Source organism: Grampus griseus (assembly GCF_964374135.1).
Source record: "Grampus griseus genome assembly, chromosome: 9".
Taxonomy (NCBI): Eukaryota; Metazoa; Chordata; class Mammalia; order Artiodactyla; family Delphinidae; genus Grampus; species Grampus griseus.
Window position 1 is genome coordinate 26,234,589 of NC_139003.1, and position 134,362 is coordinate 26,368,950.

General features: G+C 34.9%; 1 protein-coding gene across 2 annotated transcripts; it reads left to right on the plus strand.

Moving 5' to 3' along the window:
- The first annotated feature begins 15,458 nt into the window (after positions 1-15,458).
- POT1 (protection of telomeres 1) lies at positions 15,459-95,068 on the plus strand. Of its 2 annotated transcripts, XM_082662221.1 has the most exons (20): positions 15,459-15,532; positions 16,205-16,492; positions 18,352-18,424; positions 21,514-21,605; positions 33,662-33,775; positions 34,556-34,603; positions 36,565-36,679; positions 58,356-58,486; positions 61,005-61,295; positions 66,189-66,344; positions 70,989-71,158; positions 72,493-72,581; positions 76,994-77,050; positions 78,888-79,044; positions 80,799-81,004; positions 84,132-84,267; positions 87,816-87,904; positions 89,712-89,803; positions 91,356-91,461; positions 93,219-95,068. In XM_082662221.1, the coding sequence occupies exons 2-20, from the start codon at positions 16,370-16,372 to the stop codon at positions 93,329-93,331; spliced, it is 2,358 nt and encodes a 785-aa protein (XP_082518347.1). In that variant the 5' UTR covers positions 15,459-15,532; positions 16,205-16,369; the 3' UTR covers positions 93,332-95,068. The 2 variants fall into 2 exon arrangements, with proteins under 2 accessions (XP_082518347.1, XP_082518348.1); XM_082662222.1 differs by lacking the exon at positions 16,205-16,492 and having other exon boundaries at positions 15,473-15,532.
- Positions 95,069-134,362: the final 39,294 nt, after the last annotated feature.

Here is a 134,362-nt window from a genome sequence, read left to right on the forward strand (position 1 = left end):
ACTTTTTATTTTCTGTTTCAAATTATTTCATTATTCTCTTATATATTTTAAATATGTTTCTTATATTTGCTGTATCTCAGGTGGATCATTTCCTTGTGAATTTTTTGATATTTAATTGTTATCTTCCAAAGCAACTATTTATTTCAAAGGTCTTTTGTGCAGCATAGATTATGGAAATATCTCTTCAGAGTAATTTTACACTTACTTTTTCCAGTGTGCCATAAGTAGCCCCAGGAACAATTTTTTAAACATCTTTATTGATCCTATAAAATTTACTAAAGTTTATAATTCAATGGCCTTATTATATTCACAGAGTTCTGCAACTACCACCACAATCTAAGATTAGAAAAGTTTATCATCCCAAAAAGAAAGGGTGTATCCATTAGAAATTTCTTCTCAACCCATCCCCTTCCCCAAGAAACCACTAATATACTTTCTATCTCTGTGGATTTGTCTAGTCTAGATTTTAATACAGTGTAGTCTTTTGGCTTTCTTCATTGAGCATAATGTTTTAAAAGTTCATCTATCTATGTTGTAATATGTATCAATTCTTTATTCCTTTTTATTTCCAAATAATATTCCATAGTATAGATATACTTATATATTCTTTCATCATGTTGTTTATTCTTTCATCAGTTGATGGACATTTGGGTGGTTTTTACTTTTTGACTTTTATGAATAGTGCTGTTATGAATATTCATATACAACTTTTTGTATGGAGGTATGTTTACATTTCTCTTTGAGTATATACCCAGGAGTGGAATTACTACACCATATGGTAGCTCTGTGTTTAGCATTTTAAGGAACTGCCTATTTTCTACATTGTTTGCAGCATTTTACATTCCTACCAGCAGTGTGAGGGTCCTAATTTTTCCACATCCTTATCAACATTTGTTTTTATTGTAGCCATTCTACTGAGTGTGAAGTGGTATCTCATTATAGTTTTGATTTGCATTTCCTTAATAGCTAATGATGTTGAGCTTCTTTTTATGGGCTTATTGGAATTTTGCATATCTTTTCTGGAGATATGTCTATTCAAATCCTTTCCACACTTTTAAATTGTGTTATTTGTATTTTTATTATTGAGTTATGTGTTTGTATTTCTGGTTACTGGTTTCTTATCATATAAGATATTGACAAATGTTTTCTCTCATTCAGTGAGTTATCCTTTCACTTTCTTGATGGTCTCAGGATTAAATGAGGTAGTCTGAGCAACGATATTAGTAATTAGAATAAGTTAGTAGCCACTCATGAAATTACGATGTTAATTTTATTATTATTCAGTTATACATTGGATTATGTGTGTATGATTTACCTTGAGAGTTACTTAAATACTTAATATTTCTTATTCCATAGGAAAAAAATGCATTCTGAGTTCCAAATAACTAATTTACAAGTGGCTTTTGAAATAAAAAGGAAGTGGTGTCTGTCATTCTATATTATACATAAGGCTCTATTTGCTTTAAGGCAAAAGCAGTTAGGCAAATATAAAGGCAGGTTATGTTGTAGTGAAGCATGCAATTTCTAAATGTTTTCCTGCTCTCATTGTGATGATACATTCATGGAAATGCATGATTTGAATAAATGATTTTTAAAATCTCAGAAGAAAGGTTTCAGAGAAATTCTTTAACTATTTTATTGCAAAAATAATTAGCTATGGGAAACTCTCCAACTCCAATTATTAATGCACAGAAATGATGCAACAAACCACAATAATCTTGAGAACATTTATCTTTAATTCTTGAGACGGACCATTCTGCTTCCATTTCTAATGAAGGGGCAATAAGATAAACACGTATTTCTAATATTTTTATTTTAAAGCTCTGATTTTATTCACACTGATGATAATGTTATTTTAAATGTTTATGAAATATATTTTTAAACTAAAATTTTAAACATTTAAACTTTTTCTTGTCAAAATATTTTTCTTTCTGGAACGCTTTTCCTGTTTTGTGTGTTGTCAAATACATTTTGAGAAGCAATAAATCAGTATTTTAACACCAAAACTTATTCTTCCAAATAAATATTGCAATAAAACATTTATTACAAATCAGAGGTTTTCTTACAAAACATGAGTGATTTCACATAGTCCCAAAATATCTTCTAGCCATACAGCTTTGATTACCTTCGTCTTACCTGGTGAGAGGGCTAACACGCTGGATATCTGTATTAAATATCTATGGGGTTTATTCAGGAAAGAAGACAAGCAAAAATCAAGGTATACAATGTGCTTAGTTTGTATGAATTTGTAGATATGTCTTACTCCATCAATTAGAACAGGTGCTAAGCCATACATCTCATAACTGTATGTACCACATTGTATAAACATAATTTTTCTTAGCTTCAACACAAACATTTTACAGAACATAAAACTTTGTTTTATATAACATGCTGAAATTATTTTATATATTTTTGAACTTGTGTTTTGGTTGAAAATTGATCCAATTTAAGCATACTTCCAACTTATTAAAATAGATATTTGGTTTTGCATAATTCTGTAGGTTTGATGTTGTAGGATGAAGCTTTAAGCATGCTGTTTCAAGAAGATGAACAGCTGATATAGTCTGCCTTAGCTGTGTGAGCTTATTTCATAAAGACTTGTTTTGCTATGTCGCATTTCCCAATAGATTTTAATCTTTTTATCATCATTTAATCTTTTAAAATTTTTACAAGTGATGTTTTCATTATTATGTTAATTACCTTCTAAATAACATATTTTTTCCCCCTGTAGAAATAATCTACTCATTTTCACATTTAGGTGAAAGTGTAAGATTTTTGTTTTAAGCATACCTGTTTTTGCAGCTCATTCACTTTTATATCATCCATTACTTAAAAGTTTCCTTTGAGTTGTTTTATGTCAAATGACAGTAGTATCACAAAATAAATATCAGGGTTTTTAATTAAAAATATGTAAGATTCAATAGTCTCTCAATTAGTTATTGAAAAATAAAAAATGCCATTCTCCCCAAAATGACGAGAAGAAAAACCTCACTGAATTTATCTCAGAAGTTTTCTGTTAAGGTAAAAGGAAAACGTATCACTGCCTGCATTCCTTCCATTACAGTGAAAATTTAATTTCTGACTCATCCCCATAGGGATTTTGAAAATGTTGACAATTTCCTAAACTCCAATAATTAAAAATTAGTCCTAAAAAAATCTTAAGTGTTTGTGATAAATGAGCAGAACTGCAAGAATAATGTCAAGCACAAATACAATATATAAGTTTTTGTCACTTGCTAAATTTTCTGGGAAGATTCTCATTGGTATTATAGTTTACCTATCAGTTTTTCTGTTATATGTGTTCACAGAAAGATTTTGAAATCAGTGTGAGGTAATGGTTGAACATAAGAATTGAGAGTAAATATGACTCTGTTTTCACTTTAAAATATCTTCATTCTTCAGATGATTTACTTTAAATTTTACACAAGCTCTGTATATGAACAACAGATTGTGAGAGCATACTCTTCTTAGTGTAGATTTTGCTGTGTTTTCACAATCTAAGATTCCAGTTATCAAGTAATAAAATAGCTAGCCTCTCTGGTTGCAGAGATAGCTTTATGCTGTAAATCAGTGCACTAGCTTCTTGTAAACTGCTATGAAGCCAGACAGCCTGGAACAATTCAACACCAAGAGAGCTGTGAATTTTCTCTATTTATCTTAATAAAGTGTTAACTTCAAAATATTTAAGTGCTTGCAGTTTTATTCCAAAATAAAAATGCTCAGATCCAGTTATGGAAACTTAATTAAACCACTTTTCATTTTTCAGTGTCTTTCTTAGGTTCTGCTATTTAACTACTACTGTAAAAAAAGGGTTCTCTAGAACTGATGACAATAACTGGTAAAATAAATTTCTGAGCATAAACACAAAAATGATTTTACTATACTTCCAAAGATTTTATCAATAATAACAACCTTGAATTTTTCTATCGTGTAATAAAACTGCAGTATTACTACAGAGTTAGACATTGGTATAGAACAAGAACTGAACTTGGTTATAAAGCACTGGGACTCGAGTGAGATTTTTCTGGGTTGTAAAGAATTAATAAACAGAAACTTTAATTTTAAAAAGTCAGGAGACCAGAAGAGGGAGCTCTCACACGGAGCCGCAATAGATAGTGAGGCTCAACAAGAACAAGATAGATTCCTCCTCCTTCAGCAAGGACTCAGCCAATGAGAACTGTCGCAAGTCAGCCAGTGAAAAGCCATGGACTCTTTGTTTACCATAGCCCTCCCAACTTCCTTTTCCCCTTCTTCTCTTCTCATTCCAGGAGGTAATTTTGCAACCCTCCCTCAAAAATGGGAAGACTGGATGCTATCTTCCTTGATGATTGCATTTCAAAGAGATGCCTTCCAGTTTCCTTGAGAGAGACATACTTGGGTCATAACGCTGGTAAGAGTCTTATTTAGCTTCTAAAAGATTTACATACTTTTCAAAGTAACAAAGAAAGAACTTACAATTACGGTTTTCCAAAGTAAGTTTTCTAAGAAAAGGGATGAGGGAAGTCTCTTAAGTCTCTTATTTTTAATTTATTTTTGCACTTACAGTTGAAGTAAGAAATTGGAAATGGAAAGGGGAAAAGCAAAGAGAAAGTCTCTGCCATGTATCATCAGACTTAAGATGCAGAAAATATAAGTGGCTAAAGAGAGAAATCAAGGATATTTGGTTTTAAACTACTTATTAATAAGTAACATCAAGGCAGACAGTTTTCATTACGAAAGAAAATATATATCATAATGTAAAAAATTTTAAATTTTAAGAAATATTTACCATTTATATCTAATGTAAGTTTAGCCTAATAAAATGATGCTTACATATGTGAAAAAAAAATAGAAGAAAACTTTCTTTACTTGTGTCCAGGCTCCAGTATTCATTGTTCCAAGAAGGTAACTGGAAGGTAAGCTAAAAAGAATTTCACTGGGAAGATCTGTACAAGCTTTACACAAACCCATTTCCTGGAACATACTCTGAGAAAAGAAGAATGCATGGAAGAATAAGAATGAGAAACATTTCATTTGCATCCCTGTGTAGGAGGTTCACAAACTACATTTTCATATTAAAGTCTCTGTGAAGTCCAGCTTTTGAGGAATCCTTTTAATTTTTTTTTTTTTTGGAAATAACATAGACTATCCAAATTAGAACAATCTAATTTTTTTTTCAGAGCTTGCTATAGCAAAAGAGTCATCTACTATCACTTGTCTGCTGCCTTTAGATAAACAAAAATTTAAAACAGTACAAAATATTTGAGTCACACTTCTCCTACTCGAGGACTTCCTAGAATTGCTTTATTTCTTTCTCACATTGAAAAATGCTGTAGCAAAGGTTAAAACCAATCTGACAAGTGGCTTAAAATGAGTTGATCTTTTATTTTATTGGATATTTTGGTTTGGTGGCTTGAATGCCATAGAAATCTTTCTGTTGTTTTAAATCCAGGAAATTTACATGAAAATGTCATAGTATTAACAAGTCAGAGCCAATTTTAATTAGAATACAATGTCCACCTTCAATTTATTGAATCAAAATTTTTTATCTCAGGAATTTTTCTTCATTTATATTTTTAACTCTATTTTCTGTTCAAATCGCTTTATTCTCCTCTACACGGACCCCAGGTATGTGTATAATAGGTCTACGTTGGCAAACTTCTACATCTATCTCTTTCTAATTGTTTAAATGTTTTTTTCTTTTCTATTACATTTAATTCAATATGCTGAAATTTGTCCTTCTTTTAGGTAGATTTGTTTTCAATTGTGTGGATGATTCAACTGTTGCATCACTTATTGTGGTTTTATTTTTGTCTCCACTTCTTTTGTTGTATTATTATTTCTCCTCTGATTCCTATATTTCTGTCTTGAAATCTTCACACATGGAGGGCTTTAAACAATTAAAATTCTTTTTTTAATTTAAAAAGCTATTTGATTCTATAGGAAAATACTTAACCAAAGTTTTTATCTACTCCATGTTAAAATATTTTGTAGGCCATCTTAGTTTTCAGCGTTTTATATTCTTTTATGACTTTTTTCCTTACATGTCCCTTTTACATTTCTGCATACCTTTGAATGTGAGAAGTTCTTTCTGGCCCCAGTTGTTTACAGAATTTAATGTGGGAAGAGACCGGAAGATTACTTTAGGCTAACATGATGAAGGGTGTGGTAAACTTCTTTGCTGCAAAAAATGGAATATATATATAGGGTTTTTTTCCTTCAACTCCAATTCCCTTGCCAATCCATGAGGGCTAAGACACTCAGGAAGGCTTCTTCAGCCCATGCACTTGGTCTCGATGTCTAACGCAAGAGTTAATTTTCCACTGAGTGGTACCAAGCACTATGGAAACCTGCTACTCTGACAGATTTGCTCATGATCAGAAGTAGTTGCTAATCTTTCCAAACTTTCTCTCTTAATGTAATCGTTCTCAACATTTCATCTCCAATGTCCAATGCAGTTGGTATCCTTTATTAGTGTGCTTTAAAGTTGGGGGTTTTTAGTGCTAATATAATCTAAAATAAAATTACTATTTCTACTTCTCATTTTCTTTGTTAGAAGTGGGCAGAGATTTTGTTCCTACTCCAGATTAAAAGTGTCTTTGTTGTGCATTTTTTAAGAATAAATCTTTCATTTTTTTAATTTTATCTATAATTGTTCATTGATTCATAGTCCATCACTCTAGAACCAATGTGAGCAATTTATACTTCCCTAGAAAATTATCGATTTATCTATTTCAATTAGCCTTTGAATTTTATTGGTGTAAGTTTTTACAGAGCATTATTTTATACACATCTAATAATCTACATCTGTGATAGGTAACGTTATTATTTCTGATATTTTTGTAACATCTTGACTCACTCTGAAGATGTTAACTCTGTGCCTTTTAAAGTCTTCTGTTTGGTGTCTAAAATATTGAGATTAATTTCTTCAAAAATTGGGTTTGGTGACATGTTAATAAAGCATATTTTCCTCAAACTTTTGGTGATGTTTTTGCTAGTTCCTTATAATTTTGTTTGCTAATTTCTGTTTGCCTGGCTGTGGATGTATGTTCTGATACCAGAGCAGGCCTCAGGAGACCGTGGGCATAAAGTGCTGGTAAACTCTGCTTGAAATTTCTGTCTAATTATGTCTGGTTTCCGTGATGCAGGCACTGACCCTCGCCACTTTGCTCTGAGGGCAAATGCAGCTGATGCCCAGAGAAGGAGAGGGCTCCATCCAGCTATTTCGCATGCATTCACTCAAATAATCGCTTCTCTGGGGGGCTCCCCAACTGTTCTAATGTGTTGCTCTGGACTTGAATCATCCTTTGGTAAACATTTCACATCTGCCCCTCAGTCCTCCTCCTAATGTCTTTTGAGCTGTAGTTTGCATGAGCCTCTTTTCTCTGTTTTATACACTTAACTAATTCTTCAAATTACATGGCTAATTAATAAAAGGTATTCTAGTTTTCCATCACCACTTTATATTTATCATTTTGTAAAATATATATGGCCATTTAAGGGTGATTTGGCTTGGAGAGGGTGCTTATATTTAGTCAGCCATCTTCATCCGATGTCCTTGTTCAGCACTTCCTGTGATTACTGATCTGAAGCCTGATTTTTTTCTCTGATCTGGGTTGAACTTTTCTAAGAAAGTTATATAGTATCTGTGTGGATTTATTTCTTCTAGAAATTTGGCGGTTTGTTTGTTCTGGTGATATTTTTGGTGAGGGAATTTGTCACTTGCAGAATGTTTTTTCCTTATGTGTTTAAGAGATGAGTCAGCTTGGGCTTCCCTGGTAGTGCAGTGGTTGAGAGTCCGCCTGCCGATGCAGGGGACACGGGTTTGTGCCCCAGTCCGGGAAGATCCCACATGCCACATGCCGCGGAGCGGCTGGGCCCATGAGCCATGGCCGCTGAGCCTGCATGTCCGGAGCCTGTGCTCCGCAGCGGGAGAGGCCGCAACGGGAGAGGCCACAACAGTGAGAGGCCCACGTACCGCAAAAAAAAAAAAAAGAAAAAGAGATGAGTCAGCTTACAAAGCCCATAATGGGAGAAGGTTTACATAGTATAGCCAAGCTCAGTTTTTGACTCATGGAGAGTTAAAAACTTGTACTAATTATTTCGTTGCAAATGAAAAACAAAACAAAACAAAATTCATGTCAAGATGTCATAAGCAAAAATGGATTAGCTCTTACTACTGAAAAGTCTAAGAGTAGATGATCAGTTATCAACAGATCTGGAGATCAAACATTGTCATTTGGACTGATAACATATAGTCACCTATTTGCTTTAAAACTAACACAAGATAGTAAAAGACTAGTGAACAAATGGTTAGGAAAGCACTCTCTGGTAAGGTGACTTTTCAGCAGACACCTGAAGGAAGAGAGCGAGTTTCATGGATATTTGGAGAAGAGAATTTCAGTGTGTTTAGGATGTTTCAAACCCAGCAGAGGGTCAGTACATTTTAGCAGAGAGACAGGAGAATATTTGAATGTAAAGGTGGAGGTGGTGAGAGGCCAGATTATATTTTTCTGAGTGTGATGAAAAACCATTGAAAGATATTGCAAGGGGAAGTGACATTTTCTGAATATATTTTTTAAAGAATCACTCTGGATCTTATGTGGGTAATTGGATGTAAGAGGATAAGAATGATAGTTAGAAAGCTGTTGCTTTGTAACAATGAAAGATAATTGGCTTGATGGAGGTGGTGGCAAGTGCCTGGATTCAGGATAGGACATGATCTGAAGACAGAGGCAAAGGACTTACAGATTGGTTGTGGAGTGTTAGAAGAATAATTAAGGGCATCCTCAAGGTGGTTTAGCCTGAGTAATGAATTGCGTGAAGATGGTGTTGTTCACTGAGTTAGGGAATATTAAAAAGGAGCAATTTGGAGTTTCATAACATCCTGAGTTCTCTCTTGGGCCTGTTATGGTTTGAAAGTTGGAGATATCTTCTAGACATCTGAATGGAGATATCTAGCATGCATCTGAAAATATAAGTCTGGAATTCATGGGAAATAAGAATTTTGGAAATATAGCTCTTAGAGGCTGTTTTTTTAAAAATCCTCCCATCTCGTCTCAGATTTTGCTAAGTGAAGATTATTAGTGATGTTAGATGTCTTGTACCTATGAATTCCCTTCTGCTTGCCTGAAAGAAACCTTCTTTCAACTTCCAGTCATGTAAAACTGAAACGAGCTCATATAACTAGAAATTCAGAGGCATGTGAATTTCAGATTTAATTGATTCAAGGGCTTAAGGCTATCAAGTTTGCAGAATTTTTTTTTTTAATCTGACATTCTGCTCAGTTACCACAGACTGGCTTCATCTTAAATCTGGTTCCTTTCTGGTCATGGAATGGCATCCAGGAGTAATTAGTCTACATGTTTCCTCACTTTGTATCAGGAAGATGGGAGGCTGATTTGTCATATTGTCACTACAGAGAGAGGAAAAATATCTCTCCCAGAAGTACCCATCAAATATCTTTTCATCTCTCCTTGGCTTGCATTGGGTCACATGCTCATTCCTGAATCTGTAATTGTGGCAAAGAGGATAGGATTTTTCTGAGGGAGGAATGAATGGTTTGATACAAAGGCTAATGGGCAGAGATAGAAAGAAAAGAATGTTTAATATAAGGAAAAGTTAAGGAGGAGATTTATCAAGATTAATGTTATTAGTATTTGTAAGTTTAATATGAATAGAATTGATTATCAGATTACTTGGAGTACATAAAAAATTCTTCATGGTCAGATATAAATGACAAGGCAAAAAGAATAAATTTCCCTTTCACCATTTCCTTACATTCTAATAGACTTACAAGACTCTGTTAAACAAACATGCCTCTAGACTTTGGACTCGTTTATACCACCTTAATATGAAAATAATTAGGAATGGTCAAGTGTTTGTTTTTCTCCATCTGTTCTATTCCTTTGATTGTGCCAGACTTTGACACTGCACTCTGGGTTGAATATACCCTAATTAAACTGAAGTTCTTCAAATGTGATTACATGGTAATCATTTGTATTCCACTCTAATCATAGGAAAGATACTTTGGACTAATGTTTTACTATTGAGGACTAGATAAAAGTAGGGCCAGGGCTTCCCTGGTGGCACAGTGGTTGAGAGTCCGCCTGCCGATGCAGCGGACGCGGGTTCGTGCCCTGGTCTGGGAAGATCCCACATGCCGCGGAGCGGCTGGGCCCGTGAGCCATGGCCACTGAGCCTGCGCGTCCGGAGCCTGTGCTCCGCAACGGGAGAGGCCACAACAGTGAGAGGCCCGCATATCGCAAAAAAAAAAAAAAAAAAAAAAAAAAAGTAGGGCCAACACAAATGATATTTTATTCTCTAATTAATACGGTAGCTATAATCTATCATTGTAGGGAGAAAAGAAAAACTGTCATTTAGCTATAGAAATTCTCGTTGTTGTACACAAGTGAAAAATGGGTAAGATACCCTCAATTTTCATCAAGGGGGCTCTATGATGTTGAATTTTCCATTTCCTGAAAAAAAATGTATGAAGGTAATGAATAAATGCAGATTTTATTTAAACTAATAGAAGAAAGGTCTGACAAAGGTACAAAATGTCTTTTTGTGTTAAAAATGCATTTTGAACCTAAAGCACATGCTTCTCAATTATTCCAAATAACCATGATGAATTTAAAAAAACATGCAACCTCCTAATCAATTTTCCATTATTCAAAACTATTCATTATAAAGGTTTTAAAAATGTGCCCATTTTTGATCAGTCAAAAAAGATGGGAACAAAAGAGAAAAATATCAGATTACATACTGCTACCTGCTACCACACTCTCCAACTTTCAGAACTGGACCAGAGTCTTTCTAAAACGAGCCATCAACACAATTTTTTAGTCTAAGATTAAATAGATATAAAGTTCTATATGTGAGTAGTATTGCAGGATTTTCCAGGACATATCCACATGGTATAAAGCATAGGGCATTCAGAAAATGGGGACTCTAAACTCACGTCATGCAGTGTTAAGAAGTTACATTCGTCTACAGTGTTAAGAAGTTGAAAGTTCCCCTTTGACTAATCTATTCTTCATGTCTGTTCATTTCCAGCAGGTCTTTCCCTCTTATTTTTCTTTATCTCTCTTCTGTGTGTGCTGCCTCAATTATACTTGTATCAATCTGAACATAGACCAAGTTCCTTACTTCCTGTGATCTCAATAACTTTACCTTATTAAAGATTTTTTTTTTGAATGGGTGAATGAAGGACAGCACAGGCATCAAAAAATGACATCTCTTCAGGGAATCATGCATACCCTCTGGCTTTTTGCTGGTTCCTTCTCAATTTCTCCCTCTTCCCCACCTCTACAGAGAAACTTGAAGAACCAACCATTTTCTTAGGCAACGTGGGCACCTGGGGATCTTGGGGGGTTTTTGGTTTGTTTGTTTCTTTGTTTTGCTTTTTCTATAAACGGTTTTGTCAGAGAATCTTATTCTGAATTAACTCATGTTGATGTTGTGAATGCAGGCTTTTTTCATCTCAATATATATCTTTGGTGTAACTTAACTGAAGATTATCTCTGTTGAGACAGCCTGTCTCAATCAACCCTGTGCCTCTTAGACACTATGAGTTACTTACGTGCCTCATGGCATGGTCCAGCAGAGAATATCCCACTCTTCTTCATGATAAAATCATGGCCCTTCTTGCTTAGTGCAGCCTTGCTTCACACATGTGTATCCCTGTAATGTTAACTAGGCTTTTAGGCTGTTATTTTCTGTTTCCAGCCATTCACTTTTTCCTTAGTGTGTGGTTTGTCCCTTAGTATTCCTCTCAGACAGGGCTTTTCACTGAATTTTGTTCGAAGAAAACTGCAAGTCATATGTAAATTTTTAAAAATACTACTAAAATACATGTTATTGGGCAATCTCTTCAATAGACATTGATTTTTTCCCCCAATTTGTGATACTCAATATTATGTCTAAAAAGATCTCTGTTGTTTTCCTAATATGCACGGTGATTACATACCTATTACATATTTAAATTTATACTTGAAATATAAATTTGTTTGAGATATCTTGGTTCAACTGTGTAACAATATAAAAATTTGATGCTTTAGAAATAGGATTTTATACATTTATTGAGATGTTCAATAGGATTGGACAGAAATGCTATTGAATTATGAGGAAATGAATGCTAAACAATGTAGCCTAGATATTACTGTTGGGAAATCTCAGGAATAAGTAGAACATGATATTGTCAAGCTGTTGGGATGCAACATGACAACAAATGCTTGCAGGAAGATAGTTGATTGCAATAGGAATGGGTTAATGGCCCCACAATTAATGAAATGCAAAGGAAATAAAATTGAAGTGTTGGGTGTCTAGAAAATTCAGTTCAAAATTTCAACATTAAAAAGTAAATATTAAAAAAGCAGTTTAAAAATGCTAATAAGAGATAAAAAGTACCAGAAATTTGTAGATTAATTTCTTTCATTTTGGTCAATTACTGAGAATAACAGCACTGAATCCTTATATTTATGCTTTTCTCAATTAAAAAAATTCTTTTAGTGCTCATTATTCATAAGTGAGAATCTCATTTTAACTTTTCTTAAAAATTGAAAATTTTTACATTGTAGATTTTATACCAAAACTTTCTTCTCCGCATGTTTAAAAATTATAATTTGTAATAGCTATTACATTAATTATTAGTCAGCTTTTTATGCTGCTTCAATGGATGTAGAAAAACAATAATGGATTGTTTTGGCATTATATGAGTTCAGTAACCTTGTCTAGTTGATTCAGTTTCTTTTTTTTCTCCTTTTATTGTCTTAAATTATGCTGTATTTCATGTTCAATTTTCTTCATTGGTAGGACAAACTAATTGCTAATGTCAGGGAAAGAAGTATAGGATCTGGAGCCAGATGCATCCCCAGCTCTGCCACTAATTGGGAGGTTGTGAAGAAGAAACAAGACTGGAAGTTACTTGGATATGTAGGGAACATCTGGATTCTAGAGTAATTGAGAACAATCACAACAAAAAAAGCAGTTATGTACACTTCTGTTAGATATCTGCATCACAGTGGGATATGGACATTTACAGGCTAAATAGGAAAGAAAAAAGAAAACTTTGAAAGGTTCAGTTGATGGAGGATAAGAGAAAAACTAAGAACATGTGGTAGTGTTACCAAACTCAAACTTGGCTGCTCATTGCTCAAGAATCCAATACTGAGAGGCAAATATTGGGTAAAAGGAAAGATAGCATTATTGAGGAAGCTAGCAGTCCTGGGGAGAAGGTGGACTTATGGCCAGAGAACCAACTCCCAACTCCCTAGGTTTTGCTTGGAGATTATACAGGGTAAAGAGGAAAAGGGCTACATGCTGAGGAGAGGGTTTGGGGGCACATGATCAGTACATGGACATTCTTCCAATTGGTTGGTGGTGAGGTAACTGGGCATCAACATCATCAACCTTCTGGTTCCAACTGGTTTGGGGGTCTACATGCTTGTGGGCAGCATACAGTTAACATCTTCCACCTGGTGGGCGTTTCACTATCTGCAAGACAGCTCAAAGGATATGGCTCAGAATGTTTTCTATAGCCTTTAAGGAGGAGCCAAAGGTCCTTAACTTTGTTTAATGGCTAAACCATCATTATTTTGTCTTATTTGACTATTTTCCTTTGTTTCTGCATTTTCTCATTTCTCTGATTGAATTTATTGTTTGGCTAAAGGTTTTCTACAGACAAGAAGCAGGTGAAGGACATTGGCGGTGGGGGGTGGGGGGGTGGGTCCTGTCCCTGGAAGGCCTCATAGGGTCCTGCTCAGTTACAGTAGCAAAATGAAAATACTTTTTAAAAAGATGAGTAAGAAAGACTAAAAAGTATCCTTTTGGCTTAGCAACAAAGAGGTCTTCAGTTATCTTGGAAAGGCAATTTCAGTGTTAATAGGGTAGAATTGGGGGTGAAATGGAATGATGGAAGCTAGAGGTGAGGAAAGAGAAAATTTTTTCCTGAACATTCATTTATTCAACAAATATTTAGCACCTACAGAACTGCTCAAGTTTTATGCATACAATAGTAAACAATTCTCCTTGCCCTTAGTAAGCTTAGGCTGTGGAAGAATGTGTTTAAATGCCAACGGCAAATGTAAAAAATTAATAAACAGAAACCTCAATTAAATAGAGTTGGGAAACCAGAAGAGGGAGCTCTCACACCCTGCTGACCTCAACAGGAAGAAGAAAGACTTCTTTCCCAGCAAAGACTCAGCCAATGAAAAGCCATGGACTCTTTGTTTACTAAAACCCTCACAACTCCCTTTCCCCCTCTGTATCAGCTTTCTTCTTCCCTTGCCAGTCTGGGTCTTGCATGTCTCCCCCTGGCTGCAGACCCTGAGTTGCCATGCTCTGCTGATCCCAAATAAACCCATCTTTGCTGGAGAATTATCCGGTAGTTTCTTTGTTTCAGATCAACACAAAGAATAAGAAGGAAAAGTTGAAAATAGGTTGAGAGAAGATATGTAATTTATGACAGGTGAAATGAACATGGCAAGGATCCAGGGCCAAGGTGGAGGGCTTCACTTAGGCAAGAACAGTTTTTATGAGCTGGTAGAGACCAGGGTAGGAACAAGGAGAGGATCTAAGCCTTACTTAGGAAAGTTTTCCTCTAATGGCCAGCTGCTGAGCTCAGACTGTTACCACAACTGGTGATATATGAATCAGGGGAGGGAGAGAAAGGGAAGATGGACTAACACCAAGTGCTTCCTGCTGAAAAAAATACTTTCTTTAAATATAGTTAGCTATTTCTTCCTGCAAATATATATGTACGGCAGATATTTTAGTCCAAATAGGCTTGGAAATATTTATGTAATTCTTCATTTCATTATAGTTTTGGACTGAGGTGGTTTCGCTTAAATCAAATGACTGGAGGCATAAATCAGAAATTAGCAGAGGATTCACATTTAACAATGTCTCATTAATTATAGCACAAAATCATAGCCCTATAAACAAAGTGGTTAATCAAATCTGTCTGAAAAGTAGCATTACTCATTGGTGGAATTATTTCACTGTAAAAGTTGCATTTGAGCGCTTCCTTTTAGGGGGAGAGAAATGGAAGCTAAAATAAGGGCCCTGCCCACAGGAACTTCCAGCCTACCAAACGGAATCTTAAAACCCGCTCTGGTTTTGGAAAGGCTTTTCATTGGCTACAGGATTTAGGAACCACAGAGCATAGCGTTCCCGTCTCCCACCGCCCCGCACACCCCTCCCCCACACGGTTTGCACAAAATAGGCGGGGCGGGGCTAAGGGGAGCGGAGGAAATTCGGGGAGCGGGAGAAGTACAGCCGCCTCACGCTTCCCCAGGTACCGCACCCTCTAGGTGTTCCGTGAAACTTCCAGGGCATTTTAGGCCTGGAAACCGTCTCGCAACTCGTCCTTCCAAGCGCCCAGGAGCAAGGGGCAGATTACCCCCGCCTACCGACTGTGTACGCATGCGTAGGACTGGGTTGCTAGCGTGCGTGTGACGTCACGGGCGCGCCAGTCTGAACTCTTCCGGGTTTCTGTTTAGAGCGCTGGTCAATTTCCAAGTGCGTTTGGAGTTCGTTGCTTGGGTACAAGGTGAGTCGGGACCTGAACCAGTATTATGAAGAGGCTGATTTAGTTTAGATAAAAATTTGGAGAAGTTATTGCAGAGAAACTGTTCGTACTTGTCTTTCTTGTGAGCTTGCTGTGTTGACCATCTTGCTTGGCGTTTTGTGAGCAGCTGACTTGAGTTAATGCAGGACCCCCGCCCTCTAGACGGCCAGCTGGCTTGGAGAAGCTTGGTGGGCACACACTAAAATTAAATATCGACACTAGTTCGTGTCCCAGGCAAGAAGTTTGAGAAAAAAGATTGAATCTGCAATGCACAAGTTAACATCAGTTCAATAGTCGTTTCTTTCGATTGCATAGGGGCTGGAGGGGGGGAGGCAACTGATATATTTTGGAGTAATAAGCTTTTCGTGCACAATTTGCCCACACAATATTAAAACTGCCAAAGGGATTAAAAAACAAACCCAAAACTTTTCAACCTCCCTTCCCTTCCCCATAGTTTGTACATTTTAAAGCACAGTGGTAAAGGCAATTGCTAGTGCAGTGTGTACAGATCCTAAAACTGGCTTTTAGAAGTAGTTCTTTAAATATAAAACTAAATAAAAAAGGGTTAAGTTTCAATGCCTTAGGAGGATGCGTGTATTGATCCCTGTAATAAAATTATAGCATAATCCATCCTTCCTCCCTCTCCCCCAACAGTGATGACTAACTTAAAGGAAAGGAAAAGCAAAACTAAATCAAAGAAGCTTAAAGCAAATTATTGACTACATTTTGGATAAAACACTGGGCTTTGTGTTTTCAGCAGTAAGCTATCAACTTCCCTAACTGAATTTGCTTTCCACGGCACTGTGAAGCAGATCTGATATGCCACTTGAATTAATAAAAGAAGTCAAAGGACTGCCTGAAGTTGATCTGCTAAGTAAATTACACAAAGTAGATTTCAGATACCTACAGCCAGGTTGTGATTATAGCAGGAAATATATCGAGGTAAGAATTTTCATAACTCAGAATAGTTGTCTTTTGTTTTCAGCAGTTGGATTGTCAAGTGCCTAGGTGTGGTTTTTCTTTGAATTTCTCTTGCTTGTGGGTAACTGAGCTTCTTGGATCCACAAGTCAATGTTGTTCATCAAATTAGGGATATTATTGGCTAATGTTTCTTGGATTTTTTTTTTTTTAGTATATTATTACTCATTTCTCCTTCTGGATGTCGGTTACATGTATGTTTGTATGTTGGACTGTTTGATACTGTACTTCTGGTCTCTGAGGTAGTTTGTTTTTCTTCAGTACTATTTTGTTTTTGTTTTCTTTTTTGGCTGAGGGATTTTCAGATTGTGGAATTTCTATTGTTCTGTCTTTAAGTTTACTGAACTTTTTTTGGGGTTATATCCAATATTGTATGCATATTTAGTGAATTTTTAATTTTAGTTATTGTATATTTAAGTTTTGGACAAAGTTAAGAATGCTGGGAAGGAGGTAAGGGACTTACTGATAAAATGGGTCTGATAGTAAAAGAAGGAGAAATAATGCCACACTTCAGTTTTGCCCTTCTAATCAATATTCTCCATGTAGACATTTATCTTTTATTCCTTTGTTTATTTTCCATTTTCCTTATATTTTGTTTCATATGAAATAGAGTATTACGTATTACAGTTGGTCTTCTCTACTTCATTGAATTTAAATTCCTAATCAAATGCTTGTTAGTATTTGTAAACTCATTTTGCATTTGGTTGATTCGGATGATGTTTCTTGCATACTTGTATTTATTAATAAAGTGCTGTGATTAGATTCCTTTTCTTTGTGACAAGTCATTAATACTAATTATTACTGAGCTGTATCTAACTTTATCATTCTTCTCTTATTTTGTGTGTTTGATATAGAAGCATTTAAATGAAATATTTTTTAAATTCTAGTACTTTTATTAGTGTTACTAAAATAAACCCTTTTATATATAAGTAAAATGTCAGTTTGAATTCTTAAATTCCTTTGTCTAACCTGCACGTGTCTGTAGATATCTCAAGAAACATATTTATGTTTCTTGAATTTTATTAAATACATTTTACTGTGAAATTCATTGTTTTTACTATACAGTTCTGTGAGTTTTGAGAGATATATAAAAACGTATAACTACAACCATAATCAAGCTATAGAACAGATGATCACCCTCCCCCAAAAAATTTTAGAGTCAGCTGCTACCCTAATTTCAATCCCTGGCAACCACTTTTGACCAGTTTTCTGAGAGTATACAGTATTCTTGCCTTTCAAGAATGCCATGTAAATTGAATCATACAGTATGTAGCCTTTTATTTTTTTAATTGAAATATAGTTGATGTACAGTATTATATGTTACAGGTATCAGTAGGTAGCCTTTCGATTCTGGCTTCTTTCACTCAAGACATTTGAGATTCTTCAGGTTGTTGAGTTTATCAATAGTATTACTTTTTTTTTTTTTTTTTGGCGGTATGCGGGCCTCTCACTGTTATGGCCTCTCCCGTTGCGAAGCACAGGCTCCAGACGCACAGGCTCAGTGGCCATGGCTCACGGGCCCAGCCGCTCCGTGGCATGTGGGATCTTCCCGGACCGGGGCACGAACCCGTGTCCCCTGCATCGGCAGGTGGACTCTCAACCACTGCGCCACCAGGGAAGCCCAATAGTATTACTTTTTATTGGTTGCTAGAATTCCATCACAGTCTGTTTATCCATTCCCCAGTATAGCAGTACTTGGATTCTTTCCAGTATTTTGTAATGATGAATAAAGCAAATTAAAAAATTTATTCTAATTTTTACTTGTATCTTGGTATTATAATCTCTTTTGGCTTTTCTGTGTAACTGTTTTTCTCTCGTTTCAGGGAAAACTCTCACTTATCTCTTCTTTAACTTATGGTGGAAACAGAAGAGCTGTTTTGAAGATTGAACTACAAGGTATATAAGAAGACCATTTCTGCTTAACTTTTTGCTTGTAATCTGGAAATGGGTAACTTTGTGTATGTATACATACACACATAAGCACAAAAATCATTTCTAGTGTAAAAATCTATGGAATGAAAAGTTATTCTTTTCCTCTCTAAATTTTTTTCTCCGAAGTCTATCCTCTCCCCATTCTCCCATTGCTTCTGTTATACTTCAGATTCCTTTAACGTCCTATCTAGACTATTACAATAACCAACTCATCCCCCTACTTCTAGTTTCACTAATGTGACCCAAACAGCTTAGCAAATTTTAAGAAAATGCTACTTTCAGCATGTTATTTCTTACCCAAGTGTAGTTACATGAGGGAGAATTCTTCTTCCTAGTAACCCTTAAATAATCCTGGTAAGAGTTTAGAATACTTGGGGACCAAAGTAAATCTCATCTGAAGTCTGAAATTAGTTGAATGAATAAAGAATGGTCTACAGCAGTGAATGGGAAACAAACTTTGAACCACATTTCTACAACTATTGAAAACCAGATATATATCAGACACTGTTCTAAGTACAGGGAATATAGCAGTGACCGAAACAACGTTCTTGCATTCATGGAGTTTACATTGTAGGGGAATAAATAAATTCAACAAATAATTATATAAAGTAATAATTGATAGAAATGTGGTTTGTAGACAAATAGAGCAGGATAAGGTGGTATGCCTGATGTATTATCCTTTTATATATTCCTAGGTATGATTTGCTAATATTTTGTTAAATTTATGAAAAATATGATAGGAATCTGTCTTTTCCTGTAGTGATTGGTAATTTATGTTTCTAAGGGAATTTATCAGGTCATCTTGGTTGTCAGATATATTGGCATAAAGTTATTCATAATATACTTTTTATATGCTTTTAATGTTGGTAGGATCTGTAGTGGTGTCCCATTTCACTGATTTGATAATTTGAGACTATTTTCTCTCTCTCTCTCACTTTTTTTTCTGATCATTCTGGCTAGAGATTTATTTTACTGATCTTTAAAATCGGCCTTTCTTTTCATTAATTTTTCTCTATTTTCCAGTTTTCAGTAACATCTCTTGTCTGTTAATCTGCTGTTAACTCCAATCAGTGTACTATTAGCTTCTAATATTATATTTTTCAACTCTGGAAGTTCATCTTGAGTTTTTTCATATCTGCCAGTTCTCCTCATCTATTTTCTTCTACTTCCTTGAACATGTACTTTTAATAACTGTTCCAAAATCTTCTCTGGCAATCCTGTCATCACTGTCATTTCTGAGTTTTTTTCTATTGATTCCCTGCCCCCCCCCCAATCCTTACGTGTTTTTCCTTTCTGTATGGTTGGCAGTTTTTTAACTGGATCCTGGACATTTAGAATTTTATATTATCAAATATTGGATTTATTTGTAATCCTTTAAATATTATTTGTCTTTGTTTTGGAATACTGTAAATTCTCTTGGAATCAGTTTGGTTAGCTTTGGTAGGATGGATCTAGAGCAGCCTTTATTTGGGGGCTAATTTGCCCTTATCACTAAGGAAGTGCCCTTCTGACAAGTTTACTATGTGTTTTGTGTATGAGGATTCCACTCTGGCTGGTTGGAACCAGAACAGTTCACAGCCCTGTGTGAGTCTCAGAATTGTTCTGCCTGTTTCTTTCAAGTGGTTCTAATCCCTTTCCTACCATGCTTTTGTAGATCAGTACTCAACCAAAGACCAGAAGGCACCCATCTCCAGAGCGCTCTTATCTATCTATGCTGCTGTCTTCCTTTCAGCACCATGTCATGCAGATTCTAGCTGCCTTGCTGTCCTCAAATCTGAACTCTTCTGAATTCAGTGAGGCTGTTGGGCTTTCTTTGGATTTTTACCTCCATTTTCTGCTGCCTGGAAACTCTTTCCAGGAAGTAAGCTGGGGCTATTGCTTTGTTTTCCATCTCAAAGAGATCACTTACCTGCACTTACTGTTGTCCAGTGTCTGAAAACTGTTGTTTTATATATATTTTCTTACTTCTCTAGTTGCTTTAAGGCCGGAGAGCAAATCCCGTCCCTGTTACTCTGTCATGGCCAGAAATAGACATTTGATAGGTCATTTAAGATATTAAAGAAGTAAGTTATATCTTGATTAGAAGCCATTGTGTTTTTGTTTTTAAGGAACATTAGTGTTTCAGTTTATGTATATACTTGTTTTGAGGAGTTGGATGAAAGAGGTAAGTGAAAGGAGGCAATAGACAGATGTAGTTGTTTCATTGCTGGTGATAAAGTAGCAGATTCAGGAGTTTTAAGTAACACTGCAAATTTTAGAAAGATCTTTCATGTACTTCATAGATACATGAAAGTCTGATATAAAGGCAGTTTCTTCGAGTAGTTGAATGTTTGAAAGCTTATATTAATGCGACCTCCCTCTGATGACATAGTAATTGAATCTTAGTATTTGGACTTGCTTCAGTGGTTCTAGGAGGTGGCCTCTGAAGAATGAAGATTATGGAGATTCTTTATCAAAGCCTAGAATATACAAATGAGATTACTGTAAAATGTTTGTTTCTTCTTTTCCTAGTAATTTTCATTGTCAAAATCACAAATAGCTTGGTTTTTACACACACATGCTCGTTTATTCTTCAATATGCGGGTGCTGGGGGAGAAGAACACACTTCCCTAGATTAAAACTTCATGTTCTAATACTTATAGATTACCAGAAGATCAGTAAAAATGAAGTATTTGGGGAGTGATATGTTATACACTATAAAAATTGAATAATTGTAACTTATTCAGTTCTTTTGATCATAACCATGTGAAAATAAATTGAAAGTGGTCATTATATGATGTTAATGTAGTATTTACAGAAATTTGTAAAACATATTTTAGGTGCAACTAGTTATAATTTTGGTTTCAACACCTAGTAGCATTCTATACATTATTTTTATGATACTTAAGGTGTTAAGAGTAAACTACAAGTGAATTTTAAACGTTTTAATTACTCTTCTTCATAATTATATTTTGAATTATCTATAGTTTTTAGAATTTAGTTGTCATCAATTTTCTTGTCTAGAACACCTTTATATCTAAAGTGTTTTTCTGTGTGTCTGTGTTTCTCCACAGAACAAGAAAATTCAAATTCGGATATCAACACCCTCAGTGTATTATTTTTTGGAAAATTAGCAAAGGACTGTGCTAAAGTTTTCTATGAAGGGGTAAAGTATTTTTATATTACTTTATCTTTTTTGCAGTAGGCTTAGAATTATTGAAGATGCTGTATTTATCCCATAGGCCATATTTTAGTGATTCATTATATATTTGTAGGTATATAAAAAATTATACTTAAAAAAGCAACATCTTTAAAATTGAACACTTGTAAGAGGTTAGTAAAACTTATCATTGACATAAAAAGGGACAATTTTTCCTCTCACTTAAGTTTAATTTTTAGTGTTCAATAGAATAGCTTAAAGATATATACATTTTCTCTTCACTTAATTAAAAAATAATTCTCACTAACTAAAAAATAATGAGCTATAACTCTGTATTTTTATAATATTTTCTATAATTGTTATAAAAAGAAATGCCTGCTAAATGCCCAACAAGATAATACCAAACCAAACACAACAGCATATTAAAAGGAGTAAACACAATGACCAAGGGGGATTTATCCCAGAAATGATGTTTGGTTCAACATAAGAAAATCAGTCATTGTAATGTATCACAGTAATAGAGCAAAGGGAAAAAAACACAAACGATCATCTTAATTGATGCAGGAAAGGCATTTGAAAAATTCTACACACTTTCATAATCAAAACACTCAGAAAACTAGGAATAGAAGGGAACTTCTCAACATAGTAAAGATCAGTTATGAAAAACCTACAGCTAACATCATAGTCAGTGGTGAAAGACTGAAAGCATTCCTCCCAAGGTTAGGAACAGGACAAGGATGCTTGCTTTCACCACTGTTATTCAACGTTGTACTGGAACTTCTAGCCAGAGCAACTAAATAAGAAAGAAATAAAAGACATCTAAATTGTAAAAGAAGAAGTAAAACTATCTCTCTTCTCAGATGACATGATCTGATATATAGAAAATCTTAAAGAATCCAAAAGAAAGCTACTAGGGCTAATACATGAATTTAGCAATGTTGCAGGTTACAAGATCAGCACAGTAAAATCAGTAGCACCATCCAGTAGAACTGTTTGCGGTGATGGAAATGTTCTATATCTGTGCTGTCAATATGGTAGCCACTAGTCATATTTGGCCAATGAGCCCTTAAAATATGGCTAGTACAGCTGAGGAACTAAATTTTAAACTTTGTATAATATCATTTTAATTAAATTTAAATAGCCACATATGGCTAGTTGATACTGTATTGGACAGCACATCTCCAGAAATTAACCACTGTTTGGTGTATAATCTTACAGATTTTTTCTGCATGCGTATTAAAATGATTTAAAATTAACTTTCTGTAAGAATCTCATAACATCTTTGATGTTAATTGGAGATCCTCTAGATATTTGCAAAACCAGTTTTGGTAATTAAACAATATTGAAGCATATAGCTGTAAAACATTGTTGAGTCATTGATAAGTCTCCAAATAAGTTGCTCAGAGTTAGACAGTACTTCTATAATGATGTTGCAGGAATATTAGATATATGGTTTCAATCCTTTTTGATTTATGGTTGTTACTAACAAGTAAATGACGTGGGAAAAAACAATGGTTTCTGCAAAATGGCACAGTCAGATGAGATTGTCTGTACTCTGTCTCTTTTTTCATTTAGGTTCAGTAAACATTTATTAAGTGCTGACATTTTGCTTGACTCTGTGCTAGGCTCTGGAGAAACCAAAATGAATAAGACACAGTGCTTGACCTTATGGAGTCCACTATCTCTAGCCTAATGGAAAATCATTTAATGGTGGTAACTATAATAGAACTGGAATAGCAGCCTCAATAGGCTGAATCTGCCTGGAGGATTTGGGGAGAAACATCAAAGAGTAGGCACTTAGTTTTTTAGTGGAATATTTTATTTGTTAGTCTTTAAACTTTTTATTATGAAAAATTTCTAACATATATTATAAGTGGTAAGAATTGTATAACGACTGTCCATATTCCAAATATCTAACTTCAGTTATCAGCATTCAGGCTCTTATTTCATCTGTTTCATCTTTTCATTTTACTGCCACAGGTTATTTTGAGGCAAATATCAGGAATTATATAATTTAAATCCTAAAAATTTCAGTATGTAAAAGAGAAAGCATCCTAAAATTATATGTGTATGTGTATATGTATATATACAAATGAATACATACCATAGTACAATTATACTACTGAAATATTAACATCAGCTTTTATAAACCATGAAATATCATCAATGTATTCATGTATATATACACACATATCTATGTATATCTATGTGTCTTACTATCTATTTGAATAAACACAATTTCATCATTATGCCTAAATAATTTAACAGTAATTCCTCTATATAATCAAATATCAAGTCAGTGTTCCAATTTCCCTGATTATCTCATAAGTTATTTTTAAATTTATTTTCTTCTACCAGGAGGAGACTTTAGGTAGGGAACTCAGTGAGGAGACCTTAGCAGTAATTCAGAAGCTATTGTGGATGTATAAAGACCAAAACTAAAGCATTTGTTGAATTGACCCAGAATTGATTAGTTGTATATGTGTGTGTGTTTGTAGTTTGGAGAACTGACCTAAGAAAACTGTACAATTTATGTCAGAGAACGTTTTGCCTGTGTTCTCTCCTAGGAGTTTTTTGCTAAGTTTCTGTAAGGAGGTGGTAAATCAGTTACTTTTTCTTAATTTATAATTTGAACAAAGAAAAGAATTAGTGTAGTGATTTTTTTTCTCAGTGAAAAGCTGTTATTAAGTCAGTGGTATATCTTAAAATCTTACTTCACAATTTGAAGAAATCAAATAGGAGTTGCCATGCAATTCATGAAATCAAATAGTTGCCATGCAATTCATGTCCAGAAATTCCTAGGACAGTTCATTAGACTGTTTCTCTTCAGAATGATAACTAGACTAATTTTCGATGCAATTTTAAAAACTTTGAATGCGATATAGTTTTAATATGGTTGGTATGGCACTGTGAAGTTCTAGAGGCAAGTATACTAAAAAAGTACTATCTGACAGTCTTATCAAGAAAGGGGACTAGGAAATAAAGTATATAAAGCATGTGTACACACACACACACACACACACGCACACACACGCACACACACACAAAATCATACCTGCTTGAGGCCGGGTAGGATCCAGTATCTCTACATAGCTATTTTGATGAGGCACTTTTGTGGGTGGCTCCAGTAAAGGCCTGTTATTGTTCCTTATTATTATTCTTCTTGCTCTTAAAGGCATGACTTTATTTCAGCTTTGTTAAAATAATTAATGTTTATGATGACAGTTCTGAATTATTAAGAATTCACTGTTTAATAAGTCCCTAAATCATGCTTTTTTTTTTTTTTTGGTATGCGGGCCTCTCACTGTTGTGGCCTCTCCCGTTGCGGAGCACAGGCTCTGGACGCACAGGCTCAGTGGCCACGGCTCACGGGCCCAGCCGCTCCGCAGCAAGTGGGATCTTCCCGGACCAGGGCACGAACCCGTGTCCCCTGCATCGGCAGGCGGACTCTCAACCACTGCGCCACCAGGGAAGCCCCCATGCCATTTTTTAAGGAAGATATTCCTCAGAAATGATGAGAGTGAGAGGGAGGGAGAGAGAGGAATGAAAGTGAGAATGCTAAGTAGATGTTTAATAGGGAAAGATACACTTATTTAGAAAAATAACTTACATATTTTTCCCTTGATCTAGAAAACAATTTCTCTATTATAATACTTTGATGAGATAGGGGAAAATGAAAAAAATCAGTTTAATGACTAATTTGCGTGTGGATACTAAGTTATAACAGATATTTTCTCTGGCTGCCCATCCTTCAAAACAAACCAATAAAACCCCAAATCAGTGTATTAACAGCTTTCTCATTCTTCAGGCTGTTAGGTATGCATAGGCAAGTTTTGCGATAGTACATTGAATTAGTAATATTTAGTTTTCATGGGTTATAGAATATTTGAAATATACATGAAATGTAGTTTCATGTTATTTAAGATGAACTCTTTCCTTTCTGTAAAGAAGTCCACTTTTAACAGTTTTAGAGATTTCAAGGACCTGGGCCAGGAAATAATAGCCTACTTCCTTTCAATTTGCTAAGATCATTAAAGTTACCTTTCTTTTCTTCGCTCCTGATATTTTTTTTAATAAGTACGACGTTACACTCTGTGATTCAGTTTCCTTCAGGGGAGAAAAGTTGATTTTAATGCATGATCAGGAAGAGGTTTTAGCATCCTGTTTTAAGAGTCAACTGGCAATAAAACTAAAGCCTGCTTCATTTTTATGAAAGGGCCTATAGTTTATAGATGAAGATGAGACCCTAGGGTGCGCGGGTCTCCAGTGAATCCCCAACAGGGTGTAGGTAGCCAAAAAGCGTTCTTCAATCAACTAAAAGTGTATGTAAATGTATTTATGTATTTTTTTTCCCCTCTGAGGAGGCCGTCTGTAACTCTTACCTCATTCTCAAAGAGATCCATGAACATATGATCATCAAGAACTGCTTTTTAAAGGCCCAATTTCATGATTCTATCGCAGTATATAGTTGAGTTAATATGGAACTCCACAGAAATAATAATGATCTGATATTAGAATTTCGTATCTTACAAAAATCTTCCTGTATTATTTTTAGAAAAGTTTTATGTTCATGAGAGTCAAGTGCTAATATGAATGTAATGTTTTAATCTTCTTAAAGAATTTTTTGAAACATTTTACAAAGACAATACAAAAGAATCTTTGGAGGAAATGTTCTAGGTAGAGTTGCTATTAGAGAGGTTTGTGTGTATTACATTTATTATGCATATATTAATTTTTTTTTTTACCTTAGTGCATGGATCTCTGTTTATCTTATACTTCCTTCCTCCTCATTAGTCCTGGGTATCTCTGACTGTGTATCTGTGTGTGCATATGAATGTGTGTGTTTGTTTTTGGAGGGGTTCATAATTAAAGAGCTCTTCTGGCTGGCATGTTTGGATGTTTTGAAGTGAAATGATATAAAGAGATCGTAAATTCTAATTTCTAGTGATGTAAGGAGATTAAAGAACTTACTTTTCTGTTCCTTTTTCTGTCCTTTATTTTACATAGTTCAATAGCAAAGGCCATACTTAAGAGGCTGTTAGAGTTTGCTTAAGTTTAGGCAACAAAACACATTTGTTTATTTTTCAAACATCTATTAAAGCTAGCTTCTAATGCTTAATCAGGTTTTTGGAATCTTTTACTAAAATATGGTACTAATCTTTTATATATTATATTACTAATCTTTTATTGAGAATATCGTATTATATTTGTATGGAACTTTACAGATTGCAAAGTGCTTCCATATACGTTTATCGTTTGAGCCATTAGTAACCCTCTGTCCTGATGGTCAGTAGTACAGTTATTCTAAAGCTAACCTTGTAGTAAGTACAGAAGCTGCTCTGTCTCCACGACTGTATTTTTGTCCTGCCTTAAGGAGATATTGTGGACTTGAATTAGGTCTTGGAAATGTTTGCCTTAGAAGATTTTGTTCTTCTTGTGTGGCCATGGTTTTAAAAGCATTTAAGCAGCATGGAAGGGCATAACCAGAAAAGCAAAAGCTGCCCCACTCCCTCTGAACCCACTCTCATTACCTACTCCCATTATTAGATAAAACCACTGCTATGTCTTTTTCTTTTTTTGGTATCCTTCCAGCTTTTATATATGTGTGTATATATGTATACTTACATATGTATGTATGTATCTTTATATACATATAAACATATATGTACATTTTCTACCAAATGACATCATACAATCCATGTTTTGTAAATTGCTTTATTTCACAACGTATCTTGGACGTCTTAGAGAAGTGTTTTAAAAATAAATACATGGTATTGAATATTAGGGATCTGTTTGCTTATATTTTAAATATGTTTTTATCTTTATCCTTCCTTAACATTCTTGTATTTATTAAATTCTTACCTGAAAAATAATATAAAAGGTTTATAATATAATGAGTTAGCAAAACATGTACATTTATCTATAAAACATGTATGATATATTAGATATTATTGTTTTTCCTAACTGATATGAAAGGTGTCTTCTGCTTTTGAAATATATTTTAAATAGGTATTCATTAAAATAGAATAGAACCATACAACTAATTAGTACTTGTCAGATAATAGGATGTTAGTAATAGTAAGTCAAGGTTTCTCCTTTTAAAATATAATGGTGTGAAGACTGAGGTCACAATTTAGTTTAAATTCTTTCTGCATTTAAAATCACGAATGTTGATCATTTGGGAGGTCTAATTAGTCTATTTATTTTAGAGTTTATAGTATTAAGGTTAAAGATTGTTGCAAATCAAAGGTAAAACTTTTTGCATAAAAGAATGAATTTTTATTGTGAGGTGGATGGACCTAGAGACTGTCATACAAAGTGAAGTAAGTCAGAAAGAGAAAAACAAATACCGTATGCTAACACATATATATGGAATCTAAATTAAAAAAAAATTAAAATAAATAAATAAATAAAAGTAAAAAAAGAAAGAGAAAAAAGGTCCGAAGAACCTAGGGGCAAGACGGGAATAAACATGCAGACCGACTAGAGAATGGACTTGAGGATACGGGGAGTGGGAAGGGTAAGCTGGGACAAAGTGAGAGAGTGGCATGGACATATATACAGTACCAAATGGAAAACAGCTAGTGGGAAGCAACCGCATAGCACAGGGAGATCAGCTGGGTGCTTTGTGACCACGTAGAGGGGTGGGATAGGGAGGGTGGGAGGGAGGGAGATGCAAGAGGGAAGAGATATGGGAACATATGTATATGTATAACTGATTCACTTTGTTATAAAACAGAAACTAACACACTATTGTAAAGCAATTATACTCTAATAAAGATGTTAAAAAAATTTTTTTAAATAAAAAATAAATGTGGACATACACAGGGTAAAAAAAAAAAAGAATGAATTTTTATAGCTCGATTCTTACACCTTTCTTCGTCGCTTATTTCCTTAAGATTAGCTCTGTATTTGAATACAGCAATCCTAAAACATCTTTGCTTTGCTAGATTAATGGTACATTTTGTGGGAATACAAATGGTCTAATTGAAATTCCCTCCATCTGAGGCATTTTTTTCAGTTTTAACTTTCATTTAAAGAAAGTTTTAACATTAATATGTAGATACAAAATAGGAAAGACTTTTCCAAAGTATTTTAAAAGTTTAAAAAAAGGTCTTATTACAAAACTGTCAAAGTTACAGACATTTGTTAATACGTTTTTTCCCATTCCTATAAGATTTAGTTCTGAAAGAGGAGATAGAGTAGTACCTACCGTAGAAGTCAGGAGATCTGGGTTCTTGTCTTAGTCTACAACTAATTAGCTGTGTGTGACCTTAAACTGCTCATTTATTCTCTCTGGCCCTTATTTTCTTATCTGAAAGATGAAGGTGTTTGATTATGCGATCTCTAAGGTCCTTCACAATTCTAAAATGCTAAGATTCTATGAAGTAAGTTTTGTAGTAGTTGTATAGTTTATGTTAAGATTTAATGAAGGTATATTTTATGTAATGTCTGTGTGTTTGTGTGTGTATATTCATATATTTAGGTATTCATTGAGTTGTCTAAACACTTGTTGAATGTTTTTTGTCTGCTCCATGTCAGAGACATTTTAACTGAATAAGACAGTTATGGACCTTGCTGTCATGGAATAGTTTTCAATGGAGAAGAGTGGAATTAAACAACTATTATGTAATTAATTATTTTATCCAGATATGATATGTACTAAGAAGATTGAGTAGCAGAATGAGAAAAATAGCCGAAAGAATGAACATAGGGGTACGGGGAGAGTAGATAAGTAAGAGAGAACAGCATATACAGAGGCCCTGAGTGAGGATCCTGGAATGCTAAGGAATTACAGTAAGGCAGAGTTCCAGAGTGAGTCACACGAAATGCGGCTGGTGAGCTGGGTGGGCATCAGATCATAAAATGATTTGTAGACCATTTAAAGATTTTGGTTTTTATGCCAATTATGTCCTTGGTGTTACATGATCCAATAAGTGCTAATACACATGAAATACATTTATTATGCTAAAGAAACATTTTCTGTCAGTCACTGCACTATCAATGACATCAGGTCCCTGGTTTTTCCCTGTACCCTTTCACTCTTTAACAGTGTTTTAAGATGTGATAACCTAACAGTATTTGCAAGGTCAGTATAGTAAAAATTACTTAATGCCTGTTAAAGTCAGATAAGTTTTTCTTTTTGAATTATCAACTGTTTCATATTTTCTTTGCCCTTTTCCTGCTCAGTGATGACTTGAGAATTTTTAGTATGTTATCCATTAAAAATAAGCAAATTAATACACTGGTTTTGTGTATTTTTGTTACCTATTGGTTTGCTTCCTATTTCACTACTGATTGTGTTCCTCATTGGGAGATATTAGCATGTAAAAACCATGGTTGTTTATATGCAAGTAAGTTGTCTGATTTTTTTTCCTTCAGTTGTTCATTTTTAAAGAACGCTTACGTTAAAAAGACCCATATTGATTTCACTCATTTTCTCTGCAACTCGTTTGCGGTAGAAATATTCCTGTTGGCTACACTGAAAATTGTCTAATGATGAGGGCTTAATCTATCTAAGGCACTGTGACAAAAGGGAAATGACTGCTTTGCTGATATCTGAGTATGCTGAGTTATTTCAAAGATTTCATTTCAAATGTGTTTTCACTTTTATAACTTTGATGCAAAGATAGCAATTAAAACCTTATCATTTTTAGCAGCAGGGTTATGCTTCTCAAGCTGGTTTTCTAATACTGTTTTCAGCAGACTGAGATAGGCACCTACTCTGACATATCAGAATACTTTAGTCTCACCACTGAACTGTGTAATTCCCATTCTTGTTTGAATGGCTTCAGTATGCTGTGCTCTTCTCAGAAACTTAGAACAGTGTGTGTTAAATCTCATTTTCAACTCAATCTAATGAGTGTTTATACAAGCTAAAACAGCCTATTATATATTTATGTTTCTAATCCTCTGTGTATTTGAATTAATTTGAAAGTCATTATGATTAATAAATTGATGGGACATGAATCCTAAGCCATTTATTTTTTTCTCTTTTGTTTAGATCTGTATTTCAGTTTCTACCAGTGTTGATTAATTTATTCAACAAATATTTGTTGACCACTGATTATGAACAGAAGCCTCCACTAGTCACTTGTGTGGGATATTCAGATGGATAAGACATTCTTAGTCCCAAGGATCTTACAGTTTTCAGGGCAGTAAAAACATTAAGAAAGTTTATAAATAACACACATGAAAAATATTAAAATGCGGCATAGGAGAGTTCAGAGGAAGGAAGAATTATTTTTCCTTCTTCCTTCTTTGGGGTACAAGCTAAGATAAACCTCCCAGGGAAGAACCATTTACAGCCCAGATTTTAAAAGATAGGTACTCAGAAAATGCAAAAAATATATGTGGAAAAACATTGGGTATATAAGAGAATCTGATTTATTTTGTATTGAATGGAAGTATATGGAGATAAAGCAGGCAAAGTAACTTGGGATGAGATCACTGAGGGCCTTCAGTGCAATTTATATGTGTAAATTAAATATAAATTCATGTTTATAAATATAAATTTGGGAGGGATAAATTGGGAGTTTGGGATGGAAATATACACACTACTATATATAAAATAGATAACTAATAAGGACCTACTATATAGCACAGGGAACTCTACTCAGTACTCTGTAATGGCATATATGGGGAAAGAATCTAAAAAAGAGTGGATACATGTATATGTATAACTGATTCACTTTGCTGTACACCTGAAACTAACGCTGTAACTAACATTGTAAATCAACCATACTCCAATAAAAATTAAAAGTAAAATTAAATTAAAAAAATAAAACAAACTTAATAAATTGAACATTTATTTTTTATAGGTTTAATTTGTAGCTTAAAATTTTTTTAATAACTATTTTTTTGAAGTTTTGAATTTTATTTTTTTTTATACAGCAGGTTCTTATTAGTTATCTATTTTATACATATTAGTGTCTATATGTCAATCCCAATCTCCGAATTCATCACACCACCACTGCCCCCCGCTGCCACTTTCCCCCCTTGGTGTCCATACGTTTGTTCTCTACATCTGTGTCTCTATTTCTGCCCTACAAACTGGTTCATCTGTACCATTTTTCTAGGTTCCACATATATGTGTTAATATACGATATTTGTTTTTCTCTTTCTGACTTACTTCACTCCGTAGGACAGTCTCTAGATCCATCCACATCTCTACAAATGACCCAATTTCCTTTTTATGGCTAATATTCCATTGTATATATGTACCACATCTTCTTTATCCATTCGTCTGTCAACGGGCATGTAGGTTCTTTAAAAGTATTTTTGGTTCTTATTTCCATTTTGTCGATTGTATGCTAGAGGAAAAGTTGTAACCTTTTACTGAGTTTTGTTGCTAATGTTAGAATAGACTTTTGAAAAATTTTTGTTATGAATACTGATATCTTGCTTTTAATGATTTATTCTCTTTATTTAAAAATGTTTTCTCCATCATAAAAGAAATACTTTTATTCTTTAAGTTTGGTTTATACAGAAAAATTGAAAAATATGCATTTCTTCCCCTAACACTTTCATTTAGTGTATATCTTTCCATATATTTATGTTTAAGACATTTTAAAGTAAAATAAAAAATAAAATGAGATATGTTATTTTTTGTATTTTGAAGAGAATTTAGAACTGACCAATGATTTCCCTACTTCTGTTTATTCTCCTGTGTTAGCTTGATTAAACAACTTTACATCTTTGACTGAAATCTTAAGTTTTCATTTAAATCAGAATATACTGTTCAAAGGTAAATTGGAAAAACTGCATATTTTTCAGTTATAATAGTAATTTATTCCAGAAGCACTCTTGCTCTTTATTTTATTCCCCTTTAAAACTGCCTAAACCATGGTACAAACATAGAAAATCTTCAGTGGGAAGGAAAATTTTCTCCCACTTAACTGTGAAGCATTGTGTTTAATTAGCATTAACAGCACAGACACAATTATGTTTGCAGTCTCACCTGAAGAAAATAAAATGCAGAAATTTGCAGAGCTAAAATATCTGGATAGGGCCAGAGATTTTAGAAAGGCCATTTATGATCCTTCCTTTGATTCACAGATAGTTTATGGAGGGCCTACTTTGTGCCAAGCCCTGTAAATACAAAGCAGAATAAGACATGACCCTTGTCTTCAAGGTGCTTACAGCCTAATTAATGGACCTAAATAGAGACTCCTGGGGGTTGACACCACACTCATATGTGCAAAATAAAAATCAGTAATGCAGAAGAGTTCCATTTGGTAGAAATTAAGATTATTGAAGGAAGCTGCCTAAGGCCCAGGAATTTCTGTTTATCTTAAGGTTTTGGTGTTGAAATTAGAGGAGTAAGATAATAATATGTGTGTGTGTGTGTGTGTGTGCGCACGCGTGTGTGCGTGTGTGTGTGTATATAAAATACAGCAAGACAAGACTCACTAAGTGTGGATGTTCCAGTATTTGGAAAATAAGAAAAGAGATTTAACTAAAGAATGAGAGAGGCAGGAATAAATGGAGATTGGCTTCTTCTTACTATTATAAACCTACGTGGGAAGAAAGTATCTTTGTTCTTATTAGTATGTAAATGGAAATGTCCTATTTATGTCTCATACCCTGGATCTTTATGCTCATGTTAGTTTTATAACTATGGAGTTTTTGCAATAATGACATGTCTTTCTCAATGTAGTCTCTCAGAGATTTAGTTTCATTTAATTTCCATTCTTAATACTGTTGGCTCATCACTGTCTCTTCGTTGTGTTTATTCATGCACACTTATTCACATAAATTGAGATGAACATTGATGTTTGAAGCCCTAATAGATAAATAAAAATTTCTAAGTGATTTAGGTAGTGTTTTCCTGGTCCATTAAGAGGAGCACTGTACTTATCTATGGCTACATTGCTGATACCCTTTTGTAGGAGGTGGTAGTCTCAATCTTATATTCAGAAAGCATTAAACAAGTTTAGGCTAACCAGCTTTTCATTTTATAGAAATGATTCCTGTTTTTACATAGTAATAAAAATAAGAATCTATATGGCATTCAGAATTATGGTATTTTGATGATTTTTAAATTATTTTTTTCTATATAGGACACCATTGCAGTGGCCGGATTTGTTATTTTGTCAGCATCTTCATCTACAAGCAGAGATGGTAAACTTCGCTTATTTTTGAAAGCATCTGAGGACTTCAAATCAACTGTTTATGTAAGTATGCAACTTTTTAGTCTCTAATTGTAGTTTTAATGAGCTAAAGTAATGGAATAGAAGTAGTATTTCTGTGTATCTGCAGATAAACTATTTAGTCTGACTGAATTATTGTAATTAAATATTTTAAGTTTAAAAATAAAAATCCTTTTCTTGGCTTTATATTTAGAATGATTCCAGGTAGCAGAGAAGGATCCCTTAAAGATAGTTATTTGTTACTGAAATTCTTAAAGCTTCGCAGACACTCTAAACCTGATCAATATATTCTTTGCAGTTATACTGTCATCCTCTTTTGATGGTCTGCTTGATTTTATCTTAAATTGATCAGGTGCCCCTTTTTAGGTAAAACTGATTTCCTCCTATTTCATTCTTTATGAAGGTCTTCATCCTCTCCGTCTCACTTCACCACCCCCCGCCCCCTCCCCACACAAACACACATACACTTTTGGAGACTGCCTGTTTGGTCAAGGCTGTCAGGTGGAGAAGTAGAGTTGGGTCAAGCTATGTGCCTGCAGACCAACATCTGCCTGTTTTGTTTTATTTTTTTGTCTGAACAGGGCATTTTATGGGCCAGGTGTGGTTCTGTGATATTAAAATTGGTGAATTAAACTGAAGCTTAGCTTAGACAACTTTGTACCTGCGACTCTTAATTTGTAAGCTATAACTTTATGCCATTCTGTGAACTGGAATATTATAAAGTGTGTAGTTTTACTACAATTAAAGGTCTGTAATCACATTGGACATGTTTGTATACAAATAAGTCCTCTCTTTTTTTTTCAGGTTTATGTTAAATCCGTAAGAGATTTTTCTACAGAATCAATGTCTTTGGTAAGATGGTATTAATTTTAATTTAGAAATGTACACCCCACACACACATACATATATGTATTTGACCCACTTTATAGACTGATTTTGAAATAGTATCAATACAGTGGGAAAACATAATCTCTACTTTTTTGATATATAATGATATTACATTTGAGTTATATATTTCCCTGGTAATTAATACCTGGTTCATCTGTTGTCTGGAATATTTGCTGATATTTTGCAGAAGTTACGTACACAAGAAAATTAAAATGGAAAAGATGTTTTATTGTGTGAAGACACTGGGATTTTTACTCCTTTTAAATCTTAGGCAAATTCATTTCTTTTGCTTTTCATCAGCTTATATTTAAACAGATTGTTATGTGCTGAATTGTGATTTGACAAATTATGTAATTTTAAGTAAAGAATTTTATTATACTTGTGATATATTTTGCTTTTTCTTTTAAGTCATATTTTAAATATTTTATAAAATTTTGTCATCTCATAGCAATGGGAAGGTTCCCATTTTTAAAGGTGAGCTACTTGTAGCTGAGTGAAACTGGAAAGAAGGTAATATGTTGATAAAGTTTAGTTATGGCAAATGGGCTCCTTAGTTGCACAGGCGGGTTCCTTAGTTGTGGCACATGGGCTCCTTAGTTGCGACCCATGGGCTCCTTAAAATAAATTTTATGTTCTACCTTTAGTTTCTATTGGACAGAGTTCAAGGACTTTGCTTCTAGTTGACAGTGACTACGGGATACAGGTTTTAAATTCTGAATACTACCATAATTGTATAACTTAAATTTGTTATTTAGGGTAACTGTAACCAATAAAAGTATTGATGTACTTTTTAAAAAATATGAATTAACTCTGATATTAGTGTTTTTCAAAATTGTTATAGATAGGTCAGCTTCAAATATTTGATACATCCATGCACTTGTGGTAAGGCAGAAGTAAATGAGAGAGCCTCTGAACTTGGCAAAAATGGTTTTTCAGGAAGCTCAGGTATTCTGAACTATTAGAATATAACGTAGCTGCTCTGCACACACATACTGGCTTATTTACATTGAGAGCCAAATTACAATCAAGATGTTGATTGCTGGTTGTGAATTAACAAATACATTACTTGGAAAACCATAATGGTTAGGGTCATTGAGCTGTGCTGGCCTTCCCATTCATCTCCACATTAGGGAGATATTTGTTAAGATAATATATTGGATCCAGTTAGTTTGTCAGCTGAGTACCTATTGTCTCTATTCTGTCCCATATGCTGACCATTGTTTTTCTTTCATTACTTTTTTTTAATATCATGGTTTGATGAGATTTCTAAGCAAGCCCTGCCCTTGTGTTTGACCTGAGGGATCAGCTTCCTTGAAAAAAACAATTCATTTTGATTTGATTTTTAAAATTTTAACTCTTAGTGTGATAGGTAACCTTATTTCCAGCTGGGAGTGAAGTGGGTGGGTGATGGGGCCAGATGTCTGAACCCTTTTCAGGATTGTTTGACTAACATCAGACGTTCTTGTGAAATCACTTCCCCTTTTCTTTCCAAACTTCTGTATAGTTATTTCAGAAAAATTTTTTTCTTTTATTACCATGTTTAATGTCTTTATATCATTTATAATCAAAATCTGGCTTTATTTAGGCCTTATTAAAATCTTCATAGCAGTATAGGAAAAAAAATAAATATATGCCACAAGTTTTGAAGTGATATTAGTTAAGGTTAAAAACCAGAACAAAAGTCTCTTAAACTGCATTTTTTAGAGCTGTGTACAAATTACACCATTTATAATCAAAGTTATTTATATGAAAACCTAGATGGTTTATATAGCAACCTTTATAAGCTGTGCATTTCTCCTTTTTTCAGGCTACAGTCTCTTTTTAGACACTTAGAAGGAAAAAATGCAGATCAGTTTGCTAACTTACAAATTTGATCATAACATGATTCTAAAATCTTAATACTTATATTCACTGTCTTTCTTTAGGTTCCAGCCACACATTATGTATATACACCCCTGAATCAACTTAAGAGTGGCATGATTGTCAATGTCTATGGTGTTGTGAAGTTCTTTAAGCCTCCATATCTGAGCAAAGGAACAGGTAGGTATTATTAAAATTGGTCAAGATTTTAATGGACTGGAACTGTTTTATTGGTTCAGGAACACAGCTCCTTCAGTACTCTAAGTCTTAGAAACTTAATTGTGATTTATAATTGTCAAACAATACTGATGCAAATTTTTTGGCCATTTTTACTTATAAAATAAGTATAGTCTATAAGTTGTAGAGAATAAATGAAGAAAAGAATGCTAAGCAGCAACATGACAGCATATGAAAGTATAAAATAGCCTATGAAAGTATAGAATAAGCTAGAAAAGGTAAATATATAGACACGTACAGAATATGTAATGCTGTTATGTAAATCATTTTAATTCTTGCATAGAAGTTAAAAGACAAATGTATAAAAAAGAGCTACCTGTAAACATGTGTTAGTGGTTACAACATAAAAAGATGTAAATTGTGACTAGGTAACATAAAGTATGTGTTGGAGGAGGGGACTAAAAGTGTAGAGCTTTTGTATATGATAGAAATTTATTTTTTATCAGTTTAAGATAGTTATAACTGTAAGGTGTTTTATGTAAATTTTGTGGTAACCAAAAAAAATACTTATGGAAGATACGCAAAAGAAAATGAGAAAGGAATCAGAGTAGATCACGACAAAAAAAATCAGTGAAACACAAAGGAAGACCATAAGAGCGAAAACAAGGGACAAAAGAGCTACAAGACAGACAGAAAAGAACAAAATGGCAAGAGTAAGTTCTTCCCTATCAGTAGTTACTTTAAATGTAAAAGGATTAAACATCCCAGTCAAAAGGCATAGTACTTGGGTTGTTTTTAAAGATAATTAAGGAGATATAACCTATTCTATATAAAAATGTAAGCTTTTAAACAGACTAACATGTAAAAGAATGAATCAAAAAAACGTGGATTTCAGCTTTCTGAGAGTTAATGTAGTTAACAGTCAGGCACTTTCACCTTGGTTTAATTTAGTTCAACGAAATTTAACATTTATTGCTCTGTTTAGTCTAATTTGAAACAGCAACATTTGTAAGAGGCATCATTATTTTATGTATCATTAAGAAAAGCTATGCTTCACTGTCAATTGTAAGATATAACCATATTGTAAAGATGTTAAAAATGTGAAACAGTGGTGGTGTTGATGAAATATTGTCTTTATCGACTGTATGCCTGCCAGCTGCTGTGGCTCATGCTGGGAACACAAAGATGTTCTCAGTGAGTTAATATTTTAAAAGATTTAATTTATTAAATTATACATATGCAAATTTTATTGTGGCATGAGCTCTAAGTTTACTCTTTGGTGGGGTGGATGGGGGGGAAAAGTCTCATTTTCATGTGGTCAGCATTTTTTTTTAGTGTGTTTTAAAATTTTATTTTGAGCATTATTTGATTTTTTTTACATTATGAAATATATCAAACATACAGAAAATAATTAAATGACCCTTATATTATATTTACTGGGCAGATTTTACCATATTTGCTTCAGTTTTTTTATTTATTTATTTTTAACTTTTGTTGGAGTATAGTTGACAGAATATTTTGATAATGTGTAAAGACTTAGTTTATGTGCAAGTGGCTATGTGAAGACTATTGAATCTAGAGATGAGAAGTTTGAAATAGGTGGTAACTAAGTCTGAAGACCGCAAAAGGATGTTTTATTGAAAACCCTGATTTCTGTTGTTTCAGTAGGAGGGGAAGAATTAAACGTTAAGGTTGAAGCAGAGAAATTTTGTTTGAATTTCTCAAATATTTTCATTCAACTTTACTCTTTTGCAGTCTGCTTTCCACACCCCATCATGCCATTCAACATACATATGCATATTTTCACCTTAGTAGTTTCTTCTCATCATCGAATTTTTTTCCCCTGAATTTTACATTGCCCTTTCTGTGAATTCCCTGTAGAGTGTAATCACTGCAGTCTTCTTCCAGTTGCCAGTGTTATCTGGCTAGCTTTAATAGGCCTGCCAAATTTAGGAATAAGCTACAATACTGGTAATAATGTTCATCTAACTTGGTAGAAGATATAATTTTAAAACTTTTTGCACTTGGTATGGTTCAAATGCTTATCATCGAAAGTTTTTAGTAAATTAATCAGCAAATACATTATTTTCAAAAATATCATGAAATGAAAGTATTACAGAATAAAATTATAGCTGTTTTTAAAACAGCTATGATGACTCAATTTTAGTTTGTTATTAGATAGCATAATCATTTTCTTCTGACAATGTTATTAAATCGTGTATATAATGAAAGCATTGGGAAACTGTAGTATTTATTATATATTCTATGTATCCTGTATCTCTTAGGTATATTTATAGTTAGATCCAGTCCTTTAATAAAAACATTCATGAGTAGTAATAAGCCAACTTTTATTTTAAAGATAATGTGTTTCTCTGTTTCTTCTGAGATACTAAATTAAAATGAATGTCATCAATTTTTTCTGAATATATTCATTAAAACTCTAAAATTTGTCTGAAGATACAGCAAGATATCTTTACTACTACCAAGATGGTAACATTTTAAAACTATCTGTCTTATAATTTTAGTTACACTTACATTTTTTTCTGTTGATAGAATTTATCCTTCAACATGCTGCAGGAGAGTCAGACAAATAGCACTGATTTTCGTGTTCAGGAAAGAATCAACTTCATTAGTATTACCACTGAGAAGTACTAAAATAAATGTACAGGAGTAATCCACAGCTGAGCCTTTTTTGTACTATATAAAGCAACATTATTTCACAAATACAGGGCCACAACCTAAATATTACATCTTGATGTACATAATAGTTATGTGTAGGAAAATTACCTTTATGCAACTCAAATTTAGATAGATGGAAAAAAGTTGATTCTCTTATATATCATTAGCTAGAATTTTTCATTAAAATTCATTTTATAAATGTTAAATTCAATGCAGTAGAAGCAATTTGGCGCAATTTAGCATCCTTCTTGACTAAAATTTTTCTTGACTTTCCTCTCATCCTCTGTAATAATGATTATACATGACCTGTAGCATACTGCTATCTTATTTCTGTAGCAAATGCTTTATTTCCCAAGCTTTATCTTCAGTCTTCGAGGAGTTGTAGCTTTTATTCTTACAGAAGTCTGTCAGTCCTGTTTTTAAAAGGACTATCGATGCTCACATTCTTATTCATCTGTGATAAGATTCATCATGAAAACTGAGAATTTCTCAAGGATTATGGAAACAGCATATATTAAAAGATCATCGTATCATCAAAATTGATTTTGATCATGACTCAGCAGGGGTACATAATGTGGCCTCTTTCATATAGGAAGACAAGGTTATTGCCACATTCTTGGGATTTTGAGATTTTATAGCAGTTATCTTCTCTGAAAGCAGTTACTTCTCTGAAAGCAGTTACTTCTGCTTCTCTCGCACCGTTACTTTTGCTTTGAAGAGCTGGGTAGGTAGAGCTACGTGTGCAGTGTTTTGCCCTGCACAGATCACATTGGGCATTTTTCTTAGATAACATGTATAAAGGAGTTTAATTTTAGCTTTGTCTCAGATTTTAAGGAGTATCTTAATTTTTTGTTTGAAACTTGAGACACCTTTACTCTGTTCTTATTGTCTGTTCTTGCTAAATAAGGTAAGTAGAGGCAGGCCATAAAATACATCCATCCAGACTTGTTAATAGTATGTGGTCCTGCTTGCTTGGTTAATATCATAATGCCTGCTCACTCTGAGCAAATGCGAAGAGTAGAGAGAACACTGTTTGTGCTTATTCTTCCTAATATTTGAGTCCAGAGGAAGGGAGAGAATAGTCAGAGTATTCATAGCATCAGTTTTTACTGTTCACTTCTTTTTTTATTTTCTTCTCTGTCCAACTTTGAGACCCTAGAGGTCTCAGCCTTTTCATGCCACATAATGTGGCACATCACCTGTGGCTCCCTAGCTTTCCTCAGGAATGCTCTATGTTGCTAAACTATTTTCACACCTCCTCCCATCAAAAATTCTCAATATTAGAAAAGCAGCTTGGTTAAACTGAACAGTTTTGGATGTTACAGTGTTTCTACAAGCAGACTTATGCTATTCAGTTTCTTAGAAAAAGGACACCTGTTTTAGCTACTTACTGAGCATTATAATCAAATTACTAAAATTGTATCCAAAACATTGGATTTCTAAGAGCTCCTATCTGTTTCACTTACTTTTAGTTCTTAGGATAGAGTGATAGGATATAGAGCCCTAGGATTTTTTCTTTTCCTGTTCTGTTAAACATTCCAGCTAACTCTGGATTGCTAATTTTGGCTCTGTAAAAATACTATTTTCACTTATGAGAATGACTTGCCATTTATGCATTAATGTTATGTAGCATAATCGTTTGAATATTTTTGTTTTGCCTGAGTAATATTGGTTGCCTATTAATGATTATGTACTTAGTGTCTTTTAATTTCTTAAAGTATAATAATTAACTCCCACATATTCCACAGTAACATGGTTGAAAAAGAATTTATTAATTACTGAATGATTAATGACTCATTGGTACTCCATAAGATCCAGGAGCCTTTCTGATTCATCAAAGGGAGATTAAAACTTCTAGTACAACATAAAATTGTATGTAATATTTACTTATATTTTTTATTTTTTAAAATTGATAACGCATCTTTAGAATTTTTAACCCTTTTGTAGTCCTACACCTTTATGAAAATGTGATGACAGTTATAGAGCCTGTCCTAGAAAAATTCACATGCATGCTTAAACACTTAAATATACAATATCAGAGTTCATTCCCTGCTGCCTCTGAGCCTCAGATTGCAAAATCCTGATCTGTGGTATGTTCATACTCACTTATTTGACTATTCAGTTAATGTCAAAACTACAACATACATTTTGGCTTAATGTATGGCATTTAAAACAAAATAAATGAATGCACAGTTTTGCTTTTCAGTTTGCTCATTTGTTCATTTATTCAACAAACATTTATTGAGAACTTTCTGTGTGCCAGGTGTTATATTTTATAGACATGAGACATTCAAAGATTTATGTGATTGTTTCCACCCTCAAGAAATTAAAGTCTGCAGTTAAGCAGATAACCATTATAAATCAATGATTATAATTATTCATGGTTTCACTTTGGTTTTAGTCTTTCCCCAATTTGTAAAACTCTACTTGTCCATTTTATTGTTGACTATGTGAAGCAGAATCTTCGTTGTAAAATGTACCATGCTTTTTGAATGTGTGTTTTAAAGTTGAATGATGGATTTACCTTTTATACAAGATGCAGGTTGTGGGCAGGCACAGAGTTTTCCATTTCCCAAGGGCTAAAAAATGATAATATCTAGTTGAGTGAGGTAAGAATCTTCAAGTGCTTGGCTATCTTGCTTTCAGGAATGGAGGGCATCCAGGGCACAGCTAGTCATCACTTATCTCTTTAAGGATTTGGAAAGGTGAGCTAAGCCTCTCTTCAGCACTGTTTTCCAGCTATTCTGTCCGTGCCAGTAGGAAGTAGGTTTCCACTTGGAGAAAGAAGGTGAAGAAAGATCTTTCTTCCCCTGTCACTGAACCTTTGTGTGGCTTGCTTTCTTATATTCAAGAATGACTTCTTTGATGAAGCTTGAGGCTTCTATTTGGCTTCCTGTCCATATCTTAAGAATCTGTCTCTCATGACCTTTTCCTCTAAAAATTATTAGCCTGTTTATTTAGGATGTTACCCTTATTTTTCATGAGTTTTTTAATTTGAATTATTTTCATGAATCATAAAATCAGTACTGTTTTCCCATTTTTTCTTGAAACTCGTGTTATATTCTTTTATTCATTAAATTAAAAAATGTGTTTGCTAGCCTTGTGTAGCACTGTACTGTACTTAGTTGTTTTCTATAGACTCATAGGTTGTTGTCCATAGATAAAATAACTCTCAGAGAGTTTACAAGTGAGGGAGACCCAAATGTAATCAGCTAGCTAATAGAAGGCACAGTCTTATGCTGTGACTAAAGGAATAAGCAAAGTGCTTTCCGAGTGGGAATGGAGAGATTAATGCTAACAGGGGAAAAGCTTCTAAGAGATGTAGCATTTTAGCTGAACTTTAAAGGGTAAATTGGATTTTGATAGATGAGGAAGAAGAGGCCAACATTCCAGAGTTTGAAAATAGCAACAAAAGTTGTCAGATTTATAATGAAAATGTGAACTAGTGCTGTAGCAGTTGACTTAAATATAATTTTAAGCAATAGAATGTCAGCAATATATTGATGCATAATTTTATGCTCTTGTAGCAGTCTTTTTTTAGGGATCGTTATTAAGGACCTATGATACTTTTGTGGTGTACATTTTGTTTATATTCTTGAAGAATTTTTTTTTTAATTCTATGTTTTATGGTTTCCATATGTGGTAAAACTGGCTTGTTCAGATTGTATTGGTTATATATGCAGTCAGCTTTATTTATATGCTATAGCTGTCATGTAGTTGGCAATTTGTCTTTGAAAGATTATGTGTTCAGAATTATTACAAATATATCTCAAGGGGCTATCAGTGGAATGCTTTGTTACATTACTTCTCAGGTCAAATGGATTCTGGTAATATTCAGGTTCACAAAAATTACTTTCGAGTTACAAGTTACTTTGATTTCCATTTGCATTGTTAGGATTTTCTTCTACTTCAGTGTATTAATTTCCCTCCCAACTTTACATATCATCAATTAAGAAAATCCAAGTATATTCTCTTCCTTATTTTTCAGTTTGTTTGTTCGTCCTTTTGCAGTGGTTTCTGGCAGCTTCTTATATATAAATGATAATCTCTTTTTTGTCATTATGTTACAGATGCTTTTCGCAGCATTTTAGTTTTGTGCTGGCAGTTTTTGAAATTTAAATCTTTAAAATGCTTGTGGAGTCATAATTTGTTTGTTTGGAAAGGCTTACCTATTAGAAGATCTGAAAACTATTACCCTATATTTCCTTAAAATTATTATTATATATTTTTTAAAACTGCATGTATTGCCTGGAATTTTGTTTTTTATGTAGTGTGCAGTGATCTCACTTTTTGTTGGTAACTGCCTTGTTTCAAAATCATTTATTAAATAATGTCATGTTTAAATCATGTATAATTTTTATACCGCTATATAAGGATCCGTGGAGCAACACCTAACAGAGAGCCTGAGGTGAATTTTCTTCTCCCAATATGTGACCTGCAATAGGTCTCCTCAAAAACAAGGAGGGCTATTTAGATGTTGCCCAATTTTTGATCATTAGGCAGAGTATTTGCTACAATCTCTACATGAATATTTGAGGATGTTTGGGTTGGTAGGATTCTTTATCCTCAATTCTGATTTACTGTGTAATAATATAGTTTGCTTGTTAATCTCAATCTTTTTGTTTCTTCATTCATAATTTTAATATACTTTTAAGCCTTACAGAAATATATTGGGTGCATTTGCCATATACATACTGGTATCAGGATTTAAAAATATTTGAAATCAGATTAGGATTTATATGAAACTCTACCATAAGTTGTGATTTTTTTTTCCCTACAGGTAGAATAAATGGTGTCAGGTTCTTAAAGGGTGTGTGTGTGTGTGTGTGTGTGTGTGTGTGTGTGTGTGTAATGTATCCCTAGTGCATTTTGTAAGATAAATGTTAAACGTACGTATTATTAATAATTTATCAGTACTTAATAGAATGAATATAAAATTCATAAAATAACATTTAATTCACTAGAGGAACTAGTTACTTGTCCTAGTGCTTGGATTTTAATGAAGAAGTATAATGAGTTTTAGCTTATAAAGGAATATGTTAGAAGTTAAAGTAGTTTGCCTCTCATTTGAACTTTTATTATTATCACTTTAAATTATTCTCCTTATTTATACATTAATCATAGTATTTTTATTTCTACAAGTGTTAGTTTTCTTTTGGAAGTATAATATGCTGTATATTTGAGATACTTATATAGCTTTTAAATTTTCCTTTAAATGAAGCTGAAGTGTAGTAGACTTAAATAAAATTATGTTATAGTAAGTTCATGTTTATATATTTATTGTGAAATTGTTTGAAAGCTCGAATGCATATAAATGCTAAGCATTGCTATATCTAGTCCAGTATATTGAAGTTCTGCTGAATATGTTATTAATTGTCCTATTTCCACAATAGATTTGATCTTTGAATAATTGAACCTGTTGCTACTTTTAAACCACATAAGGCTCTAAAGTCATGAAGAAGACTCTCTCTTTCCACTGAGAGACTAATTTCACTCCCATCTCCAGCTAGTGAAATTTTTTAATACAAAATTAAGAATAAAAAGAGTTTAGAGGTATTATAATACCTCTGTTTGTGAACCACAGAGGTTGACCCTTTTGTTCTGTAAAATTTGTATTGCCTGCATTCTTCAGGGGCATGGCCATCTAAATAATAACATTGCAGCTCTTATTTACTAAATTCTATGATGTCTTTCATATGATTATCGTTTCTGCTTTACAAAATACCCTAAGTGTGGTGTTGCATGCCTCTATTTTATAGACGTGGAAACTTGGAAGTGGCACTGGTCATGCTTTCTCCTGTTCCAAAAGGCTTTTAAACAAATCACATATTTTGCCAGTTACCAGCTCGCAGTATCATACACTGTTCAGGAATGCCACTTCTTTGTGGGCATTCCTGGCTGTTGCTCATCAATGTGAAGCTTGAAGCCCAATTTTATGAGTCTTAGAATCAGCAAAACAAATATCAGGTGGCTTAGTTGGGGAATATTCCTAGGATAATAATCTAATTGGTAGCTGTACTAGTAACTTCCTCATTGAAATTTGAGGAGAGTTTGGTTGTGATTAAGAATAGGTTAGAGTAGTTTTAGTAGTACCTAAGAGCCGAAAGAAAAGTATGAACAAGCAAGATAAATAATATCTATAAATTACATGGCACTTAAACATGTATTTAGTGCCTTAAAGCAGCTGTTTAACCAGATACTGATAGTCCCTTTTTTTAAAAACAGCTTTACTGAGATTTAATTCACATCTAATTTACTCATTTAAAGGATACAGTTCAGTAGCTTTAGTATATTCATGGGGTTGTGCATCTACCACCACAGTCAATTGTAGAACATTTTCATGTCCTCCGGAAGAAACTCTGCATCTCTTAGCTCCCAAATTCCCCGTATTCCTCCCAGCCCTAGGCAACGATTGATCTACTTTCTGTCTATAGATTGCTTATTCTAGACTATTCATATTAATGGAATCATAATATCTGATAGTTTGTGACTCATTTCTTTCACTTAGCACGCTCTCAAGGTTCATCCATGTTGTGGTATGTATCAGTACTTCATTTCTCTTTGTTACTGAAAAGTATCCCATTGCATGGATGGACCACATTTTATTTATCCATCTGTCACTTGATGGACATTTAGGTTCTTTCAAATAATGCTGCTATGTACATTCATATATATGTTTTTGTGTGGACATCATGTTTTCATTTCTCTTAGGTATATACCTAAGAGTGGAATTGACAGTCTTTTTGAGTATTTTTTTTCTTGTAGGCCGTTTTTCTTATCAGAAATAATTGTTGAGTTGCTTTGAATATCATGATCTTTTATCTTCTATACTAAGTTCATCTTGAAATTTCTTAAATTGGTCGTGTAAATATTACTGCATTTGATGCTGGACTGTTTACATACTAGTACCATTACTTTGAAAAATTGAGTTCTTGAAAGACTAAGTATTAAATAAAGACATTGTAGTGTACTTTAGTTTCTTTTCCTATTTCAGAGTATTATGCTATTAGTCCTTTATTTCCAGTATCCTTTTTGTATGTCCACCATTAATCTAGTTTAGGAGTTGGATTTTTCCTTAAGGCACTGGATAGTGTAAAATTTAGGCTTTGCATGACAGGTAGTCTCTGTCACAACTACTCAGTTGTGCCTTATAGCATGAAAACAGCCACAGACAATGTGGAAATGAATGTGTAGCAATAAAACTTGATTTTACAGAAGTCAGCTGGCCCACAGGCCATAGTTTGCTGACCTCTGATCTCATTCATGGTTATGGTTTTTGTCACATTTTAAGAAGGATTCAGACGGTACAGCACATGTGTTTATATTTGCTCCCAAGTTACAATTAAAATGATGATTTAAAAAGATACAATTTTTAATGTCAAACCAAATGGATGAGGAGATCATAGTTAACAAAAGATATCAGCAAGACTTCATATGCTGACATTTGTGTGATTGATGGTAACTGATTCAACCACGAAGAGTGAATTTCATTTTTATGGCCATGAGCAAACAACACCATACAAAAAGATCTCCATTCTGTTTGCAGTCAGTCCTCATTGCCATCCCCAGTGCTAGGCAACCGTTAACTTGCTTTCTATCTCTGTACCTTTCTGGACACTTCATATAGATAGGCTCACTTTGCTTCTGGTTTCTTTCACTTAGCATAATGATTTTGAGGTTCCATGTTATAGCATGTATCAATAGTTTATTCCTTTTTATTGATGAATATCAATATACTTTTATAGTTATTTTAAAAATTAATCTTACTGTTTTGTCTCCCTTATTTTAAACACAAACTCTGTGAAGATAAAGACCATTGCTAGTCTTAGTTGAAATTCTTACACCTAGGTGTACCATCTATGACCTATGGTTGCTCAATGCATAGAGTAAAACATAAGAGGAAAACTCCCTCAGGTGTAATTTCAGAATAACATTTATGAACTCATAAATATATCTGTCTACCTATCGCATCTGTGTGTGCATGTATATATATCTATATATTAGAACTTACATCTATCATAATATTTACGCTTCTCTTTCCTGCCTCCCATGATCTTTTTCAACATTATAAAAACATGAGTGGAAATTATGTTAACCTCACACCAGCATAATAAAGAGAGTGCTGTTATGTGTGTATTGTATAGCAAGTATCCTTGTAAACAAGTAAGATTGTAGCATATAGTATTGCCTTAGTTCAGTGATTTGCCTTCATGGCTTTTACTTTAGTATTTCAATAATAAAATTTTATACAAGTGGAAAACTGTTGATGAAGTACTGATTGGTTTAAAAACAACAACACTCTACAACATAAGCTTAAGAGAAATTTTTAGTTGTTTTACCATAGACAACTTACTCTGCTTCTCTTGCTTAATTTGTTTATCTGAAAATGGAGATGATGATGGTCATGGACTCTCATGGAATTTGCTGTAACAATTGAAGTAACATATGCAACTGTACCTGTAATATGGTAACAGCCAGTTGCAGTAGCTATTAATAGATATGTGAATTCTTTGTAAGGTAAATATTATTTTAATTTTCAAATCTTGAATTGCATATGTAGAAAACATAGTTAGAAAATCAATGATAGATTGCCTCAGTGAAGAACAGCACTTGTTGTAATAATATACAATAGAATAGATTTCAACTTACTTTCAATAAATAAATGCCGAATTACCTCAAAAAAATAAATAAATACAAACAACAGCGCCCTAGTAGATAAAAAGGTGGTGAAGCAACTTTCATGGAGGAATTTTTTTGTGGATTATATAATTTTTTTGTGGATTATATAAATATATAAGCATGCGTGCATGCATGCTTCTTTGATTAAAGACCTTACTTAGATGAACTACCAGCTTTCCCTTATAATAAAACTCCAATTTACACTTAATCATACTGAGGAAATTAGGTGAATTGCTGAAGATCGCAGAATGTAGGGCTTAATTTATCATTTGTTACCTTTTCTAGATTTACATCAAGTTAAATGAAGTATTACCTAAGTGTTAAAGTAGTTAAAATACTTCGTCAACAGTTTAAACATGAAGTCTTACTGAAGCTTTAAAGTCAATTCTTTTTTTTTTTTTTTTTTTTTTTTTTTTTTTGCGGTACGCGGGCCTCTCACTGTTGTGGCCTCTCCCGTTGCGGAGCACAGGCTCCAGAGGCGCAGGCTCAGCGGCCATGGCTCATGGGCGCAGCCGCTCCGCGGCATGTGGGATCCTCCCGAACCGGGACACGAACCCGTGTCCCCTGCATCGGCAGGCGGACTCTCAACCACTGCGCCACCAGGGAAGCCCTAAAGTCAATTCTTTATCAAAGTTTAACTATGTATTTTTAGAGGTTGTTATTTAGATAAACTAAGAAAGAATACTGATTTATTAAATGTCTCTCTACGCTCCCTACCTTCCCTGTTGATACAGGCTATCAAGAAAGTAGACTTAAATTACCTCTTAGCTCTGTAACTTTATTATTAAAATATTAATTTGTAAGTTGACTCTAACTTCACAAGATGATTTTTCTTTCATTTGGGAATGAGTAAAAAATGAGGCATGGAGAAAATAAATATTTTTATCATTTTATGTAGTCATTATTGAAGGATTATTTACTTACTTGGTGAAACACTTTATGTCTTTGAAGAAGTTAAATAAAACTTACTCTAGCAGTTTGCCTTGTTAGTATTTGTTAAAATGAGTAGCTTGGTTTCCAGTTATGTCATGAATCTAATGGTAATTTGTGAAAGAACCTGAAAGCTATTTAATATTTCATTTATATTACTTCTTTATTGTCCTTGAGAGCAAATTATTGGACAGATTTTTTTAAATGCCACTTGTTTCTTGAATCTGAATTTTTGTTTCCTTCTTTTATAACTATATACATATCTAAACCCAAAAATATGTATATAAAATATGTATATACAATTTTATTTTGAAACACCTCATTATTTTATAGATAACCTTAGGAGACTCTGAGAATTTCCTCATGTTTAGTTATGCTATTCTGGAGAGCTTGCCTTGTAGCAGGTAGATGCTATTTTGAAGAATATTGCTACAGTAAGTCTGTCTGGGCCTGCAGCTCAGTAATTGAATTGATTGTGTGTGTGGGCATGCCTGTAAAGAAAATACTTAAGGTTAGATTTAATATACTAAGAAGTAAACTTAGGTGAGGTCATTTTAAATTCTGTTTTTTCAATCCTTGATGTTAAGAAAGTAGTTTTTTTACTTGATAGTTCTCTATATACACATCTGTGTATCTGTACATATATTTACATATAAGCATTTTTTAACAACTCAGAAATATCCATAGATAATGTGGTAGCACTAAAAGTCTTTGCTAAGAGTAGTGAAGTATTTTAAGAATGCTGTTTTAATTGTTTGTAATTTGGTATGGGGAGAACAAAATATGAGCAGGAAAAATAATTCCACATTATAACAGTAGTCCAAAATTAAGCTGTGGAAATAGAGCAATAAAACAAATCTGAGAAATAATGTACATACAGGGGGCTTTTATAATTTTTCAGTTTATCTTTCCAGTGTGCAGTATTTGTGAGTGCAATTTATGTACCCTTTCCCTTAGTCACTGCACCAGATGTTTATAAATACACTGCTGTAATTACTTGAATAAGGCAAAACATTTTAATTTATTGATGTGGAGTCCTAAGCTTTGTTGCGGATACTTTTGAAATGCTTTTTGGAAGAGTTAACATAACACAGAATTACAGTGGGTAGGGATATATTAATGTTACCCCACCTTCCCATCTCCCCTTCCCTGAATGAAAACACACAAAAAATTCTCTTTGGTTAAAAAATGAAAAGAATTAAGAAAAGAAGTAGGAGTTTGAAATAGAGAAACAGTGAAAAGTAGCTTATGCATTGGAGTATTTCTTATAATTATTTTATACTTTTAATTCTTTAGTTTTAGGGATATGAAATATTTTGCTTTATTTGGAAAACAGTATCAGGACTTCATAGGATTTGTGTATATGCTTGGATGTTATTACTAGTTGAAAAACAGTGAGTTTGATTTTTAGAGTGGAATGATAAACTGAATACATATTCTTTGCTTTGCAGAAATGTCATGATAAGAAAGCTCGTATTTTATGCTAAATATTTGAAAGATTTATTGTCATTTATATGTATTATATAAGTTAGATTTAAGCAAAATATTAATGGGAACATGTAACAGCCATAAAATAAGAACTTAGAAATACAAATGAATTTCTATCAACACTAGAAATAGTTTTGATCTTTTAATCATAAACAGAATGTATACACCCCAATCTCTACCACCACCTTAGCAGCTATCCATCAGTTTTTAGCTGAATCATCAGGCTTCTGATTTCCAGTATACGTGATACTTTTGAAAAACTGGTATCATCACACACAATTACCTTATATAACTGAAAAGAAGATTCATGTAGAGTTATAGATAGGAGAACACTCCAAGCTGAAAAAAGAACAAAGATCAAAACTAGGGTTTATTGATTTATTTATTATCCTTCATAGTACTGTCAATTGGTTTGGTATCAGGAAGCATCAAAATGGGATTTTACTCTTATGATTATTTTTTTCTCTCTCTCTTGTAAGTAATAACAAAGAGGGAGATAAGAAGGCAAGAAAGAGAAAGTCTAGAACAGTGATTGCCAGGAGATAGGGTAGATAATGGGGAGACAGGAACTGCTGAAGAGAATGTCCCAAGACAACAGTGAACTGTAGTCCTGAAGAGCTGTCTGCCTCTTCATCAAGTGAGGCTGTAAGTTCTCTAGTTTTCTCAGTAATACTTCATTTAAAATAACTTGGGGATCTAATCTACATCAGCTTTTAGCAAAGCATTTTCAGTGGGAGAACTACCAATTCTGTGAAACATTCCATGAAAAAGTGGGAAATTTTGCATACTGTGTCTGGCTCTTGAGAGTCACGGTGCATTATTAACATGTTATCACCTCTGAAAAGATTTAATAAAGGAATCTGTTTAACTTTACTTTTAACATAATTTTACTTGGAATTACTTGAACATGGAACCCTTTTTAATGTACTCTGATTCTTGTCTGCTGAAACTATTGTCTATAGAATCAAGCTTAGAGATTATCGACCTAGATTAAAGTTGATAGAGCTTCACTTTCAAGCAATTCATTTTCCATATTTTTTTTAACCTTTATTTATTGTGAACAGGGAAGGGGTAGGACCAATTCTTACTTCTTCGCAATTTTGATTATCGTAGAATTGCAAGGGACTGTCTCTGTAGTGATCTATATAAAATGTAGTACTTTATGAATTTTCACTTTCAGAAAGTATAATATTGTTGATGTCCTAAATCAGTGCTGCTTAAGCTTTTTATATTCCTAAAAATTATCAGGATCTCAAGGAGCGTATATTTTTATGGATCACAGTTATAGATATTTAAACATACTGGAAATTGAAAGTGAAAAACTAACATATTTAATGACATTTAATAATTCATTTAAACCAAAAATAGTCTATTGTAAAACATAAGTAACTAATGAAAAATGTATTTTCCTAAACTATGAAGTGTGGTATTGTTTCACATTTTTGATGATATTTTTATCTTTAAAAAATAATGAAAGTAACAGGATTCTCTTATCCCTTCAGTCTGTTACAACATGTTATTTCAGTTGAGATACATAAAAATTTCTAGCTTCACACAGCTATGTAGTTGGAAAAGGGAAGAGGACTTTTATAAAACTCTTCAGGTAATTTTGGATATTCTTTGATAACCTTCTTAAAGGTTGGTTACAGTGAGGAATCTGAAACCATAGCAGTGAACGTCATATTCTATTGAATTAAAATCCATTGATCCATCTTGCAGTTTGAATGGATCTTTAAATCATCCATGATTTGTAGTGCATAGGTCATTTGAAAAAAAACATTTCCTGATGTATGCAGATCTTCTATATGTTGACCCATTTCATTGTACAGTATCATACAGTACCAAAATATAACAGTTATTTCTGTCACCAGCCAATTTTATCAGAAAAGTCTTTGACGCAAGAGGGAGGAGATCTGGGGATGTATGTATATGTATAGCTGATTCACTTTGTTATACAGCAGAAACTAACACCATTGTAAAGCAACTATACTCCAATAAAGATGTTAAAAATAAAATTAAATTAAATTTTAAAAAGTCTTTGAATATTGAGAAACCATCAATATCATGGTAGAAGGTGGAACTTTTCCAATGTTGTAATTTTAGCCTAAAAACTTTGGTTTTATCATTGGCAAAAAAATGCCAGTTTTCTTTGAACTGAAAGATTAATTCCATTCATTTTTGTAAAAACATCTGACAAATACCAGAGCTTGAATAACTAAAATTTTTCCGTCAGTCATCCTTTTAAATAAAAATGCTGTACCATGAAAAGAATGTGGATAGTGTAACTCATAAACAATCACACAAGTGTTTTTCCTTAAGATGACCATCATACTTTGGTAAGCAGTTGAAATATTTTGCTTCCCATTTCACCACGTAAAATATTAAAAAGACATGTACTCAAGGATCACATATAAGAAATTTTTAATGCTTCATCAAGAATGGCCTTATTCTTTAGTAAAACTGTTGTGGTTTTTCTTCTAATGTTAGTGTGTGTTGGTGAAGGATACAGTGACCACTACTACAGTTTGAGGCTACTGCCTTGATTCTTGCCAAGACACCAGCAGTTTTACTCACCATTGCTTCTATACCATCAGTCCGAAGGTCAACACAATTGAAAAGGCAAATAACATCTTAATATTACTATGAAAATAGGTTTGAATTTATGGACCCCATAAACATATCTTGGAGCCCCCCAGTGGTTTGCAGAGCAAACTTTGAGAACTGTTACCCTACAGGAACTTGAACATTTCTTCAAGCTGACACAGTGAGCTTCTTTATCCTAATTTTTTTTTTTTTTTTTTTTTTTTTTTTTGCGGTACACGGGCCTCTCACTGTTGTGGCCTCTCCCATTGCGGAGCACAGGCTCCGGATGCGCAGGCTCAGCGGCCATAGCTCACGGGCCCAGCCGCTCCGCGGCATGTGGGATCTTCCCGGACCTGTGTCCCCTGCATCGGCAGGCGGACTCTCAACCACTGCGCCAACAGGGAAGCCCTATCCTAATTTTTAAGTGAGGTATTAGATCTTCTTGGCCCTTGATTACCATTTTGATCCTTAAAATTGTTCTATATTATCTTGTAATTTTTGAATAAGTGGTTAGTGCTATATTCCACCTTATAGCTTTTTCAGAAACTCTTTGTGTTCCAAATGAAATTTCTCTTGAGGACCAGATGCTCTTGTTAACTACAAGATATTTCTCTGTGGAAGGTTGATAGCACCATATCTAAAAACAACTCATTGAGATTCCAGTGGAAATTAAAATTGGAATTCCTTTGCAATCCCTTACATCTATACTTTTGATTTTATGTTCTGACTGTGATCCGTTTGGCACTGTATCTTGGCAAAGTATCTTCATGTACTTCGTTAAGACAGATTCTAAAATCATGTCTGTGTTCATTAGAAAAAAATGTTATGATTAATTATCAGTAATAGAAATGCTGCTGTTGCTACTGCTGCTGCTACTACCACCACTGGCCACCTCTTACACATAGCATTTAACCATGTTCTAGGTGCTATTTTAAATACTTTACATGTAATTACTTATTTAATTTTAACAATCATATGAGGTGAATAGTATTATTTTCCCCGTTTTTTAGGTAAGGAATTTGAGGCATAAAGAGGCTAAATGATTTTCAGTATCTGCAGTAGGCTTCAGAGAGGGAGAATTTTTGCAAGTACTGTATATTTGCTGTAGGTAATGACATGCATTGATTTAGTAAAGATGGTTGATCAGCTACTATGTGTTATAGATGCTGTGAACTGTGAAGACATAATACTAAATCTGGAAGCCTATTTCTGTGTTTTCTGATTAAAGAGTGTCTACTTACCTTCTGGCATTCTTCAGAAATCTTCTATATACAATCACTGTTCTGAAAATTATTTACTATGTACACATATATCTTTGTTACACAATAAATATATGTAATTTATTTCATGACACATTGGGTGTTTTCCTACAGTTAAGTTATTATTTAAATTAGAAACTTTCTTAAGCAACTTCTTATCTAATTTGACAATGAACAAATGTTCTACACTCCATCTGTAAAACGCCGTTACTGATGCTTTTGTCATCCTAAGCTTTCACAACTAGGAATTGGTGACTGGGAGTTGCCTAGCCCTGATGCTCTGGCTCATTTCTGCTTCCACTAGTGGAACTGTATTCTCAAAAGAATTGCATTCTTACAATTTGGTTCCCAAATCTCTTTCTACTCCTTTTACTTGTTATTCTAATTAAGTAATTTCATTAAATCTGATATAACCAACTGAATATGAATGTGAAAAGTTTTTTTTTGGAAAACTTAAGTTGAATGCTTTGTAAAGATAATAAACCAGTGGTGGGATGGATTTGGCTATGGGCCATAGTTTGCCAACTCCTGATTTATAGTACTGTGCTCTCTCCTTTGTCCTCTTACACTCACAATTCAGTTAACTCCTCTTTAAGTAGCCTTAAACATACATCTTCTTTTACTGCTTTTGTCTTTCCACTAGGATTTAACTCTTGTTCAGCTACCTCAGGAGATACTCTTTTTTTGTCTCCTTTTCTTCTTTTATTCTTTCAGCTTATGAGTCAAAAAATAATTATTACAAAGAATGTACAAATGCATATAAACCTCATAAGAATGAATTATTGTAGAATCTTTCTGTGATGTTCGTGGGGTTTCTGTGATGCCTCTGGAGTAAATTATAGTTGAAGTTTCATTATAATGATATGTTATTCTTCAGTAATGAACTCTCCTTTAGTATGTTTCAAGATAAATGCATGAAATAGTAAATAATATAGAGTTAAGATTCAGTATAATTTTACCTACTTAGGAAAACTCTCAACCCTCCATCACAGTTTTAAGCGTAATATTTTACTTTCTTTGGGATTGTTGTTGATGTTTAAAAAAGCGTGCAACATGCAGACAGTGTGGTGTTCTGGTTAAATGAAGAAACAGGAGTCAGATATGCTGAGTTATATGTGACCTATAAGACATTCACACTTGGATACCTTGCCTGGACTTTTTAAGAAACTAAGTTCTCTCGTTTGTAAACTGTTACATACAACTATCTAAGAATTCAGGGAGATAATGCATATAAATTGCTTAGCACACTACCTGTCATACAGTAAGCCCTCAGTAATTGCTGACTGCTAAATAATGTAGTTTCCCCCTAGTTATAGGCCTGGGAATAAGATATCTTGCTAACATAAGTACTGTATTTTTGTTTTGTTTTCTGTCTGAGAAGTAAAGTGGATTATTCCATTTCTGTAAATTAATTTAGAATATTGACATTTTGTACATTATTAATTATTATTTGATAACCCCAAACTGTATTTAGGACTGTAAATACCTTTTACCAAAATATATTCTTTAACATTAAACATAATTTCAGACTCTGATTAAACTTCAGTCATGGTATGAAATTTAATTTAAGGTCTCATGTGTTTCATTAGATTAGTGATCTCTTTGCCCTTGTGTTTAGTCTGTCATGATATTATATGAAACTTAAAACCTTCAGAGCATTTGTATTTTATTCAAAGTACATTCATCATTATCCATAATATCTAACGTGCTGCTATACCTGTCTTTGCATTCAGCTTCTGATCCATCTAATTTTCTTCTCCGTGACTATTGGCAAAAAAATTTCAGTTCTGAATTCTTAAGGCTGAAGAAGAAACTTCAAAGATAGTTTTCAAACCTGGTTTATATCTTCTTGAAAGGTGTTATAACACATTGAGCAATGCAGTGCAATAGGGATGATTAATTTCACTCTTGCATCATTCCTCTAGGCAAGTTTCTCATTTTCCCATTTTAAAAATTAATTTACTCATTTTTAAGCATAGGTAGGAATAATGATGAAATAATTTATAGGATAATGAAATAGCAAAATATTTTGAGATAAAGGAAAATAGATGACTAAGCTTCCGTAATGTATCTTAGATTTATAAAAGGGTGCAGTAGAGCCGTATGATCATTACAAGAAGAATGTGTCTTATTCTATTAAAAAATAAGTAAAATTTATCTTTAATCTTTGGAAGACTTCTAAGAAAGAAAAATGTCCTGAAATAACACTCCTTACAAATAGTTAAAACTACTGAAAATGGAAACTCCAAAACTAAAATTGGGTCCAGTAGATCCTGTATATCAAGAGACGAGGATGTAATATCTTTTTACTCTTTTTGAAGATGCTTATTAAGGTTTTGTTCTTAAAGTTTTTTTATGTTCTCTGAATTACTGTCCCCTCCTCACAGAATCAGTTTTCTCTTTCTCCTCTTGCCCTCCATTCCTCTCCCCTCTCCTTTCCTCTCTCCCCACTTCCCCCATTCCTTCCCCCTTTCTCTCCACTCATCTCTTCTCCACCACTCCCTCCCCTCCCCAGTGTCCTTCCTTCTTTCTTTCCTTCCTTCCTTCCTTCCTTCCTTCCTTCCTTCCTTCCTTCCCTCCTACCTTCCTTCCTTCCTTCCTTCCTTCCTTCCTTCCTTCCTTCTATCCGTTATTGTTCTGTGTCTGGTAATGGCTTACTGTTTACAAATTTACAAATGTAGCTATGGTTTATTTTAGGTTGTAGACATTTGTTTGCTTTGTATATAATGAGTTTGTTTTTTCAACTTGATCTCTTTTTTTGAATTGGAAATCTCACAGAGACAAATAGTACTTACATAGGGCACATTGATTGAAAGTGTCAGTCTAAGGTGGGTGGGAAGAGAGCCTTCTGACTGTAGACCCCCTAATGTGATAATGCAGATGGATTTATTCTGGGTGCTAACACCCTCATTAGAAGCCTTACCACTTCCTGGTCTATCAGTGAAACTTCCTTGGAAAGCAGCCTGTGTTGCAGGAAGGGGTTGGTGTTAAACACTGAGATACCCTACCTGCCTACCTGGAGTTATTTTCAAGGAGAGTGAGGGTTAGGATGGGTGCTTATTGAAACAGTTGTCCTATGTGTAAACTTTTCATGAGCCCTGATTTTGGCTCTATTTTTCACTGTCACCCTTAATCCCAATGGCTGCCATCTTTGCTGTAGCTACTTTGGAGTATCTTCCGGATGCATCCTCCTCTGTCCATTTGATCCCTTAACCATTTACTTTCCCAACTTCCCGAAATATGTTGATATCGTCTCTCCCTCTCCTTCACTCCCCTCTCCTCTCCCTTCACTGTTCTGGGTTTATCCTTTTCTATGGCTATACTGCCTTGAGTATATTACTGAGAAGGAAGGAAGCCAAGACACACTCTCAGTGTGCAATTTTCTGAAACTACAGTTTTTGCTGCCACCAGTGATTGAAGTTACTTGTTTTCATAGCAACCCAACTATCATTAAATTTGCTGGGGGTTTTTTGCCAGCTTAAATTATATAAAATTGCTCTCGTTCTAATGTGTAACCTTTTATAGATAACCAGCAAATCATCATTTTCCCTTTTGAGTTGTTCTCATATAGTTTTCTATGAGTTGTTTGTTCATTTGACTTTCATATTTACTGTAAAATCTGGGTTTTATAACCAGTTTTCATAGTATCTTTATGCAGTATATTGACTCTTCATCACATTTGCTGCAAATATCTTCTAGTTTTTTGTTTTCACTCTAAATTTAATTATGTTTATTTTAGAAATTATATTATTTGAATATGTTTATCTGCTTCATGGTTTCTAAACTTTGAGGTAATAAAGTTATTACACCTCCAGACAATTTATAAGTACGGTTTTTATTTTTGTTTCATTAAACTTTCTAAAATGAATTTTTGTGGAACACTTTTGCAAAATAATTTGGCAGTGCATTTTGAGAGACAAGAAAATTTCTTTATGTTTTGATCCTATTCTTAGAAGACTTGATTAAAGGGTAGAATAATGTTTGGTGTTTTGAACTCAGTATTATTTTGTCAAATGCTTTGAAATACGAAAAGTCAGGTAAAATATTTTTGTGTTTTCCAGATTATTGCTCAGTTGTAACAATTGTGGACCAGACACATGTAAAGTTAACCTGCCTGTTCTTTAGTGGAAATTATGAAGCCCTTCCAATGATTTATAAAAATGGAGATATTGTTCGCTTTCACAGGCTGAAGGTATAATTCATACTGTTCAGAACTTATATTTGTTTGAAGAGAACGCTGTATTGCTCACTAAAACTAGTTACACTAATTATGTGGTTGCTTTGTTAGAACATGACGTCAGGCATTTCAAGCGGCAAGAAGAAATGTAAATAGTATCAGACTTCAAATGATTTATATTAGGAAACCTCTTCATTTGAGCAAACTACCTGACATCCTTCCACAGAAATGCGTTAGCTGCCGCAATTCCGACTAGTTGCATTCCGTTAGAAGACATTTAATAAAAAGGTAGAGCTATTAAATAGTATGTGATTTTTAAAAAATCAGCTTTTTAACCCTTTAATATTTTCAGTCTTTTAGGTTTTAAACATTTCAGTCCCTTCATAGTTTGCTTTTGTTACATGGGTTTTCACGCAACCCCTTCACTATCTTGGTTGTCTTTTCTTCTATTGCTTCAGTTTATCTGTGGTCCTCATGGTCACTGATGCTCATATATGAGTGCAATAGTCCAGATGTCTTCTAGTCTTAAGATATGGTGGGAAACAACTCTCTTGCTCTATTAATGCCTTTTCCCTGAGAATAGAAGAATATTGGAGAACATTTGCTTAAAGATAAAGAGAACTAGAAATATTACTATTGTAGCACTATATTACAGGCTTATCCAAACTTCAAAAAAATAGCTTATTTCTCACACACTGCTGTTTCCTGTAGTACAGTTGACCCTGAACAGCACAGTTCTGAACTGCTTGGGTCCACTGATGTGCAGATTCTTTTCAGTAGTAAACAGTGCAGTACTACAGGATCCCACGGTTAGTTGAATCCATAGATGCTGAACTGAGGATAGAGGGCCGACTGTTAAGTTATAAGGGGATTTTCAACTGCACAAATGGTCGGTGCCCCTAACGCCCGTGTTCAGGGGCCAACTGTATTTGTAATTCTTGCTATTGTTTAACTGAAGTAAAATATACATCTCTCTTTTCACAGTATTAGCATGCTCATGTTACTAACACTCTAGAAACGTCCTTTGTACCCCTACCTGGGGTTGTCATTCACACTCCCCCCTGCCAAGAGTAAATAATCTCACAACTTGTAACAACATATATAGTTTCTTATGTATTTGTTCTTTATATAAAGGAAATACACTATAGTTTTTTGGGGGGTTTTTGTTTTTGTTTTTTTTTTAGTTTCTGGCTTATGCTTGTATGAGTCAACTGTACTATTACATATAGTTTTACTTTGTTCATTTTCACTGCTAAATGGTATTTTCTGTCCAGCCAGTGTTTGAATACACCAGAATTTATATATTTATTCTGTTGGTCGTTTAGGTAGTTTTCAGTTTGAGGTTATTATGCTGCTGTAAACAGGCTAGTACATACCTTTTACTGAATATATATAATTATATGTAATATAATGTATACATTTATATGTAATTATAATATATATTACATATTATATATTATATAATGCATAGATATATATGCATTTCAGTTGATTGTATACCAAGGAGTGTGGTTCGTGAGTTCAGGGTTGTGCATATACTAGCCTTTAGTTTTCCAAAGTGTTTTTTACCAACTTACACTCCCATTAGAGATATAAGAGAATTCCAAATCTCTTCAGAGAACCAGTTTTTAGCTTTGATTTTCTCTATTGTATGTTTCTGTTTCTCTTACCTTGATTATGTTTTCTTTCCACTTTCCTTGGATTTGAAATAATATTCTTTGTGCAGCTTCTTGAGATAGAAGCCTAAATTTCTGATTTTTAACCTTTCTTCTTTTGTAAAATATTCACTTATTTCTGTAAATTTTTCTCTATGTATTGAATACTACTTTAGTTATATCCAACAAGTTTTAGCACATCACAGCTTAAGTATCCTTCAGTTCAATATATTTTCTAATTTCCAGTAAATATATAAATACATTTATTAATATCAGACAGTATTACAGGAGACTAAAGGAGGTATTTCATAAGTTCAAAAGGGTTGCTTTATGAAGAAGATATAACAGTCATAAATGCATGTGCATCTAATAACTGAGCCTTGAAATTCAGAAAGCCAATGTTTTTAAGACATATCCCAGCTGTCTCAGTCAGACTGATGAGCCCTTAGCCTCAGCTGCATTTTACTCACTTCAAACTCTTATATTTTAAGTATTCTAGTTTTCCCTATAATATTCATAAATAACTGTTACTTATTATCCTTTTATGAATTATACCTTAATAAAAAAACTAATAAATGTTTTGTTAGTAAAACTGCAAGCCTGATAGTATTAGGGAGGCTGCCACCTAGCTCTTTAAAAAATAAAAATAATCTTGTATAGTGTTTTACGGTTTACATGGTGCTTGTGGATTTTGATATAGCCCAGTAGATTTTATAATTTCATATGCTAATTAAATGAAATATTTAAAGAATTATGTCCTCTATTAACTATGCTGGCAGGATTTTATAATCTCACAAGTGTTTCCAGTTCCTAGGTTCTGGATCAGTAAACCTGTTTTGTTTGTTTCTGTTTTGTTTTCTACTTTGCCACTTTCTTAGATCCAAGTATATAAAAAGGAGACTCAGGGTATCACCAGCTCTGGCTTTGCGTCTTTAACATTTGAGGGAACTTTGGGAGCTCCTATCATACCTCGTACTTCAAGCAAGTGTTTTAACTTCACCGCTGAGGACCACAAAATGGTAGAAGCGTTACGTGTTTGGGCATCTACTCATATTTCACCTTCTTCAACATTAGTGAAATTGTGTGATGTCCAGCCAATGCAGTATTTTGACCTGACTTGTCAGCTCTTGGGCAAAGCAGAAGTGGATGGAGCATCATTTCTTCTAAAGGTAGATTTTTTTAAAATTTATTTATGTATTTATTTTATCAGTTTAATCATTTTTTTACATCTTTATTGGAGTATAATTGCTTTACAATGGTGTGTTAGTTTCTGCTTTATAAAAAAATATGGAACGCTTCACGAATTTGCGTGTCCTCCTTACACAGGGGCCATGCTAATCTTCTCTGTATCGTTCCAATTTTAGTATATGTGCTGCCAAAGCGAGCACAGGTAGATATTTTTAAATACTGGAAATTGTTTTGTAAGTTACCATGACCTATAAGCCTGTAAAGAGCTTATATTTTCAGCATTCTGGTGGAATAAATATGCATACTGTGTACTAAGAACTTAAAATCTAACCATTTTTAATGAGCCTGTAATTTCTATGCAACTTTACTCTTGAACTTCTCCTCTTTATCCTATATTTCTAGAGAAAAATAGTATTACCAGATCTACATTTTAAATATAGTGTTGTTTATATTGTGTTTATATATTTCTTATTAGTACTAGCAAAATGAGTTGTTTTCTATTGCTATTTTTAAGTTGCAGCTCAAAAAATGCATATTTCTGTTTCCCTATCAAGATGTAGCCTTCCTTCTCACTCCTTTGCCTTCTTCTTGGCCCATTGATGTTGGGTTCTCTTCCCATGTTATTTCACTGTCTGCTTCATAGGTAGATGATGGATGGTTTTGAAGTGTTTATTTTTCTTGTTATATTTTATTTTGTTCTTAAATCTGTAGAAAAAAAAAGTGACATAAGACCCATCTAATCTTTGTTTACACCTATCCCAATTTATTCATGAATAGCTTCTGGAGAGGACAGTTGTCTGATACCATCCTCACCTACCTAGCCTAGGCAGGATGCATTTAAACAAACACTGCTTCAGCCCTGCTTCTCTGGTTCTTCAGCTTCTGACTCTTTGGAACAATGGAACAGGAAATGGAGTACAGTGGCCCTTGGACAAATATTGGGGTTTAGCATTATTATCAGTTATACCTTGCCCATATTAAAGAATAGTGAAGATAGAAATTATTGAATAAAATACAAAGTTTTTGAAGTTGAAAATAGCACATATTTATATACACACGAAATACTCTGAAAAAGTAAATGCATGCTATAAAAAAACATAAATAAGTTAAGTGTGACAAAATTGAAGCTAAAGCAACATAAAATCATCCAAACAAAATGAGGAGGTCAGCCAGTCATACTTTATGCCCAAAGTGACATATTTAACAAATGAGTGTTTGCTAATCACTGAACACTTCCAGTGACAACAAATCAGCTGTGCAGAGAAGTATTCACCTTTCGGCTGCTGTATTGAGCGTAAATTCTTAAATTCTGAGATAAAACCTGCCACCTGTTAGCTGACGTAGCTGAATGTACATTTTCCTTCTAAAGCAAAAAAACATGCCTGCATCCCATTTTTATAGATAGCCTTTTCGGAGAAATAAAAACAGCTTTCATGTAGATATTATTTTAAAATACAGCATTCAGAAGTGAATGTAAGAAATTACATTAGTAAGACTTTCTTGAGGACAGTTTGAAAGAAATCTCAAAAGTCTTTCTATGCTCTTCGTCTCAAACTCTATTTTCATAAATTTATTTTATAGTAATAATTTAAAATGTGGAAAAATGCCTTTAAAGGAATATTTATCCTTATATTTCTTGCAGTAACAAAAATCAGAAAAAACTCGCATACTAGCGATAGAGAATTTTGTGAATTATTTATGTGTTGTGGAATACTGTGTGACTATAAAATGACATTGTAGACATACTTATTGATATAGAAATTCACAATATTCTCTTTAGTGATTAATGTGCTTTCATTTATATACTAAAAATGTATTATATGCATAGCAAAAAATATATTGAGAGGACTATATAGCAATATTTTGCTCATTTTACTATGGGAAGTCAAATTTTAAGTGATTTTTTTTTTCTGAAATTGGTTTTCCTATCCCAAACTATGAATAATTTTTTAAAATTTTGTTTTGAAAACAGAAGGAGCCAGACCTTACTCCAAATGAGTTCTGGTCAGCATGGAATATAGCGTAATTATTTCCTGTCTCAACTGAGATATGATGCTAATATTGGTCTCTTTATTAGTAACTACAATACATTCATTTTAATTATTCTAGCAGATATGATTCCCCCACATACTGTTGTTTCTAAAAGAAGTTAATTTTAATTATAGGTTATTAAGACTATAATGTTAATAAGAAGAGATTAAAGGCTATGGTTGGGGGTATACTCAAAGATAAAATTTAGAGCCTTAAATATCTCATGAACAAAGAAAGAAAAAAAAGTATAGCATATCAGAATAATCTTTCAAGTCAAGAAATTGAAAAATTAACAAACAATTATAGAAAGTTTGAGGTAGTATTTTAATAAGGTATTTAATTTTGGGATAGGTAATTTTAACATTGCCCAGAAATTTAAAAGATATTTTAAAGTGATATATAGTAAAAAAATTTCTCTCCTTGACTTCCTCTCTTGTCCCCGTGCTGCTATAATAATAAAAATAACATTAACATTTCAAATTGGCAAAGAATTGTTAAATGGTGATTGTTATCTATTTGGAAAAAAGAATTAGATCTGTATAAAATATGCAGATACCTAACAGATTGAGTTTTGATACAAGATTACAAAAGTTCCAGAATTTCAACACAAGGTCTGACTTATACTCTACTCTCTCAACCCCTCCTTCAGAAGACTCACGGATTGGTCTGTAAAGCCATTTTAAAGTCTCAAAAACATGTGCACAAAATGAAAGAACAAATTCCAAGTGAAGAAAAATGCGACATAATGTTACTACTCCCAAAGTGATTGTCCTGGTTCTTTGAATAATTTAGGAAACAGAGTGAGTGACACAAACTCATGATTGTTTATTTACAACTTCGCACTGTCACCAACATTATTCAGTACTTTCTCTGTAATCTGACCCTGGCAGATACCTGTACAGATATGCGGTGTTTTCCATAAAATAGGCAGAAGACCTAAATAGACATTTCTTCAAAGAAGACTTACAGATAGCCAACAGGCACATGAAAAGATGCTCAACATCACTAATTATTAAAGAAATGCAAATTAAAACTACAGTGAGGTACTGCCTCAGACTGGTCAGAATGGCCATCATTAAAAAGTCTACAAATAACAAGTGCTAGAGAGGGTGTGGAGAAAGGGGAACCTCCTACATTGTTGTTAAGAATGTAAATTGGTGCAGCCCCTATGGAGAACAGTATGGAGGTTCCTTAAAAAACTGAAAATAGAGTTCACATGATCCAGCAATCCTATTCCTGGGCATATATCTGGAAAAGACAAAAACTCTAATTTGAAAAGATACATCCAATTTTCATAGCAGCACTATTTATAATAGCCAAGACATGGAAGCAACCTAAATGTCTATTAATGGGTAAAGAATATGTGGTGTATATATACAGTGGAATATTACTCAGCCATAAAAAAAGAATGAAATAATGCCATTTGCAGCAACATGGATGGCCCTTGAAATTATAGTAATAGTGAAGTAAGTCAGAGAAAGGCAAACATCATATGATATCACTTATATGTGGAATCTAAGCAAATGATACAAATGAACTTATTTACAAAACAGAAATAGATTCACAGACATGGAAAACAAATTTACGGTTACCAAAAGGGAAAGGATGGGGGTAAGGATAAATTAGGAGTTTGGGATTAACAGATACACACGACTGTATATAAAATAGATAAGCAACAAGGACCTATGTATAGCACAGGGAACTATATTCAATATCTTGTGATAACCTATAAAGGAAAATAACCTGAAAAAGATATATGTGTGTGTGTCTATGTGTGTGTATAACTGAATCACTTTGCTGTACACCTGAAACTAACACAACATTGTAAATCAACTATACTTCAATTAAAAAAAATAACAGTTAAAAAGAAAAGGAAATGTGGTGTTTTCTATTTAAGTAGACTGTTCACTCTTACCCAGCCAAACTTCTGACATGCAGAGGCATTCTCACCTCTCTCCAAATGTCTTTTGTCCAGCCCTTCTATAGCATAGCATAGCCTCAAGCTCATCTCTTCCAACCCTAGCACAGCACAGGCTAGCTCAGGTCTTAAGGATGGGATAGTGCATACTCGTCCTGGACCCCTGTTCCCATCCTTACCTCAAGGTGACTTAAATAGCAATCCAACCTACCTTTCCCTTTCCATCACCCATGATTGTAATTCACTTGTGTTCATAACATCTAACATAAACAAAATATTCATATCTGTGCTTTCAAAGGCCTTTTCCAAATCAGAACAAAGTGGAAAAATGGGCAGAGGTCAGATTAGTTCCCTAAAAGCTAGGAATTTATACTTAAGAAAATTAGCAGAGATACTTGTAAAGGTTTATATACAAGATGGTAATTACTAAATTATTTAAAATAGCAAAAATTTTGAAACAAATGGCCAAAAAAGGGATTGGTTTAATAAATTTGTTTGCATCTATAATGTAATGTGAAGCCATTGAAAATCCTATTTTAGAAGAATATTTAAATTGCCTGAAAAACTGCCCAGCAATAAATTAAGAAATGAAAAGCAGAATAGAATGCCAGTTTGGTAAAAAGAAAAATAGACATATATATTATAACTACATAGAAGAAAAAAAAGATAAGTAAATTCAACAATATGTTAATAGTTTTTCCAAGCTCATAGCTGTTTGAATTTTTTTCCTTACATTTTATTCATTACCTATACATATGTAGTCCTTTTACAATCAGGAAAGAATATACATCATATTCAAAGTTTAACAGATATTTGGGGGAATATATTTAATTACTTTTAAGCTATGTTACCAGCAAATAAAACTCTTCTAGCCTCCACAATTTTACAAAAAGATCATTAAACTTTTGTTCTACTTCTTATGCAGGTATGGGATGGCACCAGGACCCCATTCCCATCTTGGAGAGTCTTAATACAAGACCTTGTTCTTGAAGGTGATTTAAGTCACATCCACCGGGTGCAGAATCTGACAATAGACATTTTAGTCTATGACAACCATGTTCAAGTGGCCAAATCTTTAAAGGTGATGTTGTATAGCAAGCATGTTTTGCTCTTTTGTATTTTTATAAATTTTAGGGTAAATCACATGTTAGATGATATTTGAGGTCTAGAAATTAACTCCAGATTAATTTTTTTCTTTAATTTGTAAAATGGGTATTTAAATTATTAGACGATATATTAAATTATAACGGCTTGAACAGCTTTTTTAAAGTTAAAGAATGTTTCCTGAACATCTTAAAGCTGTGCCCAATTTTACTATGGAGAGAAAAATTTTTTTCTGCCATAAAATTTGCTTTAAAATAACAAAGGATGTATAAAATATTTGTAAACTTAAATGATAAGCTCTTTTACTTGGTTTGATAAAATCCAGTCTTCAACTTTTTAATCCACCTCTAAAATATATTGATAAATTGTCTGTGTATACCATACAGTTTATTAGAATTTGCTCACTGTTTTTGAGATGCAGTTTTCTAGGTAAAATAACGCTTCTTAGTTTTGGCACTTCTTGCTTCTTAGTAACATTTTAAGGAATATTTTTCTTCATTTTACCATGTCATTTATTTGCAAGTAATCTTTCTTGCAAAGAATGCTGTCATTGATAATAATGATAATAATAGTAACATGTGTTAAAGCACTTCATATGTATTTAGCACTGTCTTGTGCTGTAGGTACTATCATCATTTCTGTTTTACAAATGAGAAAACTGAGGCACTCAGAGGCCCAAGATTTCGCACTTACTTGCGTGAAGCCTGTATTTGAATGTATGTCTGTTTCCAGAGCTAATCTTCTTAAGCAGTATAAAGAAATGAATTTCTTTATTGCAAATAGCTTCCATCCTACATTTAGGGAGGTATATAACCTACTTATGGGAAGAAAATAGGGAAAGTGAATTGTAATTTTTTTAAATCTGAATTTTAGTGCCCGGTTTCTTTTTTGCAAATAAATGTTCTTGGAGAAGGAAATATTTCCACTTTTACACTGTGTTACAAAGAAGCCCACCCAACTCAATAAATTAGGTTAAAGTCCAGGTCAAGGAAGGTGATAACTGTACTCTTTTGTCCTTTATGAGTGTGTTCATACCTTTAATATCAGAAAATTGACTGTTGAAAATATATTTTTGATGCTTTTCCTTGATTTTATCTGCATTGATTAGCTTATTTCAAAAATAAATGTAATGATAAAGCCAATTCTAAAGTCTTTTTAAAATACAGATAGAGTTCTTTTACGAATGAAAAAGATTTACATTTTAGATTCTACTTTCACTGTTTTAATTCCCTTCTCTTTCCCTATGCTGTTTCTATAGGTCTTTTGTTCCTCTCTCTTGTCCTGATTTCCTTGTCCCAAGTCCTGGACAGCACCTGCCACAGTGCTTTCCATGTAGTAAGGGTTAAGTAAATAATATCTGCTGGTGAATGCATGAATCAATAAGCGCTGTGAATTTTTTTCAGATTTTTTTCGTCTCCTTTGTCTGCTTTATCTCACCCACTAGAGGGTGCTATGAGCATACATAATTAAGAAAATGTAGGGCAATTAATTTTTCTCTAAAGATATCATGACATTTATCTACAATGTAATAGAAAAATGAAAAGGATTTTCTCTATGTGTAAGTAATATAACTGTAGGCTTTTATTTAATGTACCTTGACATCACATTTTATTTGTTCTGAGGCAACCTCTATACTAACCATTTCGTATTTATTTAAGAAGTGCCCAGAGTCAAATGATATTGATATCAATTAATTCTTGTCAACACTCGACGATAACTGCTTAAAATTGCATATTTATATTGAAATGCATGGATTACATGTATTTTTGTTGAATAGGAACAGGAAAAAAATGTGATTTTTATTTTATGTAATAAAGAGGACAGTTAAGGCAATTGTAAAGTACAATATAATTGAACTCTATATACGATACATTTTACAGCTAAAGTTGCCCTTAACATTTTTCCTAAACCTTGCTTTTTAAGTAAGTTATCTCCTTCCCTAAACATTTTGCTCACACACACACACACACACACACACACACACACACACACACACTTCAAACCTTTTGTCTACAAACAAAAGCAGTGTATTTTCAATCCCCAGACTTATTCTGACACAATTTAAAAATAATTACAAAACACACGTAGTTCTAATTATGTTTGGCATTCAGTGACCCAAGAACTATATTTTGGTTATTTTCAGACACATACAGGTCATTAAAAATATTAAACCTAAAGGGAAATTTTTGAAAGTTTATAAGGAATATTTAAATTATTTCTAAAGGAATAAACATTTCTTAATAGCCAGTTTGCTTTGCTTTATTTTTACTGTTTCTGTATTAAAAAGGGCTTTTACAACAATTTTTAGAGGTATGTTTTATAATTTTTTTGTTATTACCAATAAGACGATTTGTTTGTTATGTATTTGTCTATTATAACAGAGCATCTGGCACATTTTATAATATATTTAGCAAGCTTAAAAAAATATACAATGCTGCCTCCAGAAGGAATTTCTGGAAATAACAGTTTGTCATTTTTATAGCCTATATATATAAAATTCTCTCTTGGTCTTTAAAGTATAATTTTGTTTTATTATGAAATACAATAGTAAAGAAGATAGTATAACAAACATCTACGTGCCTATCATCCAAACTTAACATTTCTAAATGTTTTGCACACCTATTTCAGGTACTTTTAATTTTAAGAAATGAAATTTCTACATGTGGAACCTTCTTTGTACCTCTGCTTGTTCTAATTTTTTGCTCCCAAATATCCTTTTTATTTATCCTAACATGTACGTGTGCACACCCATGTTTATTATGCTTTTATTTTATATACTTTTGTCTGAAAAATGCATATGGTTATGTATCATTCTATAATTTGCTTTTTTCCTTTGACATTATATTTGTAAGATTTATCCGTGTTCATATATGTGTCTGCATTAATACCAGCCTGTCTTAATAATCATACCTTTATTTTTAAATGATATTTCATAGGTTAAGCCCTCACTCCCAGTTCAGTCTTCAAAAGTAACTTGACTGTTCACTTTCAGATCAGTTTTTACAATTCCTTGAAAGGCACTGGAGATTTAGATAGAAACTGCATTGATTTTAAAGAATAATTAATTAGGAAATTATCTTTATAATGTTGAAACTTTTCATTTATGATTATGGTATCTTTCGCCTTGTGTCTGGCCTTCTTTAAGTCCTTTGTAGATTATATACATTTACTGCACTAATATATTATGTGTATTAAAAAGAATTACAGAGTAATAAATGTTCAAAAAGAATGTCATAAAAGTAAATACAAATAGACATATTTCCTTCCATCATCTTACTTTGGAGAACATGAGGAAAATCAGTTTTGTCATCGTGTGTGTGTGTGTGTTTGTGTGTTTTCCTTCTCTGACTCTATTTACCCTGCTCCCCTGCTATTCTGTCAGTGGAAGAAGTCAGAGAAGAAAAGACTAAGTGCCTTACCTCCTTATAAAACCCATGATTGGATGGGAAAAAGATCCTTGAGGATGAAGGAGTAGCTCTGGGAGTGTGGATTTTTTCCCCTTATTTTTTCCCCCCATTTCTCTCCTCCATCACATCCAGAGGGTGATGAGGAGAAATACAATGAACTGAAACAGCAGTAAGCAGAGGTGGGAGGTTGGTTTACTACCTTCTCTTTCTTTATTTTCCCCCATGTGTAGCTTTTCTGTTACACAGAATCTCACCACGGTTAATCTTGACCTTGTAGGAAAAAAAGAATGGTAGTCCCACAGTCATCAGCAGTCAGGAGTGCTGCTTTATACAAATGAATTAAATTTCCTAGTTGGTAACTAACTCCTTTTGTTTATAACTCTTTCTTCATAAAAATGTGATTTAGGTAATACAGCTTCTTCCTTTCAGTATGTGTCAGTTTCTTTAATAAACATTCTGCATCTGTCTCTTTTTAAGTCTTCTACATTAAAAGAATATCAAATACTCCGTAATTAAAGATATTTTTAAGACTAAGTTTAGCAAAACATCTAAAATTATAGGACATTTCGTTCAAAACTATAATTGGTTTAAATCTATATTTGAACTCATAGAAGGTGTTTCACATTATGGTGTACAGAGAAAAATATTTACAGAAATTTTCTTTCCATAGAACTTGTGGAATAGAGGGGGTTTATTATTTTGGTAGAGTAGCACATTTAAACATACTTTCTAGTATTCTCATAATGAGAGTGTTTTAGTGCTCATATTTAATTAAATCTTACCTTAAATTAGTTAAAGTAGGTTATTTTCAGAAACCTTAACCAAATAGGTTCTTAATCAAATAGAGAGCTTGGATTTGATTTAGGTAATAGGTTTCTTAGCTACCATATCTTAGCAATGCTAAGACTCAATCTTATTTAACATTTTAATATCTCTAAAATGGAAATATGCCTTTACATTTGAAAAATACATACATATCTATACATGCATATGTATGTGTACAAACACACACACACACACACACACACGTTTTGGTTTTGATACAGTGTCCTTGGGGCTGATATTGAGTACACATTAGTAGAACATACCACTTTCCTTTCTGATGAGTCAACATCCCGGGTTATTGGTCTGTGTCCCATGTTAGTTGTTAAATATTGTATCAAAAATTGTTTGATTTTTCTCCATTTTCTAAATAATAAATCATCTGCTTTTAGGTTGGAAGCTTTCTTAGAATTTATAGCCTACATACCAAACTTCAGTCAGTCAATTCAGAGAACCTGGCAACATTTTTAGCCCTAGAGTTTCATCTCCATGGAGGCACCAGTTACGGTCGGGGAATCAGAGTCTTGCCAGAAAGTAACTCTGATGTGGATCAACTGAAAAAGTAAGCATATTATAAACCTATTTAGAAATTGTAAATAAGGTATTAATTAAGCTGGTTTCTAGGATAATATTGTTCTGAGGTGGGAAGGGGGGCTCTAAGAGGTCTCTTGTAATTGATCCTCAGAGCCTTCCTTGCCATTCATTATTCATTTTTTTAAATAGATGAACCAAATGAAACAAATCAAGTGATTGTAGGTTCAAATAGCTACATAGTAGCAGAGCTGGGTTTATAGTCTAGGTTTTCCAATAGTTACTTATGCTCTTACCTCTACTCTTTGCACTCATGTTCTTCTACCATTTGCCACCTTCTCCAGGTACAGAAACAAACAGTGGAAACTGGAGCTTAGCTAAAGTTTGGAAAACTTGATATATATGTCTAGGGTGCCAAACATACTTGATCAATCATGGACAAAATACTGCCTTTTTTTTTTTTTTTTTTTGCGGTACGCGGGCCTCTCACTGCCGTGGCCCCTCCCATCGTGGAGCACAGGCTCCGGACACGCAGGCCCAACGGCCACAGCCCCACAGGCCCAGCCGCTCTGCGGCATGCGGGATCCTCCCGGACCGGGGCACAAACCCGCGTCCGCATCGGCAGGCGGACTCCCAACCACTGCACCAGCAGGGAAGCCCCAATACTGCCTTTTTAAAGTGCGTATAACCGAGAAAATAGGTAATGGAAATATTTCAGGGTATCATATGTTTAAAACTTTTAGGTGTGCCCAGAAAGTGAATAGTACCTTAAATCCTGCTACACTTGCAGTTCCCTTTTCCTTGAAGTACTCCTGTTAATGATGTGTGCAGAAACTCTTCGACCCGTATTCTAGGGAAATAAGAATTCTTCTACATATTTTCAAAGAGTTACAGAAAATATCCTTTTCAGTAAATTGAAATGACATAGCTATTTTCCAGGTTTTAATATATTGAAATCAATATGATTTTATCATCAATGAAATTAGCTATTTTAATAACCTTCTATCAGTTTCCCTACTTTATTTCTCATATTGCAATATATAGCCACATAGTATTTCACTACTTGAGTCTAGAATGAGATTTTTCTGACTTAGAATGTCATCCATTAAATACCCAGCTTATTTGCAGTATTTCATCATCCCACTGTTGTACTTGTGTCTTTCTAGACTTAGGTTTTTAAAATTTGAGGGTGTCTTGGAATCCCCTGATAATCTGTTAAAAAACTATAGTCCTCCTGAAAAATGCATACACACACAGAATTTTTTATACAATTTCATTGAGCTCTTGGTTTCTTTGGGTAGAGCTAAACTGATCATTGTTTGACTTTGTTTTATGCAATTAAAAATTCTATTCTTTCAATTACAGGGTTTTAGAATCTGTAGATTTGCCAGCCAATCAGCGTTTAGAGGGTATATGTCAATCAGAACATGAGGACAGCTTTTCAAATATTTCAAGTAAGGACAGTTTTTTAATTTATTAAACTACAGTTGATTTACAATATTGTGTTAGTTTCAGGTGTACAGTGTCAGATTCTTTTCTGTTACAGGTTATTAACAAGATATTGAATATAGTTCCATGTGCTTTATAGTAAATCCTTTTTGTTTACCTATTTTATATATAGTGGTGTTTATTTATTAATCCCATGCTCCTAATGAGTAAGGATAATTTTTAATGTTGCCAGTTTAGTTTCTGGTAAGTAAAATGACTTTATCAACATAAATTCTCTTTTTTAATATCTTCCTATCTCTATTTTTTTGTTGTTGTTAAATTCATATTCATTGTAAAGAAACATGCTAAATCTTTATCAGTGTCCTGTGCAAAGGTAAACGTTACTCCTCCCTTACCTGTATAGTTACATTTTCAAATTGCGGTGCTAGGGATTACTTGATTTGTGGTATATGTAATGTTAATGTGTTTATATATGAATTTATTATAAATCTGTATTTATTTCCTAGTAAACTGTTTTGCTCATCAGTTTCTAAAAGGAACAAAGGTTGTTTTTGCTGCTTTATTTCAAATAGCCCAAGTATTTTTTGATCATACATATCTTAGAGTTCCCAGTTTTATTGAGTTAAGTACCTAATTACAAAATGTTAACAAACAATTGGTTGTGTATTTATATTATTGCCTACCTGAACAGGTGACTATTCAAATCTAAATTTTAAAACACTCAATCTGTAAGATTTTTTTCTTTACCATTTCGTGTCAGTATTTGCTTGTACATTCTGACACCTAGAATCTATGTCATGTTTCTATCCCCTATTTTTTTTTTTTACAACCTAACTCCTTCCCTACTATGATCTATGAGTATTTACTCTCTTTCTGTATCAGTAATGATAAGCATTAAAATTAACATGTGTGGCTTGATAGGCACTTAGTCAGTGCCTACAGCCATTATTATTTAATCCTAACAGCACTCCTATGAGGTTGATATTATTCTTCCCTTTTATAGAAAGGAAACTGAGGCTTTGAGTGATGGGAGTCATATAATTTGTCCAGGGTCACTTAGCTATTAACTGATGGCAAAGTCAGTCAGATTCAAATGCAGGCTATTTGATTTTTTTGTACATATTTATTTCTTCATTTTCTCTGCCTTAGAATTATTCATATTTCCTAGCACGCTGGTGATAGCATTTTGGCCTAATCTGTGATTATTTAAGCTGCCATTAGGAGGCCAGTTTACTTCAATTGACAATCATTTGGAGACAGTATTAATTTGTAATTATACTTTTTCAAATCCCTTTTCTCCTTTTAAAAGGTTTTTCTAATCGTTTTTAAATTACAAAAGTAGTACATGTGACAGTATCAAGGTACGTAGCCTTCCCATGCCTTTATGCCCACTCGCTGAGGTAAAGTTAACAGTTTAGTGTGATTTCTTCAACATCAACATGTTTATATGAATATATATACTTCTACATAAACAGATACGAGTTTTCCCTCTATTTAAAAGTTTTACAAAAATGGGACGATACTAGACTAGCTGCTTTATTTAACAGTGTATCACAGACCTCTTTCTGGCGTAATTCATATAGCTCAAACTCATTTTTTAATAGTTACATTATATTTTATATGAATCTAACATTATTAATTAAGCCATTTTCCATTTGATAGACATTCAGGTTGTTTCCAGTTTCTTACTCTTACAAATACTTCTTTAATAAACACCCTTGAACAATTGTACTTTCATGCTTATTGTTTCTCTAAAATAAACTTCTAAAGGTGGGGTTGAAGGATCAAAGAGTAAGCACATCTGTTATTTTCATAAATGATGCCAGATTATATGCCAAAATGTCATAGGATTCATATGCAAATAACAGTGTGGGAGAATGTCCTTTCCTCACACTCTCAGTGGTATTGGCCGTTGACACTATAAGTAATTTTTTGACAATTTGGTAGGTATAAGGTGATATCTTATTTATTTTTTCTGAGTACATGGAAACTTAAAAATCTTATTACGTATATATTGGCCCTTTTTACTCCTCCTTTGAATTGTCTGCTCTTACCCTATACCTGATTTGCTGTCGGATTCTTTATTTTTTGTCTTATCAGTTTTGTGGGAGATTGTTGTATATATTTTGCAATATTTTCTCTATTTTCTTATTATTTAACTTCATGCAGAATGGCAGATATTAAGTAATCAGATTCTTTGAAATTATACTTCGCTCGCTTAAGGTTCTCTTGCCATGGATTCTTATACCATTTATTAGTGATGTTGAGGAAGATGGACAAGTAATACATATGTTTGTATATGATGCCACATACAATAAATTATAAAAATATAACATACTATTATATATAATAGAATGTAGTAAGCTAAAGTAGTTGCAAAATATGGATACTTTTTAAAGTGTTAAATTCTTCATTTTGGAAAGCATTATTAAAACTTATTGCTATGGAAATTGAGTTATTTGTAGTGAGGTGGATGGACCTAGAGTCTATCATACAGAGTGAAATAAGTCAGAAAGAGAAAAACAAATGCCGTATGCTAACACATATATATGGAATCTAAATTTAAAAAAAAAATGGTTCTGAAGAACCTAGGGGCAGGACAGGAAGAAAGACACAGACGTAGAGAATGGACTTGAGGACACGGGGAGGGGGAAGGGTAAGCTGGGACAAAGTGAGAGTGTGGCATGGACTTATATATACTACCAAATGTAAAATAGACAGCTAGTGGGAAGCAGCCGCATAGCACAGGGAGATCAGCTAGGTGCCTTGTGACCACCTAGAGGGGTGGGATAGGGAGGGTGGGAGGGAGATGCAAGAGGGAGGAGATATGGGGATATATGTATATGTATAGCTGATTCACTTTGTTATAAAGCAGAAAGTAACACACCATTGTAAAGCAACTATACTCCAATAAAGATGTTAAAAAAAAAAAGACTTATTGCTATGATCACTACTTTTGCTTTTTTTGTTAAAGTAAAATCATATTTTATGGTATTCATCAAGTCATCCTATTAAGTTTGATAAATATATTATTTTATCCACCTATCCCTTTATTCCCTTCAATGTATTTTTTCAACATAAGAAAAATTTTCGAACACACAGAAAAGTTGAAACAATTGTATAGTCAACACTCATATACCCACCATCCGATTCTCTAGTTAACATGTTATTCTCTTTGCTGTGTCATTTATCTCTTTTTTAATGCATCAATCCAGTTTATTTTTTGATGCATTTCAAAGTACTTTGCAGACATAAGTACATCTCCTAAACACTTCAATGAATGAACATCATTATCTAGAGTTAAATATTTGTTTAGAATTCTCTTTTATTTTTGAGGTAAATTATATTCAATGAAATGGGCAACCTAGATGTATCATTTCATGAGTTTTGGCTAACACATAAACTGCAAAACCTAAGTCCCTCTTAAAATCAAGACCATTACCTTTTTGCAGAAATCTCCCTCGTGCTCTTTCCCAGTCAATCCTCACCCCCATCCCTACCCCAGAAGTCCTGATTTTTTCCACCATAGATTAATTGTGCCTGTTCTAGAACTTCAGATAAATGCAATAACATGTTATGTACTCTTGTACATACTGTTTGTTTTTGAGATTCATCCATGTTGCATATATCAGTGGTTTATTCCTTTTTAATGCTTAGTATTATGGTATGACATAGACATTTTTGAAAATATGAATTTCCAGTTGCAGCACCATTTTTTTTTTAAAGATGGCTTTGGTGTCTTTGTCAAAAATCAAATGAGTATAAATGTGGATTTACTTCTGAGCTTTGTGTTCAGTACTTAGTAGTGTGGTGTGAAGTAAGCATTTTTTTTTCCTCATACTAATTTCCAGTTAGTAAAAAGGGCCAATATATAATTTCCAGTTGTTGCAGAACCATTTTTTGAAAAGCGTTTTGCTTTCCATTTGGATTGCTTTGCTGCCTTTATCAAAAATCAAATGACCATGTAAATGTGGGTGTATTTCTGGACTTTCTATTTAATTCTGATAATATTATTTGTCATTCTTTATGTCAGTACCATATTCTTTTGTTTACTATAGCTTTATAGTAAATCTTGAAGTCATATAGTATAAGTCCTCCAATTTTGTTCTTTTTCAAGATTAGATTCTAGATTCTTTGCCATTTCCACTTAAGTGATAGAATCTGCTTTTCTATAATAAAGCCTATGCAATTTTGATTAGGATTTTATTGAATCTACAGATCTATTGGGAAGAATGTCAGTTCCTAACAATATTGAACCTTCCAATCCATGAACAAATGACATGAATCCATAAACAAATTTCACCATTTGTTTAGATTTTCTTCAGTTTCTCTCAGTAATGTTTTATAGTTTTCAATGCCACATTGAGCTTTTAATGGATTTTAAAACTGTAATTCCTCTTTCTTTTTTTCCTGATAGGCTCTGGATCAGTATCACTATATGAGTTAGAAAGATGTCAACAACTGTCAGCTACAAGTAAGACCATTTTCATTTTTGTATTATGGGCACAAGAGTGAGTATTATGAAGTCTGTCCTTATACTTATCTATCCACGAGGGCAAAAACATATCCGTGTTAATTTTAATCAATTCACACTATGTATTTAGTGGTGTGTCCATAAAGGAGTTCCTTAAAATATGCCCCAAAACTTTAATGTAAGCAATGATAGTTAATCTATCAGATACCCACCTTCTGATACTTCAGCTAAGATTTAAAAAAAAATTAACTATTTCTAAGCACAAGTCTATTAAATAAAATTCTGTAATATACTATTATAAAGATATGAGTTTCTCATTATTGGAGAAAGGACGTATAATTATGAAATGGGCTAGAAGAAAGAAGCTGTGGTATTGTATTAGAATTGGAGGTGTCAGTATGTACTCATGGTTTTAGAGACAGATACAGAAATAGATATATGGGTGTTTGTATATATGTATTCACTCACATATACATTCATACACATGCAGGTGCACGTGTATAAGTATAGGTATGAACATGTGTGCATATGTTCCCGAGCTCTGTTGATGAAAGGGCATAAAAACAAGGACACCCAGTAGCAATGAGTACACCTAGTGCACAGATCTTAGTTTATAAGTAATATCCCCAATCAGGGCTTCTTGGAGAAATAGCAGATTCCAGGGTTGGGACAAGAGAATTATAAGGTGATTCTGGAACATCTTGTTGTGCCAGAAAGTAGAGAATTTCTCAGGTTAATGGTAGCAGATGTCAAATCTCATACAATTTGAGTATCAAAATAAAAATTACTAGTGATGGCATAGAACTGATTGAATAAAGTAGGAATCTATTAGTCCATATGGATAGTAAATAAATGAACAAAACAAATAAATAAATGAGGTTGAATGGAAAACTGTTATTTAAAATAGAATGGCAGCAGATAAATGTAAAGAATAATGAAGTTAGAGAAAAATCACCATTTTTCAATCATGATAGTAATTATTTAGTTGCTAATCGTCAATGGATCTTAAACTAGCAGGATCCTAAATGTTTAATGAAATTGGGATATTTATATTTTATCAAATACTTTCTTATTAGTTATAAAGGGAGAAATAATAAGTTTATAGTGGAGAAACCTGCTGAACACCACCTTAATCATCTGAGCAAAGTTAACATACCCAGGAATGAAAACGCTGATATCATGTGCCTTTTGATGTCATGCAATGAGAAGGCCACAGTATCACTTACACAGTAGTATTCCTACCAAAAATGTGTAATTGGTATCTGATCATGGGAAAAACCAGACACACCCAAATAAATGGCCTCTACTCCTCAAATATATTAGCGTCCTGAAAGACAAAGAAGAGCTGAGGAACCATTCTCTACATTGAAGGACTCCAAAGAGACAGGAAAAATAAATGCTACACATGGTTCAGGATTGGGTCCTAGATCTGAAGATAAAATGCTAAATAAGAGCATTATGGGGATAGTTGGAGAAATTTGAATAATGTCTGTTGATTCCGTGATAATCAGTGTTAAGTGTTCTGATGTTGAAAATTACCTTGTAATATGTTAATGAAATTGCTTGTTCTTGTGAAATACATACTGAAGTACTTAGGGAAAAAGGGACAAAATGTATGGAAGTTACTATCACGTATCTGCAAGGTTTATGTATATATGGAGAGATGGAGATAATGACAGTTGGAGATGATGATAAATGTGGCAAAATGTTACCAAAATTGACAATTAATACAACTTAATTGGATTTGATTGTGTATGTTTGTTTCACGGGGATTCATGCCATGAATATACTTATATCCTTGCAGATTTCTCTAACTTAATTCAAAAATTCTTTATAGTACTTACGGATCATCAGTATTTGGAGAAAACCCCACTGTGTGCTATTTTGAAACAAAAAGCTCCTCAACAATATCGTATCCGAGCAAAATTGAGGTCATATAAGCCCAGAAGACTCTTTCAGTCTGTTAAACTTTATTGTCCTAAGTGTCATTCACTGTAAGTATTTTCCATAACAAAACCAAAGTTTTCATTTCATGAAATTTGTGTATATATGTTTTCTTATGTGTCAGTTTAAGTCCTGACAATGAGTAAATTGTGGTTTTAATGTATTGTATTTTGAAAGAATGGTAATCTTTTTAAGAGAAAACACTAATTCTTAGAAAATAAATCCTTTTGATGTTTCTTAGTAATAGTAAATAAAAGTAGTTGCTGTTTTCAGATCTGAAATTCAATTTAGTAGCTCTGATAAATGCAAACAAATAATAACTGTGAAAAGCTGTATAGCACAGGGAACTCAGTTGGGTTCTCTGTGATGGCCTAGTTGGGTGGGATGGGGCCGAGGGGAGGTCAAAGAGGGAGGGGATGTGTGTATGCGTATGGCTGATTCACTTTGCTGTGCAGCAGAAACTAACACAACTTTGTAAAGCAATTATACTCCAATAAAAAAATAAATAAATAAATATAATAATTTAAAAAAAGAAAATATTTGGGGGGGGGGCTTTCTCATTTGTCACAAAAAAATCTTGAAAGTAAACCATTGTTAGCTAAAATTCTTAAATAGAAAAGATTTCTGGTTAGTTGAAATTCCTAATTAAGTGTTAAGAGAAAGCCTTGTTGGAAATATTCCTGTCCTGCTTAATAACTACCACACAGTGGACATAATTTGAACTTTTGTTGGTGATTAAGGATTTCTCAGTTCCTCAAAAGCTTTATTCTAAACATCAATTATTTTATAAATAAGTAAATAAATTTATAAGACATTAGAATGAATATGTACTTACTAACTCAAGACATATTCTGAAAATTATTTTTAATCCCTCTTTTATGCAATTTGACTGTCTTCCCTCTATATATGTAACATGAACATGTATATACATCTCCATTATATTTATGTGTGTGTACATTGTGTGTGTGCTGTGTACACTAATGTACATATATTTTCCCCTTCACAATCTAAGTATAATACTGTTTGTGGAGATTTTTGATCATCAGATCTCCTTATACAAAACAGGGGACCATCTTCTACCCATTTTGGCTTGAAATGGTAGTTGGAATTAAAATATAAGTACAGATTTTAGATAGTCTTGAAGTATTATCAAATTATAGTTCGTAAGATCCTGTAAAAATCACATAGCTTTGCCAAACAAAACCACCCTCTATGATAATATTTTTAACAAATAGGGAAATCATCTTAGAAATGTTAAGAGGTTTTACCTAAATTTACACAGCTGATTGGTGACAGAACCAAGACAAGGAAATAGACCTTTTGATTCTAGATTATGCGATTTCTACTGTATCATATTTTACCATATGACTTTTGAAAATTATATTCTAGATTAAAAGGAATCAAATGGAATATTGGTTTGCAAAGTAGGTACCCTATGAAAGTGATATTACTTAAGTGGTAAGTGGATATTTAGCTGGAGTGAAGACGGGGCTCCTGCTGGGAAGTTTAGCATTCCTTACAGAGGAGAACAGTTTGGTGCTAGAGATAATGGTGTCACAAAACCAGGCAAGGAAATTGCTGGTGGTTAATGTAATTATGATATGGATCTAATTAGCCATAAAATGTCATCAAATATCTTTCTATTGAATGAGCCATGTAATCTGCAGAGTGTTATCTCCATGTTTTAAAATAAGTAGCTGGTTCATAAGCATATAAACAATTTTTTTATTGGATAGTTTGTTAAATTTGAATTTCCAAGCTTATACCAATTGTTTTTGTATTATTTCTTTGTCAATGATTTTAGGCAAGAAGTTCCACATGAGGGTGATTTGGATATAATTTTGCAAGAGGGTGCAACCAAAACCCCAGATAGCAAACTACAAAATACATCATTATATGATTCAAATATCTGGACCACTAAAGATCAAGGAGAACGAAAAGTAGCTGTTCATTTTGTGAAAAATAATGGTATTCTCCCACTTTCAAATGACTGTCTAATTTTGATAGAAGGTATGATATTTAAGTTGCTGTTCTATTAGAATATAGCTTTTGCTTATGTGTTTCTCTGATTGATTATTGTTAAATATATTTTAGGGGCAACCTGGGACATGTAAAGTCAAAATACTGTTAATTTAAATTTCAAATAATGTAATATATATAGCAACTAGATTCAAATACATACATATACACATATATATGTAAATTTATCTGAATGACATTTTGAAATTACACATTAAACTCAAGTGTTTGCATTTGTCCATCTTGTTGGATTCCTACATGTCATCTTAATGAGACCCAAGGTGACTGCTGAGCTGAATAATAATCAAGAAGCTGCTTGTTATGTATAGTTGCTGTTATCTTGGCCTCTGGATATCACTCTTGTTTCATAAAAATAGAATGAAAGTCATCTATTGATAGTTAAATCAAGTAACGATAACCTGACATATTTTAAGGGAATGAAACTTTGAGTCAAATTTAATTCTGCATTTCTTTTATACTTTTGTCTTATTTTTATCTAATATTTATCTAATAATCCATAATAAAAGGGGACCATCACCTTTAATTTGCATTAGAGAAATCTTTCATTTTGTGAATGAACTGATCTTTCTTACAATGGATTATGATCATTTTTATTCCTGGCATTTTTCTGTTTATAAAAGTAACACATAATCATTTTAGAAAATAATGTATATATGTGAATACACATGTATATAAACATTGATATTATTTTTATGAACATCATTTGTTTTAATACATTTATAGCATACCAGAAACTAATTAATTTAATCATCACAACAATCCTGTGAAGTTGGTACTATTATAAGCTGTTTTTTATACATGAGAAAACTGAACCACAGAGGAGATAAATGTCTTCCCTAGTAGTGGGTGGTGAAACTGAATTGCTTCCAGTTTTTTACATAGCAACTCTGTGATGAACTTTATCTCCCGCCTGAAGTGTATTTGGGCACAAGGAATTAAGTGAATGTTGCCCAATTACTTTCTAGTAAAGTTATCATAATGTGCACATGCTTTAGCAGCATGTGAGATTATCTGTTCACCTACCCTCCTCCTAATATACTAGCTTTAAAAAATTTGGCCATTTTGATGAGTGAGATGTGACATTTTATTCCATTAGCAGTATTTTAATCTGTACCAGGAGATAGATGTAAAAACAGAAGGACAAAGACACAGACACACATACATATGGAGTAAATCTATTTATATGGCCTAAAAATAAAATAAAGCTGTGATCCCATCAAGCTTTATTAGAACTGTCCTTGTAGGGCCAACTCAGAGGATGTCAAGTATGCCTTCGGCTCCTTCTGTGCTTTGCTGCCTCCCACAGAATTCTGTGCTGAAGCCATGTTGGCCTTGACGGTCCAAAGGAAGCTTGAATAAAGAAGTCCCCTTAGTTCCTGATCCTATCTTTAAAATTACCAGTCAACCCTCAAGCTTTCAGTCTCACCTCCTGTCGCAGGTCCCATCCCACCCTCTAGCCATATTGAACTGGTGATAATTCCTAAACCTAGTATATTCCTCTGGGCTTCTTTGCCATTCTGTCACTGTTCTGAGAAATTCTGCTCTAATACGTCTTCAGAAGTAAACTCAATAATTCCCTTTATTCAGCAATTCATATAAAATATTTAACAAACACCTACATGCATCAAGCACTTTTCTGATTTATCAGGCAGATTTGAGTGGTTCTTACTGCATGCTGTATGAACTTCTAGTAGAGCACTTCTTATATTATATTTGTCTTTTATCTGTTTGTAGATTTGTTTATTTATTAGAATGTAAATTCCCCAAGGTCAGAATACATGTTCTTTTAATCTATGTATCTTTAGCACCTAGAGTAGTAAACCTGGCATGTAACTGGCTCTCAGTAAATAGTTATTGAATATATAAGTACATCCAAAGTAGTAACAGTTTACCTTACAGAGCCTTTTAAAAAAGTCAAATGAAAGTGTTTGTGAAAGCACTTTAAAAGGGTTTCATCAAAATGTAAGCTATTTTTATTTTATCATATTTCTGAGTATTGTAACTCTAAGCATAGGCTAAGATCTAACTATAGGATGACACAGCAAACCTGTGGTTTCCAGCTATCACAGAGCTGAGGGAAGAGGTATGGGAGCTGGGCAAGTTAAAATGCCATGAAACTTGCTGTTCTTATAAGATTTATCCACTTTTTTTGAATAAACACTCCTTGGATTGTTGCAAGCCTTTGGTTAATTTCTAGAGTTCTGAAAAAGTTGAATTTGACAATTTTTGCCAGTTGTTTTTGCTATTATGGAGAAGTGTATTTTTGGACGTCCTTACTCTGCTATGCCAGAAATGCTTCCTCCTCACAATTGAATTTTAACATTACAGATTTTACACAAATTTTAGGAAATACTCAGAAGTATTTTTATAAATCATATTCTCTTTCCCTGGAGAGGAGGAATTATCAATCTAAGTGAAAAATACACCAGAAAAGGTACCGGGGGGTTTGAGTAATCAGAGATAATGCTGCCTTTTAATAATTGTGCACCGTTGAGCATACTCTTTCTTCTCAGCCAACATGATGGTTTTAATACCCACCCTGTTGTAGCATTAGGGTAAGTAAGTGTGATGGTTTCCATAGGAAAAATGAATAAACACTCTACAGGAATTCCTATTACATAAACTGTTTGCATCTATATTTAAATTCAGTGTTAAACTGAAAAGATTTATTTCAAACTCAAGACCAAAGTTGTCTAGACATTAGTAGTATATAGCAAATTTAATAATGGGAATCCTGTCATATTTTTACTCTCAACTTCATTCTTTTTAGATCATTTGAACCAAAGTATTCCTGGCATAAAGAGCAATTTGTATAAATTTTAAAAGTTCATATTTCACAAACCTTATATTTTGCTCAAATCTCAGCATTTTTGCTCAGTGTTTGCTTTAATCAATGAATAGGATCCTAAGCTTACAAATTATTATTGTTAACAATAAATGTATAAGTGCATTAAATCTCTTAAATTCATGGTATGTGTTGTCTTTTTCTGTCAATCCCTTTAGTCCTTTACTGTTGATCATGTGTTACTTAATAAGTACCCCAGTTTGCTTACTTTATTTGTACTACTTGAAGGGTTTATTTGTTCTCTTTTAATAGGAGGTACACTTAATGAAATCTGCAAACTCTCAAACAAGTTTCATAGTGTAATTCCTGTGAGATCTGGCCATGAAGACCTGGAAGTCCTTGACCTTTCAGCACCATTCCTTATACAAGGAAAAATACATCACTATGGGTACGTCTTCAATACTGGGAATTTTTAATTCTATTTATTACTTTATTCCACTTGTTGCTATATATTCAGTGGATACTTATTTAGTACCAATTTATAGGTACTAGATTTTTTGGCATATATCTATTCTTTGGATACCATATATATTGAGTGCCTACAGTATGCTAAGTTTAATGCTGTCCCAAAGGCTAATATTCATTTGCTTTCTTTCATAACAATTTAGAGATTAGTTACAGAGAAAGTTCAAAGCTGTATCCTAGTAAAAGTTAAGTGATTGAATTCCAGAATTTTTGTGCCACAAAGTTATAAATGAGTTGCCACTGAGAAACTGGAAGATATCAGAACACATTAGGAGCTACAAACAGATGTCTAGGTTTGGAAGGAGGCAATATAGATAGAATCTCTGTTTCCACTTGATGAAACAAGCACCCTGGAAGTGCTCTGCTTTGAGAAACCTTGGATTATAGAATATTTTCTGCTTTATTGGAAAGTACCAAATTGTTTTTCTAATGATTGTAACATTTTATGGTCCAATCAGCAGTGTGTAAAAATTTGTTTACCCCGGGTTAGCTCTTGGTGTTAGTCTAACTTGTAATTTTGTTAGACTGCTGAGCATCAAATAGTATCTATGTTGTTTTTGTTTGCATTTCCTAGATGACTGGGGAGTTTAAACAAGTCTCATGTTTATTGGCTATTTAGGTTTTCTCTTCTGTGAATTCCATATTCACATTTTTCTATTCAACTACTGGTCTCTGTTTTGGTTCTTGTGTGTGTGTTTAGATGATTGTAAAAATTCTTTCTATATGAGAGATACTAAACATTTGTCAGTTATGTGCATTTCATCAAACTTCTAGTCCTGTACTTTTTAACTCTATGCTTCCTTATGTTTTACAGATTTTTAAAATATTAATATAGTCATATTTGCCAAAATGTTTGACAAGACAAAGTTTTTGCAAAACTTTACTTAGATTTCTGGATCTGATGCTTTTTTAATGGAACAGAAACTAATGCTTCAGTTTCTTACTAGTTACACATCTTTTAAGGATTTCTGTTTCTTCTTGCATCTATTTTATTAATGAAAGTTTTCTAGAGAAGTATTTCATTTATCTTTTAAATTTAAATTTATTGAGATAAAATAATTCATAGTACTTTCTGATGATTTTTAAATCTCCTCTTCATCTGTTCTTGAATCCACTTCATATTATTTGCTCCTTTTTTTCCCTTGGACTTTTTTGCCAAAGCAACTAGCTTTTGTTTTTGTTGATGCTCTCTATTTTTTTTATTATTGTTCTTAACTTTATTTTCTTCCTTTACTTTCTATAGGTTTCCTTGGTATTTCTTTTTTGTAATGTTTTTAATTGAATGTTTACCTCACTTAATTCATTATTTTTAATATGTTTTTAAATATTTGTATTTAAGTCTGTAATATACCTCCTGAGAAAATAGCCATAGCTTTAACCGAAGATTTGATATGTAGTGTTTTTCTTGTCACTTCTCAATGTTTCGCAATTCCTATTATGATTTCTTTGGCCCATGAATTATTTCACTGTGTATTTTAAATTTTTCCACACACTCATTTTAGGTGCTATGTTTTTGTTTGTATTTTAGTTAGATTACTTTTTAACCAAGTAGCGTGTTGCATTTCATAATGATTCTTTGAGATTTGTTTAGTTTTGCTTTATCCTAGCATGTGTTTCTTCATAATTTGTACATATTACATAGATTTTACAAAGAATGTGTATTCTTTAACAGTTGTGTTTAGTGTTTAATAGTGTTTAGTTATGTCCATTAGACAAGCTTGTTAATCGTATCCAAAACTTATCTTTCCTTTGTAACTTTATCTGTCTAATCACTTCTTAGAGACTGTGCTTAACGTTCTCTGTGATTGTAGGTTTGTGACCTATTATTCTGTCAATGTGTGCTTTATATGTTTTGAGTCCTTTCTGCTTGCTCACTCAGGTTCGGTATTTCATCTTCTGGTGAATTCATTGTACTGTATATCCTTATATAATGACTTCATCTTTAATCGTGATTTTTTGCTGTAAGGTTTATTTTTTTCTCGTTTTCTTATTACTATATCAGAGTTTTTTTGGTTGGTAATTGCATGGTGTATCTTATTCTCATCCCATTGCTTTTATGTTTCTTTGTTGTTATATTTTAGTAGGTCTCATAAATAAATACTTATCAGTAGGTTTTAGTTGTTTTTTAATAGATGAGTTTAAAATACGTTAACTACTGAAACATTTAGGTTTTATTTCTATACTGTATTTCTTGTTGTTTTCCACTTATCATACTATTATTGTTTCTCTTCCCACCCCTTTTTTTGTTATTACTTTATTTTTTTTTCCAGTCTTCTATTGGATTAATTTATAAAAATGTTCTCATTTTTCTCCTTTTTCCTCTTTTATTACTTCGGAAGTAATGAATTCTCTAATTTATGCTTATTACTCTTAATTTTTAATTTGTATACTTGCTTTATCAATGTCTAACGTTTAATATCACAGCCTTTTTTTTTTTAAGAAACTAATACTCGTCATTCAATTACCTTTTTCTGTTAAAGAAAAAACTTCTATGTATTTAAAGAATGGAAGGGGATAACATTTAATATAGTTACCCTCTGTTTTCCCCCAGATTGCAAATGAAAAGGAATCTGCATGAACTTTTTTTTTTTTTTTTTTTTGCGGTACGCGGGCCTCTCACTGTTGTGGCCTCTCCCGTTGCGGAGCACAGGCTCCGGACGCGCAGGCTCAGCGGCCATGGCTCACGGGCCCAGCTGCTCCGCGGCATGTGGGATCTTCCCAGACCGGGGCACGAACCCGTGTCCCCTGCATCGGCAGGCGGACTCTCAACCACTGCGCCACCAGGGAAGCCCTGCATGAACTTTTTGAATGTTGATTTTTATATTTTTATCCAGGCATATTTTCTCATCAACATCTCCTAAACATTATTACATATAGTAAAAACTAAATTGCTTATACTTAAAATGTTTGTAAGTAAAGCAAAATACCTATACTAGATAATATGCAATTTTAGTGTATTATGTAATTTTAGATTGATTTGTATACAAAGGATAACTATAGTACTAGGCATCATAAACTGTGATCCTCTAAATATGTGCTAGTACTGACTTCCTTAGAATAATTTTCTCCTGTTGCTATATTTATAAAATTAAGACCTTGGCTATTGCATATTGTGCACAGAGCCATAAAATGAAAGAGTCCTTAGAGTTTGTCTCTTTAGACTTTTTGTTTTACCAGATAAGGAAATTAGCCAAATTAATTAACAATCTGCACCTGGAACCTCTCTCATTGTCAACTTAGAGTTGTTTATTCTGAACTGTACTATCTTTTTAGATTGCTTCTATTGTAAGAAGCTTATTTTTTTTAGTAATTCTGTTTGTAATATGCACATTACAATACAGGAAGTGCAGTGCTCTTTTGTTTAATAATATACTTTTTAAACTGCATGCTTGAATGACAGAAATGTTATAATAATTAAATGAGTTGTAATAATTACTTATAATAAATCATTTTTTTCTTTTATTAATTTAGATGTAAACAGTGTTCTAGTTTGAGACCAATACAGAATCTGAATTCCCTGGTTGATAAAACATCATGGATTCCTTCTTCTGTGGCAGAAGGTAAGCTAAGTTTCTGTGTCCTGTCATTGTAACTGTCTTTGTATAACGTGATCTCACTGAGAATATTTCAGTATTTGTGGATATTGTAAAACCAGAGCAAAGGCTGAACTAAAGTTTAATTGTCCTTAAGTATAACCATTCACAGTGGTCATAATAAAAGTATAAATGTTTAAAATAATTGAAAACTTACTTTCAAGCATCTGCCAATGTTTTTCAGTTATTACATTTTAATAATTTAGTAATCATAAATACAACTTGTGAATAATCTCTCCAGTTTATAGTATCTTGGGATTGAAAAGAGTTGTAGAGATAGCTATTACAACTTTTTACCCAATACAAGTCTTTAGCTGGAGCAACAAGAATCTTTTTATATCACGTTATTAACTGTGGTCATCCAGCCTTGGCTTAAAACTCTTCAGTGACTGGGGACTCCTTACATTGCAAGGTAACATATCTTACTTTTTAGGTGCAGTACTTAACAGTGAGGCAAAATCTGCTTACCTGTAATTTTAACATGGGCCACATTCGGTGTACTAGAATTAAAGTACATCTGTTCCCTCTTCTATAAAGTCAACAAACTGTACATTTGAAGATAATCTGTCAAGTTTTCATTGAGTCTTTATTTCTCCAAGCAGGTACCCTCACTTCCTTTGGTACTTTCCCACATTCCTTACTATTTTATTTCTCCTCTTCAGTAAACATTCCATTTTACTAATGCTCTTCTCAAAGTTTGGTCCTCAAAGCTAGAAATAGAGTTGCAGGTGTTGGCCAATTCAGAATATGAAGAAAACCTTTATTTACCTAAGACTGGATACTGCTCCTACTTGCCTGAAAATTTTATTCTGTAGATATTTATTTGTATACTTGGTTTTGTTTCCTTTCTCTTTTAATCCAGCTATATAATACTGCTAACTCATATTTTGTTTGTGGTCCAGTGAAATTCCAGGTTACTTTTGCATGAGCTTCTTACTATGTGCTTCAGGCTTGGTCTCCTCATCCTGTACTAAATGTAGTTTTTTGTTTGCTTATATGGTCCCTCGGGGTAGGTTTTATGTTCATCCTTCTTGGTTTTAGCTCACAGTTTATGCCTATCGAGAACTTCTAAATCTTAAAAATCAATTCCTCTGTATTAGCAATTTCTCTCATGTCTGTATGCCCTAATTTATTTGTTTTAGTTGCTCCCTTTATTACTGAATATGGATTCCACAAATGGAAGACAATATTCCATTATATAAGCATATTGAATGTCTTCCATTTCCAGACACAAAAGTAAGATGTTCATTTTAACCTGTAAATTTTCCTGATTTAGCATCTCTTTAATTTCTTCCTTTTTCCTCATCTTACCAAATTATGAAATCTCAGATTCTCACATCATTCAACCAGATGATATCTCTTAAAAAATAATCGATCCCTATGCTTAAAATACAAAGGAGAGAGACATGTTAAAAAAATCCTAACTATCGAACTGTATGCTTTTCTGAATTGCCTTTCATGAATTGGTTTTTATGTTTTTTATCAAGATCAACTCATTTTAAAGATAATGCTGTATTGATATTTAATTTAAAAAAGATACTATTGCTCATGAGTCATTATCCCTATACAGGTGTAGTGTAATGTTCCAAAATTACCCTTCTAAAATTAGCTTAATATATTGGTATTAGAGAACAGAAAGGGATAAGTTTTTTTAATCTCTTGAGTTATTTTAGTAAACAAGACTAACAGGTATCTAATATCATAAAACAATTTTTTCTTTACTTTGATTAAGGCATAGGAGATTCATATGGTTTCAACTTTTTTCCTTCATTAGTACTGGGTATTGTACCTCTCCAACATGTGTTTGTGATGACATTTACTCTTGACGATGGAACAGGAGTACTGGAAGCTTACCTCATGGATTCTGTAAGTAATAGAGGTAGTGAAGATACTTCTAATTAAAAAATAGTACTTTTTAAAATTTTAATATATTTATTCATGCATACTTTGTTACTGAGGAGATTTAAGGCAACTCTGAAAAATAAATAAAAGACAAGCACATAAATCTTAAATTGTCTATGTATTTATCTCTCTTTTGATTTGACACTGTAAATCTTAATATGTGAATAATGAAAAATTGAGGAAGTTCTATTCCAGGAGCCAAAGGCAGAGGTATGGCCACCCCCTCAGGCATTATCTATTAGCATTTCACTGGGCTTTTTAAGCCTCCACATTTCGTATTAGAGAGAATGAAATTACTCTGTTAGGGAGATAGTTATGTGTGAAGCTAGGTAGCTGTCCACAAGACCACCTTCATTTCTGACAGTACCATGTTTGGAGGTTCCCAAGACCACTCTTACTTCTGGCACCAGTTGAAATTTCAGAGGTCCCCAAGAGCACCCTTAGTTTTGATAATTCGCTAGAAGGACTCACAGAACTTATTGAAAGCTATTATGCTCACTGTTAACAATTTATTACAGCTAAAGGATATAGGTTAAAATCCTCAAGGGAAGAGGTGCATAGGGCAGAGTCCGGGAAAGTTTCTAACATGGAGCTTCCGTTTGTTCTCTTCCCATGGAGTAGTGGACAGTGTTACTTTCCTGGAAATGATATGTAACAGTACACATGAGGTATTGCCAACCAGGGAAGTGCAACTGAGCCTTAGTGTCCAGAGTTTTTTTTGGAGCTTCATCATGTAGTCATGGTTGGCTGCCCATGTGACTGATCTCAATCTTCAGCCCCTCCAGTGGTCAAGTTAAAACCACATGCTCCAAACTCCCCACCCTAAATCACAATGTTAGAGTGACCCAGGGTCTCCAGGCAAAAAAGAATACTCCTATGAGGCATGACATTCCAAGGGCTTAGATTGCCTCTCAGAAACCGAGGGCAAAGGCCAATGAGGTTAAATTTTTTACTACACACATTGGGAAAAATCTGGGTTAAGGTTGAGGACAGTTTTTCTCCTGCCTAAATAAATTATGTATCCATTTATTAAATAAGTATTTAATGAGCACTTACTGTATGCCAAGTGCTACTCTTTGTGATGGGGATATAGCAATGAGTGAAACAAGCAAACTCCTTTCCCTCCTGGAACTTATAAATAGGAGAGGAGAAAAAAAAATTAAATAAATATATACTATATATTAAACTCTTTTAAACTTAACACTTAGACATTGTAGGTGCTCAATACATATGCTATCAAGAGAATAGTAAGCCTCACTGTATTCTAATCATTCTTATCATTAAGTCAGAGTGGTTTAACTTGATTTTATATATACGTATCATAGCTGTTTTTAGATTAAAGTAGTAAATCAGATTTTAGAGTTTAGACTAGCACTCTAGTTTATGAATTCTACGATACTGATATGGTGAAATAGTCGAGATTATTTTAATTAGATAATATTCAAATAATTTTGTTTGATTATAGCTTCTGAAGAAGATAAAGATCATTTCCTTGTTTCTTCATATTTTTCTTAAGGAAAAATTTTTCCAGATTCCAGCATCAGAAGTCCTAATCAAAGATGGCCTTCAGCAAATTATGGATATGATCATGGATATGTTTTGTCCTCCAGGATTAAAAATTGGTAGGCAGTAATATTTAACAATCCATTCATTCTTTTCCTTGAAATAATACCTAGCATATGGCTAAGCTATGGACTTTTAGAGGTATTAAAAACTTTGAAATCTGAATCCAAATAAATTACTAAGTGATTGTTTATACTGTATGATCTACCTACTGATGAAGATAGTGGCAGGGATAAAATAGGTATGAATCATAATTCCTGAAATGAAAAAAGTTTTTTAAAATAGTTTGAAATATTGATATAACAAGGGGGAGGCAATTTTGATCACAAGCACATTTGATATGATGCTTATGCATACAAACAGTTGAAATTAAACCAACAGGGATGAAATTTTGACAGGAAACATTTCCTATAACAAACTCATTTAGCCTGTTTAATTCATTGATAAATTGTCTATTCAATATTAACTAGTTTCAGAATTTACAAGTTTTTATTTTACTGAATATTTTTGTCAGCTTTAGTTGTTTTCTGTGTAACATTTGATTCATCAACCAGTCTTCAGGTCAAATTGTATTGATTACACCTACTGCCACTGATTTTTCCTTTTGTGGCCATTATTTCTCTTTGCATTGAAACTTGCAGATCTAAGTCATTTTAAGATAACTTGACTTCTAACAATTTTTCATCAGTAACAAATTTTACCACCTGCAGATCTAACTGTTGTCAGTTTAACGTTTATAGGTTATTTTAAGTCAGGTTTTATTTTCCCCTGGTCAGTGTTTGCATTTTATAACAATTCCAAAAAGATAGTTTTTGTACATCCATAACTAAGTCTAACTTACATACTTTTATATGATGTCAGCTTTTATTTTTGTTGGCTGCTTGGATTCTTTTGGATAAATTTCTACAAATAAAACTGCCATATCGGGGCTTCCCTGGTGGCGCAGTGGTTGAGAGTCCGCCTGCCGATGCAGGGAACACGAGTTCGTGCCCTGGTCCGGGAGGATCCCACATGCCGCGGAGCGGCTGGGCCCGTGAGCCATGGCCGCTGAGCCTGTGTGTCCGGAGCCTGTGCTCCGCAGCGGGAGAGGCTACAACAGTGAGAGGCCCGCGTATCGCAAAAAAAAAAAAAAAACTGCCATATGAAAAAGCATAGGCCTGATAGGCTTTTGCTACATACGGCCAGATTGCTTTTCAAGAGCATTTTACCTGTTTATGGTTCTACCAGCAGTGTAGGAGAGTGCCTGTCTTGCTTGACCCTTGCCAATAGTGAGGACTATATTAAATGTCTTTCAAATTCAAACTTCAAGAAATGTTAACAGACTGTTCGAGAAGTTATAAACAGATTTACTGTGGTCGTGACCAAAGCTTGGCTGCCAACATTGCCTGGACACAACACCTGGTACCTGACGGGAATTTCAACTAGACAGATATAAGGGCGACCTGGTTTCTTTGCAGTCAAGAAAAACAAAACGGGCAGATCAGTAAGTGATAAGCAGAAAAAAAAGAATAAAAGTTGGGAATGACGTAGATTACTACCTTTGCTATCAAATATTTTGAAAAACCCCACATTTAATGACTTTTTCCTGTTGTTGGGGAAAAATTCAAATTAGTCAGAATTGCTACAAAACAATAACATGAATCCAGTGTGTATTTGGAAGAGCAGATAATGGTAAATGTGGTGAGTGTATTTATTTACTTTCCAAGCTAAATTAAATATGTTGATTTTACTAGCTAAGCATTATGCTTAGATACATATTTCAGAGTTATCTGTTTAGTTTTGATGGTTAAATAGCATTTCTTTTTTTGATTTGTAGATGCATATCCATGGTTGGAATGCTTCATCAAGTCATATAATGTCACAAGTGGAGCGGAGCAGCAAATTTGCTATCAGATTTTTGACACCACAGTTGCAGAAGATCTTATCTAATTTTGACATTCAACTTACCATAGGTAAAATGCTATAATTTTGGAAGACATTACTATTTTCTATGCGATTGCTATAAAAGACATAAGAGATTTTAGCTCTGTAGTTTTCCATTTTAACCAGTATTTAAAAATTTTTTGACAGATAGGCATTGTGTTATCCTAATGCCCTCTTATAAGTTAAAAATGTTCCTGTTGCTCAAAATATTCAGTATGATGGCTGTGAGGGATATAAAAGAGAAACATTGAATAAATAAGGACTGTGTTTTCATTTACTCTTTACTCTCCTCCTTTCGGAGAAGCTATTTTGTTACCCTACCCTAGAAGTCACTCTCCCTATTGGTTTTTCCATGTATCAGCCACTGATTTCTCCGCCATCCATCATGCCTTGTTGAGCTGCTTTTTCTGCCCTGATTTTTATATCAGCAATTTGGATGATTTTAGCATGTATATGGGATTAGGAAATGTCCTTACCTTAAATCTTCCACTCTTACTGAGCACAAGGATTTGATCTGTTTTGTTTTCATGCAAAGGGATCTGCTTGAACAAGTACTCTTGAAGAAGTGCTTGTCTGAGTGAGCTACAGTGTGCTTGAAAAGAGTGATTTGCTTTAAGTGGAAGTAGCAGAATTGCTTTCTTTGGGTGCTGACTTTGACCAATTGAGGATAAATCCATTTTTTCAGACCTGAATTATGTGCTTTGATTGCTTGTTTCTCTACATGATATTAGAAGTTATTCCATTCCTCCTCAACCTAATCAAGTGGTCAGATCTGCAATGTTAGTGACTTAGGTATGTTACCCTTTTTGTTAGGGTCTTATGTAAAATATACTTAAATTTCAGGTTGAACATTGAATGAGAAATTAACTCAGTATGATAGTCTGCTTTTTACCTGATGATATTTGTCAAATTTAACATCATGAATATTCAGTTTTATACAAATGCTTCTGTATATTTATATATATGTAAAGATTTATGTATGTTATTTCCTGAAGACTGAGAGATACAGATCTGCCTAGTTCAATATTAGTGAAGAATAAATAAATGTACACATTTCAACTGTTTCGTTTATTTGCCCTATGTTGAGCTGAGGCATGATTTGAGGTGAAGAATCAAAGCAAGTGTGTCAATATAGCAGATATTTAGGACTGTCTACACACCAGGTACAATACTAAGTAAGCGCTTAACATGTATTTTAGTTTCAAAACAACCCATCATCCTGATAAGAAAACTAAGGTTTCACTGATAAGCTGACTTGACCAAATGCATACAATTATTAAATGCCAGTCAGCACTTGAATTCAGGTAGTCTCTGCTCAGGGGCTGCACTGTTAGCCACTTCAGGCCTCTGGAGCAAAAGCTGGTACGGGGTTTTCTGCAAGTGAATTCTCCCTTAAATATCTGAAGTAATATCACAGATAGAACCAAAAGGCTTTTCACACCTTACTGGCCAAAAGGATTGAATATCTGATTTTCCCTGCTCACAATAATTCTAAATTCGAATTCCTGAGTATATTAGCGCATCTCCAGACCTAACTACCCATCTGCCCCATCGCTGAATTATCAGCTTGTTCAAGACAATGAAAGAGACTGATGCTGCTGTTTTGGAGATGTACACTCTTGGTTCAAAACATATTCAAGGAAAAACTTTTAAGAAATGTTTTAAGAAAATTTTGGTATTGGTGGTATGCTAGGGACACAAAAGTGAGAGAGGCATTTTCACTTCCTTCGGGAAGCACCCAGTCTAGGAGAGTAAGGGTCAGAGGTGCAGGGAGTGCCACACGTGTCAGCCTGTGCTGTCTGCCAGTTAATAAAGTAAAACTATGAATTTTCACGATTTCTCTTTACCTTGTGTTTTGTTTAGTAAACCCCTACATTGTCATCATTTTTGTTTTTAACTTTTCAGTTTTGAACAAGAAGCGTTTGTCAGCCCCTAGTGTTTATCCAGTGGTGATATATGTGCCTTACCCTAATCGGGAACCCAAGTGTAAGGGGAGTTCCATTTCTGTAGCAACAACTAGATGATAGTTCATCGTGCCCAATTTTGAGCCCTGTCCCCTTTGTAGTCTGTGAATATTGGTAGAATCTTCCTGTCAGATTTTAAATTACACAAATTTAAGAATGTAGTATGCGTACAGCTTCTTCCTCAGTCTCCAGTCTCCGCAGCATCCATTGTTTCAGACACTACTGGATTCTCTTGAGGCGCCCATGCTGTTCTGTATGAGGAAGAGAGTGCATGTCTTAGAAAATCTGAGGCAGCCGATTCCTCTTTATCTAGATGTGATAATGAAAAGTGCTCACAGGCTCTTTCTGTGGCCACCTCATACTGCTTTATTTGAGGGAACTACACCTGCCGAGAAGCAGTGCATCATTCCCCATTTCGTTTTACCCTGGTCATGTTGCACATTGGGTGTTGTTTCTAAATAAATAGAGAAAGGCCAGTGTTGATGGAACAGAAGGAGCTGAATACATCTTTGACTACCTGGGAAAGCAGTCTCCACACAATACTGGCTGCCCGGTTTTCAAAGCTGTAGATCCTGTACCCAAGCTACTTGCACACACAGGAATGGGCCAAAATCTTTCTCCTGCCTCTTCCCCAGCTGACTGTTCTTTTGTTTCTGAAGTCAAAGCATGCATTTGTCACTAATTGTGACTCTCAATCCAGCCAATCTCTTCTATACTCTGTGGAAGCTTTCATTGGTATCTGGGGAAAATGCTACATTCTTCTGATTATTTTCAGTATTTTGAATTTTGACCATGCATTTCATCAAGTTTTGTTTTCATCTAGAATTTTTTTTTAATGAAAGTGATATGTACTTGTAAGAATTTGAAACAGCATAAAGTATATAAGGTTGAACTAATTCGTGCTTTAACTAGTACCCCAGAGGAAACCACTTTTAACAATTTGGTGTATAATTTTCCAGACTGTTTTCCCGGAGAACATGTAAGTATGTGTATATATATTTTTTTTTTAAATAGCATCATGCTATGAATATATTTTGCAACTTGCCTCTGTCACTTCGTAGAGTGGATTTTGGTTCTTTATGTCAGTACACATAGAGAAACTTGTTTGTAATCATTCAGCGTAAGTCCCTTTTTAGTGGGGAATTCTCCTATCATTTCATTTTCTATTTTTGTAGTGGTTTGGGGTCTAAGTGTTCTTCTTATGCCAATTTTGGAATTTCATATTTTTATAGAATGTATACTGTTGTTGACTTTATTACCTTATAGTTATTCATAATATTATTTTTATTACCCAGTTTGTATTTTATCTGGTGTATTTTCCCTTTAAATAAATCTGGAGCCCCTGGGACCTGGTTTCACTATATCTCCTGGAGTTTTTCAAGTGATCGGAATTTTGAAAGTCTGTCCAGACTTCCTAATACAGGTTAGGACGCTGCCGTGACATAGCTGTCTTGAAATATTCTTTTATGCTTTAAAGAACTCATTGTGAAAAGAATTATGTTAATATAAAAAAGGAAAACGCCTCCTGTAGTGCTTTTCATTAGGAAATTCAGGTTCTATGAACGATACGATGAGTCACACTCAAGTTCTAGAACATCATTTTAGGTGAAATAAAAAAACTTCTTCCTCTGCTGGTCCCTCAGTGTCTCCGGATAGTGGCAAAGCCTCCCACCCACTCTAGAAAGAGGGGAACTAGACAGCTTGTAAAATCTGGGCAGAGTGATCTTTCTTCTCTTCCCTCGGGTACTTGGAAATAGTATCGGAACTCACCAGCGTGCTCAGGTATGTGAGATCATATCTTTTGGCAGTCAGGAAATGAATCAGTAGCCCTGTGTATTATTTTTCCCTGCAGTGTTGTGATTTAAGCTGTTAGAAAGTTTGAGATCACTTAGGCTTTCAGAGCGATGATCATCTTACATGGAGATTAATGGCCCTTCCATTCAGGGCTGCATTTGACGGGTAGAGAACTATTAAGCATCAATTACAATGATAAGGATAATGCATCAGTGTCCTGATGCTCCCTCAGATGTGCTGATTGGTGCAACGTGGATAGTTCAGAGACGCCTCTGCTATTTTTAGACCATAACAACATCCTGATGAATGTCTGTTTTTTTCCCCTTGAAATCTAGGCCACAAAGTCACATTTGTATTTATGTGCATGTGTGTGTGTGCGCGTTTGTTCTCTGCTTTGAGTTCACTTTGCAGGGCACTATGTTGGAATTTACCTGACAACCTCGGCCACAACTGCCAAAGAAAGACATTTGCAACTTGTGTGAGAGTTTCTTTTATTTCATCTATTCACAATACTTTGAAGATGTGGAGCATGTGTTTATTGAAGCCTTATCTCTATTAATAAAATATTCCATCAAATATTGTTGCAGTTTCTAAACAGGTACCTTTTCATATACAACCCTGAAGCCCTGGTATGTACGTTTATTATTTTTTTTCCTGTACCTTCAGAATGATTTTTCCCTTCTGTGAAATAGGAACTTCCAGATAAAAGCCGATTTGTCTTTACATATAACTCCATTCCTCAGCAGATTTTTGTCCTCCCTTAGAGGGCAAAGTCCTTCTAGATTTTCTCTTGCCAAGTTTAGCTACCTCATAAATGATTTTCTGTCCCAAGCTGCCATTAGAGTTCATAGGAAAGGTAACATTTAAAAATCACAATTGTTGGAGTCAGATGAAAATATTGCTTGTGATAGATAGGCATGGTTGTGGTTTTATGGGGTTGGATAGGAAGTCCTATGTGCTTATTCCCCATTAGATGGGGTTCTGGAATGATAAACTTGCCCTTAAATTTTGGAATCATTAACAAATATTTCTGCACAATGATCAAAGCTTAAATAGAGGTTAAGATAAAGAATACAGAGTACAGAATAGGCACTTAAAAGTCAGCTCATACATTCATTTATAATTCATACTATGTCTATCCAGAAAGAGTTGGATGTGGTTTATAATAAAAGGCGGACATGGGACACAACCTTTAGAATTAGGGCAAGAAGACAGGAGCTAAATAAAGAGAAGAGCAATTCCTAACCTATGGGCTACTACAGGTTTTGAACAATACTTCTACATGAAGATGCAACAGGTTACATAGTTCTTATTAAATAACAAGAATGATGTTATTAGATACAAACCTTTTATTAGTCTCTATTTTAAGACAAGGTGGATTTTTAAAAATGTGAAACAACAAGTTTTGAATTAATAGTACGTGAAACTTGATCCAAAATGGTGAGAGAGGTAAGCTCTGCAAATGGAAGAAATAAAGCAGGGAATTTCCCATTGGCTATCCACCTTTTGGCTTTTATATGAGGCACTTTTTTTGGTTTGTTTTGTTATTAGTGATTAAAATGTTTCAAATACCTATGCATATTCAAGAATTATTAGAAGCATTAATGAATTACCACAGGAGAAAAAAAATCAATTCCCTTCAGATGCAAATATCAGTGAGAAAACGAGCTCTTTTTACCTTTTTCTTTTCTAGTTGCAGGTAATGAAATAAAAGAGATGTCTTGTATTCAATGTTTCACGTCAGGAAGAATACGAGTTTTAATGAATCTCAGTCCTTAGGAAGATAATATGCTCCAGTATTTCACCTTCAGTGGTCCAGGGAAGGTATTGCTTTAGTCATAAGTAAAACAAGCTTCACACTGGTGCCCAACTGGGAATTTGCTGGGAGAGTATTTTACCTACACCAGATTTACTAAGCACTAACTGCCCAAACATGAGATCTACTCATCTTGATTCCTCTCTTTCGTTAACAGCCCACAGCCAATCCACTTGAAAAATCATCATAGATCGCTCTTTAAAGTTCATCCAAAATCTGACTACTACTTAGCACCTCCTCTGCTACCATGCTGGCCATGCAACCATCTTCTGCCTTGACTACAGCCATATCTCCCCAACTGGCTTTTCTGTTTCCACAATTTCTGCACATGGAATATTCTGCATACAGCAGCCGGACTGATTGATTGAAACGTAAGGCCAATACCATCATTTCCCAGTGCTCTCTAATGTCACCCAGTGAGCTTACCATGGCCTTCACCGCCCAACGCGAGCCATTTCCTTACTACCTCTCTGACATATTTTACTATTACATTTTTCTTCCCACTCCTCTCCACTGGTCCCCTTGTTTGCGTACCAGGCAGTCTCTCCCTTCATGGACTTTGTAACTTGATGTTGTTACTTTAGTCTGGACATTGTTGAACTCTTCCAGGTTCCTTGTTTCCCACCTCCCCCCCCCGCCCCCCCGATCCTCTGTAACATATAAGGTTAGGCCTTCCTAACCTTATGGGAAGGCCTCCCCTGATCATGTAAAGACCACTCTACCCCATCATGCTTCATTCCCACCCCTGACTTAATTTTCTCTATTGCACTTATCCATCTGACATCGTTTTACTATTTCATACTGTTTCGCTTTCCTAAAGAAAAATGAGCTCCTTAGAAACAGGGAGTTTTATTTGTTCACTGCTATTTACCCAGTGCCTAGAAGTTCCTGGCATATAATAGTTGCTTGGTAATATTCCTAGAACCAACAAAGTATTTGAGACTCAAAATCTGACAATACTAGAATTTATTAGCACCTAAAGTGATACTAGCATTTAAAGGGATTTCTGGCACGCAGAAATTTGCATTTAAAAATAAAACCTAGGGACCTTCAAGATGGCAGAGGAGTAAGATGTGGAGATCAACTTCCTCCCCATAAATACATCAAAAATACATCTACATGTGGAACAACTCCTACAGAACACCTACTGAACGCTGGCAGAAGACCTCAGACCTCCCAAAAGGTAAGAAACTCCCCACGTACCTGGGTAGGGCAAAAGAAAAAAAGAAAAAACAGAGACAAAAGAATAGAGACGGGACCTGTACCAGTGGGAGGGAGCTGTGAAGGAGGAAAGGTTTCCACACACTAGGAAGCCCCTTCGCGGGCGGAGACTGCGGAGGGCGGAGCGGAGAAGCTTCAGAGCCATGGAAAAGAGCGCAGCAGCGGGGGTGCGGGGGGCAAAGTGAAGAGATTCCCGCACAGAGGATCGGTGCCGACCGGCACTCACCAGCCCGAGAGGCTTGTCTGCTCCCCCGCCGGGGCGGGCAGGGATGGGAGCTGAGGCTCTGGCTTCGGTCGGATCGCAGGGAGAGGACTGGTGTTGGCAGCGTGAACACAGCCTGCAGGGGGTTAGTGCGCCACGGCTAGCCGGGAGGGAGTCCGGGAAAAGTCTGGACTTGCCCAAGAGGCAAGAGACCATTGTTTTGGGTGCACAAGGAGAGTGGATTCCTTCCCTGTGTGGCCACAGAAGGCAGAGCACCAACTAAATGAGCTCCAGAGACGGCGTGAGCCATGGCTACCAGTGCGGACCCCAGAGACGGGCATGAGACGTAGGCTAAGGCTGCTGCTGCCGCCACCAAGAAGCCTGTGTGCGAGCACAGGTCACTATCCACACCCCCCTTGCGGGAGCCTGTGCGGCCCGCCACTGCCAGGGTCCCGGGATCCAGGGACAACTTCCCCAGGAGAATGCACGGCGCACCTCAGGCTGGTGCAACGTCACGCCAGCCTCTGCCTCCTCAGACTTGCCCTGCATCCATACCCCTCCCTCTCTATGGCCTGAGTGAGCCAGAGCCCCCGAATCAGCTGCTCCTTTAACCCCGTCCTGTCTGAGAGAAGAACAGATGCCCTCCAGTGACCTACACGCAGAGGCAGGGCCAAATCCAAAGCTGAGCCCCGGGAGCTGTGAGAACAAAGAAGAGAAAGGGAAACACCTCCCAGCAGCCTCAGGAGCAGCGGATTAAAGCTCCACAATCAACTTGATGTACCCTGCATCTGTGGAATACCTGAATAGACAATGAATCATCCCAAACTGAGGAGGGGGACTTTGGGAGCAACTGTAGACTTGGGGTTTGCTTTCTGCATCTAATTTGTTTCTGGTTTTATGTGTATCTTAGTTTAATATTTAGTGCTTATTATCATTGGTGGATTTGTTTATTGGTTTGGTTGCTCTCTTCCTTTTTTTTTTAATGTATATGTAAATATATATTTTCTCCTTTTTCTCTTTTTGTGAGTGTGTATGTGTTTGCTTCTTTGTGTGATTTTGTCTGTATAGGTTTGCTTTTACCATTTGTCCTAGGGTTCTGTCTGTTTGTTTTTTTTGTTTTTGTTTTTTTCTTCCTTTTCTTCTGAGCTGTGTGGCTGGCAGGGTCTGGGTGCTCCAGCCCGCTGTCAGGCCTGAGCATCCAGGGGGGGAGGGCCGAGTCCAGGACACTGGACCACCAGAGACCTCCCTGCCCCACGTAACATCAATTGGCAACAGCTCTCCCAGAGATCTCCATCTCAACACTAAGACCCAGCTCCACCCAACAGCAAGCTCCAGTGCTGGACGCCCCATGCCAAACAACTAGCAAGACAGGAACACAATCCCACCCATTCGCAGAGAGGCTACCTAAAGTCATCCTAAGTTCACAGACATCCCAAAACACCACCGGATGCAGCCCTGCCCACGGAAAGGACAAGATCCAGCCCCACCCACCAGAACACAAGCACTAGTCCCCCCAACTAGGAAGCCTACACAACCCACTGAACCAACCTTACCCACTGGGGGCAGACACCGAAAATAATGGGAACTATGAACCTGCAGCCTTCAAAAAAGAGACCCCAAACACAGTAAGTTAAACAAAATGAGAAAACAGAGAAATATGCAGCAGATAAAGGAGCAAGGTGAAAACCCACCAGACCAAACAAATGAAGAGGAAATAGGCAGTCTACCTGAAAAAGAATTCATAATAATGATAGTAAGGATGATCCAAAATCTTGGAAATAGAATGGAGAAAATACAAGAAACATTTAACAAGGACCTAGAAGAACTAAAGAGTAAACAAACAATGATGAACAACACAATAAATGAAATTGAAAATTCTCTAAAAGGAATCAATAGCAGAATAACAGAGGCAGAAGAATGGACAAGTGACCTGGAAGATAAAATAGTGGAAGTGACTGCCGCAGAGCAGAATAAAGTAAGAAGAATGAAAAGAATTGAGGACAGTCTCAAAGACCTCTGGGACAACGTTAAATGCACCAACATTCGAATTATAGGGGACCCAGAACGAGAAGAGAAAAAGAAAGGGACTGAGAAAATATTTGAAGAGATGTTAAAATAAATGAATAAATTAAAACCTAGGTAACTTTGATGCAGATTGAACAAAGATTCTATGGGTCTGAAGCTCAGTAATTTGCATTTTTAGCAGTCTCCCCAGGTGATACGTTTCAGGTAAAAGATTCAGAACCATTATTTTAGAAATTATTTAGAGTGTGAAGTCTGTATCTGCTTGCTTCATTTAATTTAACTGCCTGGTCTTGAAAGCATTTGATTTGAAGCACCTTGAACTAGAATCTGAGCCAGTCTGTGGTTCTTGGCCTTGGCTTCGTATTATAATCGCCTGGGAGGGAGCTTTAGCAGCATTGGATCCTTGGGCTCTTGCTCTGGACTGCATGAATTCAACCCCTGTCTACACCCCCAAACTAGTTGTTTGACCTTAGGCAAATTGGTTAGCCTCACATGAAAACTGGGAATAGTAATAGTGCCCACTTCAGAAAACCATGGGGAAGTGGAAGGGTAGGGCAGAGTGGATTAAATGAAATAATATATGTAAAACATTTAGAATTTGGCACATAGGAAATCCTCATAAAGGATTAGATATGATTACTAAGCTTTGGTGACAAAAACCAGTCTTTATTGCTATTCTCTTAGAAACAAGATTTGAAATTTATTTATCCTTCTATTTTGGATTCCTTAACATCCAAGCAAGCTCTGCTGCTGTGGTGCCAAGGGAAACAGCTACACACTTGGGGTCACTCCAGACCCAGTCTAGTGAAGCTGTTACAAAAACGGGAATGGAATGAAGTGAATATCATTGGACCAATTGACCAAAGAATCCTCTCCTAAGAGGATTATCTTGGATAGTTTTATTATTTCATCTCATTTTCTCAATATCTCATTTTTATTGTGAAAAATACGAGAAACAAAGAAACGTAAGATAAACAACAGTCATTATGGGTCTGTAGGGCTGACTTTTATTTTTAAGTAGAGGGATAGCTTGACTAAGTGACAAGAGGAGGAATCTGAACGTCCAAGTGTGCAATCACTGAGAAAGTTGGAAATATTTTTTCTGATTAAAATCCACAACTCTGAAACAATGGTGGAAAAGGAAGAAACAATTGTATGTAAATTTTATGGAGAATTTTTTTGCATTGTAGTCAGTTTATAGAAGTCTCTTCAGTTTCTGCATTTGAGTCACTTAAAACTAAAATACAAATAAAGGTACGGATTTCCCAATGCTTATATCATTCAGAAGTAGTTATATTTAATAAGTTATTCACTAGCCATTAGTTGTTCAGAGAGTCATCAAGGAAGTTTTTTCTTAATATTGGATAGGATCTAATTTTGGAATGGGCTTATATGACTCCACATACCTGTCTCTTCTTCGTGTAACAGCAATTTGAACAAAGAATAATGATGTAATACACTACTAATGTGTCCCTATGGTTTTATTAAATCTAAATGTAAATCAAAATGCATGTTTTATACCAGTGTATTTGGTGAGATATTTTAAATGCTTACTTTATGGTTCCACAGACTAAAACTGACACCTATTTGAAAGCACTGAATTTTCAGTATTGAATGTGCAAAGTACTTCCTACTCTAAGGTCACAAAACAAGTATGTGATACACATCATAATTTATCTACCTCAGAAAATAAGCTTTGGTTCTTATAGAGAGGACACACATTAGGTACTTAAAATTTACTGAAACCTGGCTTCCATGTATCCCTCAGTCTTTCTGACACAACACTTGCTTATTGTAAGATAGTGATAAAACCAGTCTTTCAGAACCAGACCATACCTGCAGTATCACGGCAGAGGGGGTTAAACCCCATGGCACAATTCAGTTACTTCCCTTATGAGGGAAGCCAACACTACAAATATTCATAACACGATTTCCCTAGATCCACTCTAAATAGATCAATGTTCTTTTGGAAAGTTAAAATCCACTTCATACTGGCCGTAATCATTGGCTCTTTACCAGAAATTCCTCTCTGCCAAAAGAATACCTAGTGAGAGGTTGAACCTCTCTTGGAAGAGCTTCAGTTCTTTGTTGCAAGGCCTTAGACCTTCAGAAAATGCAAATAAGTGTAGAAAGAAGGTAACATTTTGTTGTTATGAATATTTAAAATCAGTATAAAGTCTGGGACTTCCCTGGCAGTCCAGTGGTTAAGACTCCACGCTTCCACTGCAGGGGGCACGGGTTCGATCCCTGGTTGGGGTACTAAGATCCTACATGTCGCACGACGCAGCCAAAAAAAAAAAAAAAAATTAGTATAAAATCTTCAGTGATGTTTTATTGGAAATAGAGGACTGTGCAGGGTTCCCAGGTACAGAAGTAAGAAGCCCACATCTGGGGAGGGCCCCTCACAGACTGCAGTGGGGTGGCACCAGCCTCTAAGAAGTTTGGAAGAAGAGGCAGAACTAGAAGATGAAGTTGCTAACCCTGCATCCCCCCTACTGGAAGTCAGCAAACTGGATATCCAGTCCCTGCCTTCACACTAATTCACTTAATCTTGTCAGGCTCTTAACTTCTCTGGACTCTCATCTATAGACCATCTGTTGCCAAGTTTTCACCACTGATTAGTTTGAAAAGGTTATACCGGGCTTCCCTGGTGGCGCAGTGGTTGAGAGTCCGCCTGCCGATGCAGGGGACGTGGGTTCGTGCCCCGGTCTGGGGGGATCCCACATGCCGCGGAGCAGCTGGGCCGGTGAGCCATGGCCGCTGAGCCTGCGCGTCCGGAGCCTGTGCTCCACAACGGGAGAGGCCACAACAGTGAGAGGTCCGCATACTGCAAAAAAAAAAAAAAAAAGAAAAGTTTATACCTGTGAAATTTCACCTATTAAATAAGAATTTGTTTCTCATTTTTATTTATTGAAAACAACAGTTAATAAGTGGTTTTGGTCTGATTAATATAATTAGTGCTGTCTAACTAAATTCATATAATCCTAAGCAAAAGCAAGGAGTCAGTGCAGATTTCTCATGAGTAACTGTCCAACGTTTTAAGCTTTTTGAAAAGTTGAAAATGGTTTAAGAACCCCACTTTCTACTCATTGCTCCTTTAAAGTCCTCTAATAGTTCAGAAGTCCAGATGCTAAAGCAGTGAACCGGGATGATCTTTAAAATCCCTCCCATTTTAAATCCACATTTCTTGGATTTAATGAATCTTGGTTTCAGTTTTGCCAGAGACACTTCTGTTGTATTCAGCTATTGTTAGCTGCCCTGAAATAGGGCTTTGCTCTACCCAGTAACAAATGTCTTACACTATCTAACTAAAAGGCTTAACTTAATGAGCATTTGCAATGGAAAGAGGGAAGGAAACAATAGAGGGCTGCCTGTCAGACATCATTTAAGAACCAACAAACCCTAAAGCAGCCTAACGAAAAAGTAAATAGAACCCCAAAATACTATCACCAGTTCAGATTCATCACTGACCTTTATTCGTTTCACAATTCCTTTCCTGTTGGGTTTCTTTCCTCTTCCAAGATAAGAATTCCTCTTTGGCATCTGAAAGATCTTTCTTGGAGAACTGTAGATTATCTGTGTTCATTTCAGTGTTTTCAGAAAAAGGAAAATTAATTACTGAGATCCTTCTTCATCTGAATGGAGTTTTTGTACTATTAATTTCAATCTGTAACAAGTTGAGCACTAGTGTTCTGGCAAACCAAAATGGAATCATTAATATTCTTTAATTCTTGGCAGTTCATTCAGGAAATAGGTGATATTTTAAATGGAAATTTACAGACTTAAAGAAATAATAATGTACATTCAAATAACCCTTCACAAATTATAATGCATGTCCATGGAGTATAGATGGTAATATTGATTTGTCCTGGATTCTCTTATGTCCCCGCTTCAACCTTGCAGTAATAATTGATTTGATCTTCCCTATTTGTAGAGAGAACTCACAAATACGTTTCCATGTATGTGGTATGAATTAAATAGATAAAAGGATAAATATGATTTTACAACGTTTATTTAGTGTCTACCTCTCTCCAGGTTATTCTACGTTTATGAACTATGAAAAATTGAGAATGACAATAGCGTCCCAAAAATACTATTTAGGAAAAGTGGGAACAACCATAATGCCCCAGAATACTAATTAGATAAATTATAAGTCATACCCCCAAATTGTAATATAATGCAGCCCTCAAATAACATTTTCAGAAGAATATTTAAGAACCTTCTTATATTTACTGTTACAGGTAAAAAGAAAGGCGTATGCTAACAATCTGACCCCATTTCAGTATGTGTGTCTGTGCATTTATTCAGTGAGCACATTTCATGAGCCTTTACTTTGTTCAGAGCACTGTGATGAAAACTGGCAATACAGCTCTCAACAAAACAGCCCCTTCCCTCAAAATCATACACATGCCAACAATTACAGGTAGAACAAACCAGAATGCTAACAGTTTGGGATTTTTTTTGAACCTGTCTACACTTTTCAGAATCCCATGAAGATCATGTATTGACTCATATTTGGACTAAAGCATAAACTCATTTTTGTAACTTTAATCATTTTATGCTTAGATGAGGAGAAATTCCAGCAGAAAGAAAGCAGTCTCATTACATCATAGCAGTTATAATAGTCTTCACATGTTGCTACTCTCTAGAATAAGAAGGAAAACTAATAAAAAAAAAAGAGCATACTGGACTTCCCTGGTGGCGCAGTTGTTAAGAATCCGCCTGCAAATGCAGGGGACACGGGTTCGAGCCCTGGTCTGGGAAGATCCCACATGCCGTGGAGCAACTAAGCCCGTGTGCCACAACTACTGAGCCTGCACTCTAGAGCCTGCGAGCCACCACTGCTGAGCCCACGTGCCACAACTACTGAAGCCTGTGCTCTAGAGCCTGCGTGCCACAGCTACTGAGACCACGTGCCACAACTACTAAAGCCCGCGCACCTAGAGCCCATGCTCTGCAACAAGAGAAGCCAATGCAATGAGAAGTCCGCACACTGCAACAAAAAGTAGCCCCCACTTGTCGCAACTAGAGAAAGCCCGAGTACAGCAACAAAGACCCAACGCAGCCAGAAAAAAGAAGAAAGATCATACAATTTTCTGGTATTTTCATTTTGCAACTAAGAGAGGCTTTCTTTAAAAATTGTCATATGTCTCCAGGGAGAATTGATACAAAAAAGGAAGAACAATACTATATTATTAATGCTTTGGCTATTCAAAATTTGTATAAAATCACTTAATTTAACATCTCAATAAAGTAGAACACCACATATGGTCTGTCATTTTTAATTATGATAAAAAATCTCATTTAATGGTCTCACTAGTTTATCAATTTATAATTATTATTAGAAAAACTTTTTTGATTCCACTAGGTTTCTAGATGTAATGCATAATTCAAAAAAAGCCTTGCTGATTTTAAGTTAACATCATGTAAAATAAGTCTTCTACATTTTGCATAAGCTTCACATTAAGCCATGTTCATTATTTCTTTTGTCCTTGATGAGAAGGTTAATTTTTGTTAGGACTTTGTAGATGAACATATGTTCAAATTAATATTAAAAGATTTGACAGGAGCTTTTTAAGTTGTGAATTAGGCCATGATTTCAATGATTAAATTTTGCTACACCATTAAATAGATACCAAAATCATGCAACAGAGAAAATAACAGTAAACTTTAAATAACCAAGGAAATTCACACTTCTGCTGGCAGTAGACCATTTAAGCCTTATTCATAAAATTAAGGTAATTAATACATTTCATTGTCTTCACTTGAGTGATTTTGAATTTGATAGGCAGAAAATAATCCATTTGATAGATCTTTTCTGCAGTACTCAAAATTTTCTATTTCACCCACTTTGAGCAAATATGGTTTGTGTCCTTTGGATTTGATTATTCCTCCATCAGAAATTCATTTGCAACTGCTTTCCAAAAGGAGAAGGGGATGAATTTGGGGATTGTGAATGCTAAAGAAACTTATTGCACATATTACAAATACGTGCTTTCAACTTCAACAGCTTAAAATGTTGACTTTGTATCAGAAACATAACATTCAAGTCTTGAATGTGAGGCAGAATGTCAGAATACTGACTGGTTTTTCTTTGTAGCCACTATCCACATCTCTTTAAAGATCTTTTGGTCTCAAATATGAGTAAAAATATCAGAAGTTCTATGAGATCAATCTTGCATTAAATCCAAACCAAACTGTCCTTGTTCTTGTCCTGTCTTATCCTGATAGAACAAATAAGCTAAAAAAATTGTGTCTATGGGAAAGCCAATATCTGTCTAAAAGTTAAAAATCATGAATGAATTTAGATGGGTTTAGAAACGTTTGATCTCACACTTTTTGGTTCTTTTTTTGCAGTACGCGGGCCTCTCACTGTTGTGGCCTCTCCCGTTGCGGAGTACAGGCTCTGGACGCGCAGGCTCAGCGGCCATGGCTCACGGGCCTAGCCGCTCTGCGGCATGTGGGATCTTCCCGGACCAGGGCACGAATCCGTGTCCCCTGCATCGGCAGGCGGACACTCAACCACTGCGCCACCAGGGAAGCCCTAGGTGAGTCTTTTGTCCATTCATTTAACATATATGCATGAATCTGCCATGTAACAATAATAATACATAATCCACTGTGATTATCAAGAACAAATTGAATAACTCTGTATACGTGAGATTCTGAACAAGAATGGAAATATCCAGTGAGCCAGGAATGTTCTTGTAACTGAGAAAAATCAGCTAGACTCAAATGTCTTAGTGGTTTTGGGATTAATTTAGCATGTGATCTACCACGAACAACTGCGTCCTTGGACTACATTTTTTTTTCAAGTTCAGGTATAAATATATTTGCCATCTTCTGAAGTACTACCTGTCTTCTGTAGTGAACTTTTATAAGAACTAAAGAAGAAGCTTTTGTGAAGTTTACCAGGGTATTTGCCTTTTATAAAATTATTGCAAAGCATTTTTATTAAAGTCAGCAGAAAACTCAAGATCTTAGAAATCTTCATTTTCTGATCTCAAATGCAAATACATTTGGCTTTTAAATTTTCTCCATAATTTAAATCAAAATAACAAAGATTATTCACAATTTTGTCCTAAATACCAGTACAAAACAGCAAAATAAATATTTCATAGATGTGTACCATTATATAAGGAAAAAATTTTGTTGAGAAAATTGGTTTGTTTGAAATAGATTTTATTTCAAATAAGCAGAGACAGAGATAGCCTAATACAGTTTGATAGTTGTCCATAGGCTCTTCAATCATTCTTTTTTAAATCTAGTTTTATTAAGATGTAATTGACATATAACATTGTGTAAGTTTAAGGCATACCATGTGTTGATTTGATACACTTATATATTGCAAAATGATTACCACTATAGTGTTAGCTAAAACCTCTGCCACATCAAATAATTACTCTTTATATATTTCTCACTATACTTAACAATTGGTGAGACTTCTCTTCACTCCCTTAATATATTTATTTTGGAGCTCTGATTATTTCCATTATACATTCTCTTCTTTGATTACCTTTTCTTAGAAATGAGAGATTATGTGATTAAAATGAATCAGGTTAAAATTCTGTGTAAGAAACTGCATTGTATCATCTTTTCCAATACTTATTCATTGTTTAGGTGTGAAAGTCCTCAGGTCTTTGTACTTGAAGTGGGTATCTGTAACAGAGGGAAACATTAATAAAGAAATCAGTTGAAACATGTGCAATTTTTTGTCTTGTTTTCTCATATTTATTACAAAAGAGAGAAAGATGCATGCATATGATACAAGGGAGTGGTCTCAACTCTTCTTATTACCTCACAAATACAAAAAATGTCACTAATACTCTACAGGCAATAGAGACTGAAATTTATGGATGTTTTCAGGTGCCAAAATGATTTTGAAATGTCAGATACTAGTAATCCTATATCTTCCTCGTCCTTTTTCTTCTTTAGGGATATGTGTTGGGGTAGAGAGTTATAGAGGAGTGGAGAGAGAAATGTAAGTATCAGAATTCTTTTATTTTTTTAATAATTAGTTTTATTGTTACAAAGCAATGAAGACTTTCAATAGGAGTGTAAAGGTTAAAGCCACTGCTAAATGTCTTTGTTAATGTTTTTTGTGTTTTTTTTTCCATCAGTACTGTTTATGGCAAACACTACTGGCTGGCTGAACCAATACCCATCCATTTCAGCTAGTGATGACCATGTAATACATTTGTGTGTCAGAGCTATATAAGTAGAAGTTTGTTATGTGAGGGGTTTGCTTTCCTGATAAAAAGAGGTACATTGATCTGGCGCCGCATTCTCACCTTTATGCCTTTTGTTCCTTCTTCTCCTGTCTGGAATGCAGACCCAGATACACAGCATCACTTTACAATCAGGTGGCAGTAAGTATGAGTACATAAGCCTTGCCACTGAAGACGGTGGGGTATGACGTTAAAAAAGAGCCAAAGTCCCCGCATAGCATCTCTGAGAAGCTGAACTAACTTCCCATCTCAAGACTTAACTGTTCTGTGTGAAAGATGAATCCCTGTTTGCTTAAACTTCTCTTTGTTTTCTGTTATTTGAAGCTGCATCCACCCATTCCTAATCAGTTTACACTTTTAGACTTTTCAGTTATCTGCCATTAATTGAATGCTTATACTGTGCCAGGCGCAGTGCTAAGTATTTACATATGTTAATTTAATTCACAGGACAGCCATAAGGAAAGTAACACTTTATTACAGATGACATACTGGCATACAGGATGGATGGATCCCTGTGTGACTGGAATGGTTTCATCAGATAGAGAAACTGAAGCAGAGAAATGTTAAACAACTTTGCATAGCTAGTAAGTGGCCATACTAGAATTCAAACAATGTCAGTCATATTACAAAATTTGACAACTTTATAATTTTCAAGACCTAAAAGAAGTTCATTTTAACTTGTATTTGATTTATGGTGAGGCTGAAATTCTTTTCAAATGCATTTGTCATATATTGTGCCTACTTTTCTATCAGGACATTTCTATTTTTAAAAATAGCGCTGAACTTCATCCATGTTTCCTATTTGTCATTTGTCACTTTGCTTAGGGGTTTTATTTTATTTATTTTGTCATGCAAAATAATGTATTATGAAGTTAAATTTATTAAAAATCACTTATTCTTTCTGGTTTATATAATACGTAGAAAATTTTTAGGCCTGTAAGAACAACATATTTATTCCATAATTTTATTCAAGTAATTTTATAGTCTAATTATTTCTTTTTAAATCAACCTAGGATTTATTTTGGTGTAAGACATGAGGTAAACTACAAATTCCTCAGCTTATTAGAATGTTACCTCTAGCATGTGAAAAAAACAGAAACAAAAAACAAGACCCTGTGTATTTTGTCTATAACTGAACTTTCCATTCTTTTCTGTTGGTCTCTTATGACAATGAATATCTTTTTCATAAACATAGTCAACATCAAAAATAATAGAGAATTATAGGAAGCACTTCTGTTATATTTAGGAAAAGTAAAAGTATGCATAATGATACTATAGCTTCTTAAAGTGCTGGAGATCATGGCCAATGTATTAACTTACGAAGCAGAACCACTAGTATAAATATAGGAAAAGAAAATACAACATTTAAATATTTGCAAAAATCTTTATGACGTTAGCAAATCCAAGTCCTGAGAAACTAAATATCAGAACTAATCACAACAACTCAGCAAACTGGTGGAACAAAGTTTAATTATTCCCAAATCATGAGTTTTCTTAAATATCAGTGAGAGCAGATAATGTTTTGAGATTATCATTTGTTTTTTCTATGTTTTTCCTTTATCTTTTCCCTCCCCCATCCACAATTTAAGTAGGTATCAGTTCTGCATTTCATTTCTTCAGAAACATTGACTGAGCAGGAAGCAAAAATGGCTTGTAATATGTTCTGGCTTCTCTTTGTCCAAGACTTTTGAGTAATAATACTTAGGAGAATGTGAAGGGTTTATGGGGGAGGTAAAGGGGGAGTGTGGTGTGTGTTTAGAGCCGTAGTACCTTGATATGCATATTATTAAGGTAGTGGAGGTCTCTATAGAAAATTGTAGTCCCTCTCCTTCCTTTGTATGCATTCTGCATTGCAGCTTAGGATGGGTACTTAAAGATAAATAAATATGTTACAGCTGCTCCTGAGGGTGGCGTGAAGCAGGCCAGAGACTCAGGATGCCTCCATGGGGTTAGTGTGAGCCAGGAGGGCCAGGGCTCTGAGTTCTTCACCTCCTTTTATTTTTTTAACATCTTTATTGGAGTATAATTGTTTTACAATGGTGTGTTAGTTTCTGCTGTGTAACAAAGCGCATCAGCTATACATATACATATGTTCCCATATCTCCTCCCTCCTGCGTCTCCCTCCCACCCTCCCTCTCCCACCCCTCTAGGTGGACACAAAGCACTGAGCTGATCTCCCTGTGCTATGTGGCTGCTTCCCACTAGCTATCTATTTTACATTTGGCCGTGTATATAAGTCCTGCCAAGTTTTCATGCACTGGTTTTGAAGATCCAAGAGAGGCTCTTCAAATAAGGCTGTGTGACTTTTCCATGTAATGAATTCTGCTCTCTTCCTAAAACAGTTCTTGATATGACTACTTTCAAGTTCTGTATGGCCACTTAAAAATAAATAAATAAATAAAATGGGAAAATGGGAAGAGATTTTTAAGATGTGTTAGACTTTCTCCAATGCAATGTTGACTTTACTTGTATAATTAGAAATTTTTAAAATGCTGTGCTTCTTAGTTAATATTTTGACCAAGGCTACACGTTTGTTAAAAATATAGATAAGTAAAGATGAGGCTTTCTTGTCTGTATCATTTCTTATCAGTAAGCTTGAGAGGGTCTAGGAGACTATTTGTTTTTTCTCTTCCCATTCGTAACATGAAGTTTGGGATTTAGGTTAACTTGAAAGCTATTGAAAGCACTTACATAGTTTTACTGCAATTCTGAACTGTCTGCAATGTTTCTGTTGGCAATTTTAGGTGAACATTTATGGAACATATATCTGGCAGGCCACATCAGTTCATGTATTGAATCAGGTAGTAATATTGTATCTTTTAGCATCTTCTATGCAGGAGGCATAGTGTGATTGACTCTACAAAGAAACAAATGTTAATAATATACAATTTCATAATCCATTTAGGCAAACAAAACACGACATCTTTTAGGAAAAGATGACCATGTTACATAACAGCAGTTCCAGTCTCCTCCAAGATTGTGTTTGTGCAATTAAACATTGGTATCTCTTCACTGATTCACTTAAAATGCTATAGTTTGCCCCTGGAAATTCTTTGTATTTAATTAATTATAAACCACATATCTATTTTAACATGTAAGAATTGTATTCAAATATAAACAGCATGCAGATCTCAAGAAAACTGTCCTGCTTTTTTGCAATTTTAATCTCCTTTAATGATTAGGATAATCCATTTGGCCATAAATCTAAAATTTATGTTTGAGCTGCTTGAATCTATGGATCATCTTCCTGTTTTTGATCTGGGTCTATTCCGTCTACCACATACAGTACTTGCAGTCTTACAGTTTCCTTCCTTGTATACATTCTGTATACAGCTAGTTAAAGAATTCAGTGTGAGCAAAGCATGTTGACCTTAAGCAACATTTTAGTTAGAATGTCTTTAAAAATCTTATCTCCTCTTTGGGGGGTGTGTGTGTATGTCTACATGGGTTTTTATGGATACATTTTAAAAGGAACTCTTTTCTTCAAATAAAAATTTTTAAAAAAAGTGTTACTGCACCTCTGTTAGCAGGGCACAATTATTTAGAGCCCAAAAAAAAAACTAGAGAAACCATTACCAGTATTTAAAATCAGGAATTTAATGTAGAAAATGGGTTATCAGGTGATGGAAGAAGCTGAGAAGCTACCTAGAGCACTGTGAGGCTCTCCAAAGCTTGGTAAATCCAAAGCCCCCACCACTTGCAGGCTGAAGGACAAACGAGTAGGAGGTATGATCGTAACCCATGGTCTTGAATTTCTGAATGAAGACTGAAGCTGGTGGACTTTTCTGAAAGGAGCTGGAACCTTGAAGGTCATGGTAGCCACCACCAAAGACAGAAAAAGGGTACCTTGGAGTCTCCCTTCCTTCTGCCCTCTACTCTGTTGATGGTGACTGAAGCTTGGAAATGTAGGATCCAGAGCAGAACTGAGAGGAACAAGGGCACGTGTGACAGAGCAGGGACAGAGGGCAATTCAAGTTGTTTTCAGAAGTAGGGATGGACTTGCATTGAACTTCCCAGGCTATTTCTCTTGTCAGTCCCTTGCTCTCACTGTTCTCATCCTGTGGGACAGCCAAAGGAAGCCATGCAGTGGTGATGTCAGAGCTCCTCTGGGGCTTAAATCAATGACAACGGTCTCATTGACTCAATAATGCATCCTGTCGAACAAACCAAGTCACGTGGAAAGTGCTCTATTTTTCCATCGCTTATTTTTGGCAAAAGCATTACATTGCCACTTTGCTTTAGCAATAGCCATGGGGAATACTTTTAGACTATAGGGTAGTATAAACGATCTCCATAATGAAGAAATTTATTTATTTATTCTCTTTGTAGTGGTTCTTTTATTCATAATTTTACTTACATGTGACACATGAAGCTATTGAGCTAATTAAAGTGAAAATAGAGACTAGTTAAATGATGCTGAGAGTTAGCAACTTAAAATTTGGAGATCAAAGAAAAAAGTCAGTGAATCACGGCAGTTGCACTGCTATACAAGAATAATTTTATAAATCGCAAAGAAACTGAAATTGTTACTACATTGGCAATATTAACAACAGGGGCATGGGATAGCCCTGCTGAAGCCTGATTATCAGGAAAAGATTTGGTATAGACATCCATTATATACAAGGTGCCTTGACCTCAAATATTTTCTGCTTGATTTCTTCCTACTCCCTCAAATATATCCCAATATCAATCCACAAATAATTAAAAAACATTTTTCCAGCATTTTGAAGATATAATTGACTTAGAACATTATATAGGTTTAAGGTGTACAACGTAATGATTTGATACATGTAGATACTGTGAAATGATTACCACAATAAATTTAGTTAACATCCATCACTTCACATACTTAGAAGTGACAAAATCTTAATGGAAAAATGAAGCCACTGGAGAATGACCAGAAGTAGAATTCATGCCTTGACATAAGGGAACTTACGCATTTGCCCTTCTTTTCCACCCAACTTTGCATAGTATAGGGTAGCAAAAACTCAAGCAGAGAGCTGAAGTATTGCGGGGTTGAGTTGTCAAGGGACAGAATCTGGAGCTGCTTAAAAGGCTGTCAAATGTATGTATACTGGAATCCCCAGCTAACAAGAAAAAAAGAAAATGGGAAAGAATCTATACTAAAAATATGTCTGAAATTTCCCAAATTTAGTGAAAAACATAAATTTCAGGTTTAAAATCTCAGAGAATCCCGAGTAGGATTAATACATAGAAAATCATAAGTGTACATATCATAATCTGACGGATAATAAAAAGTAATGAGAGCATCTTGAATGCAACCAGAGCATGTGTGTGTGTGTAGTGAAATCTTATATACAGGGAAGCAGTGATTCAAACATGACTGACTTCTCATCAAAAACAATGAAGGCCAGAAGATAATGGAACAAAATCTTTAAAGTGCTGAAAGAAAATTCTCTCAGAATTCAATCTCCGGAAAGAATATGTTTCAAAAAGAAAGGCAAAACGAAGAATTTGCAAATAAATAAAAGTTAGTAATTTACCACCAGCAGACTTGTACTACAAGAAATGCTGGAGGACTTTCTTCAGGTTGAGGGAAAATAATGACTGGGGAATTCAGATCTTCAGGAAGGATTGGAAAGCAGAAGGAAAAATAAATAAGCAGGTACATGTAAAAGAATATCTTTTTTTTTTCTCTTAACTTTTTAAAAAGACCATTGCCTTTTAATGCAAATATTATATGTAAGGTTGTAATGTAGGGTTTATAATGTATGTAAATTTGAAATATGTTAACAATAGCACAGAAGATGGGGTAGATAGGATCATGCTGTTATTAGGCTCTAGCATTTTAGATCGAGTGGAAAAATATTAACTCTAAATAGATGGTAATAAATTAAAGATGCTTATGATAATTATATATAAATTACTTCTAAAAAATCAGCGAAGAGGTGTAGCTAAAAGCCAAAAAAAATTAAAATGGAATCTAGTATTAACTAACCCAAAAGAGGGAAAGAGATCATGCTTTTTATTCTATATAAAACTTTAATAGGGCTTCCCTGGTAGTGCAGTGGTTGAGAGTCCGCCTGCTGATGCAGGTGACACGGGTTCGTGCCCGGTCTGGGAAGATCCCACATGCCGCGGAGCGGCTGGGCCCGTGAACCATGGCCAATGAGCCTGCGCGTCCGGAGCCTGTGCTCCGCAACAGGAGAGGCCACAACAGTGAGAGGCCCACGTACCGCAAAAAAAAAACAAACAAAACGAACAAAAAAAAATTTAATAAAACATAAGAAAAAATACAAATAAAATGAAAAAGAATAGATCTGGTGGATTAGAATATTGAGAGTGGGATTCAGGAATTTATATTTGATAACAACCCCTGCCCATCCCCCCCCGCCCCCGCTAATTATGTTGTTCATCCATGATCGAGACTACTGGTGTAGATAGACCTTACCACCTTTCCCGTGGTTATGAAAGCACAAAGCCTCTCACAAGGCTATTTGCTCCTTCCTACAGACACATCACTCAATTGTAAGAGCATCAGGAACCTCAGACTTGTCAGCTGGAAGAAGCTGGCTATGGCCTAATGGTCTGCAACAACTATGTTATCAAAATGACAGCAGTTATGAAAGCCTTGGAGAGTTTAACAGCTTGCTATTTCCTCTTTTATTCTTACATACCTCTTGCTAACTTTTATCTCCCCTCAACTTGTCTGCCTTTTATAGGCATTTGATGGAGACAGAATTATCATAATCTGACACTTCCATTTTTACAGGAAAGGGAGACCTGCGGGGGTATATCAATATTCTCTGTCGACTCACACATTTGTGGCCTGAGCAAGTTTGGCCTTGAGGTTTTAAGGACACAAGTCTGTTGCACTTTCCGTATTTATATAAAGTCAAAGCTGTGTGGAAGATGACAATCTGTCAGAAATGCTGGTCCAGTGGGGTCAGCAGTGTGTAATAAGGCAAATCATGAGGGGTTGAATATATGCCTGTTTCTTGTGCCTCGAGATGTCACTTTCCATCACATTGAGGCAAAAAAGGAAACTTTTCAGAAAATATGCTGATTTAAAATCAGGAAAATAATTTATAGTGGTAATGTGCATGGGCTAAGTGTGGAGATTGCATGTACAAATCTCAACCTGGATTTTTTAAAAAGTGGAATTTTTGGATCATAAATGCTTATTTAATGTAATACAAAGAAAATTTTATAATCATTTTGGAAATACTGATTTTTTTTTCCAGTAGCCTTCTAGGATGGCAGATACGTTTCCATATGTCCAGGTATATAATCTCTTAGGAATCCTCTAGGTTCTTAATTTAATATCCTGATTTAGGGTTATGTCTACTTAATTTAATTTTTCTACATCTGACTCTCTGAGTTGGGATTTTGTCCCACCACTCAGTATTTATTGAGTAGCTAATGTGTTTCAGACTCTGTGCTAGGCAGTTGGGATACTGTCTCCAACCTCACATCTCTCAGTCCAATCAGGGATGCCCACAATTAGAGACAGTTATGAGATACTGTGTTAAGTACCGTGATAGGGAAGTACAAGCACATAGGAAAGTGTACGTAATTCAGACTTGGGATGTCAGAGAAAACTTCCTGAGAGATGTCATCTTTAAGTTGAGACTTAAAGAATGATTAAGATTAATGGGGAAAGAGGAGGAGTACAGAAGAATGTTCCAGGAAGGGGAGCCAGTATGTGTAAACCCTAGAGGTAGAGAGAGCATAGAAAATTTAGTAACCCCCCAAAAACTCAGGCTATCTGAAATAAGAGGTTAGGTAAAGCAAGAAGGTTAATTAGTGAGAGAGAGAGAGAGAGAGAGAGAGAGAGAGAGTAGATGCCAGATCATGGGAAATGTTTAAGTGATATCAGGAACTTGTTGTAATGACCAGAGTGATTACAGTGTTTTAAGGGCAGAATGGCATGGTCAGACTTGTACTGTAGAAAGATCACTCTGGCTGCAGTACAGAGAATGGACTGGAAGTAAATTTGGAAGGACCGGGGTCAGGAAGGTCAGTGTGGATATTGTTAGGTAATCCACATGAGAGGTAATGGTAACTTGAACTAGGGTGACGACAAGGGGATAGAAGAGTACAGATTCCTGAAAATTTAAGTGGCAGAATTGCAGGACTTGCAATATAAGACAAGGGTCCCTGGAATCTAAACTGAGTTATCAATGACGTGGATATCAATAGGAGTTCGTAGAAGTGGTTTCAGTAGAACTGAAATCACTGTGAAGTAAAACAGTGTTAAGGGAAGTAACACAGTGAGAGAGCTGGAAGAGAAACAGTTTGTACACAGGGTAGGACTTTGAGGTTAAGATTTCAGAGGTGGAGAATTGTCAGGTCATGATAAAGCCCAGGATGTGGCATTGGGAGCGTGTGACTGAAGGTGAGGGATGTGAAGATCACTGGAGAGGCAGTAGGCACGGCACTGGATGAGATTCCCACACTAAAAAAGAAATTCTTTTTAAGTGAAAATTGAGGCTGTGATGAAAATCATGAATCAGGCATAAACGCTTCAGTGAATGAGAGGGAGTTACCAGGAAGTTAGGAGGTGACAGAGGGAAGGAGGCGTAGAGGCTAGCATAGACCAGATGACATCATGGTAAGTGAGCCAGCCTGTATTTCTCAGGAGAAACAAGCAGAAAAAACTTGCCTTCAGTAACATTCTTCCCTTGCGTGCCAGATCTCGTGGACAGAAGTTGATGAGTGCAGTAGCTGCTATTTCCTAGTTACATCTTGACACTTCAACCCCAGCTAGCCTCTGCTCTCTCACAACTGTCTCATCCCTTCGAGTCCCAGATCTCCTGGTGTCCTACTCTAATAGCTTCCCCTTTTCTAACATTTACAGCTCCTTGGAAATGTGTGCAAGCAGGTGTCGTGTGTGTGTGTGTGTGTGTGTGTGTGTGTGTGTGTGTGTGTGTGTGTGTAGGGGAGGTGATGGTCATTCTACCTGTACAGTTTTTGTGTTTAGTGTTTGGCTCATAGAAATGATGATCCTTTGGGTCCAGGAGAGAAAAAAAATGAGTCATTGTCTGAGAGGTCAGCTAAGTGTACAAAATCAGTATTGTACTTATAGACATAGAGATAGAGATATAGATAAACAGATAAGCTCTAAAGGTTGAGCGTGTGAGGAGTTAGAGAGTCACGAAGAGCAGTACTGAGAGGAGAGATGGTCATTCTCTACGTGGTTCTAGATCAGTTGCTGTGTTTGAGATTCTGGACTCTCAGGACTTCACTGGAGCCAGAATGAAATCATGTCTGCAGAAGTCACTCTTCCTGTTGATGGGGTATGGGAGAAATGAAAGTGGGTTAGAAGGGAAAAATAGTATTTATAGAAGCGATCGTCATGAGGGCCTCTTATTCCAACAGTAACTGCTGTAAAATAGGGAAAGCAGAGCCTTTTACATGTGTCCAGACTGTGAGATCACTGAGAGCAAAAAGTGTGTCTTATTGTCTTGTCTTTGCCTTTAGGGGTTTCTGCAATGTGATTATAATGTTTTGAGGTGTGAATTTACTTAGCATTTTCTGCTTGGGATTCAATGAGTTTTGAATCTAAATATTAATGTCCTTTAGCAGTTCTGTAAAATCTTTAGCCATCATCTCTTCAAATATCTCTGATATCCTTTTTGGAATCTGAATGGCTGCATATTCCTTTTCGTCTTACCCTCTACCTACTCTTGCTTTCACTTTCTGGATTTCTTTTCCCTGCAGACTTGATCATTCTCTCTTCAGCTATGCAAATCTGCCGTATAATCTTTTCACTGGGTTTCCTAACTTTAATGTTTGTGTTTTCAGTTTCTTAAAGTTCTCTTTTCTAAAAATTAAAGCCAGGACTACTTTCGATTAAAATTTCCACTCAAACTTTCTTCAGACAATCAAAGTGGTGATGATTGGGGCTGAAGCTCAGGTGAAGGCTTACTAATGATTATAAATCCTCAGAGGCATCAGGTTCTAGACAGACAAACTTCCTTGTTATTCTCTTCTAAAGAGAGGATTTAATTCTCATCCACCTTTACTCTGAGGGTTGCGTGTGCTGGGGTCCAAGCTGTTTTCAGACTTTAGCCTTTACCTCCTGCCTGCTTATACCCCCGTCCTGCCATGGGGTTGTCAGAAACCACTGATAACAAAACTAATTTTGTCACTTACCTCCCACCGTTCTTGCTTTCACTTCAGATTTGGACTCTCTATTCCTCAATTTGGGGCCAGATCTGCTAGGCTTTTTAAAAGAGTTTTTGATGTTGTGTCTAGTATTTCTGTTGTTTCAGTAGGAGGACCATTCAGGGTACCTAACTTGAAAGCCTTTGAGTTCACCGTTGAGCAGCAGGAAGTCAACTTCTGAGAGAGAAAACATACGAGGACCTCCTCAGAGGTGGATGGTAAACACTACTGGGAGTGATATGAGCGGGGTGTGGCATAGCTACCCAATGCACTCAGGATAAGGCAGAAATCTAGTCTTTGATGAGTGTGGAGGTATGATCAGGGACTAAGACAATGGTGGTAAGAAAAGGCTGGCCTCACAGCCTTGTAATTCAACTATACTCCAATATAAAATTAAAAAAAAAAAAAAGAAAAGGCTGGCTTGTGTCAAGGAAACATGAAATGTGCCTCACAGAAAGAGTGCATTTTATATTATCATGGAGAAAAAATTGCCTCTCATCAACAAGTGATTGAGAGATCTGATCTAGACAGAGATCTAAATTGAGTGCATTTTATATGATTCAGTAAAATATCCTTCTTTTATTAAACAGGAGAAAATATGTTAATCATAATTAATATGAAAGTAAATAATAAATTTGAATCTTATCTTTGAATTTAATGTTTATTCCTTGGAAAGGAAAAAGTGCTATAAAAGCAGAAGAAACTAGAGTGAAAATTAAACTTAACATGGGACGTAAAGTAAAATGATAGTACTGCTTCATCTTTGTGGGAAAAAAGAGATAAAGGGAGTGGTTGTGGTTATGAAGGAGAAAATGGGTAGTATGAACGATAAGGAAAGAAGATAGAAATGGCGAACAGACACATGAAAAGATGCTCAACACTGATCATCAGGGAAATGCAAATCAAAACCACAGTGATATGTCATCTCATACCTATCAGAATGGCTATTATCAAAACAGACAACAAACAAGTGTTGGCGAGAATATGGAGAAAAGGGGCATTCCTGCACTGTTAGTGGGAATGTAAATTGGTGCAGTCACTATGGAAAACAATACAGAGTCTCCTCAAAAAACTTAGAACTAGAACTGCCATACGATCCAGCAGTTTCACCTTTTCACAAAAGATATCTGCACCCCTTTGTTCACTGCAGCTTTATTTACAAGAGCCAAGATGTGGAAGCAACCTAAGTGTCCGTTGATAGATGAATGAACAAAGAAGATGCGGTGTGTGTGTGTGTGTGTGTATGTCACACACACACACAATGGAATATTACTCAGTCACTAAAAATATGCGAAGTCTTGCCATTTGTGAAAACATAGATGGATCTAGAAGGTATTATACTAAGTGAAATAAATAGGACAGAGAAAGACAAGTACTGTATGATATCACTTATACGTGGAATCTAAAACACAAAACAAACAAACTAAAAGGAAAACAGACTCATGGATACAGAAAATAAAAGGGTGGTTGCCAGAGGAGAGGTGGCTGGGAAGGAGCAAAAGAGGGGAAGGGGAAGGGTTTATACCTTTAGAGGTATAAACCTCCAGTTATAAAATAATTAAGCCATGGGGATGGAGTATCCAGCAGAAGGAATATGGTCAATAATATTATAACTTTGTATAGGGGCAGATGGTTATTAGACTTATCGTGGTGATCATTTCATAATGCATGCAAATGTCAAATCACTGTGTAGTACGCTTGAAACTAACATAATATTGTATGTCAACTGTATTTCAATAACATTTTAAAAAGATAGAAATGGCAGGTAATATCATGAGCAAAAAGAGAACAAAAGGATAAATGTCAGATAATACAAAAGGAAAGAAGACTAGGAGAAACACACACAGTGAAGATGCTGGAAAAACTAAGAGACTGCCTGAAGAAAAAAACTGATAAACCAAAAAACATATAGAGGTAGAGGAACAGAAAATTAAAAGAGGAAAAGAATTCAGAGGAAAGATGAGAAATGGAAATGCTGAGGAAGGAAAGGAATTGTAGTCAGTAAGTGTGTGTCCGTGGCTTTTGGATTAGTTGTGACAATGTTTATGCATGTCTCCAAACAACATGATTCCCAGCCTTTGGGGGAACTTACTGATTATCCATCCACAGGGAATTTAAGTGTTTTTTTCTTAGTAGCCTGGAACAAAATGGATAGGAAGTGAACAGTAACCTTCCGATGGGCAGTGAAACAAACTTTCAAAAATAATATTTGCTTAGAATTTTTTCTTTTTTATAGGATTTGAATTCCTTCTTAAAATTCTTTAAACTGATTTTTTAAAAAGAATCTTTTAAATAATATGTAATTTGAATAAATAAAGGAAAAAAAATTTTTCCTACTCTTTCATAGACTCTGCAAAAACAGATATTGAGGACCCACTATGTTTGGATCCCTAAATAGGCAGGCCCCATAAGATTTTAGTCTGTGATACATAATTACATGTCAGACAAAAACATTCGATCCATTTATTTGAAAACAAAACATTTACAATCTGATTCTCTCATTTGTACAATGTACTTAAAAGTATTTTCAGATATACTCTAAGTTTGCAAATATGCAAAAATGTAATTACTTGGATGATTTCCCACAGACATTTGTTAGTTTTGAAGGGTTTAAAGTTTACTTCATTAAAAATGTATGAGGATGGTCCTCTCAAAAGAGACTTAGATTTACGATGGCAGCATTTCCACACGTCTAACTCCCGCTATGGACATTGCCATTAAAATGACCAATGGATAATTTAACCAAAAAGGAAGGAAAAGAAAGAAATAAGCCCTTCATTAGTGCACTTTAATATGGAATAGTGGGCTTCCCTGGTGGCGCAGTGGTTGAGAGTCTGCCTGCCGATGCAGGGAACGCGGGTTCGTGCCCCGGTCCGGGAAGATCCCACATGCCGCGAAGCGGCTGGGCCCGTGAGCCATGGCCGCTGAGCCTGCACGTCCGGAGCCTGTGCTCTGCAACGGGAGAGGCCACAACAGTGAGAGGCCCGCGTACCGCAAAAAAAAAAAAAAAAGTAAAAAATGAGCCAGTGCCTAGTACATAATAGCAGCTAATATTTATAGAGTACTCAGTGTTAATTCATATTAATTTGAGGATCTTCCACAAGTGATGAGAATTAAATAAAGAACAGATGAGTGACACTAGTGAACATTAATTACTTTTGTGTTTATCTTTTAATCTCATACTTTCCCAGAACAATTCCTTTCTTTTATTCAGAATCTTGTAATGTTCCTAATGAAAGTTGAACTTTCATGATTAAGATTCAGAAACAGTAGTACATTTTCAAATATTTATGAAATGAAAAAAATAATTCTGTCACAGAATGATCACTTAAATATAGTCACTTTAATTCTGCAGACAAGCCCAAAACCTCTATTTACTGGAGTGAATCTTATAACAATGAATTGTGACGGAAGTGGCAAGTGAGGTTTTTGAATACTAGAGTGTTTTCTTACTTCCAGCATTTTGAGTATTTATACTGTATATTTCACCTATTATCAATAAATGAAAAATTATCTGACACATATTAATTAAACTCTCTTCATCTTCAGTATGTCTACAGGTAAGCAGATCTTTCTGTGGTTTGTGTCATTTTCACTACAAGATTAAGGCTTTAAATTTTAATATTTGGCACTAGTACATCTGTCAGAATTCATTTTAACTCATCCATAAACATGTCATTTGCATGTTGATTAACTGTCACAATCTCCTCTGTAACAATCTCAGATTGGAATTGCACATAAGTCACAACTGAACAGATTTCTATTAATTCCAAAACCTCATATGAAATAATTGTTGTTTTTCTGAAGAAAATCTGTAGCCAGTGTGCAAATTATACATTTTGTTTATATAGTGGATGTTTTAATTATGCATTTGTTTATACATAAAACTTGGATTTCCAAATCAAGGACTATAAATATAAAAAAGATCTAGCCAAACTAAGACGCAAACCTCATGCGATCAAATTCAACAGTTTGGCAGCGGGACGCGGTAAATGGATCCACCCTGGCAATCCGACGCAGTGCATTTCCTACTGTAAGGCAGGAGAGGGCGCTCTTCCCCACAGTATTTTGGTTTAATCCTCCAGGAGCAAATCAGGTGTGAGAAGCCAGCCCAGTCAGAGGAAACACCGCACAAGTTCAAGCAGCATCTTGGCGGAGTCCTACTGGAGACCTTGAGAAACTAAATTAGACCTATCATAGCTCCGGGCGGGAGGACCTTTCTCAGTTCTGTTGAGGTTCTCAGAGATTCCAAATAGCTTTGGAGGAATACTGAAGTTACAGTGTCCACTCAGAACTTAAAAAAGGAGGGTTTCAACCCAGTAAGTGCATCCAAGTGCATTCCCAGCCAGCAATCTTAAGTGTTCTGGAGGCAACCTATACTAACTTGATGAATGCTTTCTGACTAGATTTCCCTAGGTAATTAGGGCAGCATTTACTCCTGAGTAGGGTTCTAGAAGGTGGAGGAATTCACAGCTCTGAAAATGCAGTAGACATTGAATTTTGGATCCCTTCCTTCACATGTCCTTTAACAGTTTGAAATACAACATTAAAGTTCATGATCTCTGGAGGGTTGAAGCTTTGAACTATCTTTGCCCTTTAAAGAATGGTTCTGGCTCTATGTTTTGGGAACTCAACAGTTAGAATTCTCCCCCATTATTTTAATCCTCCTTTAAATTGCACTATGATTGTCATGAGCCTCATTTCTTAAAGTAGTATTGATAGCATGGAAACATTTATTTATTTTAGTTAACAATGAGAGGGATATTCGCATACTCCCAGCCTTAAGAGTGAGTGACTATACCAATAACTTTTAGGTCTATTTTTAACTGAACTGTTACCTTTAATCCTGTCCTCTGAGTTAGTTTTATGTAACTCTACATTATAGGGGCTTTGAGATGCTCATCCTTTTATCCCAGTCACTGTTATTAATGCCCAAAGAACACTATGTTCTTGATTTTAGCAAATCAGTGGGCATTTCTTAGTTTCAGCAATAGGCTGAAAGTAAAAACAGGGTTGACACTTAATTGTGACAGGATGAGTTAAATAGTTCATATTAAATTTGTTCTCAGAAATAAATGAAAAAAAAATCTATAAACATAGGTTATCATGTTGAAATGATACATCTTTCAATAGGTTTCTAACATTCAGAAAATAATTGAAGGGTTATGTATGTTTTCAAAGAAAAGTAAGTAAAATGGAATGAAAAGGCATTTATTGGCAAATTGACCTCCAGCTAAAATCTTTAGCTAGGGAGGCAGTTTGCGCCCTAGAGGAAAAAGCAGGAAGGTGAGGAGCCCTGGGTCCTGGGTTTACCATTAATTAGCTGTATCACTGTGATGTTTATTTCCAGTTCTGAGTCTCAGGCTACAGAGTTGTCAAATGTGCAGGATGGGGCATTGCAGGTGGAAAAGTCATCTGAGGAGTTAAAATTATTCACACTTATATGGTATTTATTAGAACAAATAAAAACATATATATGTATCTATATTTATATAGGTATAAAGAAACTAATGCCTGTATGAGAGATTAGATAGATACAGATACACACACGTGGCCAGTAAGGCAATATAGTGAAACAGGAAGTAACGGGTAAGAAAGGAAGGAGAAAAACAATTTGTGGGTAATATTGCTCTTCTATTTTTTCCTGGCAAAGTTACTTCCAAGTTACTTGAGTTAAAAGGGAAAAAAATTATGTAAGAATTATTTTCATCCCATGGAAGTACGTTTTGTTTCACTTCCAAATTGAATGAATTACTTCAACTTAACTACTTAAGTCAAAATCTCAAGGATATTTTTTTTCCAGAAACTAATACATAAATTTTACAAAGCACTTTTCCCCAACATCTTTTCAAGTTTAAAAGGCTACAGCTTTGGGCTTCCCTGGTGGCTCAGTGGTTGAGAGTCCACCTGCCGACGCAGGGAATGCGGGTTCGTGCCCCGGTCCGGGAAGATCCCACATGCCTCGGAGCGGCTGAGGCCACAATAGTGAGAGGGCCCATGTACCGCAAAAACAAAAAAGGCTCCAGCTTTGCCTGCAGTCCTACACTTGTGCACATCTCCTAACAACTGACCCATTTATTTCCTGGGTCCAAGGCTATGTCTTATGGCCCCTCCCCGTCTCCCCCGCCCCCACCTCTTTCCCTGGCTCACTCCCCCGCCCTGACCATCTCTCCTTAGGCCCACACTGTTCTTTCCTCGAGGTCCCCTGATCCATGAGTCTCCTTTACCATCTTTCTTGATCTGTTTCTTAGTTTGTCTCTCTGCCTTTTCTATTTTTTTCTCTCCCGTTCCCTTTGTCTATCTCCTTTCTTGTTTCTTCACTGAGGACAATGTAAAATGGACCTATAGTTTAAAAATAAATGAATAAGATTGTGTTTCCTGTTCTAATTTCAAAATAAGGTAAATTGTTTCCACGTTTCTTTCATTTTTTATTTCTTTGCTGTACGCGGGCCTCTCACTGTTGTGGCCTCTCCCGTTGCGGAGCACAGGCTCCGGACGTGCAGGCTCAGCGGCCATGGCTCACGGGCCCAGCCGCTCCGCGGCATGTGGGATCTTCCCGGACCAGGGCACGAATCCGTGTCCCCTGCATCGGCAGGCGGACTCTCAACCACTGGGCCACCAGGGAAGCCCTCCATGTTTCTTTTAAAACAGCAATCAAACCACAGTAATTAAAAGAAGGCTCTGTGCAATGTGTGGGTGTGCACACGCACGTGAGTGTGTGAGCGTGCACACTGCACTTGTGTTGTTAATCGGATATCTGTTCAGGAGGGCAGTGCAGTCCTTCCGTTAAGACAACAATGCAGTGTCTCTGTTTGCTCTTCAGGACCCACACTCCACCCTCCTCTCCGCTGGTCACACCCCCTTGAGGCTAACCTGCCTGAACGAAGTCAACAGAGATCCTGGTCCCTCAAGTCAGGTTTAGCAAATGGGAATTCTGGGAGGATGCAGGAAGAAGGTCACTGCTCTGTGCCGGCTGACCCACTCTTTCTTTCTGAGTTTTGGTAATTTTACTTCCCACCATCTCTTTAGCTTGGGTTTCTGCCCTGTCCTTTCACTTCCCCTTTTAATTAGATTTTTGATAAATAAACCCTCCTCAAATTATCCTAGTTCAACTGTGTCATAGGTAGCCTGTTGGAAACCTGGTGGACACAGCAACCTTCACTCATGTATTCATTCATTTAGTAAATATTTTTTCAGTGCCCACTAAGTGTCAGGCTTGGCACTGAGCTTCAGGGATATAAGTAGTTGGCAAAAAACAGTCACAGCCTCTGACCTCATGGAGATGAAAATTTAGTTTGGACAGGTTTTTCCACCACTGTGGGTGGACGACATTGATTGAACTTACCTTTTTTTCATTCGATACTCGATAAAATCTAGCTCAAACTCAATGTAAATGTCACACTCCAAGCATTGTAAGCAGTTGCTTTATCTCCTTAGAATACTTCCTAATAGATGTTCTGCTGGAGTACATGAGGGAGCAGACACGAGCACACTAATTAGCTACCAGCATGGTCCACCAGTTGGAGTTGAAGTCTGCAGCAAAATTCCCTCTTGCTTGGGGGAGGTCAGTCTTTGGTTCTATTCAGACCTTCAACTGATTGGATGAGGCCCACCCAGTGTATGGAGGACAGTCTGCTTTACTCAAAGTTCACCAATTTACATGGAAATCTCGTCCAAAATCACCCTCACAGAAACATCACATTTAATATATCCTCCAAATGACAAACTACATCTTTACACCTGAATTAAATAATGAAATATTTCAGGTCAAATACATTTTGAAAATTTAAGAATTTAAGTACATATTACATGACTATGACGTGCATGGCTCTTTGCTTGATACTGGCCTTACACAGATGAATGACATAGACATATTTCCCATATTCATAGAACTTAGTTTGATGGTAAAATAAACATATTCATGAGATCATATGGTTTTTATATGCAACATGAAAAGAAACAATTGAAATTTTCTCCACTCAGTGTCACAGGTACACATTTATGAAACTGATTTCTTCTTTTATTCACAATGCTTATCCTATAACTGTTCCATCAGCTTCCCTGACCTTTTTTAACAGATATATCTGCAAAGACCACAGCTGTGTTATCAGGACCTCAACACTGTCGCTCGTTAATTTGGATGAGTTACTGTAATGCTCAGAGCCTCTGTGTCTTCATTTCTAAAGTGAGTATGAAAATTTCTATGTTATCACAATGGAATGGTAATGTGATTGACAGAGAGACACAAGGTTTTAGTGGCAAATGGAAAGGAAATTTACAGCAACGGGAAAAACAGAGAATAGTTACGGAAAGCAAGGTTTTACACAGTGAGGTTTCAGAGACCAGGATGGCTTCTCGTATTGCCCCACATTCCAATGAGATTATGCAGCTTCGGGTGTGCTGCCTGGGTGGAGTGAGGATCCTGCTAGCTGGGAGAAACTTGCTTTGCCATTTTCAAGAGTGTTTTAATACCCTATTACTGGTATGAGTCAGGCTGTCCTGGGGACTCTGGCTATATGCCTGCCTCCTGACTAGGTGCAAATAACTAGCACAAAACAAAATTAGCACCTTCCTGAGTGTTTACATGGAGGTGGGATGAAGCGAGGTTCTATTACCCATGATCAGGCTTCAGCAGGCCTGGGCTTCAAGCTCTAGGAGGGTCCCTACTGCAAACAACTAGCTCACAAAGATTCGATGTAGAAACGTTTAAAGCACCCGGCCCATCATGGGCACCCAATCAATTAAAAACTAGAATTCCGTGACATGAATAATATTGGTCATGTTACTATATTACTAAAACGACAAGAAAAGATAATATTCTATGAGCTGGGTTCTCTTTATTGCTAAAGTCACTCCTAACAGCAAGTTATTATTGTTATTGTTATCGTTGTTTGTTATTCGGTATATTATTATTTAATATACTATACTTAGAGTATATTCGGATTTTTCATATTCCCAACCTCGTACATTTTACTATATCCCAAGTTTCCTAAAAAAGCAATACTTCATCTTTGAATGTAACTAATACTGGTGGTTACATAATATTTTATTCTTTATTTTTCTCAGGAACAACAGTGTGTATGCTTAAAGATGATTATTCAAATATTTAATTGGTTTTAGTCAGAATGAGCTTTCTCTTGATTTTCTTCATGTTAAGAATAGCAAACTATACTATTTTTGAATGCAAATCATATGTTTTAAAATGCCATTCAGTTGCCTTACATTACAAATGAAAACATGCAAAACTTGTGATTGTGTTTTTATATATACGGTTTTAATACTTTTTTAAAAATAAATTTATTTTATTTTTTGGCTGCATGGGGTCTTCATTACTGTGCGCGGGCTCTCTCTAGTTGTGGTGAGCGGGGGCCACTCTTCTTTGCAGTGCACGGGCTTCTCATTGCGGTGGCTTCTCTTGTTGCAGAGCACAGGCTCCAGGTGCACAGGCTTCAGTAGTTGTGGCTTGCAGGTTCCAGAGCGCAGTCCCAGTAGTTGTGGCACATGGGCCCAGCGGCTCCGTGGCATGTGGGATCCTCCCAGACCAGGGCTCAGAACCCGTGTCCTCTGCATTGGCAGGTGGACTCCCAACCTCTGTGCCACCAGGGAAGCCCAATACTTTCTTTATATAGGATGCCATATTTATGTTTTCCACAATCTAGATATAAAACCACTTTATATTCAACTCCAATTATTCTTACAACATGAAGAAACTGTTAATAGGGACTGCTGTCTGTCAGTAAAATTAAGAAATGATTAAAGTATAGAGTATGAATGCAAACTTCATCATGCCACACCACTCAAATAGCATGACACCTCACGCAAACACATACCATCATGTACACACACACACACCTGAAATACTCCGTTGACTTTATATATGTGTCGGGATAGAGTCAAAACCCTTTACCATGCCCATGAGGTCTTTCATGATCTGGCTCCATCACTGCTCTTTAGCCCCACTGCATTCTGCAATTCCTTGGCCCTCTCTGCTTTAGCCACAGTGACCTCCTTTCAGTCTCTCAACTGATCATACCCTCTCCTGCCACCATACCTTTAAGACATGGATGTTCTTCTACCTGGTGCATCCTCCCTTCCCCTGTTGAGTAGTTAACTTCTAAGAATTCTTCAGAACCTCTTTATAGAAGTTCTCTTTGACCTTCAGGCTTTCATAGAGTCTAAGCATCACATAGCTCACCAGCAAATTTGTCTCCACTGCAATTTCACATTTGCTTGTGCAAGCACTTTCTGTGCCAGCTTCCCCATCCCCATTAGACCCTGGGGTTTGTAGGGGAGAGTCCTTGTCAGTTTCTGCTCACCATTACATTCCCCCAGAGCCCAGCACTGTGCTTTGGAGAAGCTTGATAAATATTTGTAGAAAGGGTGAAAGGTGAATATGAGCCGTGTGTGAAAGCATGTAATGTTGGCCAAATTTCCAGCTCATATGTTAGTGCAACTGAGCATCAGAAGACATAATAGATGGTTTAATTTATCTGTTTGGAGTACTGAAATGTAAAGATTTCGGTGAATGAAGTGTGATTCGTTCCTGCCCCTGCTTTTGATTCCTTAGGGAATCATTTGCCGAGTGCCTTTGATGAAAATATTTGCATTTTGCTTAATTTTTGTTTGTTTTCTTGTTGTCCTCGGGGAGCGGAATGCCTGTCTGACTCCCCCTGACAGATCAGCTATGGCAGGTCTGCTGTTATAGAAAATTCTCCACCCCAAAGGCTGTAGATCTCCTGCAGGGAAGACTGAGCAAATGCTGTCATTAGCAGCCATGCAGTGCTGAAGACATGCAGTGAGAAAATATGTCAGGCATTGTTTCAACGTACAGGTTTTAGCAGAAAACCATGAAGAATTTTCAGGATATTGATTACAGATTAAAACAACAATAACCTTTAACTTAAATCCTGAGAGTTCCTCTTGTCATTTTTATTTTCTTATTTTTCTTGTCAATTAAAAAAAATTCATGCATATGCCCCCATATTTTTTAGGGAAAGATGCTTTCATCAGAGAATATTTTAGCTCTACTATTTCACTTCACTTTTTACATAGTCTATTTCATATTTCTTGTTTTAAAATCATCAAAAGAAACCTTCCTTAAAGCTAGGACAATAGGCATATAGAGCTTCCTGAGATAAGATCTCTTTTTTCTTTTTTTTTTAAATGTACGTGTAAGCACACTGCACTGTTTTGTGCATAACCGTCAGTAAATATTTGTTGAATTAGTAAGCACTTAAAATAGTGACATAATCTGTACACTTCTCTAATAAATCATTCTGAGAAACAGTAACATTTCATTTAATTTGGTCAAGACAAAAATGTCTTTTACTATTCAAAACTATCAACTAGAGTAATAATCCTTTGCTCTGTATGGGGCAACAAAGTTGGGTGAATGGACTGATTTGACCAAGAATGAATTCCCTCGAAAATAACAGTAATGAGAATAATAGTCAAGATTAAAAGCAGATTGTTGATGGGGTACTTCTGAGATAATTGTCTTCAAGATCTTTTCTTTCAGGTTATTATACTTCAGGGTATATCTATGCTTCGTTGATAATTAAAGAAGGACTTGAAAGGAATTAAAACATTAGAGGTTCAAGTGTAAGACATAGTAAGAAAGGAGCCACAGAATGATTACTGAATACACTGGCATCTAAATAAATAGTTATAATAGAAATTCTCTTATCTGATGAGTAGAACCTGTTGTTGGTTACATCACTGAAAAGCAGTGAATGTGAAGAAGCGTTAAAAAGTGATTAATACTTACCTTAAATATTGTATTTTAATCTAAAACATACAAATTTATTGTTTAGTCACCAATCTTTTGAGATGAGGCCAAGAATTTGAGTGGTGTCTTCTGATTGAAGGTCCTCATCTTCTTTTTTACACAAACCACACCCATAATGCATCATTCACATTTCCAGTTTGAGTTTCATCATAGTAGAAAAAGAAGTTAACACTTGTAAAGCAATCTAAAAGTGTAAGCATTTTAAGTTTTTATCATAACATTTTACAGTTGTCTCATCAATTTTTATATAATGTTAATTTATGTAATTACAGTGACAAGAACAACTGGCTTTCACAGGGAAAGAAACAAGCACAACTGATTTTGACTTTGGTAAGTAACATAGGTCAAGGAGCAAGAAGAGAGCAGGGCTTCCCTGGTGGCGCAGTGGTTGAGAGTCCGCTTGCCGATGCAGGGGACACGGGTTCGTACCCTGGTCTGGGAAGATCCCACATGCCGTGGAGCAGCTAGGCCCGTGAGCCATGGCCGCTGAGCCTGCGCGTCCAGGAGCCTGTGCTCCGCAACGGGGAGAAGCCACAACAGTGAGGGGCCCGCGTACCAAAAAAAAAAAAAAGAAGAGAGCAGAAGAGCCCAGGTTACCTAGAGGATAGTCTATCAGCGATTGGACAGGTCATCTGCAGCCTGTGTTTTACAGGTGGAATGAAGAGCATTAGTGAATCCAACTTTGGTTAATTCTAATCAAACAATTTTCTTTTAAAAAATTACTTTTCCTTACTTTAAAGATAACATTAATTATAGAAATTTTAAAAAATATGAAAATAAAACCCACACAAACACAATGCACCACTTGGAAAATCACTATAAATATTTTCCATCATTTCTTCAGTCATTCTATTTATTATTTTTTTTTTTTTTTGCGGTACGCAGGCCTCTCATCGCTGTGGCCTCTCCCGTCGCGGAGCACAGGCTCCGGACGCGCAGGCTCAGCGGCCATGGCTCACGGGCCCAGCCGCTCCGCGGCATGTGGGATCTTCCCGTACCAGGGCACGAACCTGTGTCCCCTGCATCGGCAGGCGGACTCTCAACCACTGCACCACCAGGGAAGCCCTCTTCAGTCATTCTAAATCCATAAAGTTCTTTTATGCATGGATCACATACAATACATTAGTTTTTAAAAATAGTCCATGTTTTTAGCTAATAGTGCATGTATGAATATACCCTAAGATATAACAATATGTACTTATAATGAGCCTGTCATAACTCATAAATATTAGTAGTGATGTTGGACCTAAAATCAGAGTTTCTAGATTTCCTTCTCTTCCATAAACACCCTATACAAAAGAAAGATTTTTCATAAACAATATAAAGGATGTGAATCACTAATATGAAAATTATATAAACATTTAAAACACTTATTACATTTTTGAATATTATATTCTTTAAACAGTGCCTTAACCGTTTACAAATGAAGATACATGGGTAACATTAGAGACACTCCCAAGATTACCCTGCTAGGTAATTAATGGTAGAGTCAGAATTAAAACCCAGATCTCTTCTCCCTATTGTAATATCTATTGGTACCTGTGAAAAGTCTAGTCTTCATGATCTAGGTGAACAGTATGCTGTAATGGTCTGAGGGTATGTATTTTCCTAAATGTACTTTCCTCCAATAAAATGGCAGATTTCTAATACCTTTAACTATATTTCCCATTAATAATTAAAAATTATAGCAATTTTATAAGCAGTTACAGAACAGCAATAAAATATCTTCAAAAAACAAAACTCTGAACTGCTTTTTCAAAATGGTACCTGAAATTAAAAGAATTTCAAACTTGTTAGAAGTAAAAGCACCCTGTGTTATTGGCTCCAAAGCCTGGTACATAATTCTGAAGCCCAGTTTTAGACTGCAG

Coding starts and splice junctions, on each gene's coding strand:
- POT1 (XM_082662221.1), top strand. CDS start 16,370: ATGCCACTTGAATTAATAAAAGAAGTCAAAGGACTGCCTGAAGTTGAT. Junction 33,776..34,555: donor ACTTCAAATCAACTGTTTAT/GTAAGTATGCAA, acceptor TTTTTTTTTCAG/GTTTATGTTAAATCCGTAAG. Junction 34,604..36,564: donor CTACAGAATCAATGTCTTTG/GTAAGATGGTAT, acceptor GTCTTTCTTTAG/GTTCCAGCCACACATTATGT.